The sequence below is a fragment of the Bubalus bubalis genome, chromosome 6 (assembly GCF_019923935.1).
Source record: "Bubalus bubalis isolate 160015118507 breed Murrah chromosome 6, NDDB_SH_1, whole genome shotgun sequence".
Taxonomy (NCBI): Eukaryota; Metazoa; Chordata; class Mammalia; order Artiodactyla; family Bovidae; genus Bubalus; species Bubalus bubalis.
In genome coordinates, this window is record NC_059162.1 from 19,146,041 (window position 1) to 19,290,219 (window position 144,179).

Sequence of the window (144,179 nt, forward strand, 5' to 3'; positions counted from 1 at the left end):
TGTTATCCCCCTTACAGATGAAGAAACGCAGCACCCAAGGGGACAACAGGACTACTTTATCAGTGCCAACAGCCTGTTTTTTGTCAACAGCATTTAGTGAAAAGCTACTGTATGCAAAGCACATTTGGTTCTTTCTGGTAAAGCAGAAGCCTCCCATGGATGCTGAAAAATTTCTGGGTTTGTATGTCTATAATGAATGTGCTAGCATGCTCCCAAGTTGTTTCTACAAAGCAAATGTCAGCATCCATAGAACTCAGATTCATGAGGACAACTGTGCTCAAAGGTCAAATCTAGTAGCACGTCCCACTTTTTACAGATATGGAAAACCGAGGGCCTACAAGACTGTTAAGCACAGAGATAAGAGTGAGGAAAGAATTCAGGAAGAAGTCTGCTTGGAAGAAACAAGACTTGCCCTTCAGGTTTAATAATGGGGAGATATGATATTGGGCAGCAACTTGGTGCCTGTCGATACCTGATCATGTGTTAGCATGTAGCTCTACATGCTGGGAAATGTTTTCTGGCCATGGTACCCCTCCTTGCAACGGTTTGCTTGCAACGGCTTGCCCTTTTCTCTTATCATTTCACTTTTGAAACTGATTATAATTATCCACGAGTCCATGGGCACTCTCTAGACTATGGGTTCCTTGAGGAAAGAGTGTGTCTTATTTCCAAAACTTTGCATCCTGATTATATAATATACCCTAGTATTTGTTGAACGCACTCCAGTGTTCTTGCCTGGAGAATCCCAGGAACGGGGGAGCCTGCCGTCTGTGGGGTTGCAGAGAGTCAGACATGACTGAAGCGATTTAGCAGCAGCAGCAGCAGTATTTGTTGAATAGTGAATAAGTGAACAAATAAATGAATAAAAACCTTGCAACCTTTCATTCTGACACTTTTAAGGAGATGTCAAAGGAGCTCATGAAGCAGCTCTGCTGGAGATAAGGCCCTGGATTTCGCAACTTCTGAAAAACTTTCTATTATAGGGATCTGGGAATGTGTGAACACGCTCCCAACTCCTAGCCCAGTTCCTCTTCCTCTTGCTCACTACTTGGGCCTGGACCGGGCATTCTCCGAGCGGTGTCTCGCCCAGGAGAGGGCAGCAGAGGCCCATCCAGTGAGACGAGAGCCCAAGCTTTCCGGCCTAACCCTGCCTTCCCACCCGGTAAAGAGAGCAAGCCCATGAGAGCTTCTGCTCCAATTATGAGGATGAGAAAACCGACACGGAGTTCGCTCTGGGTCACATGATGGCAAAGTCAGGCCTGCCCATTAGTCCCCATTACTTCTGGATGTCAGGGCCCATCTGACGTTTCCAAGATGCTCCAAACAATTTTTAGCCTAAAACACCTGCAGCAATGGAAGACGTCAGATCCCTGGATGCTCAGCATCTCCCGTTATAAAAGCCCATCCTTGACGCTGCCTCTCCACCTACTGCGCTTCCTCCATTCTCCTGGCCATGTTCCTAGAAGGTCGTGTCCATAGGGAGCATGCATCCACTTCCACATCCTCAGCTCACAATCGCTACTACGTCCACTGCAGTCAAACTCCTGTCAACCCCACTGAAGCTAACCATCGGTATTACCCATGACCCAGTTACACATCGGTGGAAAACTTTTGGTCTTAATTCATCTCCTGGGGAGTTCCCTGGTGGTCTAACGGTTAGGATTCAGTACTTTCTCTGCCATGGCCCGGGTTCAATCCCTAGCGAGGGAACTGTGATCCCACAAGCCACGCAGCACAGCCAAAAAGAAATCCATCTCGCCATTTCCTTTGCCCCTTATACAGCCCTTCTGCATAAGTAAATGATCCTCTCACCCCTCTCCTTGTCCACACAAGAAACCTGGAAGTCAGTCTAGAATCTACCACACCCCACCCTTATAACTCCACCCCATTCAAATCACAAGCCCAGGCAATTCCTCCCTCTAAAGACAACTAGGATTCATTTCTCTTCATGCCACTGCCTCAATCAAGCCCTCATGGTACATAGTCAGGCTTCTAACCACCATCCACCCATCCAAGCAAGTGCCGTGGGTGCTGGCCCTGGAGTGACCAGCACGACAGACAAGGCCTGCTCCCCTGGGGCTCACGTTCCTGGGCCACAAACAGTAGCAAGAAAACGAGCTGACAAGATAGTATCAGACAGTGGTAGGTCCTGAAAAGAAAACAAACAGTGATGTGATACTTTCTTAATTAAAGACTTTTGCTATCAGAGCTGACATATAATTTTATTCCTTTTTATTTTTATTTTTTTAAATTTTTTTTAAATTTTGTTTTATTTTTAAACTTTACATAATTGTATTAGTTTTGCCAAATATCAAAATGAATCTGCCACAGGTATACATGCTCTGATAGCAAAAGAAACTTAGAATAAAATAAAAATGGTACATTAAAAAAATAATAAAAATAAAATAAAATTAAAAAAAAAAAAGACTTTTAAATGTCTGGGGGAGGCTACTTTAGTTGGATCCCCAGGAAAAGACTCTCTGAGGAAGTGACAAGAAGCTACTAAGGGCAGTGTTCACTAGCTAAACCCTGTTTCCCAGCCACCCTTCAAAAGGGAGACACGTACACAGTTCTGGCCAAGATGGCAATAAAAGGTGCGGGGCGGGGGCGGTGAAGGGGGTCCTGAGGAAGCTTCTGCTTTTCTGAAAAGACAGGCAAGTACCACCGGCAAGTCCCTTCCAGGTCCTCCTGCCTTTCCTGTGACCGTGGGGGGAGCCGCAGTGGGGCGGCCCCTGGACCAGCTCTGGCAGCTGCCCTCCGTGAGCAAAGCATGGCCTGCCTGTTTAGCAGACTCTTCCCTCCAGCACAAAGCACCCCAGCTTGCATCACTAGCTCTATGAGGTTCTGGGGAAGGGAAATCCAGGCAGAGGTCAAAGGCCTTACAGTGGGAACAACCTTGGCGTGTTCGAGGAGGAGAGGAACGATTGGTGTGGTGGGAGCCCAGTGCGGCGGGAGGAAGAGAGCAGAGTGGGAGACGTGTTAGAAGGTGGAGGGACTTGTGAAGCTTTGTAGTCCTGGGAAACGCAGCTGGATTTTAAGTGCATGGAAGACCACCAAAGGGTTTTAGGTAGGAAAGTAACACATTTAAGTTTCTTAAAAGATCATTCTAGCTGCAAAGTGTGGAGAATGAGTCAGGGAGGAAGGGGCCAGAAGACACTGCTTGGGGACTGAGCCAAAGCTGCTCCCCTGCCCTCCTCTTTTGCCCTCTTCTGCTTTGGAAGCGAGGAAGAAAGGGGTGATGAGCATCAGCAGGCCACCAGCACCCTGCTGAGCAGAACAGAAGCACCGAGATACCCTGACTGCCCCAGGCCTCTTCCCTCACGTCTGCCTGGCAAACCCCTTCTTACCCATCACAGGCCAGCTTCCCTGAGGCTTCCCTCACTCCACAGGCAGACCGGGTGTTCTTTCTTCTGCCGCCTCGGGCATGACGCCCCTACTACCATCATAGGTATACAACGGGATTGGTCACTCAACTATACAAGCATTCATGCTCTCCACAAACACACACTGAGCACTTGCTGTATTCAGACACAGTGACGGGAAGTCAGAAACTCGACAGTGACCAAGATCGCCTTTTAGGTGTGGTCCCTCTGCCCTGGTGGAGTTTTCGATCTAAAAGGTGAGGTAGGTAGACAGCTGAGGTTTAGGGAGTAAAGCGGCCAGTCTCCCAGACCCTGAGCTGTTTACAGGGAGAGCAATCGCTGCCCTACCCCCAGGACCTGGCACAGGTCTCACACTACGACCTGTGTTAAGTGCATTCTTCACTCTGCTGCTGCTGCTGTGTCGCTTCAGTCGTGTCCGACTCTGTGCAACCCCATAGACGGCAGCCCACCAGGCTCCCCCGTCCCTGGGATTCTCCAGGCAAGAACACTGGAGTGGGTTGCCATTTCCTTCTCCAATGCATGAAAGTGGAAAGTGAAAGTGAAGCCGCTCAGTCGTGTCCGACTCTAGCGACCCCATGGACTGCAGCCTACCAGGCTCCTCCGTCCATGGGATTTTCTAGGCAAAAGTACTGGAGTGGGGTGCCATTGCCTTCTCCGATTCTTCACTCAGAAAGGCTTTCAAATGTATTTTCAGTGGAATGCATTTCTTCTTCTTACCAGGAAACTCCCCAAGCATGGGCCGTTGTACTGCCACAGTATTAAATCATGCCTTCGAGCACCCTGAACAACACTCTGCTCTCTTCACATTGCTGCAGGTCTCTTCTCCCACAGAAGGCTCCAAGAATGTCTGATGGAACACTTCACATCAGGGGTCTTTCGTGGATGTGTGTTTGGCTGATGGCTTCGTTTGGATTTTCTAAACAGGGACAGCTCATTACCAGATCCGTGGCTGCTGAACTGCGATTCTGAAAGCACTTAAAATAACTCCTCAGGTTCCTATCACATAGCTTATTATCTGCAGTTTTAATAGTTCTGTGTTAAGTCAGTCAGTCGTGTCCAACTCTTTGTGACCCCATGGTCTGTATGTAGCCCAGGCTCCTCCACGGAATTCTCCACATAAGAATACTGGAGTGAGTAGCCATTCCCTTCTCCAGAGGATCTTCCCAACCAGGGATCAAATCCAGGTCTGTCGCCTTGCAGGCAGATTCTTTACCGTCTAAGCCACCAGGGAAGACCAACAGTTCTCTAACTGCTCCATTTGGTTGCCTTTTCCACTACTTCAGTAGCTGGGGACAGGACAGCAGAGACAAGGCAAATAAGAAATACAACCCCCTGCTTCAGTCTGTATTATTAGTATTTGGTGTTTCTGTAACCATGGTGAGGCTGACAAGTGACACCCAAGTGAGAGGTCCTTCCCACAGCGGAGCTAGTATGTTGTGGAGCCAGAGACGCAGACACATACGTGCAAAACTTTCCTGCCTCCTAGGCCTAGAAAGGACTCCACAGGACCAGCAGGCCCACTCTCCTGCCTCTAATGCTGAAAACGAAACGGCTGGGCAGCTTGTTCCTAAAAGTCCCCAAAACCAAAGTCCACCGCCTCTGAGTCCCTCACTCTTATGCATGAGCCTGAGTGGGTTTTCTATGTCTAATCTCATTCACTCTTGCTGTTCTTCCAACCCAATTCCTCTGATTATTGCTTCTATGGAAATGAAAGTTAATCATCACCTGTACTCTAGGTACAGTAACCCCGGAGGTGAGATAAAAAACAAAAGCCACCTCGGAAGCGTGGACTCCGCTTGTTTGAGTACCACCACGGCCAGCTGTGGTCCTCTCCAGATACTCGCCACTGCTCTTCTGTCCAGTCTTGGCCCTGGGAGGGAGAGTCTGGAGGGGCAGGGAGCATACGTGGGCAGCCAGCCCACTGGCTGAGCTGGGAGGCCTTTGCCATGGACACAGAGACAGGCCCTGCTACCTCCCGGGTCAGAGGAGGGGTAGAGCAGCCTCCCATGAAGGATGTCTTCCTCCTCCTGATTGAAATAAAGCAGAGAGCACAGGAAGGTCTGCTTTTAATGAGTATCTTTAAAAGCCTTTGCAACAGCAGGCGCAGCCCAGGGCAGCCTGGAAACCCACACTGAGGGCAACAAAGCTCTCTGGCTTTCAGATGACCCTGTAAAAAAAAAGAAATGGTGCTGCTAAATCAGGAGTGTGGCTTCTTCCCACCTCACATTTAAAAATCCCAACCTTCCACATCATTTCAGGAAGCCTGCCTGGAAAATGTGTGCTGGCCCTCACAGGGTAGCCTGGTTTGACGATGGGGGTGGGGGCATGCCCAATCCAAATGGGCCTCCACCCCTTCCAGAAACAGCGGGGAAGCCCTTCCACTCCCACCACCAAGGACACAAGGAAAAGGCCACTACAGGAGCTCGCAGGAAGCCTGTGGCAACAGATCCCGCCCCCGCTTCCCTGCTTCTCTCTTTCCTCCAGAACTACTCCAATTTCCACTCTCAACCACGTCACTAGATTAAGAAGACGGATGTCTCTGCCACAGATATGCCAGACAAACCCTGGGCCTCTCTTCACAGCCCCTAATTCCCCAAGGTAGTGTCAGGAAAACTCAACACTTGCAGAAACTTCTCTGCAGACTGTTTGGTTTCTTTCACACCCCAGGCCGAGCAGCCAGTGCTTATTTTCACAGGAGTGAAGAAGCCTCTGTCTGTAAGTGAGGTTAACACCCACCAGAGGCTGGATTCTTTCTGGTCTCTCTCAACAGCTGAGCATCGTGATTTTGCTAATTAAGCCGCTTTCTTCTCCTTAATTAGCTGCATGTGAATCTTGTTGGGAAGTCTTGGATCCGTGAAATAGTCTGGGATGAGAATCAAAAAGAAGAAATCACCTAAACCCAAGGGGAAGTAGACGAGGGGAGAGACAGCTCACTCTGCTAAAAAGTTAGGGACAGCTCTGTCTTGGCAGGACTGTTCCTGCGGTCCAGTTTTACGATGTAATATGAGATGTCACAGCAAATTCCAGGGTCACCATCTGCACTGCCCCGACCCCCAGCACTTCTGAGCCTCCAGCTCCAGCGTTCCCGGGAAAGGGGACACGGGGTGGCCCTGGTCCCCACCACACCACCCTGCCACTGGCTTATCAGCTTGCTGACGCACAGGAAGCCGTCAGAGGGTTCTCTGGCTTTCTGCTCCAGGCCCATCTTGGGGCCCAAATAAATACCAAGTGTTATTCTTGTCTCCACTCGGCCTGCAGGCTCCTGTCTGAGACATCACGCCCTCTCTGAGAATATCCTCTCCAAGGAGGGCCAGGCTCTCGCAGGATGACGACAAAGGAGGATTTTTATACACCCGGCATAATGTGAATCAGAGGCAGCATCTGCTGTGGCAGCAAAGACGCACTTAGATTCAATCGGGAACCTTGTGAGGCTGTAACGGACTCCCAGGGCTAAAAGGACCTGAGAAATCAGTCGGCCTAGCCCCTTCCCTTTAAATACCATTGACCTCAAGCCCTCTCAGGGCAGCGGAGCCCATTAGAATCACCTGGGGAGCCTTTAAAACAGTGGATGCCAGGCCCCGCCCCAGACTAATTAAATAAAACCCTGGGGTGGGCCTGGGCATCGGTATTTTTTAAAAGCTCCCCAGGTGACTTTAATGCACAGCCTGGGCTGAGAATCCTGCTTTAAGATTCCCGGGAAAAGAGCTGCCTGTCTGTCCCTTTGGGAATCTCAACATTCTTAACCATCTTTACCACGAGGAAGTTCTGCCTCATTTCTTATCTGTCCTCATTCTGAGGAAATGATATGGAGAAAAGAGCGTTTTGAAGAAAGCTCCCCTGGGAGACATCAGGTGAAGTGGTAGCCCAGGTTCTGCCTTGTCCAAGTCGCAGTTCACAGGAACACTCCTGGTGCGCATTGATCACTCATCCCAAAGGGATGCTGCCTTACTCACCTGCGGCAAATTCTGGAATGTTGTCTGGTCTTTTCAAAAACATTTCTCTGGAAAACAACAAGGGGTACGGGGTGGAGGTAAAGCAGGTCCTGAGCTGTCTGTCGGCCGATGACCTGAGACACACCTGTCGTAGTGGGCAGAGAGCCAGAGGCCTCCTGCCAAGGACCCTTTCCGGTGTGATTCTCCTTTAAGTCAGGATCCGGGGCCAGAAGCAAGGAGCCTAGGGAATGATCACCTCATGAGACAGCGAGTGCTGTAGCCAAGTGAAGCTTGTCATTCACTCGACAATCATTTCACAAAACCAAGGCCAGGCCAGGGTTGAAGAGCTCGCTGCCCCATCCCTGAGGGTCTCACGTGTGGGGGACAGGTGTGGCACCCACAACCTTCTGAGGAAGAGCAACCAGAAATTGCCACGGGTGGGGCGAGAGAGCACAGGAAACAAAGCTGAGCAGATAGACATGAGGCAGCTGTTGGCCCGGCAGGCCCGTGGACGCTGTGACGACACCCGCAGGGCCGGCCCCCTGGGCAGCTGAGACTGCCTCACATCCCACGGAGTTTTATGGCTCATAAAGCAGGTCCACAAACATTACCTCACTCTCCAACCCCGTGAAACAGCAATGACTGTGCCCCGTTTTACACAGGAAGAAACCGAGCTTTCAAAAGGTTGACCATTTGCCCAAGTTCATGAAGTGAGTAAATAAAGGAGAGGAGCCCCAGGTCGTGTGGCTCCAAGGCCAGGGTTCTGCAACATAGCCTCGTGGCTACAGCTGCCCTGCCTGCCCAGGAGGCCCCTGCCTTGCAAGTTTCGACAATTTTGCTTCCCTTCTTTTCCTTCAATTCAACTTGAGAACTGCTGAGCACAAATTAGGTGTAAGTCACTATATAAGATATGAGGGATTGATTTTAAAAAGATAAATACAGCCTCACCTCAAAAAAAGGACAGTCAAGCACAAGGAAACGGGTAAGTTCCCAAAATGCCAAGTAACCTCCAGGTAGTGCTACAGGAGGGTTCGGAATAGTGTGCTGAGAGATCAGAGGAGAGAGGGCAGCCTCTTCAAACAAGACCCCCCAAGTCATCACACAGCATCTGGCATTTGAGGACCCTTGAGGTACACATGGGACAAAGGCTGAGGGACAAGAGCCTTCCAGAACAAGGAAGCAGCAGGAGCAAAGGTCTGGAAAGTCAAGGGAACAGCTCACATTCTATTGAGAGTGCACTCCTCGAGGGTAGGAACTGCGTCATCTCCACTTTTGTTTCCCCAGTGCCTAGAAGAGCACTCAGTGAAACAACCAGAGGGGTCCAGTCTGGCTAGAGTGGGGGCACGTGTAGGAAATAGAGGAAAGTGAAGGAAGGCCTGATATGGAGGGCCTTAAAGGCCAGGGAGAGACATTCCTACTCAGTTCAAGAGATGATGTTGTTAGTCACTCAGTCGTGTCCAACTCTTTATGACCCCGTGGACCATAGCCTGCCAGGCTCCTCTGCCCATGAGGATTCTCCAGGCAAGAATACTGGAGTGGGTTGCCATTTCCTTCTCCAGGGGATTTTTCTGACCCAGGGATTGAACCTGGGTCTCCTATTTTGCAGGCGGATTCTTTACCATCTGAGCCACCAGGGAAGCCCAAAAGAGGTGATAGGAATGGATAAATAAAGTGTGGTAAAGTGCCACCGTGGACTACTGCATAGCAAGGAGAATGGAGGGGCTACAAGATATTGCTGAGCAAAAGAACCAGGCACAAAAGAGCACATACTGTGGAATTCCATTTATATAAAGGACACAGAGGACTTCCCTCATATCTCAGTTGGTAAAGAATCCGCCTGCAATGCAGGAGACCCCAGTTCGATTCCTGGGTCAGGAAGATCCCCTGGAGAAGGGATAGGCTCCCCATTCCAGCACTCTTTTGCTTCCCTTGTGGCTCAGCTGGTAAGGAATCCACCTGCAATGTGGGAGACCTGGGTTCAATCCCTGGGTTGGAAAGACTCCCTAGAGAAGGGAAAGGCTACCCACTCCAGTATTCTGGCCTGGAGAATCCCTATATAGTCCATGGGGTCGCAAAGAGTCAGACACGACTGAGCGACTTTCATTTCACTTTCAAAGGACACAGAAAGGCAATATGAATCTGAGCAATTAGAAGTCAGGACACACACACACACAAAGAAGTCAGGATGCTGACTAACTTTTTGGAAGAAGTGACTGGAAGGGGCCACAAAGGGTCTGAGGTGCTGGTCAGATTCTAGTTCTTAATCTGGACACTAGCACCATGTGCATTCTCAGCTTGTGAAAGTTCATGCCACATTTTTGGTATTTTATATTTCAATAGAATTTTTTAAGGCGATATTGTGGATCCACTGCAGATTTTTCCAGCCAAGGAATGCTATGATTGGCGCTACGGTTTGGGAAGATTCGTCCGCCTGGCTGTTTACAGAAGCACCTAGTAAAGCCTTCCTACAATGTCACGCTTTGTTTCCTATCTCCAGCCTAAAACCTGAGCTCTCTGGGTGCCTAAAAATAGGTTAGATCCCTACTCCTTCCATTTTTCAGCTTCCAAATTCAAGGTATAAAGAGTTCCGTACGCTGTATATGTAAGTACAGACCAGAAAGCTGTGGCTGAATGGCCATAAATCATCAGGATCTGGAAGAGCCAAGTGGAGAGCCAGTTTCCCAACAAAAACGCTGTGGGGCTTCTCACGGCTTACAATGAGTCTACAGCAGAGACCTGAGGCCAGGTGAGGACAGGCATGCCGCCTGGGACTCTGTCCCCCCTTCTCCCTTCTTCTTTTCTCATAGGAGGGACCATCAGAAGCATCCAGGGCCGATGACAGGCTGATTCTGGTTCATTCTGGTACCATCCAAAGGAAATAACAATCACACACACACACATATGCCCTGAAAACAAACCCTCAAACACTTCTGCTTTCCTCCCACCTCCATCCCAGAAAGAGAAAGGCCTAAAGGGGGCCAGGAGGATTTCATGAGAGGAGCTTGAGGGACAGCAAAAGGAGAGGCCTCGTGGCCCACCTGGCCCAAGAAGGGGATGATAAGGAAGGAGAGGGAAAATTGCCTGGGGCTGTCCTTGCAGACGCCAGGCTACTCCTGGAAACTGTTCCTGGGCAGAGAAGCAGGGCCATTCCTGCCATGTGATTAAAATAGTGCCCTCTTCATTCACCACCCCCACTGCTTTTAATCCTTTTGTCTGTGAACATTGCAAATAGTGAGATATTTCAGGTTTTACCATCTATTCCCAATCTCCTTGCTGGAATCTTTCCTAACTTGCATTGTGAGCTCCCCAGATCAGGACAGATGTCTTCCTTTATCTCCCTTTAGAAGAAAAGGTACAGAAAGTGATGGCCCGATCTCCAGGGCTGACACTGCCAGAGGACCCCTAATCGATCTTTTGGCCAAGCCTTACCCCTAGCCCAAATAAAACCAAACTTCTCAGATAGGTTTCCATTTGCCCTTTCCCCTTCCCCTATCTGCCCTCTGAGACTCTACTGCCATTTGGAAAATGGCTAAAATATGAAGAACAATGAAGCATGAAGAAAAACACCCCTCTAGGCCTACTTTTAAAAAGACAGGGACTTCCCCGGTAGTCCAATGGTTACCACACTTCTGCAAAAGGGGGCTCAAGTTTGAGTTCGATCCCTAGTCAGGGAACTTAAGATCCTGCATGCACTCCAGTACGAGCAAAAAAATAAAAATCTTTAAAAGACAAAGGAGAGCACAACTTCTGGCTCCCAGCTCCTGTGTGCTTACAGTGAAATGCAGTGGAAAAACCAGGGGTTTGGATCCTGGTTCAGCACCTGGGTAAAGTACATCATGTGTAAAATGGAACTGATAATAAACTATCTTTGTAGAGCTGCTGGGAGAATCAGCACAAATGTACCAATTTGCCATACACTGTGTGGGCCCTGGGGACAAAACCATGGCTCCACTAGCTTAGAGCTTTGGTCCAGGGAGAGAGACAAAAGATGGACAATGCAATTACACTACAGTGTGATAACTGCTAATGGAGGAAACCAACACAGTGCCTGGATATGGAAGCCATTATTATTTAAATCTTGTCTATTTGTCTGCAGCCAAACAGTATTTCTGAGATAGCTCTATTGTTTCCATCTATTGATGCGCCATGATTTTTTCCCTCCTCAGTTCCTTGCTTTTCATCCCATTAGGAAAATTTTCCATTCAAGCAAATGCCACGCTGAAAAGCAGTGTGGGGGAAGGGAAAAGGTCTCCAAGATATGGTGGAAAATGGTTTTCTTTTCCCCAGGACTTATAGGGGAGTGGCTTCCAACCCTTGGAGTCTTTCTACTATGTTCTCTGGTACATCTGAAAGGCCAGACAGCTATAATTCTTTTTTTTTTAAGTTCTAATGATCTTGTTAAATACCACTGTGGAGAATAGTGTTCTACACCCAGTAGCTGTCTGCTGAGTTTCTCAATGCCAAATTCCTTGTTCCAAGTGTCAGAAGGTATATATTTATCTTCACAGCTAAAATGAATGCATATTAATATTTCTGAGATAACTGAAGGAAACCTCTAGAAATAACAAGAAAATCCTGGGTGTCACAGGCCCCAGCATTAGAAAACATTCCATCTTAGGATATTTTCTAATCTTCAGACCCTAAAGGAAGCAACAAGCTGTGTTTAAACAAAGAGGACGTGACTCACACTCATCTATCCCCAACGAGATTTGGTAAAAATTTACACTATTTACTCAAGGCCAGTCTGGAAAACCACCTACCTGAAGAAACCACTTATGAGCAACTCCACTTCTTTGTGGGTCCTAAGGTACTTTTCATTAGTAATCCGAGTTTGAATCTGGGGGTCAAGAACCAAAGGTCACCCTCCATGAAGAGAAAGATTTCAGGGTTCCAGGCGGAGGTGCAGAGGGCTTGGGGAAACAAGGGGCTCCCTTAACCCGGGTCTCTTCCCAGGATGTTTGAACAGTTAAACCATCTCTCTTCTTACAGATTATTAACATCTCCAATGCTGTCTCAGGCTCAGGCTTAGGCGCCTTAACTAAAGTCGGGTCTCTACCGTTGGGAAGGTCTTGTTTGTATCTAAGTTAAAGTAGCCGGCTGTCAATTCGGTCCATTTTTCTGGTACATTCCTATTTTAGTTCTTTTTGCACTTTCAAGCGCCTGCGGGGATCTGTTCAAGGACCCAGAAGCCAGGGGTCCGCCGGAGGTGTCCCCATCCCCCAGCCTGCCGCCCCTTTATCTGGGCACAGGCTCCCGAGTCCCTTCTCTCTGGGGCCCGGCCCTCACCCGTGGAGGAGCTGCACTCCGATGGAGGCGGGAGTTGGGACCGCACCCACCTTGAAGCCGCGCAGCTTCTCCAGCTGCTCTGGGCTCAGTGTTTCGGGGTACAGCCCCTTAATCGTGCCCGTCAGGTTCGCCATCTTGTCGCGGTCGTCAAGGCGACGGGCGGCACAGCAGGTGAGGACCCGCCCCCAGCCTGGCCCCGCCCCCAAGCCCGGCCCTCTCCAGCAGGGGGCGGGGCTGAGAGAACCAATAACGGGGCCATTCTGAAGTCAGGGAGTGAGCTCCGGAGGGATTCTAAAGGACCCCCTTCCGCAGATTTGGAGACTGGATTTACAGCTTGACTCTATGTGAAAATGAGTCCTTCTTCTTGACCCCACCCAACCTCAAATAGTTTTTTCTTTAACTTGAGAGCAAAACTGGAAAGACAACTGTGGAAAATTCTTAGAAATGGGAATACCAGACCACCTTACCTGCTTCCTGTGAAACTTGTATGCCGGTCAAGAAGCAACAGTTAGAACTGGACATGGAACAACGGATGGGTTCCAAACTGGGAAAGGAGTACCTCAAGGCTGTATATTGTCACCCTGCTTATATGCAGAGTACATCATGAGAAATGCTGGACTGGATGAAGCACAAGCTGGAATCAAGATATCAGGGAGAAATGTCAATAACCTCAGATATGCAGATGACACCACCCTTATGGCAGAAAGCAAAAAAGAACTAAAGACTCTTGATGAAGGTGAAAGAGAAGAGTGAAAAAGCTGGCTTAAAACTCAACATTCAAAAAACTAAGATCATGGCATCCGGTCCCAACACTTCATGGCAAATAGATGGGGAAACAATGGAAACAGTGACAGGCTTTATTTCCTTGAGTTCCAAAATCACTGCAGATAGTGACTGCAGCCATGAAATTAAAAGACGCTTGCTCCTTGGAAGAAAAGCTATGACAAACCTTAAAAAGCAGAGATGTTACTTTGCTGACAAAGGTCCATCTAGTCAAAGCTATGGTTTTTCCCGTAGACATGTATGGATGTGAGAGTTGGACCATAAAGAAGGCTGAGCACCAAAGAATCGATGCTTTTGAACTGTGGTGTTGGAGAAGACTCTTGAGAGTCCCTTGGACTGCAAGGAGATCAAACCAGTCAATCGTAAAAGAAATTGGTCCTGAATATTCATTGGGAGGACTGAAGCTGAAGCTGAAGCTCTGATACTCTGGCCACCTAATTGGAAGAACTGACTCATTGGGAAAGACCCTAAGATTGAAAGAGAGGAAGACAAGGGCATGACAGAGGATGAGATGGTTGGATGGCATCACCAACTCAATGGACATGAGTTTGAGCAGGCTCTGGGAGATGGTGAAGGTCAGGGAAGCCTGGCGTGCTGCCATCTATGGGGTCGCAAAGAGTTGGACACAAGTGAGTGAACAAAAAAAGAGTGAAACTGGAAAAGGGATTCCTTTAGGCAGAATCTCCCAGAATTTGGTTCCTGACCCTCTCACTTAAAGCCTTAGTAGTAGTAAAGGAGAATCTAGGCTTCTTCCCTTTCCACTGGCCCAGAAGCCAAACCCCTCCATCTGTCCTGTAGACACTTGACACTGAAATCTCGGGTTCTTAACAAAACATGAAAGCACCCTATAGCAAGAAATGAACCAAGTTCTACAAAGGAAGGAACATTCTCAGACTGAAAATGCTGGACAGGACCTGGGGACATCCTGCCAGAAGTTTCCCATCTTGGACTGACTTTCTTGTGTAGATTAACTGCTCCTTATAAATTCTAAATCATGTCTCCCACTCCCAATGATACACAGGAGGGGAAAGGCAGTTGGTCTTCAAGATGTGTTCTTCTACTAGCTAATTAAGAAGAGAAAGTGAGACAAAAAGTCAGAGAGCTGAAAATAGCACCAAGAAAGGGCAGGAGGCTGTCTGACAATACACACAAGTGCTGAGTTTCTACACCTGCAGAGATCATGCCCAGCAGACTGCCTGAGAGGCAGGGAAGAGCGTGCAAAAGGAGGCAGTCTTTTCAGATTTATGAACAACTGCATCACGTGGCACATACACCCAAGGAGCAAGGAAACAGCTTAACAAACCCAATATCAGGCCATGGCCTGGGAGGGGTCTCTCTGCCATCTGCTTCTCAGAAAAGACTGAGAGGGAATTCCCCGGTGGACCAGTGGTCAGGACTTGGTGCTTTTACTGCTGGGGCCAGGTTCAATCCCCGGTCAGGGAAGTAAGATATCACAAGCTGCAGTGTGGACAAAAAAAAAAAAAAAAAAAGACTGAGGAAAAGAAGTGAAAATGTTGGCAGTTCTCAAGCCAGGAGAAAACCTCCAGAGGTAGATTAAATAGTAGCCTAAAAGCTTCTTCCCAGAAACCCCATCTGGGTTAGTAATCATTTGGGTTGTTTTTTAGGAGCGTGAATTATAGTGAGAGGTAGATAAGCTGCCATCTGTCGGAAGTGATTCTTTTAGGCCGAAGCAGAGGTTAATCAGAGGTGATGCTTCTCCCAGCCAAGACCTGTCTCTGCCCACCCCTCCACTCCCCAGAGAAGTTAGTAGTAAAACCTCTAGATTTGTACCGTCTGCTGTGGTCATCGCCAGACACCTGTGGCTGAAATTTGCTGCATCAGATGAGCTGTAAGTGCAAAGTACCTGGATTTTGAAGACTTTATTTTTTTAATCTTTTGTTTATTTATTCTTGGCTGCACTGAATTTTTATTGCTGTGCGTGGGCTTTCTTTAGTTGCTGAGGGTGGGGGCTACTCTCTATTTGCTTGTTCAGGCTTCTCATTGCAGTGGTTTCTCTTGTTGCAAAGTATGGGCTCTAGACTGCAAGGGCTTCCATAGTTGTGGCTTGAGGACTCAGTTGCCCTGCAGCGTGTGGAGTCTTCCTGGACCAGGAATTGAACCCGTGTCCCCTGTACTGGCAGGCAGACTCTCAACCACTGGACCACCAGGGAAGTCCGACTTTGTATTTTAAAAATGTACAATATCTCATTATTAATCCTTATGTTGATTACATGTTGAATATTTTGGATATGTCATATAAACTCATTGAATAATATTTTGAATATATCAGTTAAATAAAATATATTATGAAAAGATTTTTCATTTTTACTTTCTTTAATGTGGCTACTAGAAAATTTTAAATTATTTATATATATATATAGCTTGCATTATAGTAAATAGTGCTGGTCTGGACTGGAAAATCTACACACACACACACACACACACACACACACACGGCATATACATGCAGAATTCCCTCCATGCCCCCCACCCTCGTGCATAAAATGATTAATGTCCTGCTTCTTCTAGGCTATGATCTTCTTGTGCTTTGAGAATCAATCAAGCCTTTCTTGACTGACCACATCCCATGACCTAAACCCCAAATACACATATGTGGAAATGAGAGAAGCTACTTTCATTTTTTCAAACAGCTTCCCAGGTGGCACAGTGGTACAGAATCCACCTGACAGTGCAGGAGACGCCTAAGACTTGGGTTCGATCCCTGGGTCAGGAGGATCTCCTGGAGCAGGAAATGGCAACCCACTCCAGTATTCTTGCCTGGAGAATTCCATGGACAGAGAAGCCATGGCGTCACAAGGAGTCAGATACGACTGAGCATGCACGCGAGTGAAGGGCCAGTTCTCACTATTGTAGATTGCGTTGGCCTGTCTTACCTCTCCACTCGAGGGAAGGAAGGTTATAGCATCAATTCTCTCTGTACATTCTTATAGATTCTGCTGCAGAAGTCTTTACTCTTGTTTTCAATTAGTGAGGCCAGCAAGTGTTTGGTGACCAGTCACTCTGCCCACACATGCCATCACTACATTTTGTCCTTTCTGAAAAGCATCCCAATTATTTAGCACTTCTCAGTTCCTAAGAATCTAAAACCAGGAACGTGCTCTCCCTTTATAAAGTCAATAATCTTTTAATGCAGGACATCTTAATGTTGAGCGCAAAAGCGCAAGAAAGAGGGTGAGCTTGTGGTGGTAGAAAGAGAAAGTACCTGGGAGGAACGAGGAGCTGGAAGCCTCATTTCCTCCAGGAGAGCAATTCCCCAGTATGGGCCTCTGGGTCATTTCCCCCCACACACCCCCCACCCCAGCATTTACCTCATAGGGATACCTCTCCCATGGCTGTAGAGAAAACAGAGATGTGCCCAAAGTCACCCAGCAGCAAGGGCCTAAAGAGAGCTCCCACCTCTTTCCCCCTAAACCCTGCCTCTCCTCTCAGACTGAAACCTTCCATCTGGGGACCACAAACTAAACGAAGGATTGAAGACATTTTGCTGCCTTGCAGCTGTCTCCTCAATTGCTGACTGGGAGGAGGAGTGAGGGGAGTTCATTATAATTTGCTTTTGTGAATGTTTAATATTTCAATTAATATGATTAGCCCCAAGCCTGAATGAGCAGCAGGGCGGCAGGTCTGCTGACAAGACACAGAGTAATGAGATCAACAGGGCCATGGGGTCTTCCTAGGCTCTGTCCTCAGAGGGCGAGATCTGTTTAGCATCTCCATAAATACCAAGATCAGATTAGGAGGCAAGGGAAGGAGCAGAGGGGGTGGGGAGGTGAGTGGAAAGTTACTTTTCAGATGTGTTTGCACTCTTGACTCCCTGGCACTGCCATCTCGTATTCTGGCCACTCTGGTCAGAATGGTGGTCAGGTGGTCCTCTACCATCTGCCACCACCCACCCATTTTAGAGGGCCCTACAGGGAGGACCTGGACATTCATACAGTGAAGTATAATCATGTCTGCACACACACACACACACACACACACACACTTTCTCTCTCTCTCAAACATACATACCTGGCAGAATGTGACTTCAGGCCACAGGAGGGAAGGGTGGAAGGGGGTTAATGAAGGATTGAGCAGTAGAAGAAAGGATATGTCTCACCCAGGGCTCAGATGAAGACACAAGAGGAAGAAAAGCCAGACTCAACCACTCCCTGCATTCCCACTAGGAGATGTGATAGGGGAGTTAAACCTGTGGATTTGGAACCAGACTGTCCAGCCTCCGCTCTCAGCTAGCTATATCTCTTTCTAATGCATGACCTTATGGAATTCATTTAATCTCTCTGTGCCTTGATTTCCTCATCTTTACTGGGAGATAATGATAAAGCCTACATCATAAGGTGGTGCTGAGGGTTAAACAAGTTAGTCAATATAAAGCACCTGAACAATGCCTAGGACATGAACCAACACCATAAGAGCCCTCTAAGCAGTGTTATTATTATTTCCCTTTACAGAATAAGAAGCTGGCCTGCCCAGAGAGCCTAGGAAAAGGGGTGCTTTTCCTAGGTGGGACAGATTTCAGATGTGGAGACATCAGCATCATTCTGGAGTGACGAAAGGGTGACAGGAGGCAGGGTGTCCCACAAAAGCTGTGAGCCCTGGTAGGTGAGCACCAGATGGTGGGCAAGGGCTGCCCCGTCTAGGAGGTTTGAGGTCAGCAAATACTCTCTGCATTGAGGGGGAGCTGTGAGCAAGCCCAGTGCATGGAGGGGTCAAGCTCCTTTGACATCATCGGGTAAACTGATTATCTACAGTAGGGCTGTCTAGGGGAGTACTGGCCCCCAAGTGTGCTTCTGTGCGACCTGACTCGGTCTCAGAGTCCCACTCAGGGAACCTACCTGGAGCAGGGGAAGGAGAAGGAAGGAGCGTTTGGGTCTCCTCTGCACTAAAGGGGAGCGTACGGTTGTGATTCTGCCCACTGAAGCAATCAGGAATCTACTCTCATCAGAGGTTCTTTGCTTTGACTATTTCTTCAAGAAATATTTGTTAAGCTCCTACTATGTGTGAATAAGACATTGTGCTAGACACTGTGAACAGTAAAATGCTGAATTAAATGGTGTCCTGGTCTTCAAGGAGCTTCCCAGTGAGAAGGCGGTCACCACCCGTGACGCTGTCACCACCGGCTGTCACCACCACCGCTGCCACGCTGCCCACGCACGTATTACACACAAACCCCCCAGAGGGCAAGGAGGGGGCGTCAGCAAATGCCAGCAAGATCGAGTTTTCCTTGCTTTCTCTTCTGGAAAACATACAATTCCCTCTCTGTACTCTTCTCACCCTGCTCTCTCTTCCACAACCCCGTTTCTATATTTCTCTCTGGGTCCCTTCTGCCCTTTCCCCCAGGCTCCGTGACCTGCTTCCCTCCCCAGCTACACCCTTCTCCTCACCCGCCCCTAACCTGCCCAACTGTCTCTATGCCCTCTTCTTTCCTCTGATTTCTTTCCTTGGCTCCCCACTCTCAGTCTCCCCAGACGCCGGCTCCCCTCTCTTCCTCCCCCTTGCTCCCCTCTCCTGGGTCTTCTCTTCCAGCACCGGGGACAGCTCCAGCCCCCGGAACAATGGACCCCACCTTAGGGCTCCTCTGTAAATTCTCCATCTTAGTACCTTGCCCAACTCGTGATTGGGGAGTAAGATGGGGGAAGGGTGATTATCAACAGGACCAGCTGCTCTTCTGGGGGTGGGAAGGGAGTCAGGGAGGAAGGAGATAGAAAGAGGGCGTGGCTCTTGTCTGGATTGTGCGTCCCTCTCCAGGGTAGAGAATTTGTATTCCACCCCTGAGACTGACATCACTGATGTCAGGGGAAAGGAGGTGGGAGTGGGGAGGGGGGTGTGGAGGGGGGAGGTTTTTGTTGAGGAGAGCGCGGCCGGAGAGCAGAGCTCCGGGACCCAGGTGACCGGGAAAGCAGGCAGCCCCAGCGGCGGGAGCAGCCAGCAGCAGCCCAGGCCCGGGGACCGGGGTGGGGGTGGGAGGGGGGCTGAGGGGAGGACCTGAAGGGGGGGCGGCAGGGCCAAAGGGACCCCCGGAGCCCTGCCGCCATCAGAGACCAAGCATCTGGCATCAGGGATCTTCGGACCCAGCAGAAGGACCAGCCACAGGGGAGGTGTCCTCCAGGAAAGCCAAGGAGAACTCCACCTGCCCCACATCAGGAGTGCCCCCCTCCCAGCGCTGCTGGCTACCATACCAGGACCCTCAGCCCTCAGCTCCCATCCCGTCACGCTCCTCAGACCCCCCCTGCCCTCCACCTCCAGCTCTCATCTCAACCCCCAGTTCCCAGTGCTTCTGCTACCACCCTGACCCTCCAGGTCTTGGCCACACTGCCCCCCATCCTGGGATCTCTGCCAGCTCTCTGGGAGGGAGATCATTTGTTTGGGCTATGCCCCCTGGTGGCATGACAGTGTCTGCCTAGACCCCTGACCCCTAGCCTTCAACTCCCTGGGCCTCCTTTGTGTGAAGAGCTGCCCCTCTGCTAGCACTGTGGTTGGGGCCACAGGGAAAGCCAGCCCCGGCTGGGCCCCAGCCCCGGCCACTTGCCTCCTTGCTGGGCAGCTCCCCCTGGCCTTCGGGCCTCTCCCTGCTCCCCTCGGCCCCTTCTCCTGGGCCGCCCCGATGAAGGAACCGGATGCCATCAAGCTGTTTGTGGGGCAGATCCCGAGGCACCTGGAGGAAAAGGACCTGAAACCCATCTTCGAACAGTTTGGTCGGATCTTCGAGCTGACTGTCATCAAGGACAAGTACACCGGGCTGCACAAGGGTGAGGGGTCAGGCCAGGCTGGAGAGGCTTCAGGGAGTGGGCTGGGAGGCTGGGAGGAGGGGACAGGCCAGGCTGGAGGGATGGAGTGGCTGGAAAAGGCTGATCTGGAAGGAAAAGAGTTCCTGGGATGGGTAGTGTGGATGGAAGAGCTAGAAGAGAACTCAGCTTGGGTGACCAGGGGACTCCAGGTGGAGGACTCAGGAGAGCCTCTTTGGGGGAAGAGCTGTCGAGGGGCTGCAGAGGTGTGGCTCCCCGAGCTGAGGCGGATGATGTGGACGTGTACGCAAGGAAGGATGGAGGAACGAGAGAGCTGGTTTGAGGGACAGAAGGTGGGCAGGGGTGTGTGTGTGAGGGAGGTGTCGCGCACAAGAGGAGAGTCTTAGTAGCCTCAGATACTACTGGGACAGGGGTATGGACCCGGGGTCACGTGCTTAACCTGGAGAGAGTGGATGGATGTTCATGGACTGGGCAGGGCAGCTCCAGAAACTAGAGAGGGGCCTGGAGTGACTATAGAATGACAGGGGCTGGTGAAGATGTGGGAAGTGTAGGGACTGGGAAGTTAAGGGAGCTGGGGGTGAAGAGAGGCCTCAGGGCTGTGCAGCTAAGCAGGGTCAGGCCCAGGGTCAGTCAGGTCCGGGGTCAGGCTTTGGAGAGCCCCTGGTGGTGGGGCTCAAAGGGGCCACACTGCCTTCCTGTCCACCAGCCCAGGGACTCCTGTGCCCCGCTCTTCCCTTCCTTCTCTAGTCTGCTCTCCACGCTCGGAGTTGGAAAGAAAGGAAGAAATAGGGAAAATGGGAGAGGGGAGGGGTGATGACCAAGATGGAGGGAGGTGGAGGCGAAGGAGGAAGGGGAAATAAGACCAGCTAAGGAAGAGAGGAAACCACAGACACGTACTTGTCTGGAGATCACATGCCCCTTCTCCTCCCCCCACACAAAGCCCCAGCTTCCGACAGCCCAGGCTTCTCTCTCTTCCATCACCCCACTGTGGAAGACTCCCGGTCTAGGGGTCTCTGCCCCGTGCTCCTCAGCCCAGAGACTCCTGGGGAGAACATGCACCCCCTCTCAGGCACCTCCCCTCCCCAGCAGGCAGAAGGTAGCAAGAAGGGAGCAGCTCCCTGGTCCTCAGGCTCACAGGGAAGGAGAGCCTTTTAGGGAGGGGAGATGGGGACTCACCCCCACCCGGCCTCTCTGCCCCTGCCCCTCCTCAGGATGTGCCTTCCTGACATACTGTGCCCGCGATTCAGCCCTGAAGGCCCAGAGCGCCCTGCACGAACAGAAGACGCTTCCAGGGGTGAGTCCCACTCCAGGGCCAGAGGGCTGAGAAGGGCCGTAGAAGGGGCACCACCTTCCCAAGACACTGAACATATCTTCCACCTCCTCTGGTCACTAGGAGGTCACTTCCTCCTGGTGGCTCTCCTCCTCCTTGCTGAAGATGCATGCATTTCTTCCCACGGATATGGAAGGAAAACAGCGATGAGTGGAGTAGATACAACATTTGCCAGCAGCAGAGGCGGCCCGTTCCCCACCCGCCCACCCGCCCCTGGGGCCACATGTAGAGGGAGGACTCAGCTGGCTGGGTGGTGTGGGGAGAAGACTGTGGGCACCAAGTGCAGGGCAGAGGGGGGCAGGAGGCGCTCAGGCACTCTTTCTGGCTCTGGGGAGGAAATCTGACTGTGAGATGGGAGAAGCGTGCTTGCACCCTGAGATGAGCAGCTGGTGCCCGCTGGATAGGCATCTCTGAGCTACTTCTGAGGTCGAACACGCTCACCTCGTAGCTCCCAGGAGAAATCACAGGAACAGTGTCACAGGGCATCGGGGTGGATCAGGGCCTGGTGGGCCTGGGCTGGGAGTAAGCCCTGAGGAGGGGGGCAAGGGGCAACAGACAAGGGCAGGCAGCCATCAGCATGGAGGGTCCGGCCTGACCCCACCGAGCATGCCTAGGGAGGCAGGGTGGCCTCCAATGTGGCCTCCCTCCTGCAAGGTCAGAGCTCTTTGTCTTCCTCTCAGCCATCCTTGCAGCTTGTCCCAGGCCTAGGTCGGGGGAGGGTGAAGACAAGAATAAAGACTCTCAGACTGCCCCCCCTCAGTTATGCATCCTGGGGGGAAAGGATGTGCCATTTCGTTTCCGTATCTCTCGGCTTCTGTGGCCTCCCCTGGAAAGTACCTCTTGACAGCTAACTCCATCCTTCCCTCCAGCCAATATTTGCTGAACAGTCTGAGTGCTGGAGACACACCTGTCACATCCCCTTGTGTGGGAAATGGAGATGCAGCCTGTTTTTCCAGCTCTTCCAGGGAGGGAAATAGACAAAACAGATGGAAAGAGGGTGGGGGGAATCCAGGAAAACAGGACTGTCTCCATCACTCCCAACTTCACACCCTCCGTGGCTAAGTGACCCTCTGTGGCCCTCGACCCTCAGTGCCCCTAGGGCAGCAGACGCACTGCCAGGTCCCCGCCTGCACCCACCATCTTCCCGGCCACGGCCCATGAAGTGAAGGATCTGGGCATGTGTGAGCAGGCTCGGGTTCTAAGAAGCACGTGTGTGTGTGTGTGCACGCTCATTTGTGTGTATCTGTGTGTGTGTGTGTGTGTGTGTGTACTCATGTGTGTATTTGTGTCTGTGCTCGTGTGTGTGTATGTCTGTGTGTGTGCTCATGTGTATCTGCGTGTGCTCGTGTGTGTCTGTGTGTGTGCACTCATGTGTGTATGTGTCTGTGTGTGTGCTTGTGTGTATCTGCGTGTGCTCGTGTGTGTCTGTGTGTGTGCACTCATGTGTGTATGTGTTTGTGTGTGTGTGCTCGTGTGTATCTGCGTGTGCTCGTGTATGTCTGTGTGTGTGTGCTTGTGTGTGTGTGTGTCTGTGTTTGGGCACAAGCATCTCCAGGAAGCCTGGTTTCCATCGCATGACCTCATGACCCTCCTTTTTCTCTTCCTTCTGTGGAGGCCCCACACAGATCAACAGTTTTCATTTCCATTGCTGTTTCTCTTTCTCTGTTGTCGCCCATCTCAGAATTCCTGTGAAAAGAGGAGTGGGGAGGGCCAAGGGAGGAGGTAGAAAGCAGGGTTGGGGGTCATGGGTGAGAGAGATGGCAGGGATGGGCAGGAGCCCCGGGGCCATCTATGCCAGCAGGGGGCTTCCTCCCTGGCCCTGTCCCCCTCCAGCCGCCTGTGTGGCTCGGGCATGGCTCCATCCTGGGTATGGAAAGGTGCTGCCTCCTCTTCCTGAGGAAGTAAGGCCTGGGCTCAGAGGTGAGTGAGGAGGGCACCCCGGTTAATAATTGTCCAGCCCTGGCCGGAGCTCCCAGGTGACGCTGAGTTCTCACTCTGGCCCCTGCCCCAGATGATAGAATCCAGACGCACCTCACAGAGCTTTCAATAGGAAATGAGGGATTCTGTCCTCCAAGGGGGCCCATGTAGGGGGGCCTGTGTTGGGGTTTGGGGGAGCAGACCAGGGCAGCCTAGGGGAGCCAAGCTCGGCCTGACCCTGTGTGCCCCAGGTCTTTTCTCAGCCACCTGCCTTTCTGGCAGTGTTTTCCTTCAGATGAGTGTGTAAGTGTGTGTGTGTGAGTGTATGTGTGTGTCCAGTCTCCAGCTCTGGTGCAATTGTGTTGGGAAGTTCCCCCTACTGTCTAATCTCCATGCTTCCTTCTGCAGGTTCTTTCTTTAATGGGGGCGTTTACTCTCTCTCCTTTCCCCCATCTTTATCACCCCAGAATCTGGAAGGTACCGCCATATTTGGGTGATGTGTAATGCTGCAGAGAGAAAGAATGGGAGCTGGACCTATGGCCATGGAACCCCATTCCCTTCTCTCCTTCCTAAGAATTCCTGGGAAAGGCTCTGTCACAGGACCCTGAATTCTCTCTGAGCATTCTCCCTGTGGCCTCCTGGAGGTGGTGGCATGAAGGACTCCTTCTATCTGGCCTACCTTTCCTGCTCTACTTGGGCCAAAATCCCTTGGCGGGGACATGAATCCCCCCTTCACCTTGCCGTTGGGCAGGAGGATTATGGCTCCACGGAAGGGGCCTCTGTGTGATCTGGGACACTGGGCTTGAGTCTGGAGCTGGGAGTGGCAGTGCACCAGGCCTCTGCCTTCAGAAAAATTAGATTTGTGGGCATGGGGAACTCTTCTTGGAAGTGGGGTCTTTGCTCTTGGTGAGAAGAACTTACTTACAAGTGACCATGTTGGTGGGGGCCTTATAGATACTTGGTTGGAGTATAAGTAGCCCTTTCTTCTTTGGGAGGCCCTGGGGAGGGCTTATCACCTGGCGGGTAGTAGCTAGGGAAGAGAGGCACCCGGCACCTGGTTGCCAGGTAAACAGGGCCCAGCTGGACTCAGGGGAGGGGGCAGGTGTGCCCGAGCTGAGCTAACAAAGACTGAGCTTCCCACAGGAAGTGCCAGGCCAAGAAGGAGAGGCTGGGAATGGGGTACTGGGGGCTACCAAGGGAGAAGGCTGTCTGCAGGGGGTGGGGAGAGCCTTCCGTCACTGTGGTCTATGCTGTGGTCTGTGCACTCGTGTGTTTTCGTGCAAATCTATATCAGCTGTGGATATTTATTGATATGCTATTTTTGTGCCTGGGAGCCTTGCAGGGCAGGAGCACCATTCTCTCTCTCTGGATCCCAGGTTCCCCATCCCCAACCAGAACAGCAAATCCCCAGGGGCCTGTTGGGAAGGGTTAGTGCCAAGCCTAAGAATTCCCCAAAGCTGTGACTCAGGTCCTACTAATCCTGTAGTAGGGTTGAGAGGTTGGCTGCTGAGATGCCCATGAGGGGACTTCCTGGTCGCTTAGACCAGAGAACAGGAGAGGAGGAGAGTGAAAGAACGAGAGGCCTGAGTGGCTGACCACTACCCCTCGCTGCATGCACACACATACACACACACACACACAAACACGCCCTTGAGGAGATTGAGCCTCCGATGGGATAATCCCAGATTGCTGAAGGATAAAGCTGGGGCAGATTGGCCAGAGGATTTGTGTGTCTGTTACCACCCACCCCTGCCAGCTGCTCTCAGATCCAGAGACTAGGGGGAGGGGTGGACAGGGAGAACGCATTGGTTGAGGTGGGGCCTAGATTGGATCTGGAGCTGAGAATACCTCATCTGCAGAGTCCAGCTGGACAGACTGGCATGATTGCCACCTGGGAACAAGGTGCATGTGAGAAGTGGGCAGGGACAACCACCATTCCTGCACTTCTCTGGGTGATGCGCTGACACATGAAGTCTCAAGGGCTGAGGGCAACCTGACTCTAGACGGCCAGATCCAGCCCATTTCACAGATGAGGAAGCTGAGGCCTAGAGGAGAGAAATGTCCAAGGTCACCCAGCTAGTAAGTGGCAGGGCCAGCCCTCAAAGTCTATCTAGTGCCTTTCCTGAGGGTTACTTTGGTCCCACCCTTGGAATGTGGATGAATGGTTACTTCTGTTTATTTTTTTGGCCACTAGAACAAGGGCAGCTCCACCAGCAGGTGAGTGGGGTGACCAGGTGTGGCCCCAACAGTCAAAGTCTTCAACAGCAAAATATATTCAGACCTGAAATACTGAGTCCTCTCCTGACTCTCCAGTTCCTAAGATGCTCCCCACCCTGGTGAAGGAAATCAACCTGCAAGAGTCATTCCCAAGTCCTTTCACCAGACAGGAACACAGAGAAGGGAACTGTGGGCATTTCCACCGGAAGCTGAACAAAGGGAGATGCTGCAGGGGTAGGGAGAGGGTAGAGTTCAGGAGGACTTCTGGGTACCCGGAGAATCTCAAAGGAGCACGGGACAGCATTTCCCCCCCTAGAGCTGTCTTGATAGTGAGACACCAAGGATTTGATCTGGAAGAGGAAGACAGGAGCTTGGACAATATGGCTCCTGTAGAGACTACTCAGCGCCTCCCTCCAGAATCAGGAAGCTCTCCTGGGCCCCTCCCCCACCTTTCTGCCCCCACCAAATCCTCCACCCCCAACATACCCTGTTCCCACCCACCTCCCCACTCCTCCGGGTGTGTGGAGCAGCAGAAGTGATGACGTCACCACGGTCGCCAGGGCGACGGGGACGGATAAATCAGGCTGAGTGGGCGGTTGCCATGGCGCGCATTCTCCCGTTGCCACGGAGACTGGGCATCTGCTCCCTTTGTGCTGCCCGAGTGCCTTCCCCCTGGGGTCAAGGGGTGTAGGGGGGGCAGAAAAAGAGGCAGCCACACCTCCAGGGGTCAGACGGAAGTCGGAGCATCTGTGGGGTCTCCTTCAGTCTAGAGTCTTCCTTGGGGCTTGCTTGATGGGGTGGCCTCTGCTGCTCCTACTTTGTAGAACTGAGGCAGCCTTGCTGAATAGCCCTTGGTTGGGCTCTATCTCAGGACCTGGGTCCTGTGGGCAGCCCAAATCTCCCCCTAAGGAGAGCAGCACCTGTCCTTGGCCGGATCACCTGGGGCCCTACCTGAGCTTGGAGTCCTGCCCCACGAGCACCCTCCTCTTCTTCCTCTCCTTCCTCTACCTCTAATCCCCTGGGGTCCTAATCCCAAACAAGACTGAACCCCATCCCTTCCTTCCCACCAACAGTTTAGAGGGCTGGGCCTGGGGCTTACTCCCTCTAGCCTCTCTGCAGGTCCTGGCCTGGGGAGGGCACCTGGGGTGGTCAGAAGTGGTCCCCAGCAGTTCCTTTCTCTTCTTTCCTTTAGATGAACAGGCCAATCCAGGTCAAGCCAGCCGACAGCGAGAGCCGAGGAGGTAGGTTCTGTACCTTTGGAAAGGTGGGCATGAGTCAGGGTGGCCAGAGGGGATGTGATCCAGCCCACTGCTGAGATGGCAAAACTGAGGCCCACAGGGAGTGTAAGTCAGCCCTTCAGAACCGGGGTGTCCTCTCTGTGTAACTGTAGCCTATCCCCCAACCATCCCCATTTCACACTCTAGAGCCATTGGTCCCCAGGGTGAGGGGAGTCCCAGGGAAGAGCGGAGGTGAAGGGGAGAAGGGGAGGGGTCTCGGCCTGTCCCAGGCTGGAGCAGGGCAGGGAAAGTGCCCCCAAGGCCCTGCATCTGCCCCTCCTCCTATGCCCTCCCCGCCAGAAGACCGGAAGCTCTTTGTGGGGATGCTAGGGAAGCAGCAGACAGATGAGGACGTCCGGAAGATGTTCGAGCCTTTCGGGACCATAGACGAGTGCACTGTGCTCCGGGGCCCAGACGGCACCAGCAAAGGTAGCCCACCGACAGCCCTCCCCCACCAGGCCCTCCCCCACTGGTTCCATGGGCAATGGGGACTATGGGGGCACCCTCCAGGGTGGGCACTCACCCCTTCCTCTTCCCTCTTGAACTCTTCAGGCTGCGCCTTCGTGAAGTTCCAGACCCACGCGGAGGCTCAGGCGGCCATCAACACCCTTCACAGCAGCCGGACCTTGCCGGTGAGTCCCACCGCTGCCCCAGCCCTCAGGCCTCTTCCAGCCTCACTGGGCCCAAACCAGACCCTGGCTCAGAGTGGGCAGTCCATTCTGGATAGGATCTTTGGATTTATTAAAAAAGAATTTTCTAGTAGAAGAATCAAACTTCTTAGGGACAGCTTCCCCTTGGAAAGACCATCTCTCTGCCCATTGTCCCCATGCCCATCCCCCATCTTCAGTCCAAAAGCCCTTGCCCTCCTCTCCAGGCTCCTCCAGCCCTCAGCCCTCTTCACTTTTCACCTCTTCTCCTTCCTCCCCGCCACATCCCCTGCCCCCACTGGCTGGGCATCAGGACACTTGCTTAGTGGCCCCACGTGCCCTCTGCACCTTCATCCTGCTGCCCTACCCGCTCCCCTCACATTGGCAGTGGATTAGCTAGCTGACTGCTCTCACAGAGAGCTCCCCAGCAGAGCAAACCCCTCAAAAGAAACTAGCTAGCTCCCAAGGAAGTTTGGAGTTTGGTTTCCCCAAACTCCATCAGGTTATCTAACAGAGGCTGGGCAAGCAGGCACTTAGCAGGGGCCTGGGTGAGAGGATACAGCATCAGATAGAGAAATGCGTTCCAGAGCCCAGGATTCTACAAGGATCCTTGCAAATGTTCCAGGCTAGTTTTTATTTACTAATAGCTTAGGCTGGTGTTCAATGTCGAGCTGTGTCCCCTGAGCACACCATGAGGACTGGGACACGGGGGAGCAGCTACAAGGCAAGATGAGCTGGAGATTAAACATTTGCTATAGCTGATCCACCCTGGGGATGATTTCCGGCTCAGGATCTGCATGGAGAGGCCAGGAGTGCCCTTTGCATTCTGGGAGCATCTTCCGCTTTCCAGAACATGGCTTCATATTCCTCAACTTTTCCTGGTCTCTTGCACGACCTGTCACGGGGGGAGGGCAGGATGAAAGCCTCCCCATTTGACATCGGTGCTATGATGGCTGCCCTCCCAACGAGGCCAAGCCAGGAGTGGAGGAACTGAGGCCAGGTCCTAAAGGCTCTGGGGAGGAGACACGCTGACTCCATCCCTCTGACCACGTGTGGGGCTGGTGCTCAGGGTGCCTCATCCAGCCTGGTGGTGAAGTTTGCCGACACGGAGAAGGAGCGCGGTCTCCGCCGAATGCAGCAGGTGGCCACCCAGCTGGGCATGTTCAGCCCCATCGCTCTCCAGTTCGGCGCCTACAGCGCCTACACCCAGGCCGTGAGCATCTCCCTCCAGGGTCCTGCCCCCACCTCCCAGTGCCAAGGCCCAGGGTGGAGAGGGGAGCCGGACCAGGGTGCAGGGGCCCCACTCTCCTCTCTTCCTCTGTTCCCAGCTGATGCAGCAGCAGGCGGCCCTGGTAGCGGCTCACAGTGCCTACCTCAGCCCCATGGCCACCATGGCTGCCGTGCAGATGCAGCACATGGCCGCCATCAATGCCAACGGCCTCATCGCCACCCCCATCACCCCCTCCTCAGGTAAGGTCCAGGCAGGGCTCGGCAGGGCAGGGCGTGAAGGGGGCAGGTTGGGGGATCTTCCACATGGTGCAGGTGGGGAGGAGGACACAGGGACCCCCATCACCCCCTCCTCAGGTAAGGTCCAGGCAGGGCTGGGCTGGGCTGGGGTGCAGGAGGCAGCTCATGGGAGCTTCCACATGGTGGAGGTGGGGAGGGGGGCTCAGGGAAGCGTGGGGTTTGGGAGGGGTCAGGGGTCAGACAGTAGCCTGCCTCCTCCCCTCCGCCTCCAGACTTGCTGACCATTTCTCTGCATCTCCGTGTGTATCTGCTTCTCTGCCCTGTCTGTGCTGCTTTCTCCTCCCCAGGAACCAGCACGCCTCCTGCCATCGCTGCCACACCCGTCTCTGCCATCCCTGCTGCCCTGGGCGTCAACGGCTACAGCCCAGTGCCCACCCAGCCCACCGGGCAGCCTGCCCCTGACGCTCTATATCCCAACGGGGTTCACCCCTACCCAGGTGGGGTTTTCTGGCCTCCTGCCCACCGCTCTCCCCAGCAACCATCCCCCCACCACTCTCACTGTGGGCAGTCAGGACCCCCCTTTCCTCTCCAGACTCCGAGGTGACAAGGCGCTTTCTCCTGCTCTGTCACCCAGGGCAGGGATGTTCCTTCCCCGTCTCGGCCAGGGAAGCTGAGGCATACAGAGGCGAGGCAACTTGTCCAGGGTGGCACGGCCAGCCACGACTCAAGTCTTGCTGATGCCAGGCTCTCCCCTCTGCCCGCGACTCGGTGCCTGTCCACCCTCTCAGTTCACCCCCATGCCCTCCCATGAGGTTGTCCTCCCCGCCTGCCTGGCCTTGGCTCCCAGAAGCACAGGTGGGGCTCCCCGCTGCCTCTGAGCCCCCTCTCATGGTCAGCGCTGCTCTCCCCAGCCCAGAGCCCCGCGGCCCCCGTGGACCCGCTGCAGCAGGCCTACGCGGGGATGCAGCACTATACAGGTGAGGAGCCCCGGGCTCAGCCAGGGTGGAAGGGTTGGCGAGAGGAAAAGAGGCCTAGGCTTCCTGCTTTCTGCCAGTCACCCCCTCAGACTTACCTCAGGCCATACCTTCAAGGACACACCTTTATGGGCATGGTCTGAGGCAGCCCTCCTCTGACACCTCTCATCCCTGTCAGCTCCATTGGCCAGCCTATGGGCAGAGGGACAGGGTTGGTTAGGAGGGCCAGGGGCAGGGGCATCTCAGAACCCCATCAACTCTGTCCTCCACAAACCCCCCAGCAGCTTACCCAGCAGCCTACAGCCTGGTGGCACCTGCGTTCCCACAGCCTCCTGCTCTGGTGGCCCAGCAGCCCCCGCCACCCCCACAGCAGCAGCAGCAGCAGCAACAGCAGCAGCAGCAACGGGAAGGTGTGGTGTGGCCTCGGGTGGGGGGGTCCCAGCTAAGAGCTTTCAGGGGTGGGGTGCCCTTGTTGTGGGCTCCAAGGCCACCTCTGGCCCCGTGCACGGGGATGAGAGTGGGTAGGGGACAGACGCGGTGGCTGGCTCCCTGGCCTGCATGTTGGGGGCTGCCTTCCCCGGCCCCTTGCAGTCTGTCTCCCCATCACTGAGCACCTCCTTCTGTCTCTGCTGCCACCCAGGCCCTGACGGCTGCAACATCTTCATCTACCACCTGCCCCAGGAGTTCACGGACTCAGAGATCCTCCAGATGTTTGTCCCCTTTGGCCATGTCATCTCAGCCAAAGTCTTTGTTGACAGAGCCACCAATCAGAGCAAGTGTTTTGGTAAGAATACAATGATCCAAAAGAGAAAATAGGGCACATTTTGCCCAGACACCAGATGAGGACAAGGTCTGATGCACTTGAAGGCACTTTGGGTTGCAGTGGGTCTTCCCAGATGGCGCTAGTAGTAAAGAATGTGCCTGCCAATGCAGGAAACTGTGAGAGACATGGGTTCGATCCCTGGATGGGAAGATCCCCTGGAGGAGGGCATGGAAACCCACTCCAGTATTCTTGACTGAAGAATCCCATGAACAGAGGAGCCTGCCAGGCTACTGTCCGTAGGGTTGCACAGAGTGGGACACGACTGAGCGACTTAGCATGCACACATGCACATCTGGTTGCAACGGGCCCAGTATTTGAAATCCAGATCATCCAGGAGTCTGAAAGAACCGTTTTTTCCACTCCTGATATCCCATACCAGCTGCTGCCCAGGCCCATCCCTTCCTCCAGAAACCGCATCTTTCCTCCTTTAAAAGTTGGTCAAATCCATGCTCTGAGTGGACTGGAAGAGGCTCAGGAGCTAGGGTAGTTCAGTTTTCAAAAGGAAGGCTTAGGGAGCAGGGTTTAGTGGTCTTAGTTCTTTGAAAGGCTGCTTCGGGGGAGAGAGGGGACATACTTGTCCTCTGGGCTTCAGATGTCATTTAGGGTCTGGAGTGGAAGTTTCAAAAGGCAGGCTCTGAGCTATCCAGGCCAAGGAGGGGGCTTCCTCTCAAAGAATGCAGGAAGGAAGGTCCTGGGGTATGCAAGAGGGTGGACTGGACTCATCCACTCAACTACTACTTACTGAAAGCCTCCGGTGTGCTGGGCAGTTTCTGGGCATTTGGGAGACATGGAAAAAGCAGGGTGATTACAGGAAAGCAAAGGGTAGGCCTTGGCCTAAGCTCAGGGGAGTGAGGGGGGCTGGGCCAGGCCTTATGACCCTCTCATCTTAGGCTTTGTGAGTTTCGACAATCCAGCCAGCGCCCAGGCTGCCATCCAGGCCATGAATGGTTTCCAGATTGGCATGAAGCGCCTCAAAGTCCAGTTAAAGCGGCCTAAGGATGCCAATCGGCCCTACTGAGGACACCCAGGTGGGTCCCGCTCCCGTCCTGTCAGCTCTCTAGCCCCTCACTGAAGCCAGGGCCCCCCCTCCTTTTCCTAGCCCCCTCAGGGATGCTCACCCCTGGCTCTGGGCACTCAGCAACCTGGAGCAGCTTCCTCAGCTGTTTTCAATCACCCAGGTCTTTCTCTTTCACTTTCTCTTTCACACACACACACACCGTGACCCCAGAGAGAGCCAAGTCTGTATCTACCTGTGTCCACTCCCTAGAACTTCCCCAGTACCTGGTCTCGTTTGTCTGGTCAGTGTCCATGTGTCTATGTGTCTCTCTTTCTGGTTTTCCTTTGGGATGGAGTAGAATTAGGGGAGTAGGGTTTGGGGACTAGGGGGACTGGTTTAGGGTACTGGAGGGTCCTAAAATCACTGGCTCCTAGAATATCTGTTGTCCGGAGGAGTGGGGACATCAGGTCGTGGTGCCCTGGACCCCAAGTGGTAGCAGTAGACCCATGGCACAGGGGAGAGTGACAGAACAGACTGGGAGGAGTCTGAGTGTCAGGCCTCTGGGAAGTACCTTTGGTTCAGGTGAGGTGGCTGGAATGCTGGACTGCCTGTGAATTTTACATAACAGGCCCCCTCCTCCCCATTGCCCGCCACCACCCACAACCTCATGGCCACAGAGCTGTGAGCTTTGATTACTTTTGTGTTGTTTAATCTCTTTTGGACCAAACCCCTGAAAAAACACAACCCAAGAACAATACCCACATTTTCTGTTTTTCCCCCTTTCCCCCCAATCCTGGCTGCTTAACTCCCCCCCAACCCTGGGGGTCCCCCAGCCCAGGGCCCGTGTCCATTGTCGGCCGAAGCCCCCATCCCCGGACCCCTGCTCCGGGCCCCTGTAAGTTGCATGGAACGAGCGTGTTGTCTTTGGAGCCGATTGTTTGTTATTTGGGGAGGGGGCCGCGGAGGGAAGCGCCCCCCAGCCCAGGGTCAGGGCCGGGGGCAGCTCGCGGGACGTGCTTGGTCAACAGTGGTTGGTGACTGTGGTCTGTGTTCCGTGCATTCTCTCTGGCTTTCTTTGTTCCTTTTCCAAAAGGAATGAGAGCACCCCCTAGGGGCTGGGGCGGGTCTCGCCCACGAGACTGCAGCCCCGGCTCCGCCCTGGCCTGCTCTGCCGCCCTTTTGCGGACGCCCCCTTGCTCTTCTCCAGGTGTCTGTCCCTGTACCTCACCCTCCTTCCTCTGAGTCCCCTCTGCCTGCCTGTGTGTCACCTTGTGTCTTTGCCTCTCCTCCTCTGGCCCCTGTCTCCACACCCTCCAGCCTTTCTTCTCACGGGCTGTTTGAGTATTTCCTTCCTAACATCCTTTGGTTACCTGTATCATCCGCCCCACCCTCCGGTCTCCTCTCCTCCACCCTGGCCCCTTGTCGAATGGCTGGGGGTCCAGACGGTTCAGTTTGGACCGAGGCCTTCCTGATGACCTGCCTTCCTCAGCACCCCCGGCTCCCTCTGACCCCAGGGCCTGTGACCTGCATCCGCTGCCGTCTTCCTCCAGGCCTCACCTGTGTTTCCTTCCTTCACAGGTCTGGAGACACCAGAGGAAGGGGCGCCTCACCCCTCTCCCCACAGCTGGCCCCGGCCCTCTCTGCACATCCGCCCTGGGCCTTGTCTGGGCTCTGGGGCAAACGCTGCTTCGTGGCCCTGGGGGCACAGGACACCGGCCCACTCCCATCACCCCGCCTCCCCCAGAGGGCCTTTTCCTGCCAGGTGCCCTTTTGGCCTTTTGTGAGGGAGCACGGACCAGGCTCGAAGGCTCGGGGCTATCTGCCTTCTGCTGAGGCTCCTGTGATGGGCCTCCTGTGCCCAGCTTTCGCGCCTCTCTCCTCCACCACTGGGCCTCGTCTACCTGTGTGGCCCGGGAGGGCAGTGGGGGCCTCCGACACGCTCCCCACCCACCTCACCCCAGCCTCTTCCCCACATTAGGGGTTTCTCAGAAGCTGGTTTTCACACTCCCTGCCACCCTCAGCTTGAGGTAGGATAACCCTTAACCCTGGGCTCCCAGCCCTAAAACACTGCCTCCCCTGAGGGCCCCCCTAAGGAGGGTGTGGGGGAGCCCTGAGGGCTGCCTCTCCGCCAGTCAGCCACAGAGACCCTCCTCCTTTCATGAGGAAAAGACCTCCCCCAAACCCCTAAAAATGTTTACAGTCTCTGCTGGTCCCCTCCGTGTAAATACCACTACCACCCGTGCGTTATCCAGCCCGGCCCAGCCCGGACGCTGCCATCTCTCTTTCTGGGAGTTTAGACAATATTTCCCTTGGATTTTTTCTCTCTCTTGATTTCTCCCTTTGCTTTGGGGGGTAACTGGGTATTTGGGAGGAGGGGTGCGGGGCGGGCTAAAAGGGTTTATTACCTGATCATTTTCTTTAGAAAGAGGTTTTAGGGAAAAGAAATGGGGTGGGGGTGGGGGTGGTAAGGGGAGAGTGGGGAGTCAGTTTCAGACACTTCTCTATGCTTAACTTATTTATTTATTGCATTTTACTTTTAAAGAGTTGGTCTTTTCTGTCTAAATAAAGAAAAAAGTTTAAAAGCTTCAAATAAGTGTCTTGGAAGGATGGAGGTAGGGGATCTGGTGCCCACAGCGGGTGGGGGGAGAAGGAGGTATGGAGGGTAAGGTTGGGGAGAGAAAACTCTATGAGGAAGGCCCAGACTTCCTCATAGGAAGTCCTTTGAGCACAGTCTAGGCCTTGATCATGCCTTCATGATCCTGTTCCTCTGCCCTTCTTTTGGGCTTAGTTCTGGAATGCTCTACAGAGCAGGCGCAGAAGGGAGAAAGCAGGTCAGCAGGCCTCTTTCCCATAGCCAGCCCTGTCCATCTGAAGGCTGAGGACACGCGGCCTCACACTTCAGACCTCCACTTGTCCCTCGTTCACATGGGGGAGCTATGGGATACTGGGAGCGGAGTGTGCCACCGCCGTTTGTAATGCAAATCTCTGTACCTGCCTGATTCTCTTCTAGGCCCTTAATGTGCATTTCCTCATTTCAACAACCCTCTGTTCTTGCTGTTCAGTTCCTCAGCCATGTCCAACTCTTTGCTGCCCCATGGACTGCAGCATGCCAGGCTTTCCTGTCCTTCACTATCTCCTGGAGTTTGCTCAGCTCAAACTCAGGTCCACTGAGTTGATGACATGAGGCAGGATATAATTTTACAGACAGGGAAATGGAGGATGTGGAGGTGAGCTCACTTATCCAGCGTCACAGAGTGACGAAGGGATGGTACAGGAATGGAACCCAGGCCCCAAAGCCCATGGCGCACTTGTCTCACAGTTTCACCTACCTGTCGGTGACCTGAGGCAAAGATCCCAAGAAGTATCTAGCAGGCCGGAGCAGTGACTCCTATCAAGCAGAAAGCGGGTGCATTAGCCCTAGTCTCTCGGGTTTCTAGATTCCATTCTGTAAACTGCTTTCCTGCTGGGGTTCACACAGGTGTTGTCTTTAACTTCACAACATATGGGCCATTTGCTTCTAGGCAGCTACCTGCAACCTCACCCTCATAACATTCTACTTATAAACTTGCTCACTTTCCAGCCTAGAGCTGGCCTCAGGCCAGAGCTATTCCATGACAGGACAAGGATGAGTGAATCCCCACAACTCACCCCCAATCTACGCCCCATACTTCTGCCTTTTCTTAAACTGCCCCAAACTAAGAAGAGAAAGAGAAGTAACATGGGTGGCACTGGAGGGACTATCTGTGGACATTGTTTCAAGAAAAAAACACGTCCCTTGGCTTGGTAAGACATCAGGGATGGGACTTGCTCAGGATTCTGAGCCAAGTCCTCAGCATATGAAATCTCCAACAGAGACATGGGTGTGTGTGTGTGTGTGTGTGTGTGTGTGTGTGGTCAGAGATGGGATGAGGTGTGCACGAGGAGGAAGGTCACCAGAGTTGGAATTAACATTGTGAATTTTCCCCTGAGCTGCTCACTGTGGCTTTGAAACAGTCTCTGGGTCAGGACAGAAAGATGGAAGGTTGGGTTTAAACCAAAAGGCACCTCCAGAGTGATTTACTGACAGCTGGGATCTCCTGAGATGTGGGGACTGGGGAGACCAGGAAGGCTTCCCCTTTCTGGCATCTTTCCCTTCACACAAACAGGGAAGGCAGCATTCATTGCTTGTCACTGCTTGCTGCTGTCCCGCATCCCTCAAGGCTGCAGCCAGTTTTTCTCCAGAGAAGCACTAGGCAAGTCAGGTTGAATGATGGGGATGAAGAAGACACAGCATTCTTCTGAGGAATCAGAACATCTGGGCAAAGATTCTCCAGGCCCTTTGATGGCAAAACAAAGGAGGCCACCTGAGACAGAAAAGGGGCATCCTAACTTGCCTGGCAAATCCCATGGACGGAGAAGCCTGGTGGGCTGCAGTCCATGGGGACGCTAGGAGTCGGACATGACTGAGCGACTTCACTTTCACTTTTCACTTTTCTGCACTGGAGAAGGCAATGGCACCCCACTCCAGTCCTCTTGCCTGGAGAATCTCAGGGACAGTGGAGACTGGTGGGCTGCCATCTGTGGGGTCGCACAGAGTCGGACACAACTGAAGCGACTTAGCAGCAGCAGCAGCAGCAACTTGTATGAACACAGATTTTTCAGACATCATACTGCTTCAAACATAGCAAGAAAGGTATAAAGGAGAGGTAGTTCTGTTAGCTGATGAAGTTCACTAACCTTTCTTCTGAGCAGAAGAGGCCTCAGTAATAAAATGCAGAATAGGAAATGACGACAGCAGGATCACTTACCTTCAAGCCAAACAAGAGGAAACCGCATTAGTTTCTTCTAAAATAATCAAGTTACTGTTCAAATGTTTATGGCAGCATGAAGAGAAGAGAGAAGGAAAATAAGGCAGAAGAGTGGAGTGGACAGGTAAATAGCAGGGATTGGAGGAAGCCTTCTAGTTTTAGAGATAAAAAGACATTTAGGAAAATATCCTCAGTTGCGAGGGGGCTGTGGTGATGAGAATGTGCTAAGTCCCACCATTCCTTCACTGCATTCCCATCCCATCTGTGTTTTCAGATCTTTAAAATACATGAATGTAATACAAGCTGTCTCACTTCTTTAGGGTTGAACTCTTCAGTAGCTTGAGGCCCTCTCTGATTTTCAGGCTCTCCATTGTCTTTTCATCCTCCTGCTAAAATTTCAAGGGCTTTCACAGCCTTGGCTGCTTGAGTTTGTGACTGAAGCAATTCCCACTCTTGGCCAAGCAAACCTCATTCCCTTTTCCAAATTTGAGAACTTGAGCAGCCCTGGCTCAAGCTCCCAGGTCTTAGGTTCTCCCCTCTCTGGCTCCTCTTTCAGTCTATCTTCCCGAGTAGTTGGCTTCCTCTTGCTCCTCATAAATGGGGTTGCATCTTCTCTTTACTCAAAGAAGATGACGGCCGGATACGTGTTTCTAACCTGCTGTTTCTCCTGAACTCCGTTTTGGTGGTGCCTCTCCTCCCTCCGTCCTCCTCACCAGTAGAGGCTCACTGTGAACTGGCCCAGCCCAAACTGCAGTCACACCGTTGCTCTCAGGTCTCAGATCCAACCCAACTGCAAAGCCCTACTGGCTCGCGCTCACTCACGTCTGTTTCTCCATCTCACCGCCATCCACGCTGTCCAGGTTCTCCTCACCCACTGGAGATCTAGTTTCCTCCCCACCCATCTCCACATCCCTCCTCCTGTTCTCCAGAGAAGTCATCCATCTTCTACAAATTCATTCACAGGTATCTACTCTGTCTTGCTCATCTGCCATGTCCCCACCATCCGAATCAGTGCCCAGAACATTAGGAGGTGCTCGGCAAATAAGAAATAGCTGCTGGACACCTGTATCCACATTTCTCACACAGGCTTAAACTGCAACAGGTCCAAAGCTATTTTCTTTCCCAAAGTTTCACATCTTAAATATATCCATTTGCCACTGAGCCATGAAACCTTGAGAATCTTCTACTACTCTCCAGTAAACTCAATGTTTAATGCTAAATCATAAATGATTTTTTCCATAATTTTTTCATATTCATTTCCCTCATTTCAAGTTAGTACTGCATCCACTTACTAATCAAGACAGTGTCCTACTAACTGACCCCTGTGTATGTATTCTGCAGCATCAAAGTTTCTCAAGTGCAGCTGATGAAAGATGAAACTTCTCTTTTTTATTTTTTGGCCATGTGCAGTTTCTGGGGTCTCAGTTCTCCAATCAGGGTCTGAACCTGGGTTCTCAGCAATGAGAGCGTGGAGTCCTAACCAGGGGGTCACTGGGGAAATTCTCTTTAAAAAAATGTAGAGACTTTACCTGGCATTCAAGGCTCTTCAGAGGCTTATCTTCCATTTTATTCCTATACACACCTTAGATTCTAATCAAATATAACTGTTTGTTGTTGTCTAGACAAGTATTCTGATACCTCCAACCCATGTATTTTCATTCCCAATTACTAGTGTTGGCACGTAACAGCTCAGTGAGGTTCGCTGAATGCCTTCTTGTTGAAATCCTGCTCCTTCTAAACAGTTCACTTTAAACACCATTTTCTTCATCAAGATTTAACTGCTTTCATCCAAAGATCTTTCTCTCATCTTTTCTAGTCCTTTTGCCACTTAACCCTTCCACCGCTGGGGATCACGGCCATTCCTCCAAGAGCCTGCAAGTCAGTCGAGTTTCTTACTTTGCTTTTCTACCTATTGCAGTTATCTAACACAACACTCTGCACAAAGGAGATAATCAATGTTTGACTTTACCTTCTGTTATTCTAACTCTGGAGTTCCACTTTCTACCCCTCTGTGGATTCTTTCCTCATTAAATAAAAAATTGTTTTTCCCAGTTAACACAGTAGTATCTATTGTTGTTCAGTTGCCCAGTTGTGTCCGACTCTTTGCGACCCCATGGGCTGCAGCACGCCAGGCCTCCCTGTCCCTTAGCATTTTCAGAAGTTTGCCTAAGTTCATGTCCATTGCATTGGTGATGCCAGCCAGCCATCTTATCCTCTGACGCCCTCTTCTCCTTCTGCCCTCAATCTTTCCCAGTATCAAGGACTTTAATATTTACCAAATTTCAATTATTTAGTACTGGCAGCTGAGTGAGAGACCCACGCAATGTCTCTCCCCGAACTGCCAAACAAAATGTCAAACTACTCCTTGCTCTCATGGTCTCTAATCAAGAAGCAAAAGCATGTGGCTCAGGATTATAGAAATGAAATAGGAAGGTCTATAAAAATAATTTAAAACATCCAACCAAACAAAAACGCTGAACTTTTCAGAACAGATTCAGCCCAGAAACTAACACACAGAGTAGAATAAGGATTCTAAAGTACAGGTGCTCAGTCCACAGCAGCTGAGACTCTTCTGCAAGAGCAAAAACATGCAAGACCATGTGTGCAGAGGAAGGACTCCAATCACCCGAGTACACAGTACGGAGCTGGGACTTGTTAAAGGTGACATGTACCTTTCGGTTCAGATTCCAGAGGGAAGTTTCCTGTTACTTGAAAAGTGAAAAAGAAAATACATGTTGATGGGCCAGGGGGACAGTTCTAAAACCTGTCCCAAGGGCTCTGCCAGACTCTATCTACATCAGGCTGAGGGAGAGACGTCCTGCGAGTCAATGTGGAGCTTCAGTGAACTGGCACAACCAATCCTGAGAGCTGGAGAAGGAACTTGCTGGAAACTCAACTGTGGGCCAGGGGCCTCCCAGCTTCTCCTTTCTCCTTCTCCTTCTTCCACCTCTCCCCAACTCCTGCTCTCAAACATCCGCCTCACTAGTTGTGCAGGAGAGCCAGTTACATGTTTCTCCCCATCTTCAGATGGATCATTCAAACTCAAATCTCAAACATCCTTCTTCACCTCTTCCCACACAACCCAAAGGATTTGTAGTCAAGGAAACCAAAGAATAGTTTCATCAATAAATCAATTTATTTAAAAGAATATGTTACAATTAATTACACTAAGTGACATTACCAAACAATTTTAGAGTGGTTAGCTCTAGAACAAGGAATGAAAGAAACACTGTTAGCCATTATGTGTCTGTGTATTTTCTCTTCACATTTCCTAAATCACAAATAAAAAATACAAGATACTGCAGTGAAAATACAATTAGAGTTTCTCTCAAATAAATTAAAAGTGTGCATGGTTTGGGGAAAACTGAAGCCCAGCTCACTGGCTTACAAAGGGGGCGTGATATAAAACTGGTGTCCAAGTTTAGCAGTTAGCCAGTGCCTCCACCCACATCACTCCCCTCTTAGATTCTGTTCCTCCCCAGAACCCTAAGCTTCCCACACATCCTAGATTACTGCTGAGGAGTGAGCTGACGTCACTGCGTATGAGTGAGCCTTGGCATGACGTGCTCAGGTTTAGAGGAAGAGGAAGGCAGGAGGTGAAACCGGAAGGTGGGGGACTAACGACGCACACCCACCACCTCTCCTCTGAGTATTCAACCACATCACCCTCCCAAAGGGAAGCTAATGTGACACAGTGAATCTGGAAGGAACCTAGCAGGTGTGCTGGGGCCCAACAGACCAAATGGTTTCTACTGCTGAATCAATCCAGAGAACACCAAGGACAGAAGGGAGGGCACCGCTGTCCCTCTAGGTTTGGAGACTTCGGGTCACCCAGGATGCCATCCCCTTTAAGAAAACTGCCTTCCACAGCCAGGTCCCCGAGTTGGCAAATTCTGAAATGAGAGACAGAGGTATCACCTCCCATCAGAGCCCTATACTGCTGCTCCAAGCACTGGATTTAGAGGTACAAGAGAGAGTGACCCAAAGCTACTGGCCTGGGCAAAGGATGAAACCAGATGGGCCAGGTATGGGGATGCCGAACATTTACCTAATCCTCCCTGAGAGCTGTCCAGGCCTAGGAGCTGCCCTGAGCACACACCTGTGCTGAGCTTAGACCTAGAGCAAGGGGAGGGGAGAAAAATGGAGAGTAAAATTAAACTATAAAGAGCAGAAAACCCAAAGCACGGGCCAAGGGAAACTTTCTACAGAGATATGTTTCTCAGGGCCTGCATTTTCTCCTGACCCATAACAACTCTGAGCTTTTATCAAAGAGGATGGGAACTCTCTGTGGGGGTGAAAGAGGAGACCAGGGTGATCCTGCTGGCTTTGCTGCGGGCAAAGCAGGGTGCAGGGGGACCTCTCCATTTCCTGGAGACAAATTGCAAAAAAAAAAAGACTGAGGAGAAGCCTCCCTGAGCAGAACCCAGGACTAAGAAAGATAGTAGGGATTTGAGAAAGGAAGTGCAGAGTAAGAGCGAAAGGGTATCACACAAACACTGCTTCATGCAAAGAAGAGCTTGACCCTAGGAGCTGCACAGCCCCAGAGACCTCTGCCTCCATCACAGGACACCTGCTGTGAACAGAAGAGACGAGAAAGCCTTCCTCTGGGCCTTCCCTCCTTCCCCTTCTCCCTAAGCTGGGGCTTTGTTAATGGAACAGCCTCAAGTAGGGGCTGGCCCTCAACATATTCTCCCAACAGGCTAACCATCCAGTGGGCTCCACCCAATCTCCAAGTGCCAAGTGAGTACCAGGTCAGGGCAGGAGGGAGGGAACAGCGTCTACACACGCTAAGAGCACCCCCGCTGCTCTCACATCTGGAGGGCAGCCTTTGGGCTTCCCATGGACTCCAGGATTTGTTCATTCCTCTCCCACTCTGACAGAATAGGAGCAAACTGCTATTTTTAAAGTGTGAACAGAGCTGGGGCCAAAAACCTCTTCAGCTCCTTGGAGTGGGCAATCAACATACCTTCTTCTCATGGTCCTCTGGCTCATTATTAAATTCACTTATGCCAGAAGAAGTTAATTCTGTGCCAAAGCCTCCAAGGCAGGGCTCACTCTCTGCGACTTTAAACACAGCCTCCTTACAGTTTGCACTCTGCGATCCTGCCTGGTTTGGAGAAGGCGAGGAAAGACAGGATGTCCTACATGATACCACACCCCCCAGGGCAAGTGCCTGCCAGGGTAACAGTGAGAGAAAAAGTCAAGTGCCTCACAACCATCTGCAGAAACAAGTTACAGAAACAGAAACTTCAACCACCCCAACACTGCTCAGTGACTACAGCCAACTATGGCTGCCTCCCAGTTAGACAAAGCAAAAGATGCCACTCTGTGAGGGCTTTTGTGCAGAAGGCAGAGAAGGAAAAAAGTAAAAGAGGCTCAAAGATGTGTTTCAGACACAGCAGAGCCTGATTATAAGCTCTCAACGCCATCTCTTTGGAGCCTGGGGGTTGAGAATGTTGCTCCTGCTGCTCTCATGCCATGAGGGCAGCCTTTCAGAGAGCGACATTCTCAACCCCCAGTCAGCCCTGGCCCCAGACCCAGGAATGCAGTTCTTAGGTCTCAAAAGGTCTAACTGCAAGGTCAGATGAGGAGCTCTTTTAAGGAACAAAAATATTTTCCTTCAATCTCCTTTTAATTAAAAGTTGAGATCCAACCCAAATCAACCATATTCCTACTGTTCCTTTCTGGGTCCTCAGCTGGCTTAGACGGGTTATGGTTTTGCTTGGCTCAAATCACTGACCCATTCCAAGTTTCCCCAAGGCCTTGGGGATATGGTCAGATCCTTCCCCAACATGGTTGTTTAAGGAAGTCACAGAGAACCTAATAGTTACGGTGTTACTGGTAGGAACGGAGTAGAAAGAAGCTTACGTACACAGCGCCTTTCTTCTTTCCTCCCCTACCTAAGTCCAATCTTTGTGCCTAAAGATGTCAGCTTTGACTCTGGTCCCGAGTACGATCCCTGCTTTATAAACAGCAGAGAAATGGGCAATCATTACCATGAAGTGTTTCAGCGGTCTGGGCATCAACCTCCTGAGCTCCCCTTCCCCTTCATCCTAGGCCTGCTGGAAAAGCACACAGGGGGCCCTTGGGAAGCAGGAAGATGTGGAATGTGGCTAAACGCCATGAGTGGAAGAGAGAGAAATGGACCAGGAACGTTGTCTTGGAATCAAGAGAGACCACACCAAGTCTTCAGACTCTTCCTGCAGATCTGCAGCCCCACTGCCCTTGAAAAACACACTTCTTTCTCCTCCCCAGCAGCCTTTTGAAGATAAAGAAACTATGCTCCTTGCTCCTCAGACTCTATGGCAACCCATGGTCCAAAATCTTCATTCAATACAAAAAAGGGGGGAAAACCCAAGCAGGTTGTAAACTTTTCGAGTCCTTCATGAGGAGAGGTATTTTTCCCTGTAAAATTTTTTTTTTCCTTTTTAAAGTTTGTTTCAAAATAAAGAGAGCAAGAGAGAAATCATGAGTTCTAGTGAAAGGTGTGTAAAAACACAAGCTAAAAAAGGTACTGCCATCAATATGAAATTTAAAAAGAAATATATATATGTATATACGTGCAGCTAATTTGCGTATATATAATTTTTACATACATACATATATATGTCTGAACAGTGCAAATGGATGGAGTTCATAGTTCCAGTTCTAAAAATATAGTACAAGGAGAGTCTGTTGGTATGAGGCCCAGAGGAAAGGACAAAGATCCCTTTGGCGAATTGGTTGGGCTTATTTCTTTTCCTGTCTTAACTCAGCTGACTCCTGGTGCTGACCCATCTATTGTTCTCTACCAGCTCAATTACAGAGATATGAAACTCAGAGGGATTATTAATGACATTTAGTTTAGGGCTTTTGAATATAATGACTTTTTTCCTTTTTCTCTTCTTTTGTGTTAATGGTTACTCTGTCTGACATGGGAGACGAAAGGGATAAGAGGATGAGGGTGAAGAGAAGGAACAGGGTAATGAGAGGCTAGGTGGCCACATCCCTCTGCTGTGACCTCGCCATCTGGAAAATGTTCTGAAAGGAAAAAAAGACAAGAGTTATTGGGAAGCCTTGGGTGTCTTCATCTCCTTCCATCCAGAGACAACCCCTCACACAGAAAATGTACGATGGGATGACTCGACATGATGGGCCTCATCACTGGACACAACTTTCCATCAAGAATCACAGCCTTTTAGAGCTGGAAGGAACCCAGGATATTACTTATCCAGCTCAGTCTTTCAATCTCACAGATAAGAAAAGATGAGAAAACTGAGATCCAGGGAGGCCGATTTGAACAGAATCACAGAGAGAAAAATGGCCAGGAGAGAATCCAGATCTGATCCCCAGAGCCCTGTGTTCTTCCTACAAAACCAAGAATATAAATGTTCATATTTCTTACTTTATTTTCTGAACCTCAAAAACATCTTCTTGGAGAGTAAGCAGCTAATTATTCAGAATCTTTTAAATTCTGTTCCATCACTAGCATGTACAGACAGCAGGAAAGCAGCAGCAGAAACCACACACACACACACACACACACTCTTGGCTATCCTACACGCTCTTTAACATCTCATCTAGTCAGGACTAAAGCTAAGTACAACTGCCCTTCTGGACCAGGAACAACACGGAGGGCGACTGATAAAAAAATAGGTAGAGGAGGGTCCATGAAGTCACAGAGATGAACAGCCTGTGGCCAATAGCCACCCTCTTCACAAGGAAAACAGGGATTTTTTTTGCACAGTCTGGTTTAGCATCCAAGGCTAATGACCTCTCTGGAAAAGTATCCTGGTTAATGTGGGATGACTGGTCTCTAGAAAAGTGTCCTGGCTCATGTGGGATGACAAGTCTGTAACTAATATTCCTAGAAAGTGTCCTGGCTCATGTGGGATGACCGGTCTCTAACTAATACTCCTACAAGAGAATCCTGGCTCATGTGGGATGACTGGTCTCTAATACTCCTAGAAGAGTGTCCTGGCTCACGTGGGATGACAAGGCTGTAACTAATATTCCTAGAAAGTGTCCTGCCTCATATGGGATAACAGGTCTCTAACTAATACTCCTAGAAGAGCATCCTGGCTCATATGGGATGACCGGTCTCTAACTAATCCTCCTGGAGGAGTGTCCTGGCTCGTGTGGGATGACTGGTCCCTAACTAATATTCCTAGAAGAGTATCCTGGCTCACGTGGAATGACTGATCTTTAACTAATACTCCTAGAAGAGTGCCCTGGCTCACGTGGGATGACCAGTCTCTAACTAATTCTCCTAGAAGAGCATCCTGGCTCATGTGGGATAACCAGTCTCTAACTAATATTCCTAGAAAGATGGAAGTGAGGGTCCCAGGTATTTGGATAAAGGAGTGTACATTTTAAACAAACAAACAAAGATGAAAAGGTCAATTCAAGATTGTTCAGAATTACCTCTTTTCTCCACTTGAGCTCGCAGAACACCCTCTCGAAGCATTCATGCATGTAATTAAACTGAAAAAAGACAAAGCAACATTCACTGCCTTCTCCAGACCAGGCATCACAAAACCATTCCTTTGAACTCCTACCCAGAGTCACCTTCCAAACTTGCTCAGCCTGAGAAAAACCTTAAGAGACTCCATAAAACCCAGGCCTGGCTCATCTGCTATTCTCTGGCTCCTTCTAGTGGTAACTGTGAGTCAAGAGGAAAGTGACACTGCTAATCTAAAGGAAAGACAGAAGAACCTGGGGGTTCAAACAGGTTCAGATCTCCACTGTTATCCCTACAGCTCCATTTATGCATTTAGCTTTCGGAGAACTTTAAACCCAATCTACTTTCCCCAAGCATGTTTCCCCAACTATCACTCACATATGGTGTGAAGATTTTAACCCATCGAGGCTTCTTCTCTCCTCGTGCATATTCAAAACAGAAGGCCATTCCTTCTTCATCCGTATCCCATCGCTGCATCTCATCCCATTCAAATGCTATTACCTGGTTCTGAACAATCGAGAGCATAAGTTTGAGAATGCTGGGGAGCTTAGGTAAGATGGGTTCTGAACCAGGCAGCAGAAAAGAAATGTAGAGATGTCTATAGCATTTCATGGAAAAGACTGACAGAAGAATAAAAGTCAATGTAAACAGCCAGTGAAGGCGAGGAGCAGTGTGCACCCAGAGCCCAGGTATCCCAGTCAAAACAGTTTTGATTCCACTCTCCCCCACCCCAAGAAGGAACCAAACGTGGCGAGTGAGCACCAAGCACTCCCGGCGTTCCCGGCCCTGCCGCGGCCTCCTGGGCGTGCTCAGTGGGCTCTCACCTCCAGCTGTCCTTCTTCAGTGCAGGCGTGCAATTTAAAGTGCGCGATGCTGATGGCTGTGATGACATGCCCCTTCCTCCTGGAGTCGCAGGCACAGTGGGGGAAGATAATTTCATTGTAGCCCTCACAAGTCCTTAGCATGTTGAGGTACTAGGGAAAAAAAGGGAAAGAGAAACAGTGCTACTCTGGAACTATACCATCCTCAAGAGCTGCTGAGAAGGTACAAAAGAACCAAGAAAATCCTCGCAACCTATAGACCGTGTCTCTGGGCTCACATCCATTGTTAAGCTGGGACAGGACTCCTGGATGATCCTTCAGCCTCCTTCTAACTTTCACTTTCATACTTCAACCCTTGTCTCTTTCTCTACTTAAAAAAGGTAAATAAATGAAGCCAGAAGAGAGACTGCAACCAAGACTCCGAGGAGGGAACTCATAATGCCATTTAGTCCAGCCCTCTATTTTCACTGTACCTAAGGGACGAAATCAAATCTATCTGAGAACTAATGTTTCTCATGCCCTCTCCAATCCAAAGTTAGAGTGATCTCAGTGATGAGGAGTAAACCACCCAAATCTCATATTCATAAAAGGTTTAAGCTGAGGGAAACTTAAAACTTAGTCACTTTATAGAAACCCAGAATAATATGAGACTTGCTTAATGTTACACGTAATAATAAGTTGTACAACCAGGATTACAAATCAGGTTTAATTTCTAGGCCTCTGATCCTTTTTCTCTATTACCAACTAGTCCCCTTCAGCCCCGCTGTCCCCTGGGTCTCCAGCATATATGTCTCCTTAAAAAGCATCTGGACCCGAATCAAGTGACCTATGTGACCCTCACAGGTACAAGGCTCCCCAGAGAGGTCTCTGAACTCTTTTGACTCTTTTCCTCCACAGTTAAGGCTAGCCTCTCTCTTCCTTAACACTACTTTGAATTGAGGGGACAGAGTAAAAGAGAAGGAGCGGGAAAGAAAGTAGGAGAGAAACAGAGAAAAGATGATAAGAACAAAAGACGACGCATGGACTCTGACCTGGTTTCCTCATAGACTGCCTGGGAAACAAGCAAATGGTCTTGCATCTGTGTGACACCACCATCTGCATGTCACACAGGAACAACAGGCACAGTGGAAACGTGTGCAGAGAGAGAGTTAGAAAGAAGACAAAGGTGGAGCCCCTAGCTGATTTCAACTAGATGCGTGAGGAAGTTAGAATACACTGGAGAGCTGCCTTCTGCCTCACCAAGAGGAGAGACACAGGCACAAAAAGACCCTATGCTACCTATGCTCTGGTGCCAAGGGGCGGCGCCCAGCGCTGCTTTCTACTGCCGCCAGGGACTGTCTGGGGAGGCCTAAGGGCTGGGGTTGGGAAGGAGTCACACCACAGGTTCCCTTCCCTACTTTGTAGTTACTTCTGCTCAGGTAAAATAACCACCACTTTAAAGGTGAAAACTTACAAAAGGGGAGCAAGAACACAGGGTCAGTGTCAATTCAGAAGGGCCAAAATACTTGTTTGCATCATTTTTCTTCTGTCTCCTTCCTTCCATTACCCGACTGATCACCCTTTATCATCATCCTTTGAGTCAGTGATAAACTGCCTAGCCCTTCTACTGGCACTATGATCAAAAGAAATCTCTGGCTACTTCATTCTGGTAAATATGACAGGCAGTGGATGATACAGGAAAGAACTCTTCTGGGGCTATGACAAGACAGGAGACAGTGCACCGAAGAGTGATCCAGCTTCTGGGCCCACATGCCCTGGGCTTCAGTCCTGGCCCCATCACTTCCTAAATGCGTAATCTTGGGCAAGTTATTTGAACAAGCAAATTACTAAACCTAGGAGCCTTAGTTTCCTCTTCCAGAAAAACAGAAATAATAATATTAAATAGCATCTATACCATACAGCTATTTGTACCCTCTGAAAGTACTTAGTACATAAGCATAGTACTGAGTACATAATTAGGTATCCAATATATGACAGCTACAAAAAATTATTTTAAAGACTCCATTAAGGTACAGTGTCACTGGGGAAACTTAAGATTCTCCCAAAATTATCAGGTCAGGTAGTATTTCTCAGCTTTAAGAGGGCAATCTTTATATTCCAGGATTTGCAGAAAGTGCAGAGAAGAAATATTTAAAATTTTACATGTAAAAAAATTTCCAAAAGGGAAATTAACCTTTGTTTTCAAACATATTTACTTAAGGGTATAACTATGTATCTGTTTGTATTTCAAACAAAAATTACCCTGTCCATTCTCCTTTCATATTAAATTTTTAATAAATATGTATCCTAAATTAGCTTCTCTGATTTGCATACCACTTGGATGATGGCCCCACATTAGGCAAGAGAAGAGGACAGGTATGGCCTGGGACATTTTATAAACATTCACTGTTCAGCAAGATAGGTAAATACCAAAACAGGACAGTTATTAAGGCAGAGACAAAGTACTTAACAGAGCAAACACTTTTGGTGGGGGGATGGAAATCCATTCTGGAGAACTCTCTGTTCTCCCAAACTTCCTGCGGAGGGTCAAACCAGATCTAACATTGAAATCGAGGCCTGAGAGGAACCACGGGAACCAACTCTCCCAGATTTCAAGGGCAGCAATTCTCAAGCACCTTAAGTTTCAGACTCATTAGGGTGCTTCTGTAAAAATCTTTACAAAGATTTCCAGATCTTTCCCCTAGAGATTCTGGCTTAGTATATGTGAGGTGGTCCAGAAATATGCACTTGAAGCAGGCTTCACAAGTGATTCCTGTGTAACTGACCTGGGGACTACACTTTGAGAAACACTGACCTCCACATATACCACCTTGTGTGAAATCATTAAAAATTACGTTGACAAACACAAACCCAGAAACCTCTATTTGTCAGTTCAATAATCGCAAGACATAAGTTACACACATTCACTGTTTGACAGAGAGTAAAAGAAGACAGAGAGAGAAAAAAAAAAAAACAAGTCTTGTATACATTATATTTTCAACCATCCAAATTTGAGATTCAATCTAACTTTGTAAATAAGAAACAAAAACATTTTGATCATACTGGGTATTACAAACTATGGCAAAGGTATGAGCCATCCTCTGTATGTGGGGAGCAAAGGAACTTACACAAAGCTTATTTATCTGTTAAGAACTTTGTGATGTTTCATCAAGACTCTACTTGATAGCAAGCAATCCTAACATCCCCAATTTACAAAAAAGAAACTGAAAGTGAGAAGTTGGTGAATGGCTGAAAGTCTCACAGTTATCTGGCAAAATATCGTAGTGATCAGGCCTAATCTTAGGCCTATCAACATGCTAAGCTATTATACATAATGGTATCAAAGACCCACGGGCTCTGAGGGATCCATCTTGAGGTGCAAGTTTCAGTGTATTGACCATGACCACTGTCTAGGCTAATGTCTCTGAACACTAGCACTTGAATAAAATCCAAACTTTTTTCGGGGAGGGGGAGGAGAAGGCAATGGCAACCTACTCCAGTACTCTTGCCTGGAAAATCCAATGGACGGAGGAGCCTGCTAGGCTGCAGTCCATGGGGTCGCGAAGAGTCGGACACGACTGAGCCACCTCACTTTCACTTTTCACTTTCATGCACTGGAGAAGGAAATGGCAACCCACTCCCGTGTTCTTTCCTGGAGAATCCCAGGGACAGGGGAGCCTGGTGGGCTGCCATCTATGGGGCCGCACAGAGTCAGACACGACTGAAGCAACTTGGCAGCAGCAGCAACAGGAGGTCTTTAAAGTCAGGTTGCGATATTACGTGGCCAGTACAAAACTGTACACTGGCACCAGGCTTTCAGGAGAGCAGACCCCATGAACGCTTAAGCATGCTTTACATGCATACTCAAGACGACCCAAGGGAACATCGACGCACGAATTGCACTTGAGTTCTTTACCTTGTATGACAAGATACAGACTTGAGTCTAAGAAATAACTTCAAAATAGATTACTATGTTTGTTAAACTCAGACTTGCTATATTTTGCCACAGAACAACCCAAACCTATTTATTTCTCTAGCTCCTTGCATTGTGCCTGGCACACACTTGATGCTCAACAAATATTTTTTGTAAATGTATAAATGGAAGATAGTGCATTTAGAGTGCTTATCTACAAAGAAACAGTATGTATTCCACATTCAGAAGCTTTTATGAAATTACTTTGATTCTGTTGGTTTTGACAAAGCCAAAGAACTACTGTAGAGGTTAACTGCCCTTTTCACCAAAAGATGCAGACGTTTTGGTCAGAATTATGCATTAATATATAGAAGACAATACCATTAAAGAAGAGGTGGAAGCTGAGTTTTAAAATCTTGTCTCCCACACAGCAAAATTTCCTTAACCAAAATTCTGCCAAGACTTAATTCCATTTAAAAGATTTGGGGAATGTCTATTTCAGCCTGTTGGTATGCAGAACACTGGTAGATGGTTCCCTCTTTGTCATGTGAGTGATAAAATAAATATCCCACCTAGATATAAGACTAGGAGCTAAATAAGTTCAGTGGCTAACTTGTTTGTATTCTTATTCCAAACATTCCCTCCTAAAAACTGCTCAGAAAGTACAAAAGAAACTCAAGTGGCCTATTAGAATTATTACCAGTGCAATTACTGCCTTCTGTAAAAACTGTGCTCAACTGCTCAGTTTTATCTGACTCTTTGCAACTCCATGGACTGGAGCCCACCAGGCTCCTCTAACCATGGAATTTTCCAGGCAAGAATACTGGAGTGAACTGTGATTTCCTACTCCATTGTGTAAAAACTATATGAAAACTATTAGGAAAAACTATAATTGGAAAATTTTCAACTATATGAACTGGCCAGGAAAGAAGTTTTAAAATGATATGAGTAGAGTCTTTATAAACGTTCTTTACACATTTTATTTTTGACAAGTTTATCTCTCCATTTATGGCAGATATAAATTCAAAACTATTTTTGAAATATTCTAAGAATATCATAGTGGCCCTCTCCAACAGAACTTACTGTGGTGATGAAAATGTTCCGTATCTGAGCTGTCCAATACAGTAGCTACTAGCAACTCACTCAATACCCGAAATGTGCTAATGCATCTGAGGAATTGAATTTTAAAATTTAAGTTAAATAAATTTAAAATTAAATTTAAGTAGCCACATGAGGCTAGTAGCTATGGAATCAAACAGCACAGCTCTAGGATATCACACTAACCAACAGCACTACTGAGCATAAATGTTTGAGCAACTGCAGAGATGGGAGTTGTGAAAACAAATGACTTGGCCACTGCTAAACCACAACTAAAATAATTTCCAATGTTAAACACCTAAATATTCTCACAGAATTTTATTTTTTATCATATTAAATGTTTTGCACATCCTTTAGGCCTTTTTATTATAAAAAAGAATATTGTTTAGTAATCACTAATAATAAAGTTATATACCCATATATAAAACAATAAGCTCCTTGTGTGCTAAACAGAGGAACACAATAGACTTTATATCAAGCTCTATATCCCCCTCCTTTTTTGTTTCTTTGGCTGCACCATGTGGCACTCAGAATCTCAGTTCCCCGACCTGGGACTGAATCCATGCCGCTGCCTTGGGAGTACAGAGTCTTAACTATTGGACTACTGGGTAAGTACCCCACTCCTTTTTAAATCGGTTAAGTCACTGACCAGGTTGCAACATCTTTCAAAAATGATTAGAACAACATTTAAAAGACAAGAAGGGGAATTTTCAAAAAGCACATGAAAAGATGCTCAACATTTTTAATTAGATATGCAAATCAAAACTATAATGAGGTATCACCTCATACCAGTCAGAATGGCTATCATCAAAAAGTCTACAAATAACAAATGCTGGAAAGGGTGTGGGGAAAAGGTAACCTCCAACACTGTTGGTGGGAATGTAAGCCAATGCAGCCACTATGGAAAATAGTATGGCGATGCCTCATAACACTAAAAATAAAATTCCCATACGATCCAGCAATCCCATTCCTGGGCATATATCCAGACAAAACTATAATTCAAAAAGAGATTATCATACTAAGTGAAGTAAGTCAGAAGGAGAAAGACAAATACAATATGATATCATTTATATGTGGAATCTAAAAAAAGGCTACAAATGGATTTATCATAACTACTTACATGTGGAATCTAAAAAATAATACAAATGAATATATACAGAAAACAGAGACTCACAGACTTCAAAAACAAACTTATAATTTTTAAAGGGGAAAGGTGGGGGTGGGGAGGACAAATTAGGAGTTTGGGATTAATATATAGAAACTACTATATATATAATAGATAATCAACAAAGACCTACTGTATAGCACGGAGAACTGTACTCAATATTCTGTAATAAACCTATATGGGAAAACAATCTGAAAAAGAATGGATATATGTACAACTGAATCACTTTGCTCTATACCTGAAACTAACACAACATTATAAACCACCTGTTCTCCAATATAAAATTAAATTTAATTTAAAAAGGGATAAGGGGCATTTTATAAAGAGATTATGGAACATAAACCTACCATGACCATTTTCCTTTGTTCATACAGCTTCTGTAATTGGTAGGATTTTTCCTCTGCTTTGATGTAACCTTTTTTCACATCATCAACAGCCTGTCATCAAAACAAAGGCAAGGAAGAAAGAAATGTAAAAATTATCATCAAGTACATTCTTGATAAAAATAAAGGGATACAGATTCATTTTCACAGTAATTCCTATCCATCCGGACCATCATCATCATTGCCTGTGAACTGTGCAACTCTTATTCTAGGTCTGTCCTGTTAAGAGATTTAAATTCAGGTTAATTTATACATGTGAAATAATTACAGAACACTGAAAGATAGTACACAATACTGTATTAAAGATAACAATGAAGTAGCAAAAATGTGTGACATAAATAGTAAGTGATGCATGCAGCCAGAACAGGAAAGCTTATTGCTAACTGTAGTTATCAAGGAAGTCTTGGTTAGACCCCACAGGATAGGCTGAATAGGAGAAACTTCAGGCTAAAGTCAGGAAAACAGAAATGGGTTTGAATTTAAATATATTCAGGAGACAGACCTGCCTGATCAGAATAAAGGATACATGTTAGTGGACAATGAAAAATAATTCTGGATGCATAGATTTATAGAACATGAAGGATCCCAAAGAGGAGGCATAGGAATTTAGACTTAAGGACAGTAGAGAGCTAAAATAAAGAATAAAAAGTTGCTGTTTCAGAAAGACTGATCTCTACATGACTGCCAAATGACTTAAGCTAAGAAGAGAATGAAACAAGGAAGATGAATGATACTGTGGTACTTTAAGCATGAAGTGAAACAAGACCTTAGTCCAGCGGGGTAGCAACTGGAAGAGAGAAGTGATAAATCTGAGACCATAAACAGAAAAGCTTCCAGCAAGGATCTGACATAGAAATGAAGGTATCCAGATATAATATACTAAACTATTCCTGTTAAACATACATCCCCTTCCCAACCTTACTCCACCTCTCCTCCACTCTAAGAAAAACTTTAAAAATCCAATGGAAGGGAAAACTGATCTTTGGGAGGGAAAAAAAGAAAAAGAACAAACAGAACCATTTGTCCAGAGGGTTCAGGATCTACCCTCAGTGAGTTACTCCAAAGACAACCCTATGCAGACACCAGACAGGGAACCACCTGAATCTTCATCAGAAAACTGCCAATTTCCTTCAGGTAGAAATCATTCCCCATAGTCTTTTACAGGAAAACATTTGCCAATTAGAATGAATTCAGGATTGAAGTCAAGAGACAAGTTCAAATTCTAGCTGTCACCTACCCATTACATTTGAGTAAGTCACTTAAACCCTCTCAGTCTGCAAAACAAGAATAAAATCCATCTTGAAGGTAGAGAACAAAACAAGATAAAAGATGTTAATAGCTTTGTGAAATATATATACATAGTTTTTATTACTATCATTGATATTGGCATCATTTGCCTGTTCTAAGAACCACACAAGGATATATCCTCCATGCGATTGCCACTGGAAAGAGTATCCCAGTGTCTCCCTAGTCCTAGCCATACAAGCAAGGGTTCACTTAGGCAGAGAGATTATATTCACAGAGGGGGTGCTCAATGAGAACTGCCACCAATGCCCTGCAGAACCTGAACACTATCACCAAAAGACTTGGTGTCCAGCTAGATCAAATTTAAATCAGTTAGACTGGAAAAGTTGGGAGAGAAGTAAAGAGGGAAAACAAACAAATATTGGTTTATCAATTCAGTATCTCTAATACCTAGAACTGTCCGACTAGTAATAGCACTTAAGTACTTATGACCACTTCCCCTGGGCAGAGGTGGGCCAGAGTGAACATCTACTCCCGCAACTCTAAGTGAACTATTTTCATGTGGGGCAGTAAAAATGTTCTCTCCTCACTGATTTCTAATCAAGATTATATTGCTTGACTAGCTGAGTGAAAAACATAAATATCAGGACACTAGATTCCTTTTTCCCTTAATTGAAAAAAATTTATGAAATAAAAGAGATACATAGTTTTTAAAAATACGTATTACTAAGAGGCACCTAACCAAAACAAGTTTGATCACAGAGCCTCAGTCCAGATATTGTTAAGCACTGTAAGCAGTTTTTTGTGATATTCCTTTCATAATTCTAAATGTCATGCTTATGCTAATTCCCTAACTTGTCAATTTTAGACAATGTTGAGTTGCTGCATTTAAAGTAATAACTTTTGGGCTTCCCTAGTGGCCCAGTGGTAAAGAATCCTCTTGCCAATGTAGAAGACATGGGTTCAACCCTTGATCCCAGAAGATCTCACATGCCTCGGAGCAACTAAGCCCGTGTGCCACAACTACTGAGCCTGTGCTCTAGAGCCCGGGAGCCGCAACTACTGAATCCACATGCCACAGCTACTGAAGCCTGCGCGCCCTAGAGGCCATGCTCCCCAAAAAAAGAAGTCACGCACTGCAACCAGAGAGTAGCCTCCTGCTCACCTAACTAGAGAAAGTGCTTGCACAGCAACGAAGACCCAGCATAGCCATAAATAAATAAATTATTTAAAAAAATAAATAAAAAGAGTTTTAAAAAAAAGCTTTAGGGACTACCCTGGTGGTCCAGTGGTTGAGCATCCATGTTTCCACTGCAGAGGGCATGGGTTCAATCCCTGGTTGGGAAACTACGATCCCGCATACCATAATATGCAGCCAAAAATCGTAATGTTTTAGCTTTCATATACCACTCCTGCACTCTCTCTTCTTCCTCCAACGTCTCAATAAAAACTAAATCAGTAATCAGTATTGAATACTGTACTCAATACATTATTATAAGCATGTAAACATTATTCACAACTAAATCATGTGCTGTTACCAGGGCTTCTTTTCTTATACATTTTGTTCTCCTTTTAGGTTAACTGCCTTATGTTTGTAACTTTCCACGTGCTTCTTACCAATTCTTCTACAATAACCAAATACCAAAGTCCTGCTGACTCATTCAAACATTCGTTTTCTGAAAAGTGTTGACCATTCTCATCTATTGTGTCCCACCTATTCTCTTCACAGGTTTACGCCTCTTAAAATCCATTATGATTGTTCTAGTAAGCTTTCAAAAAGTAGTTTAAATGTATGTTTAATCTGGTAGGTTTAGCCAGAAATTAAATATATCCTACTATGGATTTTGACTTTATCAATTTTTTAAGGAAAAGGCACATTACTATCATTATTATCTAGTATTTCATCAATTCTAAGATGCATAGTTTTCTCACATTTTATTATTCCTATAATTGGGATCTGTCTTATAATCAATGATATATTTTGTTTAACTGGTAGCTTTTTTCTCTTAGCAGTATATAAAATACTAGTGCATCTTACAACTGGCATCTTAGAATTGATGAGATGCATGAGACGGTCCCATCATCAAAATATGATACAAAAAAATCAACTAAAATTAAGTGAGGGAAAAATTTCAGTATTATTTTCCAAAAGGCACAATTGTTTACCTAGTCAATCATAAAATCATTTGAGCTGCTGTGTACTGCTGGGAATGTAAAACAGTACAGCTGCTATGGAAAATAGTGTGGCGGTTCCTCAAAAAATTAAAAACAGAATTTCCATATGATCCAGCCATTGATCATGATTCTGGGGATATTAAAAGCAGAATTTTGAAGAGACATTTACATAACCCTGTTCATAACAGCATTATTCATAATAGCCAAGAGGTAAAAGCAACCCAAATGTCCATCCACAGATGAATAAACAAAATGTGATATACACATACAATGGCATATAATTATTCAGCTTTAATAACATGAATAAGCCTTAAGGACATTATGCTAAATAAAATAAGCAAGTCCCAAAAGACAAATAATATATTATTGCACTTACATGAGATATCTAAAGTAGTCAAGTTCACAGAAAGTAGAATGAGAGTTGCCATAAGTAGGGGAGAGGAAAATGAGTTGTTTAATGGGTAGAATTTTAGTTTTGCAAGAGGAAAAAGTTCTGGAGATCTATCGCACAATGAAGTGAATTTAACACTACTGAACTGCACATTTTTAAACGGTTGAGTATAAAAAAAAAAAAAAAACTTACCAAATTATAAATTTTAAATATATACAGACTATTGTGTCAACTATACTTCAAAAAAGTTGTTTAAAAAACTGAAGAAACAGGAGTTCAAAAAGTTTTGGGGTATGAGACACTGATACAAAAATAAAAGCTCTTCTATCTATCCACCTAAATGTTTTGGTCTGTTGTTGTTGTTTAGTTGCTAAGTTGTGTCCAACTCTTTGCAACCCCACGGACTACACAGCCACCAGGTTTCTCTGTCCATGGGATTGCCTAGCCAAGAATACTGGAGTGGGGCTTACCATTTCCTTCTCCAGGGGATTTTCCCGACCCAGGGATCAAACCTCTGTCTATATTGGCAGGTGGATTCTTTACCACTGAGCCACCAGGGAAGCCAGCCCTACTTTTGCTTTACAGTTTTATAATTCAAAAAGTAATTTCACAACCTCTGCTTTGTTTAAAGTTTGATACTGATTAAAAAAAAAAAGTGAAGTACTACTATTACCCTTTAACAGATCAGAAAACAGATCTTAACAAAGCTATGTTAAGTATTTACCCAATGGAGAGCTTGTACTTGAACCAGATAGTCTGACTTCTAGAAAATAACTTTTCTACTCCAACAACACAAAGAAAAAATATTCCATTCATAACTGTAATAAAAAAATAGAATACTTGGGAATTAATTTAAAGGGGCATATGTGATCTGATGGCTCAGATGGTAAAGAATCTGACTGAAAGGCAGAAGACTTGGGTTACACATACACGCGCGTGCATGCACACATGCGCGCGCGCGCGCGCGCGCGCGCACACACACACACACACACACACACACACACACACACAGTGGAATATTACTGACCCATAAAAAAGAATGAAATAGTGACATTTTCAGCAACATAAACATACCTAGAGATTATGATACTAAGCAAAGTTAGTCAGAAAAAGACAAATGCCATATGACATCACTTGTATGTAGAATCTAAAATATGACACAAATAAACGTATCTGTGAAACAGAAAACACACTTACAGACACAGAGAACAGATCTGCAGTCACCACAGGGGAGGAAGGATTCTGAGTTTGAGATTAGCAGATGCAAACGATCATATATAGGATGAACAGATAACAAAGTCATATTATATAGCAATGGGATCTATATTCAATATCCTGTGATAAACCATAATGGAAAAGAATACAGAAAAGAACATGTGTATACACATGCGTAACTGAATCACTTTGTTGTACAGTAGAAATTAACACAATTATAAATCAACACTTCAATAAAATGAATTTTTTTAAAAATATGCTCAATATCGCTCATCATTCAGTTCAGTTCAGTCACTTAGTCATGTCCGACTCTTTGCAAACCCATGAATCACAGCACGCCAGGCCTCCCTGTCCATCACCAACTCCCGGAGTTCACTCAGACTCACGTCCATCAAGTCGGTGATGCCATCCAGGCATCTCATCCTCTGTCGCCCCCTTCTCCTCCTGCCCCCAATCCCTCCCAGCATCAGGGTCTTTTCCAATGAGTCAACTCTTCGCATGAGGTGGCCAAAGTACTGGAGTTTCAGCTTTAGCATCATTCCTTCCAAAGAAATCCCAGGGCCGATCTCCTTCAGAATGGACTGGTTGGATCTCCCACTTCACAATGGTCAGAATAACCATCATTAAAAAGTCTACAAATAAGAAATGTTGGAGACGGTGTGGAGAAAAACGAACCCTCCTACACTGTTGGTAGGAATGTAAATTGGTGCAGCTACTGAGGAAAGTAGCTACACCAATTTTTGGGGGCTCCAAAATCACTGCAGATGGTGACTGCAGCCATGAAATTAAAAGACGCTTACTCCTTGGAAGGAAAGTTATGACCAACCTAGACAGCTTATTAAAAAGCAGAGATATTACTTTGCCAACAAAGGTCCATCTAGTCAAGGCTATGGTTTTTCCAGTGGTCATGGATGGATGTGAGAGTTGGACTATAAAGAAAGCTGAGCACCGAAGAATTGATGCTTTTGAACTGTGGTGTTGGAGAAGACTCTTGAGAGTCCCTTGGACTGCAAGGAGATCCACCCAGTCCATCCTAAAGGAGATCAGTCCTGGGTGTTCATTGGAAGGACTGATGCTGAAGCTGAAACTACAATACTCAATACTTTGGCCACCTCATGCAAAGAACAGACTCATTGGAAAAGACTCTGATGCTGGGAGAGATTGAAGGCAGGAGGAGAAGGGGACAACAGAGGATGAAACGGTTGGATGACACTACCAACTCAATGGGCATGAGATTGAGTGAACTCCGGGAGTTGCTGATGGACAGGGAGGCTTGGCATGCTGCAATTCATGGGGTCACAAAGAGTCAGACACGGCTGAGCAAATGAACTGAACTGAACTCTGGAAACCAGTATGGAGGTTCCTCATAAAACTGAAAGTAGAGCCAAGTTACCATACGATCCAAAAATTCCACTCCTGGGCATATATATGGAGAAAACTAATTCAAAAAGATACAAGAACCCCAATGTTCACTGCATTACTATTTATAACAGCCAAGTCATGGAAGCAACCTAGATGTCCATGGATAGATGAATGGATTAAGAACATGTGTGTGTGTGTGTGTGTGTGTGTGTGTGTGTGTGTGTGTGTGTGTGAGTCTGTGAGAGATAGAGTATTATTCAGCCATAAAATATAATGAAATAATGCCACTTGTAGCAACATGGCTGGACCTAGAGATTATCATATTAAGTGAAGTCAGACAGAGAAAAACAAATACCATATGATATCATTTATATGTGGAATCTAAAATATGATACAAATGAACTTCTTTAAAAAACAGAAACAGGGGACTTTCCTGGTAGTCCAGTGGTTAAGACTCTATGCTCCCAATAGAGGGGGCATGTGTTCGATCCCTGGTCAGGGAACTAAGATCCCACATGCTCACCAAAGGGGAAAGTGCAGGGGATAAATTAGTTTAAGATTAACAGATACATACTACTATATACAAAATAGGTAATTAACAAGGACCTACCATTTAGCACAGGGAACTGTATTCAATATCTTGCAATAAACCATAAGAGAAAAGACTATGAAAAAATTATATATGCAAAGCTGAATCACTCTGCTGTACACCAGAAACTAACACAACATTGTAAGTCAACTATACTTCAATAAATTTTTTTTAAAAAGATGGAATAAGTAACAACAGAAAAACAAAGGTAAAAAGAGGTGAAAGTGGTTGCCTATGAGAGGAAAGAAGTGGGAATAACTAATATTTTTCATAATAACCTGTGTAGAACTATTTGATGCTTTAAGCTCTATGGATGTATAGTTTTGATGAAAAAAATTTTTAATTTATTATTTTTAATTGAAGGATAATTGCTTTATTGTGTTGGTCTCTGCCATACATCAGCATGAATCAACCGTAGGTAATACATATGTCTCCTCCCGCTTGAACCTCCCTCCCATCTCCCACCCCATTCCACCCCTCTAGGTTGTCACAGAGCCCCAGTTTGAGTTCTTGAGTCATACAGCAAATTCCCACTGGCTATCTATTTTACATATGGTAGTGTATATGTTTCCATGCCACTCTCTTCAGTCATCCCACCCTTCTTTTCTCCTTCTGCCTCCCATGCCCATAAGTCTGTTCTCTATGTCTGCATCTCCACTGCTGCCCTGCAATTAGGTTCATCAGTACCATCTTTCTAGATTCCATATGCTGCTGCATATATACACATTAATATATGATACTTTTCTTTCTGATTTACTTCACTCTGTATAATAGGCTCTAGATTCATCTACCTCATTAGCACTGACTCAAATACATTCCTTTCCATGGCTGAGTAATATTCTGTTGTATATATGTAGCACAGCTTCTTTATCCATTCATCTGTCGATGGACATCTAGGCTGCTGCCATGTCCTAGCTATTGCAAATAGCACTGCAATGAACATTGGGGTACACATGCCTTTTTCAATTATGGTTTTTCTCGGGGTAGTGGGATTGTTGGGTCATATGGTAGTTTTATTTCTAGTTTTTAAAGGAATCTCCATACTGTCTGATGAAGATCTTTTTGAAAAAGTACACAGCCCCATAATCTTCATTTGCTATTGCTTTAAAAAATAATAATAAATACATTTTGAATTCCAGGATATCCCTTTCTTAAACTTATCTTTTGTGGAATTTTATGAATTTCACAAAAAAGAACATTTTACAAATTTAACTAAAATCCAGGAGGCAAAACAGCTTACTAAAGGATTCACACAGGATTGGCAAATGACCACTATATACAAACAGAAAGAGAAATTAGGCTTCTCCAGGGAGATCAATTTACCTACCTGATGAAAGAAGTACGTAACAGCAAGGTCATTGTCATTTAAGAGGATTTCTTCTTCTGTCGTAAAAAGCCACTTTCGAATGGTCAAGCAGGTACCTGGCACAGCTGATGTGTAATTCTGGACGTAGAGTTTATGGGGAAATTCATTAGGTGCCAGCTTACGCACTAGAGAGAAGACAAAACAAAGCAAGCCAGAGTGAGAAGACATAAAAGGCATTTCCTTAGTATGAACTGTGTAAAGCAGACAAGAATGGAGTTGATCATTAACCAGGATATCAGCTTAGACCGTCAAGGAGCTCTGCCTTGGGACCACAAAATATCAATTTGTCTAGCCAAATCTATGCCTTCTAATATGACTGGCCAATTGAACCTCAAGCTAACTGAAATCTATCACCTGAATGACACGCCCTTCAGTTAACATGCTGACTCTGCGGACAGCACCTACTCCAACGTCAGTTAAAATATCTGATCCATTATTGGGCAAGTTATGGCAATGACCACTGAACCTCTTTAAAGCAAGTCTCCCCTTTTATCCAGCTATAGTGCATTTTATTTACTTATGGTGCTTTTATTCTTAAGAGCTGAAAGGCTCTCCCTATCCCTCCAACAAATATAGGACATTCATCAAAGTGACAAGTGTCTTCTGGGTAGCATTATTTCCTCTTCCTAACAATGCTCAAGCAAGATAAAACACTACCACTTTTAATTTCTATAGTGTTTCTCTTGAAAAAGGCTGAGTTCTTTCTCTTGATGTTTACTATCTTTGAAGGAAGTGAAGTCGCTCGGTCGTGTCCCACTCTTTGTGACCTGTGGACTGTAGCCCACCAGGCTCCTCCGTCCATGGGATTCTCCAAGCAAGAATACTGGAGTGGGTTGCCATTTCCTTCTCCAGGGGAATTTCCTGACCCAGGGATCGAACCCAGGTCTCCCACATTGCAGGCAGATGCTTTATTTTAAGCTCTGAGCCACCAGGGAAGCCAGTGTTACTGTCTTTATAACACTGCAAAAGACAGATTTTGTATTTTTCATTCTATTTGCTAACTAAAGCTTATACAGCAGAAGTGACAAATAGATTCAGGGGATTAGATCTGATAGTGTCTGAAGAACTATGGACGGAGGCTCGTGACATTGTACAGGAGGCAGTGATCAAGACAATCCTCAAAAAAAAAGAAATGCAAAAAGGCAAAATGGTTGCCTGAGGAGGCCTTACAAACAGCTATGAAAAGAAGAGAAGCGAAAGGAAAATGGAGAAAAGGAAAGATATGCCCATTTGAATGCAGAGTTCCAAAGAATAGCAAGGAGAGATAAGAAAGCCTTCCTCAGTGATTAATGCAAAGAAATAGAGGAAAACAATAGAATGGGGAAGACTAGAGAAATTAGAGCTACCAAGGCAACATTTTATGAAAAGATGGGCACAATAAAGGACAGAAATGGTATGGACCTAACAGAAGCAGAAGATATTAAGAAGAGGTGGCAACAATACACAGAACTGTACAAAAAAGATCTTCACGACCCAGATAATCACGATGGTGTGATCACTCACCTAGAGCCAGACATCCTGGAATGTGAAGTCAAGTGGACCTTAGGAAGTATCACTACAAACAAAGCTTAGTGGAGGTGATGGAATTCCAATGGAGCTATTTCAAACCCTAAAAGATGATGCTATGAAAGTGCTGCACTCAATATGCCAGCAAATCTGGAAAACTCAGCAGTGGCCACAGGACTGGAAAAGGTCCGTTTTCATTCCAATCCCAAAGAAAGGCAATGCCAAAGAATGCTCAAATTACTGCACAATTGCACTCATCTCACATGCTAGCAAAGTAATGCTCAAAATTCTCCAAGCCAGACTTCAACACTACATGAACCGTGAACTTCCAGATATTCAAGCTGGATTTAGAAAAGGCAGAGGAACCAGAGATCAAATTGCCAGCAGCCACTGGATCATCAAAAAAGTGAGAGAGTTCCAGGAAAACATCTACTTTTGCTTTATTGACTATGCCAAAGCCTTTGACTATGTGGATCACAACAAAATGTGGAAAATTCTGAAAGAGATGGGAATTCCAGACCACCTGACCTGCCTCCTGAGAAATCTGTATGCAGGTCAAGAAGCAACAGTTAGAACTGGACAGGGAACAATAGACTGGTTCCAAATCGGGAAAGAAGTATGTCAAGGCTGTCTATTGCCACCCTGCTTATTTAACTTAAATGCAGAGTACATCATGAGAAACGCTGGACTGGATGAAACACAAGCTGGAATGAAGATTTTGCCATGAAAAATATCAATAACCTCAGATATGCAGATGACACCACCCTTATGGCAGAAAGCAAAGAAGAGCTAAAGAGCCTCTTGATGAAAGTGAAGAGTGAAAAAGTTGGCTTAAAACTCAACATTCAGAAAACTAAGATCGTGGCATCTGGTCCCATCACTTCATGGCAAACAGATGGGGAAACAATGGAAACAGTGACAGACTTTATTTTGTTGGGCTCCAAAATCACTGCAGATGGTGACTGCAGCCATGAAATAAAAAGACGCATATCCTTGGAAGAAAAGTTATGACCAACCTAGACAGCTTATTAAAAAGCAGAAATGTTACTTTGCCAACAAAGGTCCATCTAGTCAAAGCTATGGTTTTTCCAGTAGTCATGGATGGATGTGAGAGTTGGACCATAAAGAAAGTTGAGCACCAAAGAATTGATGCTTTTGAACTGTGGTGTTGGAGAAGACTCTTGAGAGTCCCTTGGACTGCAAGGAGATTCAACCAGTCCATCCTAAAGGAAATCAGTCCTGAATATTCATTGGAAGGACTGATGCTGAAGCTGAAACTCCAATACTTTGGCCACCTAATGCAAAGAACTGACTCATTGGAAAAGACCCTGATGCTGTGAAAGATTAAAGGCAGGAGGTGAAGGAGATGACAGAGGATGAGACGGTTGGATGGTATCATGGACTCAGTGGGCATGAGTTTGAGTAAACTCCGGGAGTTGGTGATGGACAGGGAGACCTGGCGTGCTGCAGTTCACGGGGTTGCAAAGAGTCGGACATGACTGAGTGACTGAACTGAACTGAAAAGCTTAGAAAAGAAGGATAAGATTAGAATCCAAGTGTCCTGGTTCCTTAACAATTCTTTGCAACATTTATGTCTGCCTATTAGACTACAGAGAGTTGGGAAGACAATAAATAATTGCCAGATAGCTGCTTTAGGGGGAATCAAAGTTGTTCTACCTTGACCTGGGACGACAGGGCGATTCTAATCTCCCAAACTCTCTCCCTTTCCAGAATGGGGAAATTCTGATCTATTGATATTATCTGTTGTTTCTGGCCTTACCCCTATATATGCATGATGTGGAAAAACCCATAAACCATTGGAAATCTGTCATTTAAAGACAGCCTTCTGACTTCCTCCCCTTTGTGGTCTCAATGAAACTGTCCCTAGCTTTTATAAAATAATATGTAAGAGAAAATCTCTGTCACCATGCAATAAAACCTCCTAGAGGACCTGTTTACACAGAAACTTAAATACATGCATTAAAGTAAAGCCTTTTAATCAGTGTATCTCTTTCTAACTCCTGAAAAGAAAAAGCTATTCTTAAAAATCTACAAAAAGCATAAAGAACACTAAAACAAGTTGTAGTTAAATAAAATCTCCTCTTTTTAAGGTGGTTTCACTAGACTATATTAATTTTGAATCTCTGATTTTTAAAAATCTCATGAAAATATCAGCTTCAGTGCTGGGTGCAAGGAATCAACACTGACAGAAGAGGAAAAAGGCTATCAGATACCTAGACTTGGGCTTAATGGGATTTGTCCTGTCTGCTTGTTAGAAACAGGTCCAATTAGTGGGACTGCCCCGTGTCTTCAATATCTTCTTCTCTAGGCCAACAGTTTCAATCTGACAGCTTCTGGGATATTTGGTACATTAGTATTAGAATAAAATATTCCCAAACTTAATATTAGTCACTGGCACTTACCAAAGGAATGATTGATCACTTCAAATAAGGCAAAGTAATTCACTGTCGTACTGTCCATGCCAACCTTTGCTGCAATTGCCTAAAGTGTAAACGAAATAGATTAGTTTCAGGGAAACTAAGCACAGCTTCACGGGGCTGGGAAAAGATAGGTGTATGCATGAGAAGCAGGGAGAAGAGAAGGGCCTCACTATCTTGGTTTCATATAAACTAAATCCATGGTCCATAGCTACTCTTCTTTGTACGTATGTATACATACGTGCATATACATGCATCAAATAAAAGGGTAAAAATACCTACAGTATTTGACCCAAATAGCTATGACCTCTAAATACAAATTTTAAAGCTATTAATAGTCTCTCCTTAAATATCAGCTTTGCTCTCTGAAATATAACTTCATTTCATAAGGGTCTTTTTTAACAGCACTTAACTGAAGCGGCTTAGCAGCAGCAGCAGCAGCAAAGCATGTGCTTCACAAGGACAGATTTTAAGAGGAAAATAAATTCTTATAAATATCTAGTCTTACACATTCAGCTTACATTTTAATACAGGCCATTACCATACAAGATCTATATCCTTGGTTCTTGAGCTTAAAACACTGGTTATCAATTTTTTTTCATACTTCACAAATTATTCTTGTTTACTTTTCAGATAATCCATGTCTCATGCTTGGGACCTCCATTTCCTAAGAATTACTGTCATTCTTGTCCACATGAAAAAAGCAAATTGTTGGAACAACAAAGACACTTTGAACAAGTATCAGTCCTTCTCTCTAGAAACTAAGGTCCTAACGTGACAAATAAAAAGAAATTGCAAGATCTATATACAGATAAAAGAAAACCGAAATTACATACAAACAACAACAAAACACAAAGCAAAAAACACAACTAGTAGTATCAAAGTTCCTTTTCAAGGTCAATCCCAAAATGTATAAATAAGGTGTTAATTAAACAAGAAAAAGCTGTTGAGTATTAGTGTCTCAGTAAACCAAACATAAGTATATCCTTCTTCCCAGATCTGCTCACGAAACAGACCTAGGGTCATCCCTAAAGTGAGGTAGAAACTGGAGACTCTAAGTGTTCTAAGCTACAATTCTATACTGCACATGACAGGAACTGATATCGTCTCAGGGTCTGGAAAATGGCTTATAGCTAGAAGTCTCAGTAATTGGGTAAGGAGAGAACTGAAAAAAAAAATTACACCTTTGTAGAGAAATACTGAAAACAAAACATCAGTAAGCTATATAAAATTAATGTTTTCCTTGTAATCAATCTACCATTTTATAACTTCTGAAATACCTCAGATCCCGTACATACCCTTTGCCATGGTATAAAGTAAATGTTTGGGGGATAATTTATTTGCTACAAAGTAGAAATAAGCACTAATATCCAGGAACCTGCTAGTCTCTCTGAAAACCTTTATCAAATCAAGATTAACGACCAAAGAAAAGGCCTAAAAGAAACAATTATACCCAGCACCTGGATCATGATCTTTAAATACCATTCCTCACTGAAAGGAAACAGGACTCCTTGGGGAAATGGCTGATTCTAGATCTAGTATAGGAAATATACAAAGATGAGCCCAGAGCATCTTGTTGTACCAAAAAGCAAGGATGCTATCATAAACAAATGAGTTGCACCAAAAAAACCCACAGGAGCAGACATGAAGGAGCTTCCAATGACCAAAGACAGAACAATGTGAGCACCAAAAAGAATACTGCTTTTGATTAAATCATACTGAGTATCTAAACACCCACATGATACTAAAAAAAAAAAAATCTCACTGGATATCACTGGAATCAATAAGGGCACCATTTCTTTATACCACAAATTGGCAATAAAAGGGAAGAATTACATATTTATCCCCTCTTCCCTACAAACTGTATTTAAGGATACCAATAGCCTTAGTTGATAAGGGAACATTCTTATAGAAGAATTCTAGTTAATAAACGTGAAGACATGAGAGAATTGGAAAATCAGCATTTTGCAACCCTTAATAAAATCACTGGTTACAAGAGCAATTATCAGTGAAAAACTCAATGAATAAAAAAATCAGTGGAATAAACAATGGAGATATCAAGTTATTACCAACTAAAGCTATTAATTAATCACTAAAAGTGGATAACCAGATATTGCATTCCTCTTTTTGAGAAGTAATATGAAGTATATAGTACAGATTATGAAGTATTCTTAACAGAAAAGCAGAACCTAATCGAGCCTCTAGAGAAAAATTCATTTATAGAAAATATAAGGAAACAGAAAGACATATTAAATGACATATATAGACAGAAGAAACAAATGGGTACATTCAGAATGTGGAACATTCCACAGGACACAGACCCAATTTCTGCAATAAAGCAAATAATCTGGGGGGAAAAGTTGGGGAAGGGGAGGAAAGGGAGCCGGCCCTATATTAAAATAAACATAAAAACCAAGTATCACATGAGAACCTTGTTTAGATCCACATTTTAACAAACCAACTGTAAAGAATCATTTTTAGACAACTGGGAAACTTGACTATGGATTTGTTATTAGTTAATACTATGCAAGTAGTTAATTTTTTAGGTTTGATAATGGTTTGGTGATTATATAAGAAGAATGTCCGTATTTTTTAGAGATGCATACAGAAATGCATACAGGTCCAATAACATGGAATTTGTCTTAAAATATTTAAACAAAGGAAAAGGAAAACTGTATATGCAACACAAATGTGGCAAAATCTTGAGGATTATTGGATATGAGTGATGAGAACATGGAACTTCATGGTACTAGTCTATTTTCATGTATATTATAAAGTTTTTACAATTAAAAAGAGGGGGAACTAATCACAACCAATACAACCTAAGACATTTTTTGCCTTTCTTTTAAGAAAGACAAAGTACATTCAAATTAATAATAATTAACATCAACAGTAGCAGCTAATATTTAATAAATTTATTACATGCCAGATACTCCAAGCACTTTATATGTATTAACTCATTTAATCTATCTTTCTCCATTTTAAACCAACCAATGTAAGTCTACTTGTTCAAGTTTAATTTACCTGATATACTTGGTCTGTAGTACTATTCTTTTTAACCCTGACTGTAACTGTCGTTCCATCTGGTAATGCTACTCTCAGCTCTACATCGGACACACCATTGTAATTCTGGGGAAAAGACAGAAAAAGAATTAATTAAAAAAAAATTATGACCCAGTATATCTTCACTCTCCTTGCAACATGCTAGCTAAACAACAACCTAAACTTGTGACAGAAAGAAAACGAGTTTCAATGAAAAGGGGAAAAAAGACATCTTATAAATCAATACATTTACATTTTATAAGTCAGTCATAAAGCTGACTTTCGGCTGCAGCAAAAGTTAACCTTTAAGAGGAACAGGAAGGAAAGAAATATGTTAAACTCAATGTGTTCATATCCAAAGCAGAAAACTTGTGTGAAGCAGTCTAGGTCAAACACAGATGAGATTTTTGGCTTACTTTCAAACATTTAGAACTCACAAATGAGAAAAGAAAACAACTGAAAGCAGTAGTTTCAACAAATATTCTCTGGTTTTAAATGGTCAGGCATGGGCTTCCCTGGTAACAGCTCAATGGTAAAGAATCCACCAGAAATGCAGGAGACACAGGTCTGATCCTGGGTTAGGAAGATTCCCTGAAGGAGGAAATGGCAACCCACTCCAGTATTCTTGCCTGGGAAATCCCATGGACAGTGGAGCCTGGTGGGCTACCGTCCATGGGGTCACAAAGAGTTGGACACAACTTAGCAACTGAACAACAATATCAGACTGGCTCAAGTGAAATTCTAAGTTCCTTTCCAGACTCTGAAACAATCACCACACCTTTGAAAGGAAAAATTGATGAAACTCAGGAATCTGCATTAGTCTGGAACATGTACAATTTTCTTCAAGCAAAGAGTAAACAATTCTTATCCTCCTTAATTCAAAAGAAGTCCTTTTCTCTTACTGCTTTTGATAAATTTACACGTTCCTCTAATAAACTGTGACCTTGTAATTTTTACTACAGAGAAACAACTATTTAGGAACAAATAGTTCCTAAATACCACTTTTAAAAAAGTAAAATTGCCTAAAATCATCCTAAGCATTACTTTGTTATAAGCCCTTGTCTGTAAGAACTTTTAATCCAGCTGGGAAAATAAAATATATACATATAAAATAATCAATGAATAACATACTAGTACCATAGCATTACACAGTCATTTGTCTATTCAGTTAGTATTTATTAAGCACCTACAATATGTTTAACATTGTGCTAAGGCACTGAGAATATCAAGATGATCAAGATTTAGCTCTTGTTCTGAAGATCTCATGTACAGCATGGTGATCATAGTTAACAATACTATTTCGTATATTTGAAATTTGCTAAGGGGCAGATCAGAAGGGAAGAAAGGAAGGAAGGGAAGATGGAAGGATGGAAGGAAGAAAAGAACGAGAAAGAAGGGAGGAAATAGTAATGAGGTGATAAATATGTCAACTTGACTATGGTGATCATTTCACAATTTATACAGATATCAAAACATTAAATCATATACCTAAATATACACAATTCCTATCTGACAATTATATGTCAAAAAGCTGAAAAGAAAATAAGATTTAGCTCTTACATACATGTAGCTCATACTCTATAAAGTAAAATTATAAAGTGATAACCTGACTATATGTATAAAAAATTAGAGAATGAGATAGCAACAAGGTGATAATTAAGTGGTACTGACTGCAGAAGTTCTTGGTGGAATAGAAAATTAATGACTTGAGCATCAGGAAGGAGTCAAAGAGAAGGTGGACCTAGCACTAGGACATGAAGGATAAGCAGAACGCGTAAAAAAAGGAAGTTGAAAAATCAGTCATTTGGAGAATTTATGGCAATTCAATCCAGAATCAATAACTTCAATTTTCCCCACAAGGAGCCAAGAGGGAAATAGTCACTGTAGTGGGTATTCACCTACCTCATCTGATTCTGATAGAAATTCCTGCATGATGTCACTTTCGCCAATGACTCGTATTGAGCACACTATAGAAAACAAAGACAGAATCTGGCATGAGGCCCTAAAATCAAGAATATATAGTCAAGAACATATCAAGATTTAAATGTAAATCATCAGTAGCAGGCAATGCTGAAGTAGTTTGCCATCCATGACACATGGTACTTTAAGGCACAACAAACATTTATATATGAAGTAGAACTGAGGAATAATAGAATGTACAAAGAAACAGCTTGCTAAAAACATTAAACTAGACAAATGAAGTCATTCATAAAAGAGAAATAAAAGTTCAGTAAATCCAACTTTGCTGGCTTGTGTTAATAAGCCAGAGAATAGAGCAAGAGTACGGACAATTAGGAATGTATCAAACACACAATTAAAATACAAAGAAAAATATCTATTTGACATAGGAGAAGGTCAGTAAGAGAATCATTAACATTTAAAGCCACTTTGGGAAAAAAGGGGTAATCAAGTATTAATCTGAGTACCTCTTCTCATCTCAAAAAGTTTAACTTCAAAACAACTACAACTGAAAAAGAGAGAGAGAGAAAGGGAAAAGGAAGGAAAGGAAAACAGGCAGGAGGTAGGTAATCATCTAAGTCAATTTCTTAACATTCTCATGGGGATAATAAATTACACTGCTGATTTTACTTCATTTTATTAAAAAAAAACCTGTACTCTTTTTCATTTCCCAAGGGCTGTGTTTAGAGGCCGTTCCACGTTAGAGAAGTTAAAAATAGATGAAGTTTAACTACCTTCTATGGAGGAAATGGTTTTTCTTCAGGGAAAGCTCTCTACCAAAGTTTTAAAAAATTCAACTAGGTCAATTAGTTCTTCTACAAGGACACAGAATTACTAAATACCACATAAGACCATTATTCTATTAAATGAGTATTTTAAAGAAAAAACTATTGCATGCCCAGCAAATTATATAACTCTATATCCAAGCAAGGTCTCTTCTCTGCACCACAAACTGAACCATCATATTTAGGAGATCTTTGTCATTTCTCCCTGCCTTTCTAGATAAATGAATGTCTCAGCTTCCACATACAAAGATTCCTAATGTCTTGTTTGCAAGCCCTGAGATATTAATAACAAGTTAGTTTTAATATTTCTACCTATAACCTGCTAAGAACAAGGGGACTTTAGCTCGCTCACAACTCAGCAAACCTGTCCAAAAGGAATAAGGAATTTTCAAGTAGGCTATGTCAGTAAACTAAGAATCACTTTCATTAAAATGTCTTAAATACCTAGCTTCCAAATAAATTTGGCATGTTGAGTGTGTATGTGTTTGCTGGCAAATAATATAACCCTATAAATAAAGGTCCTTAATGCATAACAAAATAATTATGCATTTTTCTATTGTTGTTAAGTGTTCAGTGAATCAATAATATAGGCTATTAACTGCTGTACTGAACAGTTCAGTGTTGGGCTTTAATGCTCAGATCAATCAACATCTATAGTCAGAAATGTGACTTTCACTATTGAGTTTCCGGAAACTTAGCTATGCAGCTTAGGAGCCACAACATACTATCTTGACCAGATGTTTACTCAAGATAATAGAGTTTAATAGGCTGGCTTACCTTTTTCTAGATATTCTTCCAACCCCCGACGTCGGGCATCTAATTGCTGTTCTGATAAAGAGAATGGCCACTTCCCTGGAAGTCGGGGAAATGTAAAGTTGGCAAACTCTCTCTTCAGGTTCTGGTGTAAGATGGCAAACTCCCGGTACCGCTTAGAACACAGCTGCCTCCCTGCCATGTAAACATTGTAGACCTGGTGAGGGGGAAGGACAAAAAAAAAAGCCTACTTACTACATATTAAATCACAGAATCACCTAGAGTCAGGCTCAGATTAACACTGGTTAGGTCAGAGAAGGCAATGGCACCCCACTCCAGTACTCTCGCCTGGAAAATCCCATGGACGAAGGAGCCTGGTAGGCCGCAGTCCATGGGGTCACGAAGAGTCAGACACAACTGAGCGACTTCACTTTCACTTTTCACTTTCATGCGTTGGAGAAGGAAATGGCAACCCACTCCAGTGTTCTTGCCTGGAGAATCCCAGGGACGAGGGAGCCTGGTGGGCTGCCTGGGGTTGCAGAGTCGGATACAACTGAAGTGACTTAGCAGCAGCAGCAGAAGGTATATTTCTCTATATACTTAACAGAGAATTTATGTTCAAGGTCACCATAAAACAAGATTTACTTTTAATAAACATGCCAGAAATTGTATGTAAAAAAGATAGATACTGCCTTCAAGGGGTCCATGATCTTATTTTTGCTATGACAATTAAACTCCAGCACACTGTTTTAAATATCTTTGGAGCCAATTATCAGTTTTTATTTTCAGAAAATTAAAAAGCATTCAAAGCCAATGTGAATGAACAAGCAAGCAAATTTGGAGAGAGATGTAAAAAAGTTAGAACTGATCATAAAGCAAAGTGACTGACATTTGTGTGTGAACCACATTTCCAAAGAAAAGGTCTAAAAAATGATGCAAGCAATACTGGTATTTTTGCTACCAAAAAGATCATTTTTGCCACCAAAAAGATCGTTTTTGCCAAAGCTCCTTTTTAAAATCAGATGTCCCTAGTTTTGGTCTTCTCCTTTCCAACATTAAAACAGAGTTAACAAAAAGCTGAAGAATAAATGTACTCTAAGGACCTCCTCATAATAATAAACAGTTAATAATCCTCATAAAATAGTAGACAGATTTTTGTCTATTGTTCACAGATGCATGCCAAGCTTCTAGAATAGGGCCTGGCACACAGTAGGCACTCAGTAAATATTTGATGGAGAAATGAATGTATATATGTGCAATTCTTATATATGTGTCCTCATAAAGGAAAGTGGTGGGATACATGATCCAAAAACATCAAGTAAGTAACTTTGTAGTCTCAGAACATATCAAATTACACAGAGATGGGAAAATTAGCCCCAAATCACACTTATTGGATTAGCAAAAATCACTCAAAAATTTAAACGTGCACAAAACAGGTCATCTACTCGTGTAACCAAGACTTAGTCACTGAACATAGAACAGACTGGTGGTTGCCAAGAGGGAAGGGGTTTTGGGGGAGGGGTGGGAGTAGCAGCCTGGGGTTACCAGACCTAAGCTTTTATATACAGAATGGATGAACAACAAGGTCCTACTGTACAGCATAGAGAACTATATTCAATATCCTATGATAAACCATAATGGAAAAGAACATAAAAAAGACAGTGGGTATATATATATATATATATGTATGAATGTATACAAAAAAGAATATATATATTCTTATAAAAGAATATATATACATAATTGAATCACTTTATTGTACAGATGTAGCTAACACAATTATTCTAAATCAACTATACTTCAATTTAATACATAAACAAAGACTTAGTCACTGAGAATGTATACACCAAAGCATTTCCTTCAGTCTCAAGAAGAATCTTTTCCATGCTTCTATGATTTAAGAAGTATAAATTAAATGTAACAATAATTTAGTCATTCAAAACTCCTCTCTCACAACTCTCCTATGATCCTCCCATAAGCAAAGCCTCTAACTACTATCAGTGTCCAGGGAATGAATACAATCCTGATCAACGAGTTTTCTTCTTATAATTATCATGCAAATTTGTAACTGATTGTAATGAATCACACGTAATACCAAGTATTCCCATCACTGCCTTCTAAAGACTATGACTACATTTCCCCAGTGATGATCTCTTGAGTGATCTCAAGTCTAACAAAACATTTCTAAGGGTAGAAAGAACCCTAAAACTTAAGAGGCCTTTGTGACAATTTCAACCCTAAAATTTCAGTTTCTCATAAGGTGAGAACAGTAACATCAAATAGCCCCTCACCACCCACCTCTTCCCACTTAAATGTGAAGTCAAAGGTAACAGAACTATAAATAGGATGCCTGACAGTTCAGTAATACATTCACGCAGGTAGGAATGGCTTCCACAAGAGCTAAACCATTTTTAAATTAGCTGTGCTTAGCAAATGAAAAACATGCAAAAAAGATATTACAACAGTGATGCTTTGTTCTTCATTTGTCCTTAAAATTAACCTATGATCCATTAGTATTCATTTTGCTGATTTGGACACACTCATTTGCAAAGAAAATGACTGATTCCCCGCTGAATCAACTCGTGAAGGTCCATGGTCCATAAGAAATGACCATGGTTTCATTACAAATGACAATGGTCCGTCAAAATACATATTTGTCAGACATGAAGGAGATTATCATAAAATAGGGACTAAAGATATAGGCAGGCAGGTAGTACTTCTAGGACCTTTCCATCTTAATGTAACCCCAGACTGGCTGGCTCATATGGAATTAGACAGCTTGTCTAGCTTGCGAGAACATGTTGAATTTAACGATCACTGGTCACTGTCTTCTCCAACTGACCATATCCTACAAAACTTCAAAAGTTGGAATGTTCAGATTGCAAAGCCAGCTTCCAAGGATAACAAGTTATTGCCCTCTTGAGATATTCTTTGCTGAGTTCAACCCCAATGAGGGAAAAGGAATGAATTATGAGTGGGGAAAGTGTAAAACTTATCTGATCAGTGATCTGATTTTGTCTCTCTGGATTCTGCAAATAAAAGTTTCAAAATTCAGCTTTGTTTCTAAATTTCTCTATATGTAAATGTTGAAAATCCATGCCATACCATTTTGCTTTATCCTCATGACTTAATTCTATGGAATGAATGCCAGAAGGTGGTAACTGATAAATTCTCACAAAAGCACAAACTACTGTAGGGAAAGCAATTCTAGTAATATCTGGGCTCTATATTCAATATCAAAAAACACAACTCCAGATAACAGAGATCTTTATTTTGTTGGTTCCTTAATCCCCACTTACAGATTTCTTAAGGCTTTTAAATGGTAACATCTCATTCTGTGTAGGATCTGAATATTAAAATGTTCTTTCTCAAGCCTCTAGTAGTAACCCACAGGAATTGTGCTACTGAACACACAGAAGAGAATCTCCTTAAACAATGCAAAAGTGATTAGACACAATATTGTAAAGCAATTATCCTCCAATAAGAAGAAAAAAAGAATGACACCACCACCCAAGTTCTGCCTCCAAATGTCAAACAGACATTCATCTGGTTCATGCTATTGATCTGGATAAATCCTCAATGTACATTAGGACCAACAAATTGTTTCCAATGCCACCTAGCCATTTAATCTTGCTTTTAGCTGAAAATTTGTCTTCCAAAGGACACCTTATTGGCTATTCACAAGCTGCTTACAATAGCAAAAGGAGATTCAGCATTCTTATCTGATTTCGGAGTAAAATGCATGAGATCTAAGGGATTCTTTCCCAATGCTGAAGTATTTAGATTTCTTCTTGGAAAGAAAAAAATCAAAAGACAACAAGATGCTCCTAAAGAACTTAGGCTACATGTGTGTGTTTTCCCTAATGTAGATCGTAAATGGCATCTATTTTCTTTATTTGGACCTCAGGTGTATAGAATTGGGTTAACAACAATCCTTGGTTCATAACAATCTCATTTTGATGAACTCTGTTTGGATATTTAATTCAGATATTTTTATCTTTTAAAATTTATTTTAATTAATTGATTTTTTTTTTTTTTTTTGGCCACTACACACTGCATGTGGGATCTTAGTTCACCAACCAGGGACTGAACTCATACCCCCTGCAGTGGAAGCACAGAGTGTCTTAATCATTGGACCACCAGGGAAATCCCAATTTAGTTATGTTTAATGTGAGAGTTGGACTGTGAAGAAAGCTGAGTGCTGAAGAACTGATGCTTTTGAACTGTGGTGTTGGAGAAGACTCTTGAGAGTCCCTTGGACTGCAAGGAGATCCAATCAGTCCATCCTAAAGGAGATCAGTCCTGGGTGTTCATTGGAAGGACTGATGCTGAAGCTGAAACTCCAATACTCTGGCCACCTCATGCCAAGAGTTGACTCACTGGAAAAGACCCTGATGCTGGGAGGGATTGGGGGCAGGAGAAGCGGACGACAGAGGATGAGATTGTTGGATGGCATCACTGACTCAATGGACATGACTTTGAGTGAACTCTGGGAGTTGGTGATGGACAGGGAGGCCTGGCGTGCTGTGATTCATGGGGTCGCAAAGAATTGGACACGACTGAGCGACTGAACTGAACTGAACACTGTAAAAATAAACTAAAAACTAAGGCCTTGACAAAAACATCTCTTACCACATAGTCTCTGCCTCCTTCACCCCATCTCCCTGTTTCTCTCTCAAAATTATTAGGCTCAACCATGTTTCATTACTCCCGTTTTTCTTTTCATAGTTTATTCCTACATTTACCTGTAATCTTTACATTTTTATTTTTTATGTTAATTTCTTGGCTGCCATGGGTTTTTGTTGCTGTGTGCAGCCTTTCTCTAGCTGTGGGAAGGTGGGGCTACTCTCTAGTTGTGGTGCGTGGGTTTCTCACTGCAGCAGCTTCTCTTGTTGCACAGCACAGGCTCTAGAGCACATGGGCTTCAGCAGTTGTGACACATGGGCTCAGCAGTTGTGGTACATGGGTTTAGCTGCCTCAAGGTACATGGACTCTTCCCAGACTAGGGATCAAACCTGTGTCCTCTGCATTGGCAGGCAGATTCTTAACCACTGGACCATCAAGGAAGTCCTTATTTTAATTTTTGAAGGATATTTCAGTTTTAAAAAAAGTCTATTATGCAGAATAAGACTTTTTGGCACTTATTTTTTCACATAGTCTCATCCACAATGCTATATATCTTTGTGGTTTATCCTATTGTACATAACACTTTGTTGTTTAACGTTTTTTAAAAAATCTGTTCTGTTGACATACATTTAGGTTGTTTCTGGGTTTTAATATTCTTGGTTTTAGCCATTATGAACAATGCTACTGTGAACATTTGTGCATGTGCCGCCTGTAGTACATACAGTAATATAAGAGATTCTCCTGGATATACTCTATGTGAGGAACTTCAGAATTATACGGTATGTGAACATTCAACCTAAGGAGACAATGCCAACTTATAAGCTAAAGCAGTTACATAAACTTATACTCCTTACACTCCTTTTCAGTAATAATATAAAAAGATCCTAACTTTTGCAAATGGAATGGGTATGAAAAGATTTCTTGCTCTGGTCCTAATTTACAGTTCCAAGATTATAAATGATGCTGATCATCGTCTCTCCATATATATTTATTGGCCAGCTGCCCAGGGATCAAGGCTCACCCACCAATGGGCCAACATCAACTGTGGAAAACCCCAGACCCCTCAGCCAGCTGAGTCAGGAACTGGCCCCACTCACCAGCAGTCTGACATCTGACCCAGAACCCTCCCAGGACACGGCCCCACCCACCAGTGGCTGACAGCTTCTGCACTAGGCAAGGCTTGGCAACCAACCCAATCAGGAGCCAGCCATGTCTACCAATGTGCCTCACAGTAGTCAGCCTGCCACAACAGAAGGGCTCATGCAGCCCATATAGATGGCAGCCCTAAAGCATAAAGGTCTGGAGACCAGAAGCAGGTATGCTGCTGGCCCACAGGCATTTCCTACTTAAGGCCACTTCTCCATGATAAGGAAACATACCGACCTACCAAATACATAGAAATAAAAACACAGAATTAGGCAAAATGAGGCTACAGAGGAATATGTTCCAAACAAAGGAACAAGACAAAACCCCAGAAGAAGAACTAAGTGAAATGGAGATAAGCAATTTATGCAACAAAGATTTCAAGGTAATGATCATAAAAATGTTCAAAGAACTTTGGAGACTACATGAACACAGTAAGAAGTCAGAATTTTTCTAACAGAGAGTTAGAAAATATAAAGTAGACCCAAACGGATGAAAAATACAGTAACTAAAATAAAAAATACACTAGAAGGATTCAATAACAGATTAGATGATACAGAGGAATGAATCAGAAAACTAGAAGACAGAGTAAAGAAAATAACTCAAACTGAACAGAAAAAAGGAAAAATAATTTTTAAAAATGAGACCTTTAGGACAACATCAAGCATATAACATTCATTTAACAGGGGTCCCAGAAGGAGAAAAGAAATAAAAGGTGCTGAGAGCTTATTTGAAGATGTAGTAACTAAAAACTTTCCTAACTTAGGAAAGAAAGCAGACATCCAGATCTGGGAAGCACAGTGAGTCCCAAACAGACCAACCCGAAGAGGACCACACCAAGACACGCTGTCATTAAAACAGCAAAAATTAAAGATTAAGAAAGAATATTAAAAGCAACAAAAGAAAAGCAACTAGTTATGCACAAGGGAACTAACTCCCATAAGGCTATCAGTCAACTTTTCAGCAGAAACCGCAGACCAGTAGGGAGTGACACAATATACTGTAATGATGAAAGGAAAAAACCCACAACCAAGAATACTCTACCTGGAAAGGATATTATTCAGATTTGAAGGAGAAAATCAAAAAAGCTTTACAGACAAGCAAAAGCTAAAAGAGTTTAGCCCTATGAAACCAACTTTACCAGAAATGCTAAAGGGACTTCTCTATGCAAAAAAGGCCACAACTAGAAATAAGAAATTAGGAAAGGAAAAATCTACTGTCAAAGACAAACATACAGGAAAGGTAGTTAGTTGATCAGTCAATTATAAAGCTAGAAGGGAGGTTAAAAGACAAAAGTATCAAAATCATCAATATCACAATAAGCAGTTAAGAGATATACACATCAAAAAAGGATGTAAAATATGATGTTAAAAACAATAAACATGGTGAGGAATAAAAACACAGGATTGTTAAAATGCATTCAAAATTAAGGGATCAGAAACTTAAAACAATCATATAGAGTGACAGACTGCTATATAAAAACTTCATGGAAATCACAAAACAAACATCTACACAAGATATACACACAAAGAAGAGAAAGGAATCCAAACATAACGCTAAAGACATGGTAAAAAGCAAAAGACAAAGAAAAGAACAAAAAAAGGGTCATAAAAACAACCCCAAAACAATTAATAAAATGGCAGTAAGTACAAATCTATCCAATTACTTTAAATATAAATCGACTAGGTACTCCAATCAAAAGACACAGAGCTGCTGAATGGATATACAAACAAGAACCATATATATGCTGCCTAAGAGAAACTCACTTCAGATCTAAAGACACACAGGCAGAAAAGTAGGGAATGGAAAAAGGTATGCCATATGAATGAAATGTAAAGAAAGCCAGGGTAACAATACTTATATCAAACCAAATACACTTTAAAACAAGGTCTGTAATAAGAGATAAAGAAGAAAATTACATAACAATCAATGAATCAATCCAGTAAGATATAACAATTGTAAATAGGTATGTACCCAACATGCTGTTGCTGCTGTGTTAGTCGCTCAGTCATGTCTGACTCTTTGACACCTCATGGACTATAGCCCGCCAGGCTCCTCTGTCCCTGGAATTCTCCAAGCAAGAATACTGGAGTGGGTTGCCATTTCCTTCTCCAGGGAATCTGCACAACCCAGGGATCAAACCCAGGTCTTCTGCATTGCAGGCAGATTCTTTACCATCTGAGCCACCAGGGAAGCCCATGCACCCAACATAGGAGCACCTAAATACATAAAGCAAATATTAATAAATATAAAGGGGGACAAATTGACAGTAACACAATGATAGTACAGGACTTTAACACCACACCTACATCAATGGAGAGATAATCCAAACAGAAATCAATAATGAGGGATAGTCCCAGCATTCCAGTGGTTAAGACTCTGCACTGCCAATGCAGGGGTTGGGGGTTCAATCCCTGGGGGGGAACCTAAGACCCACATGCCAAGTGCTATGGCCAAAAAAAAAGAAAATCAATAATTAACACTAGCCTTAAATGACACATCAGACCAGATGGACTTAACCAGATGGACAACTATATCTATATCTATATCTATATCTATAGAGAGAGAGTTGATCACATCAGATCAGTCACTCAGTCGTGTCCGACTCTTGCAACCCCATAAATCGCAGCACGCCAGGCCTCCCTGTCCATCACCAACTCCCGGAGTTCACTCAGACTCATGTCCATCAAGTCAGTGATGCCATCCAGCCATGTCATCCTCTGTCGTCCCCTTCTCCTCTTGCCCCCAATCCCTCCCAGCATCAGAGTCTTTTCCAATGAGTCAACTCTTCGCATGAGGTGGCCAAAGTACTGGAGTTTCAGCTTTAGCATCAGTCCTTCCAAAGAAATCCCAGGGCTGATCTCCTTCAGAATGGACTGGTTGGATCTCCTTGCAGTCCAAGGGACTCTCAAGAGTCTTCTCCAACACCACAGTTCAAAAGCATCAATTCTTCGGTGCTCAGCCTTCTTCACAGTCCAACTCTCACATCCATACATGACCACAGGAAAAACCATAGCCTTGACTAGACGAACCTTTGTTGGCAAAGTAATGTCTCTGCTTTTGAATATACTATCTATAGTTGTTATGCTATATATAGTTGTTGTTGTTGCTATTCAGTCACTCAGTTGTGTCCGACTCTTTGCAACCCCATGGACTGTAGCACGCCAGCCTTCCCTGTCCTTCACCATCTCCTGGAGTTTACTCAAACTCATATCCATTAAGTTGGTGATGTCATCCAACCATCTCATCCTCTGTTACTCCCTTCTCCTCTTGCCTTCAGTCTTTCCCAGCATCAGGGTCTTTTCCAGTGAGTCAGCTCTTCCCATCAGGTGGCCAAAGGACTGGAGCTTCAGCTTCAGCATCAGTCCTTCCAATGAATATTCAGAACTGATTTCCTTTAGGATTGACTGGTTTGATCTTCTTGAAGTCCAGGGGATTCTCAAGAGTCCTTTCCAGCACCACCAGTTTGAAACCATCAGTTCTTCAGCACTCAGCTTATTTTACTGTCCAGTTCTCACATCCATACATGACTACTGGAAAAACCATAGCTTTGACTAGATGGACCTTTGTAGGCAAAGTAATGTCTCTGCTTTTTAACATGCTGCCTAGGTTTATCATTCCTTTTCTTCCAAGGAACAAGTGTCCTTTAATTTCATCACTGCAGTCACCATCCACAGAGATTCTGGAGCTCAAGAAAATGAAGTCTGTCACTGTTTCCACTGTTTCCCCATTGATTTGCCATGAAGTGATGGGACCAGATGCCATGACCTTCATTTTTTGAATGTTGAGTTTTAAGACAACTTTTCACTCTCCTCTTTCACTTTCATCAAGAGGCTCTTTAGTTCTTTGCTTTCGGCCATAGGGGTGGTGTCATCTGCATACCTGATATTTCTTCCCACAATCTTGATTCCAACTTGTGCTTCATCCAGCCTGGCATTTCACATGATGTACTCTGCATATAAGTTGAATAAGCAGGGTGACAAAATACAGCCCTGTCATATTCCATTCCCAATTTTGAACCAGTCCGTTGTTCCATGTGCAGTTGTAACTGTTGCTTCTTGACCTGCATACAGGTTTCTGAGAAGGCAGGTCAGGTGGTCTGGTATTCCCATCTCTTTAAGAATTTTCCAGTTTGTTGTGATTCACACAGTTAAAGGCTTTAGCATAGTTAATGAAGCAGAAGTAGTCGCTTTTCTGGGATTCTCTAGCTTTTTCTATGATTCAACAGATGTCATAATTTGATCTCTGGTTCCTCTCCCTTTTCCAAATCCAGCTTGTACACCTGGAATTTCTAGGTTCGCATACTGTTGAAGCCTAGGTTGAAGGATTCTGAGCAGTACTTTGCTAGCATGTATAACATCCCACCCAAAAGAAGCAAATTATTCATTCTTTTCAAGTGCACATAGAACAGTCTCCAGAACAGATCACATACTAGACTACAAAACAAGTCTCATGAAATTTAAGATTGAAACCATATCAAACATCTTTTCTGCCCACAATACTATGAAACTAGAAATGAATTACAAGAAAAAAACTGCAAAACCCACAAACACATGGAGGCTGAACAATATGCTACTCAACAAAAACAATAGGTGAAGAAATTGAAGAGGAAATTTATAAATACATGGAGACAAATGAAAACACAATGATCCAAAACCTATGCAAACAACAAAAGCAGTTCTAAGAGATGTTAATAACAATATAAGTCTACTTCAGGAAACAAGAAAAATCTCAAATAAGCCAAACTTACACATAAAGTAACTAGAAAAAAACACAAGCAAAACCTTAAGTTAGTAGAAGGAAAGAGACCATAAAGATCAGAGCAGAAATAAATGAAACAGAGACTAAATAACAACAGAATAATAGAAAAGACTGATGAAACTAAGAGCTGGTTCCTTGGCATGACATTTTTAATGTACTGAAAGAAAAAAATCATCATCCCTGAATTTTATGCCTTTCAAACATAAGGGTGAAATAAAGACTTCTTCAGATCAACAAAAGCTAAGAGAAATCACTGCCAGCAGATCTACACTACAAGAATATTAATGGAATTTCTTCAGGCATAAGGAATATGATACCAGATGGAAACTGAAACTACAATTACACAAAGGAATGAAAAACACAAGAAATGGAAATATGTGCTTAAATATAAAGAAACTCTTCTCAGTTTCAACCTCTTTAATTACTTAAAGCAAAGACAACAACAAAATCTCATAAAATTTATCATACATATACAAGAAAAATATATAACAACAGCACAAAGGATAAAAGGTAGAAATGAAATATACCATTAGTAAATTCTTACACTGAGAAGCAATAATGTATTAAAGATACTATTTATAAAGATGCATACTGTAAACCTAGAACAACCACTAACAAAATGAAACAAATTATATAGAGATAACATGGTATCATTAAAAATATTCTATTAATTGAAAAGAGCAAGAAAGGAGGAATAAAGAGCAGATGAGATACAGATAACAAAGAATAAGATGGCACACTTAATTTTAACTGTATCAATAATTATACTAAGGTAGCAGACTACGCACTGTAAATAAAAGACCAAGACTGCCAGACTGCATAAAAAAGCAAGACACAATTATATGCTATCTACAATAAACTCATTTCAAATATAATTATACAGATAGGTTAAAAAGGATGGAAAAGATATCCAATGAAAACAATAATCAAAAGAAGGCTGAAGTGACTATTAGTGGCTATATGTTAACATTAGAGAAAGACTTCAGAACAAAGAACATTACAAGAGAGAATGTTTAAGGGATCAATTCATCAAAACAACATAATAGCTTCATTACACATAAAAAATGGGTAGAACTGAAGATTATGCTTCAGGTAAACTCACTATAGACCAACCCTTACAGTGAACAACCACAAACTCTGGAAAAAAATACAAAAACCAATTACTTGAGGATTCTGAATAGTACCCTAAAATTGTAGACAGGCGTCAAAACATGAAGCAACTGACAAAAAGCTGGGGAGTTTCCTACTTTTGGGAGTTTTGCTTTCATAGTGGACATCAGTCACAAAGTAGCATAACTTAAGCAACTAAAACTCCAACAGACCTCTTTCTGGCTGGAGGAAAGAGAGACAGGTTCTGGGCAATCACAGATGCCACCAAAATGAGTGGAGAATCCCAAAGGAGAGAGAATCAGAGAAAAAGATGCCTTAACTCTGTGAACAAACATCACATACACCTCAGGCTGATTCCTCCCTAAATGATATACACGCCAGACAGACTCAAAAGCAGCACAGCAAAAATTTAAAGAACTGTAATGAGACTTGTACAACTCACAGAAGCTGACACAGCTTACTCAATTAACTGCCAGATAAAATAAACACACCAACATTCCTCAGAAGAATATCACAGAATCCAGAGCCTACACAATTGTAACATTCATAATACCCAGGACACAGTCCAAAATTACTCACTATACAAAGAACTCAGAAGATATAAGCCATTCTCAAGGAAAACTAACACACTAAACAGAGGACAAACTCAAAATGACATAAATATTAAAATGTTCAGACATATACTCAATGAATACAAAAATAAGAACACACATATATGTTCAACTGATTTTCAACAATAATGTCAAGACGTTTCAATGGGGAAAGAATGGTCTTTTCAACACAACTGCTGAAACAAGATGTCCACATGGCGGGGGTGGGGGGGGATAACCTTGACCCCTAGATCATACATATAAAACAGTTAACTCAAAATGGACCACAGACCTAAACATAAGAATAAAACTGGGATTTCTCTGGCAGTCCAGTGGTTAAAACTCCACACTTCTAATACAAGGGGTGTGGGTTTGATCCCTGGTCAGGGAACTAAGATCCTGCATGTCAAGCATGGAGCAGCCAAAAAAACACAACAAACAAGAAAACCAGGATCCAGCCACTTTGGAAAACAATTTGGCATTTCCTCAAATAGTTCATCATAAAAGTTGTCATATAATCCAGCGATTCTACGTACTCCTGAGTATTTCTTTCCAAGAAAAATGAAAACAGGTATCCACACAAAAACTTGTATACACATGCTCAATCCAGCATTATACATAAGCAGCAAAAAGCAGAAAAAAACCAAATGTCCATCAACTGAACAACAGGTAAGTTAAATGTGGTATATTCATAAAATGGAATGCCATTTGGTTGATACATGCTACAACATGGATAAACCTTGAAAACACATATGGCTCCATTTATATGAAACATCCAGAATGGGCAAATCTACTGAAATGGAAAGTAGATGCCTATGACTAGAGGGGATAGGAGGTTTGAAGAATGAAGGCTAAAGGGTACAAAGTTTCTTTTTGAGAGGATGAAAATGTTCTAAAATTGTGGTGATAGCTGCACAATGCTGAGCATACCAAGAACGACTGAACTGTGTACTTTAAATGGGTGAATTTATGATATGTGACTCAAACCTCAAAATAAAGTTATTGCAAAAACAGAAAGGTAAAACTATAAAACTTTCTTAAGAAAACATAAAAGATTTGCATCCTTGGGGCAGACAGATTTCTTAGAACACAAAAAAGTAACATCCATAACAGAAAGAAATTGACAAACTAGACTTCATCAAACTTTATAGGGCTTTTTTTTTTTTTTTTCCAAAGGCAGCTAAAAATAAAATAAAAAGGCAAGCCACAGACTGGGAAAAATATTTTACAAGGCATCTATCTGATAGAAGACATATACAGAACACATAAAGAACTCTTACACAAAATAACAAGACAAACAGCCCAATTTTTTAAATGAGCAAGAGTAGAACAGCTACCTCAACAATGAAGATATAAGAAAAGCCAGTGAGCACATGAAAATGCACTCACCATGAGTCATTAGGCAAATGCAAATTAAAATCAGAGGGAGCTACCATTATACTCAGAATGACCAGAATTTAAAAACTGAAAATACCAAGCGTTCAAGAGGTTATGGAGCAACTGGAACACTCCACTACAGATGAGAATACAAAAATAGTACAGCCTCTTTGAAAAACAGTTAATAAGGTTACTTACACTTAGCATTTGATCCTGCAATTGCATTTCTAGCTATCTATATACTCAAGGGAAATGAAAACATAACTCTACATAAAAACCTGTACGTTAATGTTATTTCACGGCAGCTTCAGCAATAATAGCCCAAACTGGAAACAACACAAATGGGCAACAACAAGTGGATGGATAAATAAATTGTAATAAATCCATCCAATGGAATCCTATCAGTAAAGGCAATAATCTATTGGTCTATGCAACCACACGCATCAATCTTAGAAGAACTACACTAAGCGAACAAACCTAGACATGGAAGATTATAGACCGTATGGTTTCACTTATTTTCAGTTCAGTTCAGTTCGGTTGCTCAGTTGTGTCCAACTCTTTGCGACCCCAGGAACCGCAGCATGCCAGGCCTCCCTGTCCCTCACCAACTCCCGGAGTTCACCCAAACCCATGTCCATTGTGTCAGTGATGCCATCCAACCATCTCATCCTCTGCCATCCCCTTCTCCTCCTGCCCTCAACCTTTCCCAGCATCAGGGTCTTTTCAAATGAGTCAGCTCTCTGCATCAGGTGGCCAAAGGACTAGAATTTCAGCTTCAACACCAGTCCCTCCAATGAACACCCAGGACTGATCTCCTTTACAATGGACTTGTTGGATCTCCTTGCAGTTCACGGGACTCTTAAGAGTCTTCTCCAACACCACAGTTCAAAAGCATCAATTCTTCTGCACTCAGCTTTATTTATAGCCCAACTCTCACATCCATACATGACTAATGGAAAAACCATAGCCTTGAATAGATGGACCTTTGTTGGCAAAGTAATGTCTCTGCTTTTTAATATGCTGTCTAGTCAGTCATAACTTTCCTGCCAAGGAGCAAGCGTCTTTTAATTTCATGGCTGCAATCACCATCCACAGTGATTCTGGAGCCCAGAAAAATAAAGTCAGCCACTATTTCCACTGTTTCTCCATCTATTTGCCATGAAGTGATGAGACCGGATGCCATGATCTTAGTTTTCTGAATGTTGAGCTTTAAGCCAACTTTTTCACTCTCTTCTTTCACTTTCATCAAAAGGCTCTTTAATTCTTCACTTTCTGCCATAAGAGTGGTGTCATCTGCATATCTGAGGTTGTTGATATTTCTCCCAGCAATCTTGATTCCAGTTTGTGCTTCCTCCAGCCCAGTGTTTCTCATGATGTACTCTGCATATCACAGTAATCCAAGTCTATGCCCCAAAGAGTAATGCTGAAGAAGCTGAAGTTGAACGGTTCTATGAAGACCTACAAGACCTGCTAGAACTAACACCCAAAAAAGATGTCCTTTTCATTATAGGGGACTGGAATGCAAAAGTAGGAAGTCAAGAAATACCTGGAGTAACAGGCAAATCTGGGCTTGGAGTACAGAATGAAGCAGGGCAAAGGCTAATAGAGTTCTGCCAAGAGAATGTACTGGTCATAGCAAACACTCTCTTCCAACAACACAGGAGAAGACTCTACACATGGACATCCCCAGATGGTCAACACTGAAATCAGATTGATTATATCCTTTGCAGCCAAAGATGGAGAAGCTCTATACAGTCAGCAAGAACAAGACCAGGAGTGGACTGTGGCTCAGACCATGAACTCCTTATTGCCAAATTCAGACTTAAATTGAAGAAAGTGGGGAAAACCACTAGACCATTCAGGTATGACCTAAATCAAATCCCTTACAACTCTACAGTGGAAGTGAGAAATAGATTTAAGGGACTAGATCTGATAGACAAGAGTGCCTGATGAACTATGGACAGAGGTTCGTGACATCATACATGAGACAGGGAGCAAGATCATCCCCATGAAAAAGAAATGCAAAACAGCAAAATGGCTCTCTGAGGAGGCCTTAAATAGCTGTGAAAAGAAGAGAAGCGAAAAGCAAAGGAGAAAAGGAAAGATATAAGCATCTGAATGCAGAGTTCCAACGAATAGCAAGGAGAGATAAGAAAGCCTTCCTCAGCGATCAATGCAAAGAAACAGAGGAAAACAATAGAATGGGAAAGACTAGAGATCTCTTCAAGAAAATTAGAGATACCCAGGGAACATTTCATGCAAAGACGGGCTCGATAAAGGACAGAAATGGTATGGACCTAACAGAAGCAGAAGATATTAAGAAGAGGTGGCAAGAATACACAGATGAACAGTACAAAAAAGATCTTCACAACCCAGATCATCAGGAAGGTGTGATCACTCACACTCACCTAGAGCCGGACATCCTGGAATGTGAAGTCAAGTGGGCCTTAGGAAGCATCACTACGAACAAAGCTAGTGGAGACGATGGAATTCCCGTTGAGCTATTTCAAATCCTGAAAGATGATGCTGTGAAAGTGCTGCACTCAATATGCCAGCAAATTTGGAAAACTCAGCAGTGGCCACAGGACTGGAAAAGGTCCGTTTTCATTCCAATCCCAAAGAAAGGCAATGCCAAAGAATGCTCAAACTACCACACAATTGCACTCATCTCTCATGCTAGTAAAGTAATGTTCAAAATTCTCCAAGCTAGGCTTCACCAATATGTGAACCATGAACTTCCAGATGTTCAAGCTGGTTTTAGAAAAGGCAGAGGAACCAGAGATCAAATTGCCAACATCCGCTGGATCACGGAAAAAGCAAGAGAGTTCCAGAAAAACATCTATTTCTACTTTATTGACTATGCCAATGCCTTTGACTGTGTGGATCACAATAAACTGTGGAAAATTCTGAAAGAGATGGGAATACCAGACCACCTGACCTGCCTCTTGAGAAACCTGTATACAGGTCAGGAAGCAACAATTAGAACTGGACATGGGAAAAAAAAAAACTGGACATGGAACAACAGACTGGTTCAAAATAGGAAAAGGAGTACGTCAAGGCTGTATATTGTCACCCTGCTTATTCATTTAGTTTACATTAAAGAAAAGACAAAATACAGTGACAGAAAGGTGATCAGTGGTTGATAAAAGCAGTGGGAAGGAGTGAAGATGACTGCAAAGGGGTGTGAGGCAACTTTCTGGGACAACGAAAATGTTCTATATTGACTGTAGTGATTATAAAAATATGTACATTAATTAAAACTCACGAAACTGGACATTTAACAGTGATTAATGTTAATCCAAGAATATTATGCTTAATGAAGTTGATTTTTAAAAAAGGACAATTAGTAGTTTCATTCCTTTTCTAAGTCTACAGAGGTTCTCAAAGTCTTAGGCAATTCCCCAAAGGTGCCAACATCCTATGTGATCCATTTTTAGAACCTGACCTTGATTTCTACTTCTTACGTGTCTTATGATTAAAAGTACCTCTACGAAGGATCGTTAAGAGACTACTACGAGCAACTATGTGCCCATAAAATGGACAACCTAGAAGAAATGGACAAATTCTTAGACTAGTACAATCTCCCAAGACTGAACAGGGAAGAAATAGAAAATATGAACAGACCAATTACCAGTATCGAAATTAAATTAGGAATTTAAAAACTCCCAACAAACAAAAGTCCAAGACCAGATGGCTTAGAAGGTGAATTCTACCAAACATTTAGAGAGGAGTTAACAGCTATCCTTCTGAAACCATTCTGAAAAATTGCAGGGGAAGGAACACATCTGAACTCACTCTATGAGGCCACTATCACCCTGATACTAAAACCAAAAAAAGATATCACACACACACACACACACACAAAATTACAGGCAGATATAAAAATCCTCAACAAAATACTAGCAAACCGACTCCAACGATACTGTAAAAGGATAAGCCATGACCAAGTGGGATTCATTCCAGGGATGCAAGGATTTTTCAATATTCACAAATAAATCAATGTGATATACCACATTAACAAACTAAAGAATAAAAACGACAGAAAAAGCTTCTGATAAAATTCAACATCCGTTTATGATAAAAACTCTTCAGAAAGTGGGCACAGACAGAACATACTTCTACATAATAAAACCATATATCACAAATCCACAGCTAACATCATACTCAACAGTGAAAGGCTGAAAGAAAGTATTTCCTATAAGATCAGGAATAAGACAAGGATACCCACCCTTGTCACTTTTATTCAACAGTTTTAGAAGCCCTAGCCAAAAGCAATCAGAGACAAAAAGAAATAAAAGGAATTCAAACTGGAGAAGAAGTATTCAGTTCGCTCGCTCAGTCATTTTCAACTCTTTGCGACCCCACAGACTGCAGCACACCAGACTTCCCTGTCCATCACCAACTCCCGGAGCTTACTCAAACTCATTTCCATTGAGTCAGTGATGTCGTCCAACCATCTCATCCTCTGTTGCCCCCTTCTCCTCCCGCCTTCAATCTTTCCCAGCATCAGGGTCTTTTCCAATGAGTCAGTCCTTCACATCAGGTGGCCAAAGGATTGGAGTTTCAACATCAGTCCTTCCAATGAATATACAGGACTAATTTCCTTTTCGATTGACTGGTTTGATCTCCTTGCAGACCAAGAGAATCTCAAGAGTCTACTCCAACACCACAGTTCAAAAGCATCAATTCTTCAGCACTCAGCTTTCTTTATAGTCCAAATCTCACATCCATACATGACTGCTGAAAAAACCATAGCTTTGACTAGACAGACCTTTGTTGGTTAAGTAATATCTCTGATTTTTAATATGCTGTCTAGGTTGGTCATAGCTTTTCTTCCAAGGAGCAAGCATCTTTTAATTTCATGGCTGCAGTCACCATCTGCAGTGATTTCGCAGCCCAACAAAATAAAGTCTGTCATTGTTTCCATTGTTTCCCCATCTATTTGCCATGAAGTGATGGGACCAGTTGCCATGATCTTAGTTTTCTGAATGGTGAGTTTTAAGACAACTTTTTCAGTCTCCTCTTTCATTTTTATCAAGAGGCTCTTTAGTCCTTTGCTTTCTGCCATAAGGGTGGTGTCATCTGCATATCTGAGGTTATTGATATTTCTCCCGGGAATCTTGACTCCAGCTTGTGCTTCATCCAGCCCAGCATTTCGAATGAGGTACTCTGCATTATAAGTTAAATAAGCAGAGTGACAATATACAGGTTTGACATATTCCTTTCCTGATTTGGAACCAGTCTATTGTTCTATGTCCAGTTCTAACTGTTGCTTCTTGACCTGCATACAGATTTCTCAGGAGGCAGGTAAGGAGGTCTGGTATTCCCATCTCTTGAAGAATTTTCCAGTTTGTTGTGATCCACAAAGTGAAAGGCTTTGGGGTAGTCAATAAAGCAGAAGTAGATGTTTTTCTGGAACTCTCTTGTTTTGTCGATGATCCAATGGATGCTGGCAATTTGATCTCTGGTTCCTCTGCCTTTTCTAAATCCAGCTTGAACACCTGGAAGTTCACGGTTCACGTACTGTTGAAGCCTGGCTTGGAGAATTTTGAGCATTACTCTGCTAGCATATTAGGAAGTATTAGGTTGGTGCAAACATAATTGAGGTTTCAAACTGTGAATTTTATAGCATTATAACTAGGCTCAAACACATCTTTACTAATCAAAATAGAAACCATTACAATCAACACATTTTTGCCAATGAGAAATGTTTGTTTATTCCTGTAATGTAAAAATCCATGCCTCCCAGTTCAACAAACTCTTGAAAGCCGTTTTCTGCCTCCTGCTGGTTGTGGAAGCATTTTCTGCATAAAAGTTGTTGAGATGCTTGAAGTAGCAGCATTCGGTTGTCGAGAGGTCAAGTGAACATGGTGGATGAGGCAAAACTTCCTAGCCCAATTCATTCAATTTCTGAAGTGTTGGTTGTGCAATGGGCAGTCAGGCATTGTCATGGAGGACAACTGGGCCCTTTCTTTTGACCAACACCAGCTGTTGGCATTGCAGTTTTCAGTGCATCTCATTGATCTGTTGAGCAGACTTTACAGATGTAATGGTTTCACTGGGATTCAGAAAGTTGGAGTGGATCAGATGGGCAGCAGACCACCAAACAGTGACCATGACCTTTTTTTTGGTGCAAGTCTGGCTTTGGGAAGTACTTTGGAGCATCTTCGAAATCCAACTACAGAGCTGGTTGTCACCTACAGTCATATAAAATCCATTTTTCATCTCAAGTCACAAGTCGATTGAGAAATGGTTCACTGTTGTTGCATAGAATAAGAGAAGATGATACTTCAAAATGATTTTTTTGATTTTCAGTCAGCTCATGAGGTACCCATTTATTGAACTTCTTCACCTTCTCAATTTGCTTCAAATGCTGGCTAACTATAGAATGGCCAATGCTGAGTTCTTCAGCAACTTCTCATGTAGTTGGAAGAGGATCAGCTCTGATGTCACTTTCAGTTGGTCACTGTCAACTTCCCACGGCCAGCCAATACGCTCCTCATCTTCAAGGCTCTCGCCCCCAGTGAACACTTGTTGAAGCAACACTGCACTGAAAGTTTATTAGCAGTTTCTGGGCCAAATGTGTCGTTGATGTTACAAGTCGTCTCTGCTGCTTTATGACCCATTTTGAACTCAAATAAGAAAATCGCTTGAATTTGCTTTTTGTCTAACATCATTTCCATAGTCTGAAATAAATATAAAATACACAGCTAATAATAAGTCATCAGAAAAACAATACAGCAAGAAATGCACATTAACATGATGGACAACATGACCACATTTCTTTAAGAATGTATTCCAATATCAAGCAGTAAAGTTCAACAATGAGTAACTGCAATTACTGTTTCATCAACTTAATAGAACTGTCACAGTTTGCAGATGACATGATGCTATACACAGAAAATCCTAAAGATTCTATCAGAAAACTACTAGGGCTCATCAATGAATTAAGTAAAGTTGCTGGATACAAAATTAACACAGAGAAATCTGTTGCATTTCTATACACTAACAATGAAATAATAAATGCTGGAGAGGGTGTGGAGAAAAAGAAACCTTCCTATACCATTCATTAGTGGGAATGTAAATTGGTGCAGCCACTATGGAAAACAGTATGGAGGTTTCTTAAAAAATTAAAAATAGAGTTATTACAGGACTCAGAAACCCCACACCTGGGCATATATCTGGAGAAAACTCTAATTTGAAAAGATACACGCATATCAATGTTCACAGCAGCACTATTCACAACAGCCAAGACACAGAAGCAACCTAAATATCCACTGACAAATGGATAAAAAAGACATAGAACATTTATAGAATGGAATATTATTCAGCCATAAAAAGAATGAAATAATGCTATTAGGGCTTCCCAGGCAGCACTAGTGGTAAAAACCCTGCCTGTCAATGCAGGAGACACATAAGAGAAGGAGGTTCAATCCCTGAGTCAGGAAGATCCCCTGGAGGAGGGCATGGCAACCCACTCCAGTGTCCTTGCCTGGGAAATCCCATGGACAGAGGCACCTGGCAGGCTATAGTCCATAGAATCACAAAGAGTCAGACACGACTGAACCAATTTAGCACGCAGTACACATGGATGGACCTACAGATTATCATACTAAACAAAGTAAGTCAGACAGAAAAAAACAAATATATGATACCACTTATATGTGGAAATTTGAAAAAATGATACAAATGTATTTATTTACAAAAGAGAAACAGGCTCACAGACACAGAAAACAGTTACCAAAGGGGATAGTGGGATGGCAGGGGGTGGGGGTGGGGCAGAGATAAATCAGGAGTTTGGGATTAACATAGATACACTGCTGCATATAAAATAAACAAGGGCCTACTATACAGCACAGGGAACCAGATTCAGTTATCTTTTAATAACCTATAATGGAAAAGAATCTGACAAATAATAGACAGAGGGTTGGTCAAAAAGTTCATTTGAGTTTTTCCATAAAATGTCGCAGAAAAACCAGAATGAACTTTTGGCCAACCTGATATATATGTATATGTATAATTGAATCACACCTGAAATTAACACAACACTGTAAATTAACTATACTTCAATTTAAAAAACGGTTAAAGACAAAAGGTATATCACCTCTGTAAAACAAAACTCTAAATTTTGTGTGTATGGCTCTGAGAATACATACACCAGACTGACATAAAATTCTAGTAGCTCATTCCTATACAGGGGACAAATCTGTTTCAGAGACTGCAACTTTAAAGAGCTTTAAATACATGTAGTCTGTTTGCCAATATCTAACAGAACATAATGTATTTTTCACAAAGATTAGCGAATTTCTCATTGTACCATTACTCCCAGACTAATCAAAGGTAAATAAAGAATACTGCAACCAAGGGAAAAATTAAGTAGATTGGGCGATCACTGCAATTAGGTTTTGAAGAACAAAGGCATTTAAGAAAGGGGCTAGCACATATCATCCAAATTCAAGATGGGCTTTCCTGCATATCTACAACAGCAAGAAATTGGAAATGTATAAAGTAGCCCATGTGAATTGCATTCAGAATATAATGAGGACCTTGGAGAAAACCTGAATTAACCATTCACACAGATATCTCCAAAGAAAATGAAAAAGAACAAGACATGAAAGGGGTATAGGGCACTCGTAGGTTCTAACATGGACAAACTATATTACCCAAATGCTTTAGAAGATACCACACTTTAAAATTAATCTTGCTCTATAGCTCTACAGAGTCAACAGTGAGACACTAGGAGATATGACAACCAATAAAAGAACAAACAAACGTACACATGATTACAATAGGCCCGAATGGAAACTTAAAACTGTCTAGAAATACTTAAGCAGAAATAGGACTCTTCTTCATTACTGCAGTTCACCCCTGCAATAAACCAGGGTCAGTGTCTTTTATTTATGTGTAAACCCACATTCCTTGTAGGCAGACTGACCTAGGTTGCAGTCATGTATCCCAGTGCGCTAATATATATCATACATTATAAGATTGGGAGAAACAAAAGCTAAGTGTTTGAGGATCGAGTTGGGCTGACACTCACCACAAATTTCTCACCATTCTGCTCCACATGTTTGTATGTGGGGACCGATATGGGCACTGCTTGCTTTTCTGTGTAATCATAAAATGATTGTCCCAACGAGTCGTCACTGGGATCTAGATTATCTGCCTCATGAGGAGGTACCGATAACACTGTCAAGATCAATTCCTTCTCGCCTGCTCGGATCAGGTCCACCACCTGCTTGTGTGTCGCCCCCTCAACATTCACGCCGTTCCTAAGGGGAAAAAGGGAAAAAGACAATCCCATAAACCAGAAGGGTCCAAACACCTTAGAGCTCCACCCTCCTGCCCCCACTCCAGTGTCATGAAGTATGAACTAGAAAAGAAGAAGGATCAGTTTGGTTCCAGAAAAGCTGTTTATGTTTTTACAAATCATAATGTGAAAAAGTGTGTGTGAACTTAAGGCAGGGGGGAAAAATGGTAACATCTGAGAAGACCTACTCTTCCTCTATACTTGAACTTCAGCCTTAGGAAAACACACAGGAAGGAAGGTGAAGCTGAAGAGGAAACAAAGCTTTTAAAGCCAAAGCGTCCAATTTCCTCATCCTAACTAAGCATGTATACAATACAATAAAGTGACTTTTAACAATCCTGTCATTTGAACTGTTCTGTGTCCTTTATAAACCTCCTGGAACTGGGAATTTCATTAAAAGAAAAATTTTACAAAATGTGCTTCCTTAATTTGTAAAGACTCAAAAAGTGTGACTGACTTAAGATAGTTATCTGGCATTTGTATCTGATTTCTCCCCATATATTCAAGTCAGACAACTTCATTTTTCCTTATATCAAGTTTCATTACCTTGGGAATTAAATGATCATATCCTCATACACACTAGTTTCTTCTATCACTCAGTTTTAAGAAAAGCAAGGAGATAACATCTCTAAAATTTTATTATCTAACCCAACATCCTTTGTTCTCTCCCAATCACTTCAATTAGTCTCTTTTAGGAGTCTATCTACTTTTTTTCTGTTCTGTGCTGTCTCAGCCCTGTGTAATCAGTTCAAACTAAAAAATGTACAGTTAAGGTTACATAGTAAATCAACCTACGCATTCTCCTTCCTGTTCCACTGTGTATATAAAGGCTAAAACTAGGAAAAGTACAAGGTTTGGAAGAACAATAATTTTGTCAAGAAAGATGCTGAGTCTCACAAAACTCACTCAGCAAACTGAGCTACGTTCCCAGAATGCTGACCCAGCCTGCTATCTCAGCAAAAACCACTAGGCAGCTAGCTGACCTGGAGGCTCCCTCCATGGCTATCCCCAGAGGGTGAGGGAATACACACCTGGCCTTTAGTCAATGGGACAAGAGCTTATTTACCCTTTAAACGTCTTCAGTCCTGTTCCAAACCATTAGGGTTTTTCCTTCTTGAAAATGATGCTAAGCTTAGTAACAAGCCTTCCACCAACTTTTCAATCACTAGAATTCTCTGTCAGCATATGGTATCTGAAATATCCATTTATATAAACAGAACAGGCAGGAGATCATCCAGCCAAGCCTCCTTCCTTATTTCAGGTCTAACAATCTAGCCAGTAAATTCAGCACTCTTGACGTTTCACAACCTAAAATCTAACTTACACACATACACACACACACACATATAAATAGAGCAATTTTACAACTGGCTAGCTATAGAAGAAAATCAGCCCCCGATGGAAATTTCAGCTTTTAAAGTTCAGATCAGGTCAGACCAGTGACCAGAAGAAGCAGTCAGTTCTTTAACCACAAAGCAGGATGATAAAATAGAAAATGGGCTTTGGAATGAGACCTACATGGGCTTAAATCCTGGCCCTGCCAGAATTGATCTTAATCAAGTCATTTAATCTTTCTTACCATTGCTTTCCACATCTATAAAATGGAGACAATAAGTCCCTAACAGATCACTGTAAAGATTAACATTACATGTAATGTAACATGTAACTTGCTAAGATCAATGCCTGAACACTCACATTAGAAGGTATATTAAGGAAAGAAGTACTATGTAGCTATGTGTTATGAACAGATTTTGGTTAAAGAAGAAATGGACAACTAAATTTGGGGACTGGTAAAGGATTTCATCTAAATCTTTGATCTAATTAGCAGTTCTGGGAAAATGTTTTGATGGTAGAAGAAATAAAATTGAAAAAGTAAAAGTTAAAAAATCAACATAGAAAATTTGATCTAGCCCTAGGAATCAGCTTAACTTACAAATATCCTTAAGTTTAAAAAAAAAGTGAAAAACTAACACTTCAGAGACTGAAGAAAACACCTTATATACTAAAAATGTGATTTTTATGTGAATACAATCAACTTTATGAGATGAGCTCTTGTGAAAAAAGTTAAGAAGCAATGCTCCACTCTTATTTTTCAGCTCCCTAATTCTTACCCTTCAAAGGATTCCTAATCTGGGGTACTCTGTTGATAGGCTTGTGGTGGCGGCAGAGGAAAATCAGTGAACCCCTACAGAAATTGTATGCAAAATTGTATTTGGCTACATATATGCATTTTTTTTTTTTTCAGGGAAGAGGGCTAACAGCTTTCATCCGCTTCAAAAAGGAGTATGTAATCTCAGAAAGGTTAAGAACTACTGCTTTCAATACACACCTCCACTCATTCAGTTTTCAAGTTAGAATACATTGCTCCTATGGGCCCCTCACAGAAATAAACCCTGAAAATCAGCAGAGAAACAGGTGAGGCTTACTCTTAAGAGCAGCCATCAAGCAAAGAAATTTGCTTGGGTTTCACTTCTTTAACAGTAAGACCACACTTCAAATTGGCTATCATCCCAAATCCCTCTTTAAAAAAAAAAAAACAGGAAAGAATTACCAGTGTCATATTCTAAACACACTTGGTAATACTTATCTGGTTCAATTACAGAAGGAATACTATACATTCGACAATTTAATACAAGCTGGAAACTTCTTCAGAGAATGAAATGGGTCAGTAAAAACCCCAGGATGTCGGATTTCAAAAAGAGTCCTCCATCCTCAAGAATTAAGAGGCCTTCATACTCATAAAAATATTTATGATACCCCCTTTCTACAGGAATGCTACTATATCAGGCACATATTAGGTGTGGCCCAGTCTAATCAATTCTGAAGACATAAATGAATGTAAAATATAAATTCTGCAATAAAGGGAACTTGCAGCACTATAGACTTCTGGTTCAAAGTGTGGGTTTTGGAGTTAAGAGAGACTTCAGTTTAAATACCAATTGTTCCATTTAACAGATGAGACATTAGGTAAATAATTCAATCTCAATCTTATTTAACTTCAATTTCTTAACCCAAATGGGTCTAATAATACCCTCAGCTAACAGAGCTGCTCTAAGACCTCAAATGAGATAAAGCTCTAGAATACAGTAGTCACTCAACAAATGGTAGTTACTCATGTGATATTAATTATATCAGCTGGACAAGCAGGTTGGTAGTATTTGGGGCTCCTGATGATACAAACCCTTTCTACGAACAATTTCCCTTGCTTTTGTCTATGTAACATAATCTAGTTGCCATTCATTTGAAAATAAATGACTGAACTCTCAGCCAGTGATAATAATAGGAATCACAAGATAATCAACTTCAAAAGTGAACTACCACATCAGAGAACCATTAAATCCTACACCACACAAAAGTAACTAACCATCCAGTAGGTTCTACCCATCAATGCTTCTTCCACAAAGAAAGGCTTAAACACATCATCAAAATTTTTCAACAGATACATGATTAAACAAATACAGCGAAATGTTAATTACAGAATCCAGATGGTAGGTAAAACAGGTATTCACGTGCAATTCTTCACGTTTTCCGTATTTTTGAAATTTTTCGTAATACATTGTGGAGGGGAAAAAGGCTTCTTTCCAAGCCTCCAAAAAATCCACAACTAAGGCCCATTTTTTTTCCCTTTAGGCAATTAGATGATATCCAATTAATTTGTGCCTTCAACATTTTAAAGATACACTTTGATAATTTTAATAAAATGCCCCTCAATTTTTACATAAGACCAAAATTTGGCCCTATCAAGAGGCCTTTAACTAGCTAGTAAGAGTGACTTCAAGCCTTCCCTGGTGGTTCAGATAGTAAAGAATCTGCCTGCAATGCAGGAGACCTGGGTTCAATCCCTGGGTCTGCAAGATCCACCAGAGAAGGGAACAGCAACCCACCGCAGTATTCTTGCCTACAGCATTCCATGGACAGAGGAGCCTGGTGGACTACAGCCCATGGGGTCACAAAGTCAGACATGAATGAGCAACTAATACTTTCACTTCTCAAAGTTAGCCAGCTGGGGAAACTGCAAAACTAATATAAATACTCCCAAAAAGCAAGAAAAAAAATGCTCTAAATAGTCAGGATTTGTATACAGTTTATGAAGGAACCTATATATCATGAAAGTAGGTATGGATGGAGATATGACAGAGTCAATCACTACATGTGGCACAGGAAGGAGCCCTTCCGTGTGGCAAGCACAATATCACCTTGACCCCCTGTGACATGCAGGAAAGCAGTTACAGTGTAGTTAGTCTGAAGCCTGTAAAAAACAGACAATAAATTCCTATAACTGCAAGCAGTAGGACACACTCCAATTCTAGAGGTTAAAGCATAATGGCTACATGTTCACAGAACAGTTAAATTAAAAAAGAAGTTTTGCCAAGGATATGGAATAATCAGAAATCTCCTACATTGCTGATGGGAGCATAAAGCCAAAACAATCTGGCAGTTTCTTTAATACTTATTTTTATTTATTTTGCGGCTCCGGGTCTTAGGTGTAGTACCTGGGATCTTTATTTGCAGCATGCAAACTTAGTTGTGCCATGTGGAATCTGGTTCCCCCACCAGGGACTGAACCCAGGCCCCCAGCACTGGGAGCTTGGAGTCTTAGCCACTGGACCACGAGGGGAGTCTCTGGCAGTTTCTCATCATGTTAAACATACATTTACTATATGACCTAGTATTTCCACTCATAGGTATCTACCCAAAAGAAATGAAAACATGTCCATACAGACAGTTAGAGTCAAATGTTCACTGAAGCTTTATTGATCACGGTCCAAAACTGAAAACAACCAAATGTCAAGAGGTAAACAGAAAACCTGTGGCATATTCATGAAATGGAGTATTATTCAGCAATGAAAAGGACCAAACTACTGATGTCCACAATATGGATGAAACCCAAAAACACACTGAGCAAAGAAGACAGAAAAGAATATGTTTGATTTGATTCCATTTATTTGAAGCTCCAAAATAGACAAAACTATCCTAAAGTGATAATAATCAGATGGTAGGGAACAACACACACAAGGAAGCTTTCTAAAGTAACAGATGTGCTCTGTATCTTGACTGGTGTGATAAATCTATACTTTTCTCAAATTTAAAATTGTCAAAATGTGTGCATGTAAACTAAGTGTGTATATAAGTTAAACCTCAATAAAGCTGACTTTAAAATTATACAATATCCTCATTTATAAATGTGAAATAGTAGTCATCAGAGTGAAAGAGCCTCTATTCAACTTTTAGCTTACTCCAAATTTTTTTTTTTTTGCTGTTATTGAATAATGTTATGAAGATCCTAGTAGATGAATCCATACACATATCTGCAATACAAAATTGTTTAATGGATAAAACATACTTTTTCCTTCACCTCCCATATCTTTGTGGAAAATAAACTAAGCCTTCAATACTTTCATGTCTTACAAGACTAGTTCACAGAAATAATAAAGACAAAATTAAACCAGAACTAGTTTTATCCCTACTACTGATCTGGCATTGTCTTAACCTCCTATAAACAACAGAACACGCATGTTATTTTGAGCGCAGTGTAGCTAAGAACCTCAGCAATGGATGATTATAAAGTTAAGCCAGAGAGCAACAGCATCTCTCTCAAGTTTATTAAAACCATAATGTGAGAAACAAACTTCAAACTCACTCAACACTTAATTACTACTACTACATTCTAAACATAATCGATCTTTTTAGGAGTCCTAGAATCCCCTTGTTAAATTTTTAAGCATTCAAAACTATAAAGCATTTTCTTCCCACAGAGTATTTGAAAAAGAATTTGTTTAACCAAATAGCTAACATTAGAAAAACTTTTAATGACACTGGAGTACATCAAGCAAATGGACTTACAACTCTTGAAAAATATTCAGGAAGACTATATGCAAACTGGGAAAAGTCTGTACAGTATGCAATATGCAAAAAACAAAGACTGTATTTTGGAGGTTTTTCCATTTAAAATATAAAAATATCCATTGTGATTATGAGCACATAAGATATTTTTGTGCCAAAAACAGGCACGATATGTAAAATATGAAAATAACTGAGTTAGGGTAATTATGGAACTATGGGTAATTTTTTAAACTTAACAAAGTTTTTCCATCTTTTCAATTATACAAAGCTTTTTAAACAAACTATCTTCTCTGTAATATATCTTTTTGGAAACTGGGTGAACACCTTACAAGTTGGAGAAAAACACTCCCCTGACACTTTAAAAGAAAGACATTTCCTTTGACTTTTCACTGGTTGTGACTGCCCAGTTGGGTAGTTATCCTAGACACTAGACTATAAAAAGAAACCACTCTACTGAAATGTAAAGACATGTCCTTTTAAATTCTGCAGTTAAATTGGCTGGTTTAGGTTGACTTCTTTTCATCCACCTGTGCTTCTTTGCTACCTTACTTAGGCAAACAATCAAGTCAGAGAATATTTTTATTGACTAATTGTCTCAAGAATGATACTGTACTCTGCCCTTACACTCTGGAGATAAGGGACTCAGGCATGCATAAGCAATGAAAATAGCCAAAGGAACTCAAGCTTGAACTTGTCCACACCACTGTATAATTCCAGATTACTAAATATCAAGAACTTGTTGGAATTCTGTTGCAGAAATAACATTTTAGAACACCTAATTTACTGATAGGAAAAGAGAAATACAACTAGAGAAAGTAAATGATCAAAGGTTTCTAAAATGTTTGCACTTTTTTTTAATAAACAGTAAATCTGGTTAACGATTTTAAAGGTGCAAAACTATTATCTCAATTACGATTAATGTTAACATACGGAAAATGAGACGATGACTATATAAATAGGTAAAATCCTCTTGGAAAGCAATTTCACTGGTAATACGCATCTTAAGTCATAAAAATGTTCATGTTCTTTCAACCCCAAGTGGCCTGAGGATTTAGCCTAAGGAAATCGCCAAAATATGAGTTCCATGAAGACAAGAACTTTATAGTGGCATGTAGACCATTCTCAACTATTTGTGGGAAGAAACGAAACAATTCTGAACACGGAAAAAGCAAAGTGCAAGTATGCTCATCATTATTTAGGTTGTTTCCAATTTCTGTTCTTATAAAAAGTCAACAATAGGGGAAAATGAATGGTCAAGAAAATTATGGTAAAACAATTTGACTATAAAGCAATCATTTAAAATTTTAAATATGAACAAGATAATCTAGACATATGTTTGAGTCAATGCTAAGAAATGGATAACAAAAATGCAACTTCTAAAAGATAACATGGGAGAAAATCTAAGTGATGGGTATGACAATGAGATTTTAAACAACAAAAATGTGATCCATGAAAAAAAACTGCTAAGATGAATTTTATTAAAATTAAAAATGTCTACTCTGCAAGATACTATTAAGAGAATGAAAAACAAGCCACAGACTAGGAGAAAATATTTGGAAAATATATCTGATAAAAGACTTGTATTCAAAATATAAAAGAACCTTAAAACTTAAAACTCAACAGTAAAAAAGCTAAAAACAGACAAAATGTCTGAACAGACACTTCTGAAAAAACATATACAGATGGCAAATAAGCATATAAAAGTTACTCAACATCATTCATCATGAGAGAACTGCAAATAACATTAAACACCTATTTGAATGGGTTTTTAAAAAATGATAATATCAAATGATGGTTAAGATGTGAAGCAACAGCAACTCATTCAATGGTATAGCCACTTTGGAAGACAGTTTGACAGTTTCTTTAAAAGCTAAACATAGTCTCACCAATAATATCCAACAATCACACTCTTAGGTATTTACTCAATAGAGTTTACAACTTATAGTCACACAAAAACCAGCACATAAATGTTTATGGCAGTTTTATTCATAATTGCCAAAACCTGAAAGCAATCAAGATGTCTTTTATAAGTGAATGGATAGACAAAAATGGTACATCTAGACAATGGAATATTATTCAGCTATAAAAAGAAATAAGCTCTCAAGCCATGAAAAGACATGAGGGAATTTTAAATGCATATTGCCAAGGGAAAGAAGCCAATCTGAAATGGCATTGTATGATTCCAATTAATTACATGACATTTCAGAAAAGGCAAATATCAGTAGGCTGCCAGGGCTTTGGATGGAGTGGAGGGATGAATAAGTGAAGCAGGGGGGATTTTTACTGCAGTGAAACTGCTCTGTATGAGACTGTAACACTGCATACATGACAGGATGCACTTGTCAAAACCTACAGAACTTTAAAACACAAAGTGTAAACCTTAAACCTTCAACAGAAAATCGGATTAAAGATTTACTGACCATGGCCCCGCCCATCAGAACAAGACCCAGTTTCCCCCTCAGTCTCTCCATCAGGAAGCTTCCATAAGCCTCTTATCCTTCTCCATCAGAGGGCAGACAGATAGCCACAGTCACAGAAAACTAACCAATCTGATCACATGGACCACAGCCTTGTCTAACTCAATGAAACTATGAGCTGTGCCATGTAAGGCCACCCAAGACGGACAGGTCATGCTGAAGAGTTCTGACAAAATGTGGCCCACTGGAGAAGGGAATGGCAAACCACTTCAGTATTCTTGCCTTGTGAACCCCATGAACAGTATGAAAAGGCAAAAAGATAGGACATTGAAAGATGAACTCCCCAGGTCGGTAGGTGCCCAACATGCTACTGGAGATCAGTGGAGAAATAACTCCAGAAAGAATGAAGAGATGGAGCCAAAGCAAAAACAACACCCAGTTGTGGATGTGACTGGTGATAGAAGTAGTCTAATGCTGTAAAGAACAATACTGCATAGGAAGCTGGAATGTTAGGTACATAAATCAAGGTAAATTAGTAGTAGTCAAACAGGAGACAGCAAGAGTGAACATCAACATTTTAGGAATCAGTGAACTAAAATGGACTGGAATGGGTGAATTTAACTCAGATGACCATTATATCTACTACTACTACTACCATATCTACTACTAGGCAAGAATCCTTAGAAGAAATGGAGTAGCCATCATGGTCAACAAGAGTCCAAAATGCAGTACTTGGATGCAATCTCAAAAACGACAGAATAATCTCTGTTCGTTTCCAAGGCAAACCATTCAACATCACAGTAATCCAAGTCTGTGCCCCAACCAGTAATGCTGAAGAAGCTGAAGCTGAACGGTTCTATGAACTAACATCCAAAAAAGATGTCCTTTTCATTATAAGGGACTGGAATGCAAAAGTAGGAAGTCAAGAAATACCTGGAGCAACAGGCAAATCTGGCCTTGGAGTACAGAATGAAACAGGGCAAAGGCTAATAGAGTTTTGCCAAGAGAACACACTGGTCATAGCAAACACCTTCTTCCAACAACACAACAGAAGCCTCTACACATAGACATCACCAAATGGTCAACACCGAAATCAGACTGATTATATTCTTTGCAGCCAAAGATGGAGAAGCTCTATACAGTCAGCAAAAACAAGACCAGGAGCTGACTGTGGCTCGGTTCATGAACTGCTTATTGCCAAATTCAGATTTAAATTGAAGGAAGTGGGGAAAACCACCAGACTAATCAGGTATGATCTAAATAAAATCTCTTACGATTATACAGTGGAAGTGACAAAAAGATTCAAGGGATTAGATCTGACAGACAAAGTGCCTGAAGAACTATGGATGGAGGTTCATGACACTTTACAGGAGACAGGGATCAAGACCATCCCCAAGAAAACGAAATGCAAAAAGGCAAAATGGTTGTCTGAAGAGGCCTTACAAATAGCTGTGAAAAGAAGAGAAGCAAAAGCCAAAGGAGAAAAGGAAAGATACACCCATTTGAATGCAGAATTCCAAACAATACCAAGCAGAGACAAGAAAGCCTTCCTCAGTGATCAGTGCAAAGAAATAGAGGAAAACAAGAGAATGGGAAAGACGAGATCTCTTCAAGAAAATCAGAGGTACCAAGGGAACTTTTCATGCAAAGATGGGCACAATAAAGGACAGAAATGGTATGGACCTAACAGAAGTAGAAGATACTAAGAAGAGGTGGCAAGAATACACAGAAGAACTATACAAAAAAGATCTTCACGATGCAGATAACCACGATGGTGTGATCACTCACCTAGAGCCAGACATCCTGGAATGTGAAGTCAAATGGGTCTTAGGAAACATCACTACAAACAAAGCTAGTGGAGGTGATGGAATTCCAATTGAGCTATTTCAAATCCTAAATGATGATGCTGTGAAAGTGCTGCACTGAATATGTCAGCAAATTTGGAAAACTCAGCAGTGGCCACAGGACTGGAAAAGGTCAGTTTTCATTCCAATCCCAAAGAAAGGCAATGCCAAAGAATGCTCAAACTACCGCACAATTGCACTCATCTCACATGCTAGCAAAGTAATGCTCAAAATTCTCCAAGCCAGGCTTCAACAGTACGTGAATCGTGAACTTCCAGATGTTCAAGCTGGATTTAGAAGAGGCAAAGGAACCAGAGATCAAATTGCCAACATCCACTGGATCGTTGAAAAACCAGAGAGTTCCAGAAAAACATCTATTTCTGCTTTATTGAGTATGCCAAAGCCTTTGACTGTGTGGATCACAACAAACTGTGGAAAATTCTTCAAGAGATGAGAATTCCAGGCCATATGACCTGCCTCTTGAGAAATATGTATGCGTGTCAAGAAGCAACAGTTAGAACTGGAACAACGGACTAGTTCCAAATCGGGAAAGGAGTACATCAAAGCTGTATATTGTCACCCTGCTTATTTAACTTATATGCAGAATACATCATGAGATGAAGCACAAGCTGAAATCAAGACTGCCGGGAGAAATATCAATAACTCAGATATGCAGATGACACCACCCTTATGGCAGAAAGCAAAGAAGAACTAAAGAGCCTCTTGATGAAAGTGAAAGAGAGTGAAAAGCTGGCTTAAAACTCAACATTCAGAAAACTAAGATCATGGCATCCAGTCACATCACTTCATGGCAAATAGATTCACTTCATGGCAAACAGATGGGGAAACTGTGGAAAACAGTGACAGACTATTTTGTCAGGCTCCAAAATCACTACAGATGGTGACTGCAGCCATGAAATTAAAAGACGCTTGCTCCTTGGAGGAAAAACTATGACCAACCTAGATAGCATATTAAAAAGTAGAGACATTACTTTGCCAACAAAGGTCCATCTAGTCAAAGCTATGGTTTTTCCAATAGTCATGTATGGATGTGAGAGTTGGACTATAAAGAAAGCTGAGCGCTGAAGAATTGATGCTTTTCAACTGTGGTGTTGGAGAAGACTCTTGGGAGCAAGATTCAACCAGTTCATCCTAAAGGAAATCAGTTCTGAATATTCATTGGTAGGACTGATGCTAAAGCTGAAACTCCAATCCTTTGGCCGCCAATGCATAGAACTGACTCGTTGGAAAAGACCCTGATGCTGGCAAAGACTGAAGGCAAGAGGAGATGAGAACGATAGAGGATGAGATGGTTGGATGGCATCACCAATTCAATGGACATGAGTTTGAGTAAACTCCAGGAATTGGAGATGGACAGGGAGGCCTGGCATGCTGCAGTCCATGGGGTCGCAAAGAGTCGGACACAACTGAGTGACTGAACTGAAACCTTAAGATTTGCAAATTTTTCTTAAGTCAGTAAGTCCAGAGAATTCCAGTTGTGACAAGAGAGTCTAACTATATTTCAAATCTATTTCAAAAAGTCTCACTGAACAGGGTTGGCACAGGGAGAGGGAGTAGGCAGGGAGATACAGACCTAAGTATCTGGAAATGAACTCAAGGCCAAAGGGACTGCACGAAAGTACTATATTCTAGTCAATAAAGTTGTTTCCCACGGGGTACTGGTTAACAATTCTGGTATTGCTACATATGTATACTGGAACTGAACAATTAAGTAAATAAAGGCTGGATGCAGGGAGTCAAGTTCCTCAATGTCGGAGTGAAAATGAACAGATCAGCAAGGGGAAGGGGACAAAACATCCATATAGTAATGAAGAAAAGCCAGAGACATCAGAAAGAACTCATGTTTAAGTTTCTACAGATACAGATGGTTACATATAGAAATGTTTATAGATATGTAGACATAAAAGTGAAATCGCTCAGTCGTGTCCGACTCTTTGTGACCCCATGGACTGTATGTAGCCTACCAGGCTTCTCCGTCCATAGGATTTTCTGGGCAAAGGTACTGGAGTGGGTTGCCATTTCCTTCTACAGAGGGTCTTCCTGAAGGGATCGAACCCAGGTCTACCTGCACTGCAGGCAGACACTTTACCCTCCAAGCCACTAGAGAAGCTCATAGATAGATATGTAGAGGTGAGTGAAAAAGTTGGCTTAAAACTCAACAAGTGAAAAAGTTGGCTTAAAACTCAACATTCAAAAAACTAAGATCATGGCATCCAGTCACATCACTTCATGGCAAATAGATGGAGAAACAACAGAAACAGTGACACACTATTTTGGGGGCTCCAATATCACTGCAGATGGGGACCGCAGCCATGAAATTAAAAGATGCTTTGTTCCTTGGAAGGAAAACTACAACAAACCTAGAGAGCATATTAAAAAGAGACATTACTTTGCTGACAAAGGTCCATCTAGTCAAAGCTATGGTTTTTCCAATAGTCATGTATGGATGTGAGAGTTGGACTACAAAGAAAGCTGAGCACCAAAGAATGGATGTTTTTCAACTGTGGTGTTGGAGAAGACTCTTGAGATTCCCTTGGACTGCAAGGAGATCAAATCAGTCAATCCTAAAGGAAATCAGTCCTGAATCCTCATTGCAAGGACTGATGCTAAAGCTGAAACTCCAATACTCTGGCCACCTGATGCAAAGAACTGACTCATTGGCAAAGACCCTGATGCTGGGAAAGACTGAAGGCAAGAGGAGAAGGGGGCGACAGAGGATGAGATGGTTGGATGGCATCACTGACTTGATGGACATGAGTTTGAGCAAGCTCTGGGAGTTGGTAATGGACAGGGAAGCCTGGCGTGCTGCAGTCCATGGGGTTGCAAAGAGTTGGACATGACTTAGTAACTGAACTCAACTCATGAATATACACAGGGGTTTATAAACACACATATTTCTTTGCTCTATCAGCTGAGAGGGTCTAAAAGAAGGTACACCCTTGTACCAAGAACCATACCTAATGCCCAGACCTTGGTTTCTAGTCATATGCTTCAATAAAAAGAACCAGTGCCTCTGGGAGAAATGACTGATTCTAGGACTGGAGCAGGAAATACCCAAGATGAGCCTAGAGCATTCTGTAGTACCAGAAAGTAAGAAAGTGCTCAAAAACAAAACAAAAAAACACACACTGATGAGAGGGTGGCAGAAGAGCACACAAGCCAAATGAAAAAGCTAGCAGTGGCCAATTCTGGAGCAACAAAATACAGTGGCGGTATTGGATTTTATAACCTAAGCGAAAAGCCAAAACGTTAGTCACTCAGTTGTGTCCAACTCTTTGCAACTGCATGGACTTGTTTAGGCAAGAATACTGAAGCGGGTAGTCATTCCCTACCCAACCCAGGAATCAAACCCAGGTCTCCAGGATTGCAGGTAGATTCTTACTGAGTGAGCCACAAGGGAAGCCCCTTATATAACACAAAGTATAAAATAAATAATTCATTAGCCCATACTGATACAAATAAATGACAGAATAAATACACAAAGAAGAGACATTCTACTCCTGTGTAGAATTCCAAATACATTATATAGTTACTACATACTAAAGGGGAAGAGCCCAAGTATGGGCTGCATATATAGTGACTCCTATCCAAAGTCTACAGTATGAAAAGGGGGGAGAGGAGAATATAGTAGGGAAACCTGGCAAATACTATTTTAGCCAGATGATCAAGGTCAATATAAACAGTCACAAATGATGATGATAAAATACACCCTTGATATGAACTGATGAAAATGGCACTTTACTTCTGTGACTGTCTTCCCAAAATTCCAATCTAATCATGAAAAAAACTCAGACAAATTCTAATAGTCAGGTGTACTATACTTGACCAGTACTCCTCAAAAATGTCAAGGTCATCAAAATCAAAGGAAAGACTAAGAAACCATCACAGCTAAGATGAGCCTAAGGAGACACGACAACTAAATGCAATGTGGTGTCCTGGATGGGATTCGGAAACAGAAAGACAACAGGTGAAAACTAAGGAAATCAGAATAAACTATGCGCTTCAGTTAGTAATAATGTATCAACATTATTTTAATAAATGTTAAAACAATTAACAAATAATCATACCAATATAAGATGTTCATAAGCAGAAACTGTTTGGGAGGAGTGGGGGATATACATACATGGAAACTATGCTATCTTGGAAGCCCAAACTGTGGTAGAACTAGACAAAGGAATATTATCCAGCACTAGAAAGAAATGAGTTATCAAGCCATGGAAAGACATGAAGGACACTTAAATGTATATTACTGAGTAAAAGACGACAGTCTGAAAAGGATACATAGTATATGATTCCAACTATATGATAACCTGGGAAAGGCAAAACTATGGAGACAGTAAAAAGATTAGTTGCCAGTGCTTAGGGGGAGAAAGGAATGAATAAGCAGAGCACAGGGGATTTTTAGGGCAGTAAAAGTACTCTGTATGCAATAATGGCAGACACATCCTTACAAATTTGTCCAAACCCATAGAGTACGCAACACCAAGAGTGAACCCTAAAATAAATCATGGACTCTGAGTGACAATGATGTATCAATGTAGGCTCATCAATTCTAACCATCTCTGGTGGAGGATGTTTACAATGGTGGAGGTTATGCATTCTATGGAGACCCCTAATTCACAAACTCTTGGTGCCTTTTTTAAGTATCAAAAGCAAAATGCAATATTTACACCAATATTTTAAAGCGCATCCAAAATTTTAGTGCTGGGCAAAAGAGTACCGCATTACTGTTAATAATAACAATAGAGTATGCCCTGTCGGGACTGAGAAACTTAAGAGTGTGTCAATGTGCATCTGGTCTTCCCAAAGAGGGAAAAAAGAATAAATAACTTGTCAAATAAGCTGCTCATCATCACTGGGACTTTTTAACCTTGGCTGGGTGTTCTATGCACAAAGAATGCTGTCTGAGGCAGTAAAAGCACAAATAAACCTCATCTGACTTTCAATCATAATACCTCCAGCCACAGTTAAGAAGGGTTGATTACTTGGGAAGGAGTAATAGTCCTCAAACCTTCTAGTTTCAAGGCAATCAGGATACAAACATAATCCACACAGACAGACTTATTTCTAAATAAATTAATCTTATTTGTCATTCAATAAAAAAAGTATAATAAGGCTTAAGGTTTTCAGACATTTTTAAAATCAATATAAAATTATAATCAAGCTATTCAGAAGAAAAGTTCATTTGTTATCTGATAATTACCTACAAGGCCAATGGAACAACTTGACACCAAGAATAATAAACTTGTTCATTTCCCTCCTAATAGAATACAAAACTCTAGTCTTAGAATTTTTAAACAGCCTTCTATATTTAAAATTACCAAGGCTATAGATTTGCATTCCAGGTGGCCAGGACACAACTAGTTTACATGTTCCTTCCTAGCATAATTAATGGGTCCCTTTCATTCTCAAGTGTCTTGGTTTGTACCATCCACTACATAGTCTTCCCAGTTTTAGTACATTTTGCGCCTGGAAGGCTCCTGTAAATAGGCACATGGTCTCTGGGCACCTGCATTACTAGTTTAGATAACTAAGGGTAGAAAAGTACTTACTGGGACTTGGAGGAATTGCTCTAAACTTGTTCATTCCATTGTGGGGAGGCAGGATGGGAGAGGTTAGCAAGGAGGAATGAGACTTGAGGTCAACTGGGCTTAAGAAATGACCTGAGGCTGCCAGATTCCCCATCAAACCTAAAATTCCTTAGGGCAAAGACTACTTGTCATTCAGCTTCCTCTCCCCAGTGTCCAATATTGTATTTGTCATGTAGTAAGTACTCATTAAAATTTTTCCCTGGGGGTCTTCCCTGGTGGTTCCGTGGCAAAAAATCTGCTTGCCAATGGAGGTGACACAGGTATGATCCCTAGTCCGGGAAGATCCACATGTCGCAGAGCAACTAAGCCCAAGTGCCACAACTACTGACCCTCTGTGCTCTGGAGTCAGGGAACCGCAACTACTGAGAGCACGCGCTGCGGCTACTGAAGCCCACACACTCTAGAGCCCATGCTCCGCAGCAGAGGAGCTACCACAGTGAGAAGCCTGTGCCCCGCAACAAGACTCAGCACAGCCAAAAATAAGCAAGCAAATAAAAATTTAAAAAAATTTCCCCTGAATGAATGAAAGGTGATTATCAAGGCTAGCATATAAACTCATACTAGTTTTTCTTCAGGCACTTTCATAATTTCATTCCTTATTTTTAATTTTTATACTGGTTTCACTGTTTAGTGAAAGTGTGAAAGTGTTAGTCACTCAGTTGTGTCCAACCCTTTGTGACCCCATGGACTGTTGCCTACCAGGCTTCTCTGTCCATCGAATTCTTCAGGCAAGGAAACTGGAGTGGGTTGCCATTCCCTTCTCCAGGAGATCTTCCCAAACCAGGGACCTAACTTGAGTCTCCTGCACTGCAGGAGATTCTTTACCGACTGAGCCACCAGGAAGATCCTGTTCACTTTAGAGGGAAGTACTAAAAATATTATGCAAGCTCTACATTTTTCAAGTTTTAGTATTAGTTACAGTTTTGTTTCCTATTATGGGAAGCAATAAAAATAATGCTTAAGAATAAAATATGACATTCAATTATGTAAGCAATTCAAAGTGAGGCTATGTTTTCCTTTACTGAAATATACTGAAAATAAAAGTTTTTATTAATTAAAAAAAATAAACCTTAATTCCAAGGATAGCAAAATGAGGTAAGAAGAAGGAATAAGAAACAGACATGCTGACATTTAAAAAGTAGCCTTTATTTTATGTTAATTCTGGGAATAAAATCTATTATAATTATACTGTTTCATCTCATAAAAAATAAATGCACACATAGTAAGAAAAAATTAAACACAATGGGTTTCCTCACATAATAGAGGCTAAATATTACCAGTAAAGTCTTAAAGAAATTTCTGATGCTAAAGCTGTAAAGATATACATTTATTTTGTCTGGGTAAGATTATTTTGCTTACTTACTTTTCAACTTCTATCTTTAAAAACTTGATCAGCATACAACAACTCTAGAAAAGTGAAACTGTTAGTTGCTCTCTCATATCCAACTCTATGCGACCCCATGGACTATTGCTCTCAGAGGGTCCTCTGTCCCTGGGGTTTTCCAGGCAAGAATACTGGCGTGGATAGCCATTCCCTTCTTTAGGGGATCTTTCCAACCCAGGGATGGAACCCAGGTCTCCCACATAGAAGGCAGATTCTTTACCGTCTAAGCCACCAGCTGGATGTGAAAATGGGTTACTTCTTCGCAGTGTGGGATAATGAATGCTACAGGGAAGGAAGTTGCTAAGAGCCATAATAGTTTCCCTAACTTAACTCATTCTCTTCCTATGTACCCTATTTCTGAGGACACCTCAATCAGTTATTCACCAGCAAAACAAACATAATCAGTCCTAAATCATTTCTCAACACCAACTCAGGCTCTTGAGATCTGCTATAATTTGAACCATAACCTTTACAGCCAATTTAAATGCAACTCCCAAATGTTTTTAGTTTGGTATATGGTGAAAGTTAAAGAATAAGATATACTTGCTTTATCAACAACCTTTGAGTTTGCAACTCAGGTAAATTACCAAAGAAGGCATCTTAATATTCTAAAGTTCTGTTTCATTACTATTTCTGAATTGCCACATAAAGCAATTAAAAGCATGATTCCTCATGTGATCAGATAAGTCCATTCTGGGGTGACAGACGGCACCCTGAATCCCAACATCCATTTCCTAAATATTCAACGAGTCTTCAGAGGTACTGTATTTGAGTGCGAGTAGAAGTGTAAGTCTATCACTACTATTGAAAAAGCAGCTGAAAATACCTTCATCTTTGGAAGAAGCCCTTAGAAATTAATAAAAAGAGAGATACTTTTTAAGTGATATGACCCACTAGCAATTAAATGCATCCTTTAATCCAAATTAAATTTGTGCCATTTCTTTTGAAAGCTGAGGAACACAGACTACAGTATAGTTTTTGTAAGCTATAATCTATTTCAACATATTAAGTGAGAAAAAAGTTACAGTAAGACTTTTTCCAAATTAGTTAACATAAAAGATAATTTTGTAGGCCAGGGAAATCTAAAATAATCTATCAGCACACAATTCATAAAGGGAAACTTCAGTGTCACATTTCCTTAGATTCAAAACACCAGGTAAAACAAAATTCATTGTCATTTCTAAGAAAAGAGATGTAAGCTACATACCTTGAGAAAACAGATCCAAAAAGTTTTTAACCCTACCAGAATCAAAATAATCATAACAGGTAAAAAGAATTAAGTAACCTTCATGGTACATTCAATAGAAAAACTATATACTTTATAAATTACAAATTTTATCATGATTAAACTGATCAGCAAAAGAAGTCAAAGAAGTTTTCAGAACTTTCACAGAGCTCATCACAATTTTCCAAGATCTCCAACCATTAAACTAATCAATGTCCCAATTTTCAGAACATACTAAATAAATATAACCAAAACTAGACAGACACACAGATATAAAAGCACTGCGGGGGAGGTGGAGGAGTAGAGGGAGAGAGAAAACTTCCTGGTTAATTCACTGAATAGCTCCCCCTAAGAGTAATCGAGCTCTTGAACGCAGCTGGGAGAAAATCCACACAAGCAGCTGACTTCTCTGCCGACTGCTCTGTACTTTTCCAAACAGAAGTAAACTAGTTACTTGTGCCTGAAGTCCACGAATACATAAACCTGTCATTCTAGTCTTGCTCTACGGCCTGAGACAAGAATCTGCAGTATCAGAGAGCTTAAGGAAAAACAAATCATTTTTAAGAGATGTTTTCATAATAACGGAAGTTCACTGAAGGAAGTACACACAAGAGTCCTCAAATACAATACCTTACTCTGCAACTTTAATACCCTGCAAACAGGTGTATTTCCTCAACTATATGAGAGCTTTATTAGTTAGCAGAGAAAATAAGTAATAAACAAAAGAAGCTACACACATACTACTTAGCATTTGACTAACGTTATATCACATAAATTAATTAAGTACCCCTCACATTACTGACAGCATAAATTCACTGTACAGTCTCCACCAATTCTTAAAACTTATTTGAAGAATCGTAAGAATTTTTTCATTCTAAAGGTAGACTGCACGTATAAGTCTTAGTACTGTATGTATTAAGTTCCTTCAGTCCCAACTCCCAAACATGCTGTATACGCCAAAATAAAAGATTTAAAGGAGGCATCTTCAAATCAGAGGAGTGCAGCTAAAACAGAACATCTGTACGTCAGAGCACGAGTGGGCCTGTAGGACAGAGGATCAACTGTAAACACAGTAGCAAGTACAGTCACGTAAAACAGAGAGAAAGAGAAACGGTCACTTGGAAGCTGAACTGGACTGGGAGGTAAACTACACATACAAATTAAAGCCAACTAGCGCCTCATCTGCTACTCTCACCTCTGGGTATTAAAACTTAGTTGTCTTTAGTTCCCTTCTTTATATAATAGTACAAGACAGACCAAGAGAGTAGATGCTCTGAAATTCTTCTAACAGTGATTCTCCTCTCTGGTCTTGTAAATGTTATTCAACCTCTTCAGATAAATAATTAAATAAAAACTAAATGCACAGGGAGTCCTGGTTATTAATGCACATACAACCATATTCTGACCTCAAAAACAGTACAAAATCCAAACTTTTTAGCACTGCAATGAAAACTCTGTTTGATCTAACTTCAAGCAGTTAGATCTAACCCACCTGCAGTGCAGGTTTCTCAAGGGCAGGGATGCTGGGACTCTGTGACTCTTATGAGCCTAACAGTGTTTTACACATAGCTTGTGCTTAACTGTGGTATCAGGCTGAATATGAGGTGATGTTAGTGGGCCAATATCAGCAAAGTGACACTCTAAATCATTGTTTTTCAAACAGGGGATTACAACCTAATGAGTCAGGAAATTAATGCAGTGGGTCACCATCAGCATTCAAACAAAAAAATAAAATACTGAACAGACTAAAAAATACCAAGGTGCAAGATACTAGTAAATTCAGTTTCGGGAAACTTGTTTCAGGTGGGTTGTTGGGTTGTTGTTTTTAATTGGACTGAAATACAAAATGTTATCTCTTACTATGAGTTCCAATTAATATTTTTAAACTGCCTAGATAGTGTTTTTTCCAAATGTAGGCCTGGAGTAGTTTTTCCCCTAAATGTGGACCCATACATAGGCTCTTACTAGACTGCCCAAGGGAAGCACAGAAACTATCTATACAGCTGACAGTCAAAGAACAGAATGACCCTAACTGGCTCTAACCTAAACCACTACAATATCCTTTGTGTCATCATCTAACAAATGAACTCACCACAGATCATGCTCCCTAAGCGCCCTGCCGTGATCATAAATTGTAAATGTTTGCTTGTCAACTGAGCCTCTTTGCTTATCTACGGATCATAAGAATTATTCCCAATGGGACTTATGTAAAAAAACAATTATCCTTGAGAGCATGGTAACAAACTGTCTCCTGAAACAAACTGTAAAGTAGTGGCTGCAAAGAGAACTGTCCTCCACAGTAACTTACATGACCCAGACAAATCTTCATGTTCCTAACAAACGATCTTTTTCCTGGTCACAGCAATGTTGCAGATGTCATTTCTGAGGGGAAAACAATGCTATTTTCAAATTTAATTGTATTATTTTGCTGCCCTACTACCTATGGAATTAAAAGTATTTCTCGGGGTTACAGTTAGAATTGTCATGTTCTCTTCACTGATAAAGATAGCATAAAATGACTATTTTGTCCCTGTCTTCCACCCAATTTAACAGTAAGAGAAACAGGGTAAATAAAGTTATAAAATAGTTCCGCTTCAAAACTATAGAACTAAAGTTCAGTTGTTACCCAGCTTCAAAGGAATGTAACTGGATTTTAAGAATTTTCAGTGACTTCAGTCAAGAATAGTTGACCTCCGTGTCTCACAATGCTATTATGAAGATCAAATCAAACATAAAAACACTGTGCAAACTGTGCTGTGTGCTTAGCTGCTCAGTTGTGTCTGACTCTTTGCCACCCTAGGGACCATGGCCCACCAGGCTCCTCTGTCCATAGGGTTCTCCAGGCAAGAATACTGGAGTGGGCTGCCATGCCCTCCTCCAGGGGATCTTCCCAACCCAGGCTCTCCCACTGCAGGCGGATTCTTTACCATCTGAGCCACCAGGAAAGCCACTATACAAACTGCAAAGTGATATGATTATTATTACTATTAACTTGTTCTACCTCTTAACTCTCATCTTTATTACAACAGCTCAGCAAGATTCAATGGCATCATCAACTGAATGGACATGAGTTCAAGCAAACTCCCAAAGATAGTGAAGGACAGGGAAGCCTGGCGTGCTGCAGTCCATAGGGTCACAAAGAGTTGGACATGGCTAAGCAACTGAACAACAAGCAACATTCAATAAATAAAGTACAGATGACTAGATATAATAGTCCATTATCTACTGAACTGATTGTCCTAAGGGCTGGGATTTCACTTTGTTTGTTCCTGACTAATGACTCTCTACATAACCATGACAATAAAATGAACTGAGAATTCAAGGCCTGTAGATTCACTCCAGGTACAGGTTCGGTATGTAGACTGCATTAACTACACCTCGCAAGGGAGTAAAAAATAAAGACTTCAGGCCACCATGCAAGACCTACTGACTCATAATCTTTAAAGGGTCAGCCTGAGAATCCATACTTTTGACAAGCACACCCAGTGATTCTTATACTCACTAAAGCTTGAGAATCACTGCCATAAAAACTTCCTTTGATCAATAACCACGATTTCAAACACCATTTTCAAAATCTACCTTGAAAATCTAAGCTAAATAGAATTCAGCTACAACTGAGAAAGCAGATCTTAAGAAGGTACTTTTTAACTCATAAAAATACTTGTGACCCCAACCTCTTTTTAGTCAATTTTCAAATAAAATGAAGCAAAAAGAGAGAGAGAATGCCTATGACATGTTTATAAGTTTTAAAAATAAATTACAAATAAATATATATATACACACAAACATCTTCAATTTTTCTTATGGTTTGACACAGGAAAGTTATATTATCTTGCCGTTATCAAGAAGTAAGGCATACACCCTCTGCCTAGCATAAACATATCACAATACTGAATGCTTACAAGCCAACCTTAGGGTTCATGCTTATTGAAGACCATATTATACAAATACCAAAGAGACAAAACAAACTAGCCAACAGACAAACCTAATCTCTTAAAAATAGACAGTACTATATCTATATCCAGTGCATACTTAGACCCTCCTAAAGGCATCTCTTAAGAAATCAATCAAGAGCCCATGAAACTACCTTAAGAAAAATCAACCTGAAGTCAAATATTTCATACGCTATATAATTAGTGCAAAGACATATTTATTTTGGTTCTACTTGCTGAAAGTATCCTTTCTCACTAGCCTCCAGGTATATACACATCACAGGGAAGACACTCAACATACATTACACTGTGAAAAATTACAAGGTGGAGACTAACAGTGTCATTTGAGAAAACTTTCCATCTGCAGTAAAAGTCACAGAGGCTTGTTCCTACTCTAGTATCTAGCCTTGCAACATGACTCTTTCCCAAACCAGTTAAGAATCTAGTCAGTTTTGAAGGGAGAAGGACAAACCAAACCATACTGAATTCAGTTTAATGACTTTTCCAGGATTCAATGAGGACAAGGCCATAGTAAGGAGTCTTTAAAGAAATGCACAGAAATAATGCTCTTTTTTGTCCAAGCCTGTATTCTTTTAAATCTCAAAGTTATTCTATTCTTTCAAACCTCTGTCAGTTGTCAAAATTACTGCAACATATGGAAATTGTAATAATTTATGTATTGAAAGAAAGCAGAAAAGTCTGAAAGGGCAACTATCAAGGCCCAAACATCCACCTTTGACTCAATACAAACTACATCTATACAATAATAACCTACCTAGACCTACCCTGACCCTACCTGGCACTTCATCAACATCCAAAACTTTCCTGGGACGATAGAGAGCTTAATTAGGGAACCTGGGTGAGAGACAGAGAAAAATATTGCCTAAAGAATGCTTTAGGAAAATCAGCATCAATCTAACCAAGATCAAAACAAGTTCCAGATACAGATATCCCTCAAGAACCATGTCTCTGATTTCCTCCTCTCACTTGAAAACTAAGGAGGAAATATAGACTTTAGTAGAAGGAAGGAAAGAGAAAGAAGCTGTGTAGTTGAGGACCCGAACAACTTACCAACTACCTTGGCTCTGTGGTGCAACTATCACTGTTTCCACTATTAGCACAGGTGCCTCAAAGAACTTGGAAATCAAAATACAGTTGGAAGGTGAGAAACCATTGTCGGAAGATAGCTGATCATCACAACCTTCCAAGAAAGGTTCTCTAAGCAAAGAGTGCTCTTTTTGCTCTGCCCATGAAAATAAAGTTCTCCACTCACCACTAATGATGGGCTAAAATGTAATGTCTTTTCTCTAGAAGGAGAAATGGGCCTAGACTGGAACCTGTGCCTGAGGCAAGTCTTCTATAGGGAATCACCTGAGGTCTCCTTTACAATACCTAGTTTATATCTGAACTCTGCAGCAAAAACCACAGAAAAGGCAAGCCACCAACTACACTAGTTAGTATATATAAAATGGTCATGTTAGCTGTTGTCTTCTACAGAATTCTTTGTTTCAGTTTAGTTTCTTTACCTCCAGTAAAGAGTAAATGATTTAGAACTCTATGATAAATTTATAATTTTAAATAAACACTTCAGTTTTAAATTTAAAAATAAACAGCTGGATCCAAAATTAACTTTGAAAAGGAAAGGGAAATGACAATTCCAAGAGCTTCTACCAGAAGGAAATGTCAGTCACAGACTTTTGAGTTATCTAGGAAAAAAACAAAGAATTAGGTGCCCAGGTATAAAACAAAAGGTTGAGAATAAAACCTCAAAAGATTAAGAATATTTTGCCAGAGAGAACCAGAAAGACTGTAGGACATTAACAGAAAAATAACTCATCCAATTACAAAAAGGACAGAGGAAAGGTATAATAGCTTCAAACTCTTACTTTGGTGAGCTACTCTTTCTTGAAGTGTAAGAGGAAACAATGAAGGGATACCAGAGAGTAAGAATGTCAAGGCTAAGGGTAAGAGGCATGAGCTGAGTAAGAAAGGACAGACCCTCTACAGGTCCTTCAAAACATTATTCCCTTGAAGCTTTGATCAAACCTACTGTTCTACTAGAGGAGAGGCTGAAGGTTAGGGAAATTATAGTTAAAATAACATTTATAAAAATAAGAAAGAGGGAATTCCCTCGCGGTCCAGTGGTTAGGACTCTGAGCTTTCACTGCTGGGGTTGGGCGGGGAGGGAGGGGGGGAGGTGGTTAGATCCCTGGTAGGGGGACGGAGATCCTGCAAAGAGCAAAGCAAGGTCCAAAAAAAAAAAAAAAAGAAAAGAGGAAGATTCATGAGGGCAAATCTAAACTCTGAAAGGAAGAACAGAAGTATGGGGAAAAAGGAATATACAAGACAGAGTCAGCAAGATTGAAGACTGCTGAGGAGAATGGAGAGACAGCGTATACACCATCTACCAGTGTATCAGCAGGCACTATAAAAATTTTAACACAAAGTATAAAAACACAAATGTAACAGCTGGATTAAAGGAGTGGAGGAGGTCTGCAAAGAAAATGCAAAACAGGGCAGCATCCCGCCAGAGTTTTAAGGGATGCAGTGAGGAAGTAAGGATGAAGGAATACGAAGGGGGAGGGGTTGCAGCGAGGAAAGAGGAAGGGCTGCAACAGCAGAAGGAGCCTAAAAAGAGAAGAAAGGGAAAGCAACCCAGAGGAGAGAAAGACTAAGATAAAAATAAAGCATGAGATAACAAGGGAATACAGCAGAGAATGAAAACGGCATGCCCTGTAAAAGTGCGGAGGTCAAAGACCCAAAAAGGGCCGTAGTTTGGGGGAAGTACCAGCTAGGGAGAGTTCTACCATAAAGCTCTGACTCAAAAGAAGTATGAGTACCGTGCAGGAGTAAAGACGAGGGCCAAAACAGGTGTGCTCTCAGAGAGGTGTGACAGAACACTAGACTCAAAATCCTGATGTGATGTAGGGACTACTGTGAAGAGAAACCATCGTGTCAAAGACGACGCCGCCGCCACCAGCACCAGCAAAAAAACCCAAGGGTCAGAGAAGAAGGTATTCTTGGAGTATGAACACAAAAAAAGAGGGGACACACGGTAGGATACAAAAATACAGCGAGTGCTTAACCATAAGGAGAGGGTAACTAAGGGAAGAAAAGGAAGTGCGGCGTGGAGGGATATGTTTTCGGAGAAAAGTAAGAGCAGACCAAAGGTCCTGCCTCTTTGGTCTAGAGGACAGAAGGGACGGTCCACGGGGGCTGAAAGGAGTGGTAGAGAGCAAGAAACTATGATGTTCAAGATGAGAACTTGGGGGAGGAGGGTGGTGGGACACACAGAGGCTGGGTCAGAAAAAGAGACGCTGTCAGTCAGAAGCAGAAAGAGGTTCAACTAGAGGAAAGCGGAGAAGGCGGCAGCATGCTGAGGGGGAAGGCAAGCGGGGCAGAACCGAAGCCAAAGCAATGGGGGCAGGGGTAACAGCAGGAGGGACGCTGGGAGATTACAGGGAGGGAGGTGGGGGTCCCAGAAACCCAGGGTGTGGGGAGGTAAAAGGGTCAACCTCCGTGGAGGGGCGGGGGACCAGAGGGCAGGTTCTGGGTTTGCAGGGAGGTGCGGCCTGAGGGTGACAGGGTTAGAGGAGAAATGCAGGGACAGACGGAGGGGAGGGGGCGGGGTGAGACAGCGGGCAGCCCCAATACTCACACCTCCAGAATGCGGTCCCCCTTGCGCACCCCGGCCCGGTCGGCTGCCCCCCCGGGCAGCACGGCGCTCACATGCTGCAGCGGCGCGTACAGCTCTCCGTTGATGCTCCGCAGTTGCCCGCCCTCGCTCACTTGGCCCCTCACGTTGAAGCCGTAGCCGGACTCGGACTTGACGATGCGCACGACCCGCGGGCCGCCGCCTCCCCCGCCGCCGTTCCCAGCGCAGTGGAGCCCAGACCCCCCGCCGCCGCCGCCACCTCCGTTCCTGTGAGGGGCTGCGGGGTGAATCCCTTCCCCGTCCTCGTCCGCCATCTTGCGAGCTAGCAAGCCGTACTCCCACCGCCCTACACCTCCACTCCCTCCGCGCGTGCTCGCCCTTCTCAGCCGCCGCGCGACCCCCGGCGCGCGCGCCCGCTCCACCGACCGCGGGACCCTAGTTGGCCACGGAGCTACCGGCGCGGGTTAAGGGGAGACAGGGGGCGGGGGAAAAAGAGGACGGTTAGACGCCGTGAAGCCTCCTGGGAGATGTAGTTTCTGGTTGGTGGGGGAGGGGAGAGGGCTGGGCCCGGGCCGGAGCTGAGGTTATTCGACGCAATTCGGGGCGCAAAGCCTGCTGGGGGTTGTAGTTCGTCTTTTATGTTCGTTTTATCCTGTTGGACCAGGAGTCCCTAATCCGGCCTAGAATGTAGGTGACAGATTAATCTTTTGGTGCGGGGCAAATTTAATTTTCTTTTCATTTCATAACTTATAAAAATAATTCTATTAGGACAGATTTGACATTTGTGATTCAACACAGTCTTAAATTATAACTCGTTTGCTCAATATTTTGTGTCTACATACATCATTATTATTACTTTCTTTTTTTCCCTAAGTCCTGCCTGCCAGCATACAGAATCTTAGTTCCCCCACCAGGGATGGAACCCGTGCCTCTTGCAGTGGAAGTGCACGAGTCTTAACCACTGCACTGCCAGGGAAGTCCCTACATACATTATTGTATTTCAGGACTCCACCTATCTTGTGAGACAACTGGGTCATGAATGAGGAAACTGAACTCAAGTCATCCAGCTATTAAGTAACAGGAACTAAAGCCCAGTTATTTTTGTGCAACGTTCTTTTCTTATATTGCAACTACATAAGAACTGTTGTGTCTGACTCTGTGGGGCCCCATGGACTATAGCACTCCAGACTCCTCTGTCCTTGGAATTTTCCAGGCAAGAATACTGCAGCAGGTTGTCATATCCTTTTCCAGAGGATCTTCTCAACCCAGAGTGCCCCATCTATGTAAAAAGCTTATGTAGAGGAAACTATGCTGCTAAGTCGCTTCAGTCATGTCCGACTCTGTGCGACCCCATAGACGGCAGCCCACCAGGCTCCCCCATCCCTGGGATTCTCCAGGCAAGAACACTGGAGTGGGTTGCCATTTCCTTCTCCAATGCATGGAAGTGAAAAGTGAAAGTGAAGTCACTCAGTCGTCTCAGACTCTTAGCGACCCCATGGACTGCAGCCCACCAGGCTCCTCCGTCCATGGGATTTTCCAGGCAAGAGTACTGGAGTGGGGTGCCATCACCTTCTCTGAGAGGAAACTATAGTCTCAGTAATTTAGACCTGGATGTTAGAGTGGCCAAGTAATAATTTCAATTGAGTAGTGATTTTGTTTTTTGGTTTTTTTTTTTTAGTTTTAAAATGTTCTTTTTTTTTTTTTCTTACTGAAATATAGTGATTTACAATATTATGTAAGTTTCAGGGATACAACATAGTGATTCACAAGTTTTAAAGATTATACTCCATTTATAGTTATTATAAAATATTGGCTATATTCCCAGTGCTGCTCAATATATCCTTGTAACTTACTTATTTTATACCCAGTAGTTTGTACTTCTTAATTCCCAACCCCTATCACGCTCCTCCTACCTTCCCTCTCCACACTGGTAACACTAGTTTGTTTTCTGTATCTGAGAGTTTATTTGTTTCTTTCTTTCTTTCTTTTGAGAATCTGTTCCTTTTTTGTTAAATTCATTACTGTGTTTTATGTCTTAGATTTCATATATAAATGATAACATAGTATTGAGCAATGATTTTGAAGTTACCTTTATTTCAAATTCATTTTGTTTCCCCCAACATCACAGTAGTGTTCTTTGCAAATAGCAGTAATTGATGTTTTTTGGCTTAGAAACACAAACACAAGCTTACAAATATTGTGCAGAATGCCTGGCAAGCCAAGTAAGAAGAACAAGAACAAAAATATGAAAAATAGCTTGCTTAAGCACTTACTGCTCAAGTCTGGCAAGCTAATAAGTCTGTTAGTTTCATGAATGCTGAAAAAAGATCCAAGATTCCTGGGTCAGAGACAAAGGAATTTTATTCATGACAGGAACAACAACTTCAGCCCCTTTGTATTAATTCCTCTTGCCCCACCAAGTGCCACGAGGATAATATGAAGGCTCAGATGAATGCTGTGCACTTGGTGGATTTAAACTCCACAGTTGAGGAACACTGATCTTGGGGAACCTACACCATTCTGTAGGGAGTAGTAAACAAATGTATTCTTTATCCTGGAGGGAGAGCTTATTTCGTTCCTCACGTCTGCTCACTGTAAACATAACCCTGAGAAATGACCCTGGTAAAAAATGGTCAGGGCCTTGCATTCTTGTCATATGCAGGAAGGTGGATGTGGGTATGTGCATGCTCAGTTGTATCTGACTTATTGCAACCTTATGGACTGTAGCCTGCCAAGCTCCTCTGACCATGGAAATTTTCAGGCAAGAATACTGGAACAGGTTGCCATTTCCTACTCCAGGGGATCTTCCCAACCCAGGGATCAAACCCATGTCTCTTGCAGATTCTTTACTAATGTGCCACCTGCGAAGCCCCAGGCAGGTGGGTAAAAAGCATAAAAAACCCATGAAGGATTGTCTCTCTCCACATTACTATGTGCCAGACACTAAGCACTCAACACTAAACACTTTATAATTTCATTTAGTCCTCACAACTCTTTAATGTCCTGTATTTCATAGATTAAGTAAACAGGCATAGAGAGCTCACACAGCTAATAAGCTGTGAATCTAGGAAAAACAACAGGGATACATAGTTAGAAGAGAATAAAAGTTAATTTACAGAGGTTTGATGACTTGTAAAAGCAACAAGCAACCCCTCCAAAGAATTTATGGACTATATAAGCACAGCCGGGGGGAAAGCAGTAGAATAGGGAATTCCCTGATGACTCTGCTTTCACTGCTGAGAGTACTGGTTCAGTCCCTGGTCAGGGAACTAAGATCCCACAAGCCGAGATGCAGGCAAAAAAACAACCCCAGTAGAATAGATATCTTATTAAAATGTGGGATGAGAACTCAAAGTTACTGTATTATAACATAAAATTAATGTGCCATATTTTATAACCAAGCTAACAAAGAGGGGTCTTGATTAGTTAAATAAATATGGAAATGAATAGAAGTTGGAATGAGAATTTTGCTCCAAAATAATAATGGCATTTAGATGGAACATGAATCATTTGGTTTGAACAGAGCACTGGATGGGAAGAAATTTATCCAACAAAGCAAGGCATCAGAGAAAGGAAAAGAGAACTTGCACTAAAAGAGCTGGGCTTTTTTTTTACTTTGTTTGTGTATTTGTCAAAGATATACTGAATGCCTATCTGCTTTACACTCTGTAATAGTGGCTAGGGATCCAAACATGGTATCTACAAACTCCATGAAGGCAATATGACATGATCAAGCCTACAAATGTGCATGCTCCTTGATCTGTCAGTTCCACTTATAGAAGTTCATTCCACTGTCACACTTGCACATGTGTGAAATGGCATTTTTGTGAAGTTAGTCACTGCAGTATTGTTTGTCTTCACAAAAGCTAGGAAATAATGTTCATTGGTTAAGATACAGCCACAATGGAAGACTGAAAAACTGTAAGTAAAGAATAAGGAAGTTCTTTACCATAGAGGAATGACCTCATGGACAGGCTGACAGCCTGACAGGCTACAGGCTACTATACACAATTAAATGAAAACGTGCAGTCTGTAGAGTATGATACCACTTCTGCATAAAAGGGAACCATCAGTTCAGTTCAGTTCGGTCACTCAGTGTTGTCCGACTCTTTGCGACCCCATGAATCGCAGCACGCCAGGCCTCCCTGTCCATCACCAACTCCCGGAGTTCACCCAGACTCACATCCATCCAGTCAGTGATGCCATCCAGCCATCTCATCCTCTGTCGTCCCCTTCTCCTCCTGCCCCCAATCCCTCCCAGCATCAGAGTCTTTTCCAATGAGTCAACTCTTCGCATCACATGGCCAAAGTACTGGAGTTTCAGCTTTAGCATCAGTCCTTCCAAAGAAATCCCAGGGCTGAGCTCCTTTAGAATGGACTGGTTGGATCTCCTTGCGGTCCAAGGGACTCTCAAGAGTCTTCTCCAACACCACAGTTCAAAAGCATCGATTCTTCAGTGCTCAGCCTTCTTCACAGTCCAACTCTCACATCCATACATGACCACAGGAAAAACCATAGCCTTGACTAGACGGACCTTTGTTGGCAAAGGAACGTCTCTGCTTTTGAATATGCTGTCTAGGTTGGTCATAGCTTTCCTTCCAAGGAGTAAGCGTCTTTTAATTTCATGGCTGCAGTCACCATCTGCAGTGATTTTGGAGCCCAAAAAAATAAAGTTTGACACTGTTTCCACTGTTTCCCCATCTATTTGTCATGAAGTGATGGGACCGGATGCCATGATCTTCGTTTTCTGAATGTTGAGCTTTAGGCCAACCTTTTCACTCTCCACTTTCACTTTCATCAAGAGGCTTTTGAGTTCCTGTTCACTTTCTGCCATAAGGGTGGTGTCATCTGCATATCTGAGGTTATTGATATTTCTCCCAGCAATCTTGATTCCAGCTTGTGTTTCTTCCAGTCCAGCGTTTCTCATGATGTACTCTGCATATAAGTTAAACAAGCAGGGTGACAATATACAGCCTTGACATACTCCTTTTCCTATTTGGAACCAGTCTGTTCCATGTCCAGTTCTAACTGTTGCTTCCTGACCTGCATACAGATTTCTCAAGAGGCAGATCAGGTGGTCTGGTATTCCCATCTCTTTCAGAATTTTCCACAGAATTTATTGTGATCCACACAGTCAAAGGCTTGGGCATAGTCAATAAAGCATACATAGATGTTTTTCTGGAATTCTCTTGCCTTTTCAATGATCCAGTGGATGTTGGCAATTTGATCTCTGGTTCCTCTGCCTTTTCTAAAACCAGCTTGAACATCAGAAAGTTCACAGTTCACATATTGCTGAAGCCTGGCTCCGAGAATTTTGAGCATTACTTTACTAGCATGTGAGATTATAGATATGTTTATATCTCTAGAAGTATTCACAAGAAGGTCTTCCCAGGTGGCACAGTAGTAAAGAATCCACCTGCCAATTCAGGAGATGCAGGAAACTCGGGTTCAATCCCTGGATTGGGAATATCCCCTGGAGTAGGAAATGGCAAACCACTCCAGTATTCTTGCCTGGAAAATTCCATGGACAGAGGAGCCTGACAGGCTACAGTCCATGGGGTTGCAAAGAGTCAGACAAGACTGAGCCCACACACACACGTTCACAAGAAACCAATAACATTGATTGCCTCTGGGAAAGGGGACCGGACAACTGCGGGGAGCAGGGAGGACAAGAGTGGGAGGCATGTCACTATATGCCATTTTGTAAGTTCTTTTAGATAGATGAATGTGTTGCCTGTTCACAAAATAAATACAGAAAATACTTCGAAGGATCAGACTGGAAGAAAAGGTGATCAGAGCATCAAAATCGGAAAATAAAATAAGACACCATTACCACTCTCAAGAATCTAGCAAGAGAGACAGCAAAAGAAAAAGTGATTACAGTACAAGCCTTGGCACTCCTGAGCAATGCGGGCTGTGACAGAGGCTGCCCCAGCTGCTAAGAGTGCACAGCGGAGAGGGCTTCCGCATGGAACGGCCGGCTGATCGCAGCTAAGAGTGCACAGCGGAGAGGGCTTCCGCATGGAACGGCCGGCTGATCGCAGAGGAGTTAGCAAGGCAGGGAAGGGTAGAGGTGGAAGGGCATTCTGCCAAGGCAGAGAGAGTTTTTTTCAGCTTTTTATTTTGTACGGTGTGTAACTGATTAATGATATTGTGACAGTTTTAGGTCGACATCAAAGGGACTCAGCCATACATACACATGGATCCATTCTTCCCCAAACTTTCCTCCCATCCAGGCCACCACACAACACTGAGCAGAGTTCCATGTGCTGTCCTTGACAGCTATCCATTTTATTTTTTATTATTTTTTTTCACTTCCAAAGGCATAAGTCTGAAGTTTTATTGAGGACAAAATTATGTTCCCTAGAAATGACAGCTGAATAAAAAAGGACAAGTGGCTCCTGGATTTAAGAGGTCATTGTTCCAGACTAGAGGGATTAAAAGTTGAAGGAGGTCACCTGGAGTTAAAGTACATAGGAGAGATAACAGCATTTTACAGCGGCAGAGAATTTAAACATTCCTTTGCAAGCTGAAAAGAAAGGCTCAAGAATTGTAGTTTGTTACATTAGAGTGGTAAAAAGCCAAAAATGTAGAGGCACCAAGTACAGTTCACCCCTTTTTCTCTGGTAAAAAACAAAAAGAATTTCCCAAAGGGCTAGGTTTTGAGTGTTTCAGCTAGACATCTCAGGATCACACAATTTTTAAATGCAACATCTGTCCTGGATATATCAAAAAACTATCTTCTTTTATTCTGCCAATGCGTAGATCAATGTGACGGTTCAGGTGTTCTCCAGAAGTTCGCAGGTTCTTACCAGATTCTCCTCTTTACCCTCTCTGTGGTGTTGGCATCAACAGCTTTCCTCTTTCTAGGTAAGAAGTCCTTATATTCAGCACTGTGGACTTTAAACTTGGAAACTGCCTTCATTTTATTTCACAAACTAAATGAGGATGAAAATTAACCATTTATCACATCTAATTTGGGACATGCAATTGAAACTGACGTAGCCTCCCTACCCTTAGTCACCTGGTGGACCAAAGATCCTGCCCAACTTACTGAGAAGCAATGAACTGCATGTGGCAAACAAATACCACTCAGAAGTGGAAATCACTGCTAAACTTTAGATTATAGCTAATTTTGCTCAAATGCATAGTGAGAGATGATTCAGGCAACACAGCACATACCATTATCTACACGTGCATTTCCCATCTTTCAGACAAAAGTTGGAATACCTATAAAAATCACTGAATAAAAATTTCCTGTTAAGTATATAGTGTTATTTAATTTGAAGCATTACTTTTTTATAGCAATACTTAAGAACGGACTTGACCCTTAAAGCCTTACTCCAGTGAAAATAGATCTCCTTCTTGACATCTCTCTTATTCTTTTTCCAGCATACAATGCCTTCCTAAACAAGATACAGACAGTTTCAGTTGTTTACGTACCAACTCTAGGTACACAGTCAGGTAAAGAATCATCATCTGTATCTCAAAAAGTTCAGGTATCACCCTCATTCACCTCTATTCATCCTTCTCTTTCCCTTCCTCCTTTACTTCTAGGTTCTTACACATCCACACGTTCTCCCCCTCCTTTCATGAGTCCACAACCCCCACAAGCTCAGAATCAGCTGCAACACTGGCTGTGGAATATAAGACACTAACTTCTGCTTGGACAAGTCTTTAACTATAGGAGATTTCTAGCCCCAGATCAGGTGCCTAGCAGGAACCTCTACACTCACACACCTCCAAACAAGGCTGCTGAGAACTGTAAATAAAGCATTCTAAGCTGTTTTATATTAAAGTGGTGTGCTGGATTGCGTTTTAAGTATCAACTGTCAGTTCTTAATTCTAGGAAAACATAAAAGTGAAAGGAAATACCCCATTTACATACTATTCCAGTTTTTAATCAAGCTCTGCAGATTTACTCCATGAACCTAGGGATAGCAATGTCCCAAATGGACTTTTTAAGTACTTGGCCACTTACTTGCCCCAAACTCTAGAGTGACTCTAGAGTCCCCTCTACTGGTTGCCCCTGAATACGTGAGGTAGGAGCTTCCTAGCAGTAAAACAAGACAAGAGACAGGATGTATCCAAAACGTGTTTATTGGGATGGTTTCCCATTCATCTTGATACAGGGTACTTTTAGTGCTGCTTCCGTCTGAAGGAGCATCCTTCTGTAAGCCTTGCTTTTCCTCCTGCAGGCTGGCAGAGGACAGTAGAGCAGCCAACACACAAAACTACTACTGTTTGTGCATGGCTAAAGACGGTGGTGATTTTATAGCATCCAAGGCATTTTACATCCATGAAATAGGAATTGGGGCTCTGCACCAGGCGCTTCTTCTTGTGTTTCTTCTCCTCTTCTGGAGAGGGATGAAGAAGACTCTTTGAGAGAGGCATGTTCTCATGAGGTTGTCACTGCTGGAAAGTTATCCATTTTAAATATGGCAGGACACACAGAGATTTGTAAGAACATGGGACAGTGTGAGAACTGCCAGCTAGAGCAGAGGCGACAGGGAGGAAGTGGGCACAGAGGAGACAGGGGAAGTGGGCAAGAGTCAGATCCAGGAGGGTTGCAGATACTGAAGAGTGTGCCCAGGAGTTTGGGTGTCATTCCAAAGTACCTGGGGGCCTCTGAATGCTTTTGAGCTGAGCAGCAGTATCATCAGATCTGTGCTTCAGAAGGTTCACTCTGTGCAGTGTGGAGATAGAATGAGATAGATCAGTTAAGAAGCGAATGCAGTGATTCAGGTAACAATTGATGAGACTCGAGCTAGGGCAGTGGTGATGGAGGGGAGAAAAGCTAAAGAAAAAGGACTTGGTGACCATTTGGCTCTCAGGTGGGTGGGGGAAGAAAGAATGATGACTAGCCAGTGGGATTCTTTAAGAGCAGGCATGAAACGGAAGAGGAAAAAGTTTGGGCGGAAAGATAATGAATTCAGTTTGGGGTATGTTGGATTTGAGGGGCCTGCAGGAGACCCAAGAAGAATTTATCAGTTACTAGTTGGGTTCATGAGTCTGGCATTGGGGGAAAGGGTCTGGGCTGGAGCATAGATTGGGAGCCATCAGTCCTGGGTGGGGCTCCTGAGAGTCCCAAGGCAGAGTGGTAGTGAGTGAGAGAAGGGCCAAGGTCAAAGCCCAGAGAATCCTCTCCCTCGTCAAATTTAGGAGACTTTAAGAGGAAGGAGATTGGGGGAAAGACTGAGAAAGAGGAGTCAGAGTTGGGGGACCCAGAGAGAGCAGGGACTTGAAAGTTGATGAAGCTACCTTTGGAAATAGGACAATTTGCAGAGCACCTAGCCAAGAACGTGGTTAGTCCTCACAATAACCAGGTAAATAAAAGCGTTTTTGAGAAACTAGACTTGGATAACCAGCAGACCCCAATCACACTACTCAGTTCAGTTCAGTTCAGTTCAGTCGCTCAGTCGTGTCTGACTCTTTGCAACCCCATGAACTGCAGCACGCCAGGCCTCCCTGTCCATCACCAACTGCCAGAGTTCACTCAAACTCACATCCATCGAGTCGGTGATGCCATCCAGGCATCTCATCCTCTGCCGTCCCCTTTTCTTCCTGCCCCCAATCCCTCCCAGCATCAGAGTCTTTTCCAATGAGTCAACTCTTCACATGAGGTGGCCAAAGTACTGTAGTTTCAGCTTTAGTATCATTCCTTCCAAAGAACACCCAGGACCTATCTCCTTTAGAATGGACTGGTTGGATCTCCTTGCAGCTAGTTAATAGCAAAACTGAATCTGGAACCCAAATTTTCTGACACCAAGGCCAGGAGTCTCCATTATCCAGCTTCCTTTTTGGCTAAAAAAAAAAAAAAAAAGAGTTCTTCCTATCCTTTGTGATGTACAAAGTCAGCAGGTTTCCGTTAGCTTTCTGTGTACTGTGAGGAGAACCCCACCTCCACACCATCACTCATATAGTTCTTCGGTCCCTGATGGCCTGCCTTTTCTCTTCCCCTCTTTGCTGGTCTAAGTCCTACTCATCCTTCAACCTGTAGCCTAAGTCCCTCCGTAAAACCTCCCCTGAGGATTCCAGTTTACTCTGACCCCTCTCTTTTTTAAATTCCTGCAGCAAATACACCTTTCCACGACCCCATCACCCCCTCAGTGAGTCACATACTTGTGTAATGGCCTCGCCTTGAGTGTGGGCGGGACCTGTGACTTGCTTCTAGGCGGTAGAACATGGTGCAGATAATGGTGTGTCACTCCCATGGTTACAGACATATTATATAACGCTCCTTTCTTGCTGACTGGAGTGAGAGCCTCTCGCTGGCCCTGAAGAAGAACTCCGCCATGTTGTGAACGGCCTGTGGAGAAGGCTCGTGGGAGGGAACTGCAGGAGCCTCTAGGATCTGAGAGTTGCCCCAGGTGGACAGCAAGAAAATAGGACCCTCAGTCCTAAATCTGCAAGAAATTGTTACAACCACCTCATGAGCTTGGAGGAGGATCCTGGCTTCAACTAGGGGAACATAACCCAGCCAATGACTTGTTGCAGGCTTGTGAGACGCTAAAGAGAACTCAGCTAAGCTGAACCCAGACTCCTGGATCACAGAACTTGTGAGATTATGTGTGTTGCCTTAAACTGCTGACTTTGTGGTAACCTGTCACATGATGATAGGTAATAAATGTAACTCCTGTTGCATTTATGGCCAGTTCGCTGCTGCTGCTGCTGCTAAGTCGCTTCAGTCGTGTCCGACTCTGTGTGACCCCATGGACTGCAGCCCACCAGGCTCCTCTGTCCATGGGATTTTCCAGGCGAGAGTACTGGAGTGGGGTGCCATTGCCTTCTCCAATGATCAGTTTAGATTGTAACAATTTATTACCTAGTTTAGCTTTACCTTTCCAACCTGAACATAAGCTTCTTAAAAATGAGGAACTTGTCCCATGTGACTTGTCACACCCTCAGAGTGTATCATAGTGAGAGCCACTAGAGAAGAAGTTCAACAGGGTGGATAGCGTGTCAGTTAAGGAAAGGACTGTAAAGTGGCTAATAATATCTGCTGCCTAGCGGCATGGTGGGGAGCAAATGGGAATACGTGGGAAACACCTAACGTAATACTTAGCACTGGGCTATTATTAAGAATGCTAATAAATACCACATCTAGCCCTGTTTCCTCATTTTGCTGATAAAGAACTAGCTCCCTCCACTATCACCCTTTGAAAAAGGAAATAGACGCAGCAAGGTAACAATGACTGTCAAAAGTCACTCAGTAAATCAATGGCTAGCACCCAATCCTAAGTAGAAAGATGACATGATTTATGTCCCATGAAATCATGGATTGAAGAAAACATAAAGAGGACCCCTTTCCCCTTTTTTAGGCCTCTGCCCTAATTCTGACTCTTCTTTCTTTTTCACTATCTTTCTGTACTTTTTTCCTGTGAAGACTGTGTGAAAAACCACCCTTTTTTTTTTTTTTTTTTTAATGTAAACTGAGTAACTGATTTTCAGGAATGGATAATTCCAAGACTGGAGGCTTCCTGATCTTCCTTGGTAGTTCGGCTGGTAAAGAATCCGCCGGCAATGTGGGAGACCTGGGTTTGATCCCTAGGTTGGGAAGATCGCCTGGAGGAGGTCATGGCAACCCACTCCAGTAGTCTTGCCTCTAGAATCCCCAGGGACAGAGAAGCCTGGTGGGCTACAGCCCATGGGGTCGCAGAGTTGGACACGACTAAGTGACTAAGCACAGCACAGAGGCTTCCCAGGTGGCCCTAGTGGTAAAGAACCCGCCTGCCAATGCAGGAGACATAAGAGACCCAGGTTTAATCCCTGGCTCGCGAAGATCCCCTGGAGAAGGAAATGGCAACCCACTCCAGAGTATTCTTGCCTGGAAGTCCCATGGACAGAGGAGCCTGGCAGACTACAGTCCATAGGATTGCAAAAGAGTCGGACACAACTGAAGTGACTTAGCACAGAGGGTTTATGGAGGCTTCCCAGGTGGCACTAGTGGTAAAGAATAAGATCCCCTGGAGTAGGAAATCCAGTATTCTTGCCTGGAAAATTCCATGGGCAGAGGAGACTGGTGGGTTACAGTCCATAGGGTCTCAAAAGAGTCAGACACTTCTGAGCAACTGAGCACAGAGCATTTATGAGTCAAAATTCCTTTGGCTGCAAAAGAAAGAAACTCATTTCAAACTAGCTTAAGCAAAAAAGAGAATTTGTTGGCTCACATAGCTAAGGACACTGAGTATTTCTGTTGAATGTAGCTGTGTAACAAACCATCCCAAAGTTTAGTGATATAGCACCATCATTTTATTATTCTATGGACTGTGTGGGTCAGGAATTTAGATAGAATATGTAGAGGTGACTTGTCCCTGCCCCTCAATGCCTGGAACCTCAGTTGGGAAGACTGAGGCTCAAGGTGACTTGATGCCTGGGTTCATCTGGATATGTCTCATTTCTGGTTGAGGCTGTCTGCTGGGACCTCATCTAGGGCTGTTGGCATGACCCCTGTGGTCTCTTCATGTAGCCCCTGGCTTCTTCAAGCATGGCGCCTGGGTTCCAAGGTCAGAAGTCCCCAGATAATAAAGCAATAGTGTATGGCATTTTTATGATTCAGTGTCAGAAGTCACATAGCACCACTTCCACCATACATTTTCAGATCAAGTGGTCACAAAGGTCTGTCCAGGTACAAGAGGCAGGGATACAGACACCACCACTCCACAGAAGGAGTATCAGTGTTGCATTGTAATTAGAGTACATGGGATGGGCTATATCACGGTGGCCATTTCTGAAGAAAATGATCTGCCACTCTGGGGTAGTTCACAGATTTAAAACAAATGCTATAGGAGCCTAAGCCTTAAGGTCTGACACAGAGAACTCAAGGTCGCTTCCCTCTTTTTCTTCTGCCTTTTGTTTCTGCTCAACTCTGTTTCTTTGTCTAGTAGCAAAAAAAAAAAAAAACAACCCACCTTGTTTTTCTCAGCATCTGTATATAATTTTCTAGGGAAGGACTCTGGCCATTCCCCGAGTCATGTGCCTACCACTTGGACTGACTGAAGCTGCCTGGAGAATGAAGAACTATGATTATCCAAACCTGGATCACATGCCCAGCTCACACGCCTAAAAGAAAGTTTGCTGGGTAGACTCTAAAGAATAGTCCAATCGGCCACAAGTTCACCATAAGTGAGCTTTGATGTCAGCTCAGTGTGTAATTCTGTTAGTTCTCTGTCAGCTTTCTGTGGTTGCAGTATTTCAAAGCCCTTTACCTAGTCACGTTCACATCACGCCCTTGTCTTCCACTTTGTCACACACCATCTTCCACTTTGTCACAAACCCAGGAAATGAGATTTCCTGGGTTTCTCATTGGAGAGAAAAGCTCCCTGGCTCTTACAGCTATACCGACTGACTTTTTTTTCTCATACCTCTCACCACACCTGACCATCATATTTCAAAGGACCATTCCCAGATAAAATTTTTCTCCATCCTTCCAGTTGCAACTTCCTACACGAATTTCACTCTGTTATTTGTGTCTCTCTCCATCTTCTCCCATATCTCCCCACCTCTTTCTTTTCTCAAAATCATACTCAATTTTTCAGGAGTACTTTTTCCTAGAAATCTTTTCCCAGAGCCAACAGTTCAGAAATAATACAATAGGATGGGCCCTCTCATAACAAAAAGACCAATGCTGCCTCAATAGCATCATCCAGTGGAAAAGCTTGTGAGACTTGGGTCATCTGCATTGGTTCTTATTTAGCTTTAATCCTTAACAAATTACTCAGTATGCTTTTGGCTGCGAGTACAGAAAATGCAAAAGTGGTTTAAATAAAAAGGAAATGTATGATCTCACATAAACAGCAAGACTAAAGGTGGGGAGTTCCAAAGTTGGTTAATTCAGAAGCTCATTCACATCATAAAGGACCCAGATTCTTTCCATCTTCCCCTCTGCCATCTTCAGTGTATTATCTGGGTGATGTGGCTAACTCTCCTCATGGTGGCAAGATGGCTGCTGAGCTCCAGGCACCACTTCACACATGGCCACCATATAAAGAAGCAGAAAATAGGAACTGTGTATTTGTCAAAGCAAAGAAATCCTTTTTAGAATCGTAAGGATTCGTTCTGTCATGTCTCATAGGCTCGAAGAGTATCACTTGCTAATCCCCATACCAATCTTTGACAAAGGGACTGAAATTACTGTGATTGACTCAAATGCATCTAGACTTACTCCTAGGGCTAAAAGTACCCTCTTCCCTGGGTACATACCTTGCCTGTGAATAGCAGAACAAAATTTGGGACTTGCCAAAATAAAGAAGGGTGAAAGGGAAGGGGGACAGGGCAGAACAGATTTGGATAAGTAGCCACTTGTTTCTTATGCACTGAACTTCTCTTAACTTAGTTTGTCCAGCTATAAACTAGACATGATAGTATCTACTTCATCTATATGTAGAGATACTTTTAGAAATAAGATTTTTCACAAGGACACTCTTAGGAAAAGAGTTTAATTAAAAAACAGGTTCTGCTGCTGCTGCTGCTGCTGCTAAGTCGCTTCAGTTGTGTCCGACTCTGTGCGACCCCATAGACGGCAGCCCACCAGGCTCCCCAGTCCCTGGGATTCTCCAGGCAAGAACACTGGAGTGGGTTGCCATTTCCTTCTCCAATGCAGGAAAGTGAAAAGTGAAAGTGAAGTCGCTCAGTCGTGTCCGACTTTTAGCGACCCCATGGACTGCAGCCTACCAGACTCTTCTGTCCATGGGATTTTCCAGGCAAGAGTAATGGAGTAGGGTGCCATTGCCTTCGATTATCCAATTCATGCAGACAGAAAGAAAGGTAGTTTCCTGGGGCTTAATGGGGGAGGAAATGTGGAGTTAGTGTTTAATGGATACAGAGTTTCAGTCAAGGAGGTTGAAAAAATTTTGGAGGCAGATGGCGGTTGCATAACAACATGAAAATGCTTAATGCCATGGAAAGGTGTACTTAACAAGGGTTAAAATGGTAAGTTCTATGCTGTGTATATTCCATCACAAAAAAAAATGTTATAAAACAGTGAGGCTATTTAAGATATATTGTTGTTCAGCTGCTAAGTTGTATCTGACTCTTTGCAACCCCATGGACTGCAGCACTCCAAGCTCCTCAGTCTTCCACTATCTCCCAGAGTTTGCTCAAATTCATGTCCATTGAGTCAGTGATATTATCTAAGCATCTCACTCTCTGCCGCCCCCTTCTCCTTTTGCCTTCAATCTTTCCCAGCATCAGAGGTTTTTCCAGAGAGTTGGCTTTTCGCATCAAGTGGCCAAAGTATTGGAGATTTTGCATCAGTCCTTCCAATGAAGATTCAGGGTTGATTTCCTTTATACTTGACTGGTTTGATCTCCTTGCCGTCCAGTGACTCTCAAGAGTGTTCAGCACCACAATCTGAAAGCATCAATAGAGCAAAGATATTGCACTAAGCTTGAAAAATGTGCAATATAAATTCTTGGTACCTTAATGTTGAAACCTTAATGTTGAACTTTTGCCTAGTTTGAATTGTGGGTGGGAACCATTTCCCAGCCTCAGCTATCACTCCTGTCCAAATCGTGTGCCATTCTCTCCTCTTCAGTTCAGTTCAGTTCAGTTCAGTTGCTCAGTCATGTCCGACTCTGCGACCCCATGAATCACAGCATGCCAGGCCTCCCTGTCCATCACCAACTCCTGGAGTTCACCCAGACTCACGTCCATCGAGTCAGTGATGCCATTCAGCCATCTCATCCTCTGTCGTCCGTCCCCTTCTCCTCCTGCCCCCAATCCCTCCCAGCATCAGAGTCTTTTCCAATGAGTCAACTCTTCACATGAGGTGGCCAAAGTATTGGAGTTTCAGCTTTAGCATCATTCCTTCCAAGGAAATCCCAGGGCTGATCTCCTTCAGAATGGACTGGTTGGATCTCCATGCAGTCCAAGGGACTCTCAAGAGTCTTCTCCAACACCACAGTTCAGAAGCATCAATTCTTCGGCACTCAGCCTTCTTCACAGTCCAACTTTCACATCCATACATGACCACTGGAAAAACCATAGCCTTGACTAGACGGACCTTTGTTTGGAAAGTAATGTCTCTGCTTTTGAATATGCTATCTAGGTTGGTCATAACTTTCCTTCCAAGGAGCAAGCATCTTTTAATTTCATGGCTGCAGTCACCATCTGCAGTGATTTTGGAGCCCAGAAAAATAAAGTCTGCCACTGTTTCCACTGTTTCCCCATCTATTTGTCATGAAGTGATGGGACCGGATGCCATGATCTTCGTTTTCTGAATGTTGAGCTTTAGGCCAACTTTTTCACTCTCCACTTTCACTTTCATCAAGAGGCTTTTGAGTTCCTCTTCACTTTCTGCCATAAGGGTGGTGTCATCTGCATATCTGAGGTTACTGATATTTCTCCCGGCAATCTTGATTCCAGCTTCTGCTTCTTCCAGCCCAACGTTTCTCATGATGTACTCTGCATATAAGTTAAATAAGCACGGTGACAATATACAGCCTTGATGCACTCCTTTTCCTATTTGGAACCAGTCTGTTCCATGTCCATTTCTAACTGTTGCCTCCTGACCTGCATACAGGTTTCTCAAGAGGCAGGTCAGGTGGTCTAGTATTCCCCTCTCTTTGAGAATTTTCCACAGTTTATTGTGATGCACACAGTCAAAGGCTTTGGCATAGTCAATAAAGCAGAAATAGATGTTTTTCTGGAACTCTCTTGCTTTTTCCATGAACCAGCGGATGTTGGCAATTTGATCTCTGGTTCCTCTGCCTTTTCTAAAACCAGCTTGAACATCAGGAAGTTCACGGTTCACGTATTGCTGAAGCCTGGCTTGGAGAATTTGAGCATTACTTTACTAGCGTGTGAGATGAGTGCAATTGTGGGATAGTTTGCGCATTTTTTGGCATTGCCTTTCTTTGGGATTGAAATGAAAACTGACCTTTTCCAGTCCTGTGGCCACTGCTGAGTTTTCCAAATTTGCTAGCATATTGAGTGCAGTTATTGTGACCAAGGCGCAGATCAAGAAATTCCATCTCCAAAAAATGCCCAGAATGCAATCAGCCACGATGCCCACTTACTTGCCCCTTGAAGGTTACCTTCCCCTTCCTTCCTTTGTCTTCTAGTCCTTTTTCAATAGAACTGGCTCTCCCCATGTCCATGCCAAGACTCTTTGGGACAAGGAGGCAGAGAGGGAGACTTGGAGCCAGAGAGAAGCACAAGCAAAGAGCACCAGTGGGCATTGGCAGCTCTCACAAAATCTATTCACTGACAGCACATATGTACTAATGTTTACTGATCCCTCAGATGTTTGCAAATGAGGCAGAGCTGTGAGGAGCTGTGTAGAGAAGTGGCAGCTATGTATTCAACGCCAACACCCATTTATGGAGGACCAGGTAATTCCACATGCAGCTACTAAAGCCTCTGCCCCGTGTCCAATGCCCAGAGCTGGGCAGTTCTATTACATAAACTTGAAAATGGAGATCATCTATTCATATTTGTTTGTTTTGTTTGTTTGTTTTTTGGCCATGTCATGCCGGATCTTATCACCAGGGATCAAACCCCTGCTACCTGCAATGGAAGTGTGGAGTCCTAACCACTGCACTGCCAGGAAAGTCCCATCATCTATTCATATTTATCTTACTCACTTTGGATGGTCTTTTCCAAAACATTTATATTATAAAGACCTTCAACATGGAGCACTCACCACTCCATTAAATTCATGTCTCAGAGCTTAATCACACTATCAGAAGGTGACTCCTTACATATAACTTTCTACTGTAATTAAAATGGATTCTGGGCAAATGGCTTCCATCAAATTTTGAGTGATGTGTGCCTTCCAATGCAATTGAATATTAGCAATCAGTTTTATGCATTTAGCTCCTGGTACTAGGCAAGCGCCCCAGGGCTCCCTCCAGGAATGATTTTCTTTTGTTCAGTGATCCTGGTTGGTCACCTTGCAAAACACCCTGCTGGTTACAGGAAAGAGAATCCATTTCTGTTCAGCCAGCATTGACTGAGGTTGCACAGTAAGCAATGGGCCAGGACTGAGGACACAGAGAGAATTTCTCAGCCCCTGCCCTTTAGGAAATCTCAAGTCTGTGGGGGGAAAGCAGACATGAAAACAAACAGTGACTGCACAGTGTGATAAGTTTTGAACCAGCTGCTCTGGGAGCACTGATGAAGGATGATTAACTGTCTGGGAATTCTCTGGGGAGTCAGGGAAGTTTTCACCAAACAGTGTCATTGACCGGGGTTTTGAAGGATGAGTAAAAGTTTGCTGAGCTTCCCTGATAGCTCAGTTGATAAAGAATCCACCTGCAATGCAGGAGACCCCGGGTAGATTCCTGGTTCAGGAAGATCCGCTGGAGAAGGGATAGGCTACCCACTCCAGTATTCTTGGGCTTCCCTTGTGGTGGCTCAGCTGGTAAAGAAACCACCTGCGATGCAGGAGACCTAGATTTAATCCCTGGGTTGGGAAGATTCCCTAGAGAAGGGAAAGCCTACCCACTCCAATATTCTGGCCTGGAGAATTCCACGGACTGTATTGACTGTGGCAAAGAGTCAGACCCCACTGAGCGACTTTCACTTAAGTTTGCTGGAAAGCTAAAGCAGGGAAAGGATTTCCAGGCAGAGGGCATTTGCAAAGGCAGAGAGGGGAGGAAGGACTTGGTGTGTTTTGGAAACAATTGGCAAGGTGGCAGATGCTCAGAAATGAGGCTGGACGAGTAAGGCAGTGGGCAATTTAATCCCAACCATGACCCCTCCTTGGCCCTGGGGGAGAGAGGCAAAAAACAGAGCTCTAGCTCTATTGCTGGTGAATAAGCAATGTTATCTTTCTATAGAAACCTCATATCCTTATATATCCTTTTCTGTGGGTGTTCTAGGTATTTTGCAAGGTTATATTCTACTAGAAACTGTCTTCGCAAGGAATCAAATTCTTTTATATATTTAAAAAGACCCTTGAGCAGGCCATGTGGAATTTTTGACTGCTGAGTTGATCTGAAATGTGATTATTCCTGAATGGAATTCTGAAGAGAACAAGACGGGCCAGTGCCCCACACTCCTTACCACCCTCACTGAACTCCCTCTCCATCCTTTCAGAGCCCTCAGGTGTCCAGGCTGGTGCTCTTCACTCAATAAATGCATGATAATTATGGTTATTTTCATCCTTTCCAGAAAAATTGATTAAGTGTTAGTTTAGCTGAGCTTTCTGGAAACTTCCAGAGCCAATTCCTTCTTGAGTAAGAGCTTATTAAACATGAGCAGAATGAACAGACACTTCTAAAGGAACTCTAAGAAACGATGGTCTAACACACAAGCCTTACAGATGAGTTTTAACAATCATCTTTCTGCCTGCTAAAAATTTTGTTCAGTCCCTTGAGTTCAGTTCAGTTGCTCAGTCGTGTCCGACTCTTCTCGACCCCATGAATTGCAGCACGCCAGGCCTCCCTGTCCATCACCAACTCCCGGAGTTCACTCAGACTCACGTCCATTGAGTCAGTGATGCCATCCAGCCATCTCATCCTCTGTCGTCCCTTTCTCCTCCTGCCCCCAATCCCTCCCAGCATCAGAGTCTTTTCCAATGAGTCAACTCTTTGCATGAGGTGGCCAAAGTATTGGAGTTTCAGCTTTAGCATCATTCCTTCCAATAAATCTCATGGCTGATCTCCTTCAGAATGGACTGGTTGGATCTCCTTGCAGTCCAAGGGACTCTCAAGAGTCTTCTCCAACACCACAGTTCAAAAGCATCAATTCTTCGGCGCTCAGCCTTCCTCATAGTCCAACTCTCACATCCATACATGACCACAGGAAAAAACCATAGCCTTGACTAGACGGACCTTTGTTGGGAAAGTAATGTCTCTGCTTTTGAATATGCTATCTAGGTTGGACATAACTTTCCTTCCAAGGAGTAAGCGTCTTTTAATTTCATGGCTGCAGTCACCATCTGCAGTGTTTTTGGAGCCCAAAAAAGTAAAGTCTGCCACTGTTTCCACTGTTTCCCCATCTATTTCCCATGAAGTGATGGGACCGGATGCCATGATCGTCGTTTTCTGAATGTTGAGCTTTAGGCCAACTTTTTCACTCTCCACTTTCACTTTCATCAAGAGGCTTTTGAGTTCCTCTTCACTTTCTGCCATAAGGGTGGTATCATCTGCATATCTGAGGTTATTGATATTTCTCCCAGCAATCCTGATTCCAGCTTGTGTTTCTTCCAGTCCAGCGTTTCTCATGATGTACTCTGCATATAAATTAAACAAGCAGGGTGATAATATACAGCCTTGACGTACTCCTTTTCCTATCTGGAACCAGTCTGCTGTTCCATGTCCAGTTCTAACTGTTGCTTCCTGACCTGCATACAGATTTCTCAAGAGGCAGGTCAGGTGGTCTGATATTCCCACCTCTTTCAGAATTTTCCACAGTTGATTGTGATCCACACAGTCAAAGGCTTTGGCATAGTCAATAAAGCAGAAATAGATATTTTTCTGGAACTCTCTTGCTTTTTCCATGATCCAGCGGATGTTGGCAATTTGATCTCTGGTTCCTCTGCCTTTTCTAAAACCAACTTGAACATCAGGAAGTTCAGTCCTTTAGTCGTGTCTAATTCTTTGCGACCCCATGGACTGCAGCACGCCAAGCTACCCTGTCCTTCACTATCTCCCAGAGTTTGCTCAAATTCATCTCCATTGACTCGGTAATGCTATCTAACCATCTAACCATCTCATCCTCTGCCGTCCTCTTCTCCTGCCCTCAATCTTTCCCAGCATCAGGATTTTTTCCAATGAATCTCATCAGGTGACAACATATTGGAGCTTCAGCTTCAGCATCAGTCCTTCCAATGAATATTCAGGGTTGATTTCCTTTAGGATTGCTGGTTTGATCTCCTTGCAGTCCAAAGGACTCTCAAGAGTCTTCTCCAGCACCACAGTTCAAAAGCATCAATTCTTTTCTCCAAACTCCCAGCTCTTTTCCAAGCACTGCCTCTGATGATGTGAACTGTAGGCAACTTAAACCAGGACAGAGATATGTTTTCAACTTTTCATAAAATATTTACTTTCCTAGAATCCAAATTCTTTTTAGGCCCAGTCTTTCATCTTTCATCTTTCTGGTGCTAGACTTAATTTGCAAAACTGCTCCCTTGTCTCACCACAACCTGGCTAGCTGCCCTTCACTAAATAAGTGAGTTTGGGATTTACAACGGGAAAGCTCCAGAGGCCAGGCAAGGTCTGTGGAGAGTGGTTGCTTTTCTTCCTGAGGCCCAGGGTAGGTACCTGCCTAGGTGCTCAAGGACCTGCTGCCCTCTTGTGGCTGCAGCCTGGGGTGTAGTAGCCAGCTCCTCTTGGCAAACAAAAAAAAAAACCTCCTCTAGTTTTCAAGTTCACTGGCTGAACATTGTAGGGCCCTCTCCACCCCCACCTCTACAAAGGTCCATGTAATTTTAGAACTGGAAGAGGCCTGGGACCAACCCAATTTTTTGATGGTGGAGGTTGTTTTTTCTTAAGAGGAGGAGCCCAAGGATAAGAGAGATTTGGTCATTTAGTTAAGGACACACCCTGGTTAGAGAAGTCATCTGGAATGGAACACTCACCCTCATTAGAAGACAAGAAAGCTAAAAGAAGTTGCCAGCTGAAATTTAGAAAGACAGCGGCTGCTAAAGTTGCAGATGCAGTGATGAGTCAGCTGAGTCTGGAGGATCTGGTGGGCTTCCCTCCATCCGTCAGCGACCACTCCTCCCATTTTCGGCTTGCCAAGGAAAGCTGCTTTGTCATTTCACACAGGCCTTTTTCGAACACTACCTTATGCCAAGGACGCAGCACTCCAGTGCAGGAGATCAGGACTTTCGTCCAAGCTTCACTTTTTAATTACTCATACCTCACTCCCACTTTTGGGCCTCAGTTTTCTCCTCTGAAAAATGAGGGAGTTGGATTGGATGTTTTCTCTTTTTTTTAATTTATTTATTTATTTTCATTGGAGGATAATTACACTATTGTGATGCTTCTTGCCATACATCAGTATGAATACGTGTGTCCCCTCCGTCCCGAAGCCTCCTCCCACCTCCCTCCCGACCCCATCCCTCCAGGTTGCCACCAGCTTTGGGTATCCTGCTTCATACATCAAACTCGCACTGGTTATGTATTTTACATATGGTAATGTATGTTTCAATAATATTCTCTCAAATCATCCCACCCTCTCCTCCTCCCACTGAGCCCAAAAATCTGTTCTTTACATCTGTGTTTCCTTTGTCTGTGTCTCCTGTGTCTCCCTGTACGTAAGATTGTTGGTACTATCTTTCTAGATTCCATATATATGTGTAATATATGGTATTTGTCTTTCTCTTTATGACTTACTTCACTGTGTATAATAGGCTATAGGTTCATCTACCTCATTGGAACTGACTCAAATGTATTCCTTTTTACAGCTGAGGAATATTCCATTCTGTATATGTACCACAACTTCTTTATCCATTCATCTGCTGATGCATATCTAGGCTGCTTCTATATCCTAGCTATTGTAAATAGTGCTGCAGTAAACACTGGGGTTATAGATGGGGAAACAGTGGAAACAGTGTCAGACTTTATTTTCTGGGGCTCCAAGATCACTGCAGATGGTGATTGCAGCCATGAAATTAAAAGATGCTTACTCCTTGGAAGGAAAGTTATGACCAACCTAGATAGCATATTCAAAAGCAGAGACCTTACTTTGCCAACAAAGGTCTGTCTAGTCAAGGCTATGGTTTTTCCAGTGGTCATGTATGGATGTGAGAGTTGGACAGTGAAGAAAGCTGAGAGCCGAAAAATTGATGCTTTTGAACTGTGGTGTTGGAGAAGACTCTTGAGAGTCCCTTGAACTGCAAGGAGATCCAACCAGTCCGTCCTGAAGGAGATCAGTCCTGGGTGTTCATTGGAAGGACTGATGCTGAGGCTGAAACTCCAATACTTTGGCCACCTCATGCAAAGAGTTGACTCATTGGAAAAGACCCTGATGCTGGGAGGGATTGGGGGTAGGAGGAGAAGGGGACGACAGAGGATGAGATGGCTGGATGGCATCACCAACTCGATGCACATGAGTTTGGGTGAACTCCGAGAGCTGGTGATGGACAGGGAGGCCTGGTGTGCTGCGATTCATGGGGTCTCAAAGAGTCAGACACGACTGAGCGACTGAACTGAACTGAAACACTGGGGTACATATGTCTTTTTCAGTCTCGTTTCCTCGGGGTGTATGCCCAGTAGTGGGATTGCTGGTTCATATGGTGGTTTTATTCCTAGTGTTTTAAGGACTCTCCATACTGTTCTCCATAGTGGCTGCAGCAGTCTGCATTCCCACCTACAGTACAAGAGGGTTCCCTTTTCTACATACCCTCTCCAGCATTGTTTGTCGACCTTTTGGTGATGGCCATTCTGACTGGTGTAAGATGATACTTCCTCGTCGTTTTGATTTGCATTTCTCTAATAATGAGTGATGTTGAGCATCTTTCCATGTGTTTATTAGCCATCTGTATGTCTTCTTTGGAGAAATGTCTCTTCAGGTCTTCTGCCCACTTTTTGATTGGGTTGTTCATTTTTCTGGTATTGAGCAGCATGGGCTGCTTGTATATTTTGGAGATTAATTCTTTGTCAGTTGTTTTGTTTGCTATTATTTTCTCCCATTCTGAGAGCTGTCTTTTCACCTTGCCTACAATTTCCTTCATTGTGCAAAAGTTTTTGTTTAATTAGGTCCCATTTGTTTATTCTTGGATTGGATGTTTTCTAAAGTTTCCTTTAGTATTGATAGTTTATGATTGTCTGTTTGCCTCTTGGCATAGGAATATCTGGTGGCATTGTTAAACCTGGGAGAAACTTGAAGCCTGAGTCTGTATCTTTTCCTCTTCACATCCCCAAAGCCTAACCCAAACCACAGACATATTACATGCTTGAAAATATTTGTTAACAATAATTAGCATATTCTGGGACATCCCTGGTTGTCCAGTGGCTAAGACTCTGTGTCAAATGCAGAGGGCCCAGATTTGATCCCTGGTCAGGAAACTAGATCCCACATGACACTAGGAAGACCACCCCCATCCCACAGCTAAGACCCAGAACAACCAAATAGATAAATAAATATTTAAAATAGCAATAATAACAATAAGCATATTCAGTGTCTGCTGACACTGCCAGAAACATTGCATATGATATTTAGATATGGTTTTGTATTGACAGTCGCCA

General features: G+C 43.4%; 4 protein-coding genes across 15 annotated transcripts; 1 reads left to right on the forward strand and 3 right to left on the reverse strand.

Annotated features, from left to right (window-relative positions):
- Positions 1–5,431: 5,431 nt before the first annotated feature.
- RIIAD1 (regulatory subunit of type II PKA R-subunit domain containing 1) lies at positions 5,432–12,798 on the reverse strand. Of its 2 annotated transcripts, XM_006050789.4 has the most exons (5): positions 12,652–12,798; positions 12,076–12,152; positions 7,337–7,383; positions 6,120–6,246; positions 5,432–5,550 (listed from the first exon to the last, which is right to left on the reverse strand). In XM_006050789.4, exons 1-4 carry the CDS (start codon positions 12,733–12,735, stop codon positions 6,176–6,178), a joined length of 279 nt encoding a protein of 92 aa, XP_006050851.1. In that variant the 5' UTR covers positions 12,736–12,798; the 3' UTR covers positions 5,432–5,550; positions 6,120–6,175. The 2 variants fall into 2 exon arrangements, 1 of the variants encoding a protein (XP_006050851.1); XR_006551640.2 differs by lacking the exons at positions 7,337–7,383; positions 12,076–12,152; positions 12,652–12,798 and adding an exon at positions 6,609–6,902.
- A 6,423-nt stretch (positions 12,799–19,221) lies between these two features.
- CELF3 (CUGBP Elav-like family member 3) lies at positions 19,222–33,781 on the forward strand. Of its 10 annotated transcripts, none has more exons than XR_006551641.2 (14): positions 19,222–20,151; positions 21,360–21,442; positions 26,805–26,853; positions 27,190–27,318; positions 27,442–27,521; positions 28,606–28,749; positions 28,865–29,006; positions 29,351–29,500; positions 29,915–29,980; positions 30,259–30,387; positions 30,618–30,761; positions 31,691–31,828; positions 32,631–32,692; positions 33,376–33,781. XR_006551641.2 is itself a non-coding variant. In XM_025287845.3 (14 exons), the coding sequence occupies exons 4-13, from the start codon at positions 26,805–26,807 to the stop codon at positions 31,816–31,818; spliced, it is 1,161 nt and encodes a 386-aa protein (XP_025143630.1). In that variant the 5' UTR covers positions 19,224–19,289; positions 20,046–20,151; positions 21,360–21,442; the 3' UTR covers positions 31,819–31,828; positions 33,376–33,781. The 10 variants fall into 10 exon arrangements, 9 of the variants coding, with proteins under 9 accessions (XP_025143624.1, XP_025143625.1, XP_025143626.1 ...); XM_025287845.3 differs by lacking the exon at positions 32,631–32,692 and having other exon boundaries at positions 19,224–19,289; positions 20,046–20,151; XM_025287839.3 differs by lacking the exon at positions 32,631–32,692 and having other exon boundaries at positions 19,223–20,151.
- Positions 33,782–39,698: 5,917 nt separating this feature from the next.
- On the reverse strand, positions 39,699–120,560 carry SNX27 (sorting nexin 27). 2 transcript variants are annotated; one of them, XM_006055127.4, is made up of 12 exons: positions 120,043–120,560; positions 93,857–94,088; positions 71,234–71,426; positions 69,615–69,679; positions 67,695–67,799; positions 64,656–64,734; positions 60,688–60,851; positions 52,348–52,437; positions 45,849–45,998; positions 45,403–45,531; positions 44,988–45,047; positions 39,699–40,477 (listed from the first exon to the last, which is right to left on the reverse strand). In XM_006055127.4, the coding sequence occupies exons 1-12, from the start codon at positions 120,351–120,353 to the stop codon at positions 40,433–40,435; spliced, it is 1,623 nt and encodes a 540-aa protein (XP_006055189.1). In that variant the 5' UTR covers positions 120,354–120,560; the 3' UTR covers positions 39,699–40,432. The 2 variants fall into 2 exon arrangements, with proteins under 2 accessions (XP_006055189.1, XP_006055188.1); XM_006055126.3 differs by lacking the exon at positions 39,699–40,477 and adding an exon at positions 43,408–43,604 and having other exon boundaries at positions 120,043–120,558.
- A 7,563-nt stretch (positions 120,561–128,123) lies between these two features.
- Positions 128,124–129,473, reverse strand: LOC102399767 (40S ribosomal protein S27). The gene has a single exon (XM_025287367.3). The coding sequence runs from the start codon at positions 128,431–128,433 to the stop codon at positions 128,179–128,181; it is 255 nt and encodes an 84-aa protein (XP_025143152.1). The 5' UTR covers positions 128,434–129,473; the 3' UTR covers positions 128,124–128,178.
- Between the last annotated feature and the right edge of the window lie 14,706 nt (positions 129,474–144,179).

Coding starts and splice junctions, on each gene's coding strand:
- CELF3 (XM_025287839.3), top strand. CDS start 20,007: ATGAAGGAACCGGATGCCATCAAGCTGTTTGTGGGGCAGATCCCGAGG. Junction 21,443..26,804: donor AACAGAAGACGCTTCCAGGG/GTGAGTCCCACT, acceptor TCTTTCCTTTAG/ATGAACAGGCCAATCCAGGT. Junction 29,007..29,350: donor CCCCATCACCCCCTCCTCAG/GTAAGGTCCAGG, acceptor TCTCCTCCCCAG/GAACCAGCACGCCTCCTGCC.
- SNX27 (XM_006055126.3), bottom strand. CDS start 120,353: ATGGCGGACGAGGACGGGGAAGGGATTCACCCCGCAGCCCCTCACAGG. Junction 67,800..69,614: donor TTCTATCAGAATCAGATGAG/GTAGGTGAATAC, acceptor TCTTTTCCCCAG/AATTACAATGGTGTGTCCGA. Junction 60,852..64,655: donor AGTGATCAATCATTCCTTTG/GTAAGTGCCAGT, acceptor TCTTCTCTCTAG/TGCGTAAGCTGGCACCTAAT.
- LOC102399767 (XM_025287367.3), bottom strand. CDS start 128,433: ATGCCTCTCTCAAAGAGTCTTCTTCATCCCTCTCCAGAAGAGGAGAAG.
- RIIAD1 (XM_006050789.4), bottom strand. CDS start 12,735: ATGGCGAACCTGACGGGCACGATTAAGGGGCTGTACCCCGAAACACTG. Junction 12,153..12,651: donor AGAAGCTGCGCGGCTTCAAG/GTGGGTGCGGTC, acceptor CTTGACCCCCAG/ATTCAAACTCGGATTACTAA. Junction 7,384..12,075: donor CTCATAAGTGGTTTCTTCAG/GTAGGTGGTTTT, acceptor GTTGTTTTCCAG/AGAAATGTTTTTGAAAAGAC.